Source organism: Echiichthys vipera (genome assembly GCF_963691815.1).
Source record: "Echiichthys vipera genome assembly, chromosome: X".
Taxonomy (NCBI): Eukaryota; Metazoa; Chordata; class Actinopteri; order Perciformes; family Trachinidae; genus Echiichthys; species Echiichthys vipera.
The window spans coordinates 37,928,951-38,073,129 of NC_139825.1; the positions used below are offsets into that span (position 1 = coordinate 37,928,951).

At 40.1% G+C, this 144,179-nt stretch overlaps 7 protein-coding genes across 9 annotated transcripts; all 7 read left to right on the top strand.

Annotated features, from left to right (window-relative positions):
• The first annotated feature begins 1,963 nt into the window (after positions 1-1,963).
• Positions 1,964-36,781, top strand: fgd5a (FYVE, RhoGEF and PH domain containing 5a). 2 transcript variants are annotated; one of them, XM_083938357.1, is made up of 21 exons: positions 1,964-2,100; positions 4,135-6,916; positions 14,598-14,715; positions 15,800-15,858; positions 16,243-16,273; positions 19,970-20,121; positions 21,072-21,228; positions 26,322-26,412; positions 27,263-27,313; positions 27,510-27,568; positions 28,315-28,386; positions 28,511-28,579; positions 31,473-31,556; positions 31,647-31,726; positions 31,878-31,974; positions 32,185-32,322; positions 32,625-32,727; positions 32,842-32,978; positions 33,881-34,009; positions 34,351-34,505; positions 35,309-36,781. In XM_083938357.1, the coding sequence occupies exons 1-21, from the start codon at positions 2,091-2,093 to the stop codon at positions 35,343-35,345; spliced, it is 4,611 nt and encodes a 1,536-aa protein (XP_083794483.1). In that variant the 5' UTR covers positions 1,964-2,090; the 3' UTR covers positions 35,346-36,781. The 2 variants fall into 2 exon arrangements, with proteins under 2 accessions (XP_083794483.1, XP_083794484.1); XM_083938358.1 differs by having other exon boundaries at positions 33,881-33,982.
• A 10,416-nt stretch (positions 36,782-47,197) lies between these two features.
• On the top strand, positions 47,198-71,998 carry LOC310965226 (protein kinase C delta type-like). The gene is made up of 17 exons (XM_083938717.1): positions 47,198-47,331; positions 60,876-61,006; positions 61,221-61,493; positions 64,044-64,212; positions 65,235-65,266; positions 65,360-65,445; positions 65,865-65,994; positions 66,140-66,240; positions 66,385-66,469; positions 66,685-66,824; positions 68,149-68,322; positions 68,487-68,578; positions 68,706-68,768; positions 69,486-69,624; positions 69,913-70,101; positions 70,446-70,574; positions 70,710-71,998. The coding sequence occupies exons 2-17, from the start codon at positions 60,898-60,900 to the stop codon at positions 70,866-70,868; spliced, it is 2,070 nt and encodes a 689-aa protein (XP_083794843.1). The 5' UTR covers positions 47,198-47,331; positions 60,876-60,897; the 3' UTR covers positions 70,869-71,998.
• Positions 71,999-73,900: 1,902 nt separating this feature from the next.
• sfmbt1 (Scm like with four mbt domains 1) lies at positions 73,901-92,861 on the top strand. The gene is made up of 21 exons (XM_083939382.1): positions 73,901-73,974; positions 78,831-78,888; positions 78,982-79,076; positions 79,552-79,795; positions 80,407-80,495; positions 81,133-81,385; positions 82,203-82,300; positions 82,465-82,566; positions 82,886-83,045; positions 83,244-83,326; positions 84,189-84,315; positions 84,724-84,837; positions 84,981-85,023; positions 85,109-85,176; positions 85,967-86,106; positions 87,011-87,120; positions 87,488-87,663; positions 88,749-88,927; positions 89,100-89,321; positions 91,149-91,277; positions 91,464-92,861. Exons 2-21 carry the CDS (start codon positions 78,864-78,866, stop codon positions 91,602-91,604), a joined length of 2,598 nt encoding a protein of 865 aa, XP_083795508.1. The 5' UTR covers positions 73,901-73,974; positions 78,831-78,863; the 3' UTR covers positions 91,605-92,861.
• Positions 92,862-94,342: 1,481 nt separating this feature from the next.
• stimate (STIM activating enhance) lies at positions 94,343-110,276 on the top strand. 2 transcript variants are annotated; one of them, XM_083939904.1, is made up of 9 exons: positions 94,343-94,456; positions 94,714-95,182; positions 100,357-100,405; positions 100,497-100,592; positions 100,771-100,892; positions 101,166-101,278; positions 102,355-102,432; positions 102,594-102,737; positions 108,428-110,276. In XM_083939904.1, the coding sequence occupies exons 2-9, from the start codon at positions 94,960-94,962 to the stop codon at positions 108,539-108,541; spliced, it is 939 nt and encodes a 312-aa protein (XP_083796030.1). In that variant the 5' UTR covers positions 94,343-94,456; positions 94,714-94,959; the 3' UTR covers positions 108,542-110,276. The 2 variants fall into 2 exon arrangements, with proteins under 2 accessions (XP_083796030.1, XP_083796031.1); XM_083939905.1 differs by lacking the exon at positions 108,428-110,276 and adding an exon at positions 107,217-107,328.
• A 2,019-nt stretch (positions 110,277-112,295) lies between these two features.
• On the top strand, positions 112,296-115,458 carry mustn1b (musculoskeletal, embryonic nuclear protein 1b). Its single transcript, XM_083939906.1, has 3 exons — positions 112,296-112,431; positions 112,580-112,703; positions 115,053-115,458. Exons 1-3 carry the CDS (start codon positions 112,423-112,425, stop codon positions 115,166-115,168), a joined length of 249 nt encoding a protein of 82 aa, XP_083796032.1. The 5' UTR covers positions 112,296-112,422; the 3' UTR covers positions 115,169-115,458.
• A 3,163-nt stretch (positions 115,459-118,621) lies between these two features.
• LOC310964996 (inter-alpha-trypsin inhibitor heavy chain H3-like) lies at positions 118,622-126,657 on the top strand. Its single transcript, XM_083938355.1, has 22 exons — positions 118,622-118,738; positions 118,993-119,022; positions 119,228-119,251; positions 119,788-119,942; positions 120,404-120,508; positions 120,592-120,754; positions 120,962-121,072; positions 121,203-121,331; positions 121,556-121,672; positions 121,747-121,915; positions 121,999-122,124; positions 122,240-122,421; positions 123,223-123,408; positions 123,514-123,653; positions 123,859-124,019; positions 124,236-124,262; positions 124,365-124,445; positions 124,852-124,965; positions 125,115-125,316; positions 125,405-125,577; positions 125,777-125,888; positions 125,992-126,657. The coding sequence occupies exons 1-22, from the start codon at positions 118,625-118,627 to the stop codon at positions 126,128-126,130; spliced, it is 2,760 nt and encodes a 919-aa protein (XP_083794481.1). The 5' UTR covers positions 118,622-118,624; the 3' UTR covers positions 126,131-126,657.
• Positions 126,658-127,200: 543 nt separating this feature from the next.
• Positions 127,201-143,797, top strand: LOC310965431 (inter-alpha-trypsin inhibitor heavy chain H3-like). Its single transcript, XM_083939025.1, has 22 exons — positions 127,201-127,339; positions 130,014-130,049; positions 130,170-130,190; positions 131,781-131,938; positions 132,020-132,124; positions 132,204-132,366; positions 133,805-133,915; positions 134,021-134,149; positions 134,511-134,627; positions 134,716-134,884; positions 135,244-135,369; positions 135,988-136,169; positions 136,747-136,932; positions 137,871-138,010; positions 138,237-138,397; positions 138,546-138,575; positions 138,684-138,782; positions 140,836-140,949; positions 141,057-141,258; positions 142,276-142,451; positions 142,557-142,668; positions 142,775-143,797. The coding sequence occupies exons 1-22, from the start codon at positions 127,232-127,234 to the stop codon at positions 142,920-142,922; spliced, it is 2,793 nt and encodes a 930-aa protein (XP_083795151.1). The 5' UTR covers positions 127,201-127,231; the 3' UTR covers positions 142,923-143,797.
• The last annotated feature ends 382 nt before the right edge of the window (positions 143,798-144,179 follow it).

The following is a 144,179-nucleotide window of genomic DNA, read 5'->3' on the forward strand; positions in this document are numbered from 1 at the left end:
CAATACTCTTGACAGGATCTATTTGCAAAACATATTTTGCACAAATGAAACCAAAAAAAAAAGGTCATGTGTAGCAATTGTGAGTATACTCTTGAGAGAGGCAATTTGGCACTGCCAAAAGACCAGAGTGGAGCTATCTTTAGTTGTCCGATTGAAAAACAAAAGGTTACTTTGTGGCTGCCATAAATGTGCTACTACTGACACATTAAAAATTGTCTTGGCTTCAACACTTCATAATGGTTATTACAGTGGCTCACTGTACAGTAACAAGGAAAAGCAAAACAATTGAGTCACAGTGATTTAATTGTTTGGTGGTGTTGTACCATATTGCAAAATACATTACTCAGCATCCTATTTACAAGAAATGAACAGCTTAATTACTGCAGCAAACACAATGGATGCATCTTCAAAAGGAATTATTTTGTATTTAAAACCCTCTTTAGTTACATGCTAAATGATTTACAAATGGTATCAGCGCATACACCAATTTATTTATTCTTTAATGAGATAATCCTCATCCAAATGCAAAGATAGCATGAGGTGATATGACATGAACTCTCTCTTACAACCTCTTTGCATCTTGCAGAGCTCTGCACCTGCAGCAGTGCTTCATCCTTCCTGCACCAAACCATCTGGAATGGGAATTTTGCTGTGTATAATATATGGGTCCTTGTGCCGCCGCAGCAGTCAGGACCAGAGCCCTGTGGTGATACAGCACAGCTGATTCTTTTGTTGTGCTTCAATACTCTATCACTATCTATTTCAACCCTGCTGTAAAAATCCCAGAAGTCTGCTACATTGATTGACCTTCAGTGTGTGGATGTTGAACCAGCATCTGAGAAATCAAAAGGCCCCAAGTGGGCGACGATCCCAGCCCCCCCGTGTTGCACAAGGTGTCTCCGTCCTTGAAAGCCCACAATGAGTTCTAAAACTGGTCAAAGTTTGTCTGTTCCTCGAACCATCAGGCTCTGCACAGCACAAGTCAATCAGCTCTGTTAGAGGTTACCTAAGGGGTTAACATCGCCAACCTTTCCCATCTGTTGCTAAGGAAGTGTTGCCTGTTGTGCAGGAAACAGGGAGAGGGGTTTCCTGTTATGAAGAGAGATTTTTAAAGGCTTGCATTCATTCAATCATGCAACAGATGCTGGGCCAGGAAACCCAGCCAATAGCAAAAGCTTTGGTGTCGTAGAGTAACTGCATTTGGAAACTGCTTTTAGGAACCTTTCTACACACTGTTCAGGTTCAGGAAATAATACATGAGCAAAACAGGCTGGAGAAAACAGGGAAGAATCTATTCTTGATTTATGGGTATCTGATATACTGTGACTATACTGTTTATGTATAGTGTCCTGGTCATTCCAAGCAAGAAAAGTATGGCATGACACAGCTGACCAGCACATGTGTGGATCTTAACTCTCCAACTGTTGTCACCTGTATGAATAATTGGAGGGATATGCACCAAACCATGGACAGATGTGATTTGAAAAAATAATATTCTTTGTGCAAAAACAGTAGCTGCGGATTAAAAGCTTCCCATCAGCTCAATGAAACATTTATTGGTTTTGTGTCATCTTCCAAATCTGGAAGATTGAATTTGGTCTCACTGAACTCTATTCCACCTTTCTGCCTCTAGAATAGTTGCCCACATGTGGAGCAGTGTCCTGAAACAAAACATGACCAGATGTGAATATGCAACAGCCCAGATATAATGCAGTGCATTACACAAATTAAACATAGAGGGACTGGATTTGGTTCGCGCTCCGTGTCCGCGCCGTGCTGTGGCTAGTCCTGCCTCAGGAAGCGCCAAGGCAGCACCTCCCGTTTCCACACAAGAGCGCACCAGTTAACTGTAGCATCGGCACTAGAGATGCACGCCGGCTCAAAGCTCAGCAGTCGCTCTGCGAACACGGGCGTCTTCCACAAGTAGACTCTTACTGGAGAAAACCGAGACAACAATGTTTCCCTCATCACTTTATTTTCCCGCAATGTGTTTGTATCTGGATTAAGTTTGCACGTCATTTCGAGGGAAGCGGTCGGTGTGGGGAAACATGAAGATAACTGTGGGTTCCCGTGGATGATGATGCCCCACAATGAACGCAGGTTGGTTGATTATTTTTTTCCCTTATGTCAAGAGTCCAGAAACCGAAGTTGAAATATTTTACAGCAAAGTGGGAGAGCGTGTGTGTGTGTTTTCGTTTGTGTGTTTTCGTGTTTGTGTTCATGTGTTGAGTGATGGGGGCGGTGTGATTAATGAAATTGGTTGATTCTGTCTGAATACATATTTTATCTGTTTATTTTCCACCTATTTTGCATACAAACTTATATTCAGTGCAACTTGAGGCAGCCTGTTCTTGTGTTTTAAATAAGTTATTCCGTAGATAAAGCCAAAATATAAGCAGAGTTACTGAGATTTTCATGGAAATAATGCTGCTGTGACTTCCCAGAACAACACTGCTAGTGTAATGAATTTTTTATCCTATATAGAAATTAAGAGTCAGTTTAAATCCATAGACAATGGATAAAGTTGCTTTCAGTTGAAGTCTCACTGGGTCTAAAATCTCTTCCAGGATTAGTAAAAGGGTTATATAGCTATAGGATTATAATCCATGTCAGGAGACATAGCCTTCCCTCTAAGGTCATCTGTCTGCAAGCGGAGTGCCTGAAACATTATTGAGTGAAATAAGTTGAAAATGGTTCTTTTGTTTATGATTTCTGTCAAATTAAGCTGTTATTTTGTAATTAACGTCCCATTTTGTTCCATTGCTTTGTCACTGTGGATGTTTTTGAGGTTTTTGAGTCTTAAAAGGTGACATTTCATGATGAGGACACAGTCTGAAATCATATCCTGTGAGTTTGGCTCAACCGAGGTCCCAGTGTCTATCTCTTCCTTTGTTTTTCAAACATTTGTTTTAATTGAATTCTTGTTGCATAATTCATATCCTGTTGTTTGCAGTTGGTTGCTTTGTCAGACTGGGACCCTTGTTTTCTCTCCCAGTTTTATTGTTCTTTGGCACACTCAAAGGACCTTTTCAGCAAAAAAAGTGTGCTTTTGCCTGTGTGTGTGTGTGTGTGTGTGTGTGTGTGTGTGTGTGTGTGTGTGTGTGTGTGTGTGTGTGTGTGTGTGAGTGTGTGTGTGTGTGTGTGTGTGTGTGTGTTAGGCAGTGTGAGTATGTTTCGTGAGAATCGGGAAAGAATGACGAGAAGGAAGTCCATTTGTGTTGTGAAAATCTGTGCTCCTAGAGAGGTTCATGGAGGAGTGATGGGGGGCCGTGGTGTTAATGTCCTTCCCCCCCATAGACATCCTGTGTGGAGTCCAAGGAGGCTCTGCTGGAGCAGCTAATGATCCTGGAATTCTTAAAAGAGAGAGAGAGACAGAGCGTGGTGACATAAATAGAGAAGAAATATATATAATATTGGGCAGAAAACAATATATGGTAATAAATGGCAACTTTTTCAAATGCTCATTAGAGTAAGAGTGAGACATTAACACAGAGAGAGAGAAAACACTTAGAGATAGCCAGAGTGCACATAGGGTTTAATAGGATGTGCGTCAGGGCAGGTACTAAATAACAGGAAGGGACAAGAGGTGTACTCACTTTGTTGAGTATGGGTGTGTTTTATGACAATTCTAAATTTCGTAAGCAGCACTCTTTAATGATTTCAATATTTTTAACCCTAAATGTAAATCAGTCTAAATTCAAAATCAATACACAGACACAGAGTTTATGTTGTGATTGCAGATTGAAGCGGCCTAATCATCAATTTCAATGCAAATAAGGCATTTTTTGAGCAATAACAAAATCATCTTTAAAGTTTTTGATGAAAATTAGCCAATCATTTGTTAAACGTGATTCTCCTATAAGCGTCTAACCTGCATGTGTCATTTCCCAGACAGGGATATGTTATTGTTCCTCCTCTAAGTACCCTGTGGCTCTGTTGTTTTTCCTGCTGATAATGTCCCCTGCAGCATTCTGCATGTCACTGACTATTGTACAGGACTTGACTTCCTCTTAGCATTCTATAGCGAACAGGACCCACATATTTATATACGATATTAGATAAAACAGGAGAAATTTTAATATTATTAAGTGGCTTTTACTTTTTTTTAAATTCACTTTTACTCTCTTTGAACAGATTTTCAAAATCCACTGCAAGTCCCTCAACCAAAGGTTCGCAGTCATCTGACCATCAAAGTGCAGTCCAAACTGATGTCCAGGCCTTGTCCCCCTGTCCGTGGTCCAAAACCTCCAGTTGGCCCCAAGCCCAGACCCGTGTATGAGCCTCACACACAGAGCCTGAGTAACGGAGACCTCGCTCACTCTGATGGGGAGACAGAAGATCTCCATGAAATGGCTGAGGAGAATCGAGACAAAGAGGAGAAAAGTGAGAAAGAGAATGGTGTTAATGATAATGGCACTGGACACAATGATAAAAATGACATAGCAGGAGAAATTAAGGAGGAAAAAGAAAAAGAAGTAGACATATTCAATAATGATTGCAACAGCATTGGCTCTGAGGACACAGTCAAAGCAGATGATGGTTCTACTGTTGATACTACTGAGGATGAAAACACTGTCAATGACATGAACCAGTCTGAACTTGGCAATCACACTGATGATGAGAATACATCAAATCCTTCACTTACTTTTGCTGAAATGGAGAATGAAACAGGAGTGGAGGCAGAAGAGGAGGAACTGAGTTTTAGTGAAAAAAGCAAGATTGTTTGTGGCTCTACAGGACACGTTGACGAACATGTGGCAGAACAAAATCTTGATCAAACACAGTCACTCAGTCAGGGTGATAAGGACAGTGATACTGGATGTAATGCAGAAGACAGTGGACAAAGTGAGGATTTTGTGCATTGTGATTCACACTCAGATGAGACTGAGCTAGAAGCTGGAGGATTTGCATTTGGATTCAGTGTACTTCCAACTGTAACCGAGGAGTATCCCTACGATCTGATTGGCCCCACAGATGATGCTAGTGATACATGCGAGTCATGTGACCCAGCTGAGACAGGGGAAACAGGCGAAACAGAGGTATGGCAACCAGAACGGGCTACCAAGGACCTCTCTGGCTGTTTTCGATTCACATCCAGCACTGAGGATGTGTTTGGACCTTATGCGGTCATTGAAGCTGTTCCACCAGATATGGCCTGCACCGCTGACCCAGAGTGGAGTCAGCATGAAACTGATGACAAACCTTCAAATGAACTGCAAACGGCAGGTGCTTCCAACCAGGAACCTTTCTATGTGTCAACAGATGATGTGGACCAGCTAGAGGATAAGCAAGCCCTCTCAGAGGAGGGTGAGAATGAGGAGGGCATCGAGCAGTCGAATCAGCACAACGGTAAAGCAAAGGACAGTGAGTCAACAGATGAGTATGCAGACATTGACGATTCGCTCTGCCTTCAAGCAGAGGACGAGCGGTTAGAGTGTGTCTCATCGGAGGATTACGTTGAGATAGGCGATGATGATGAAGAGGAAGAAGCAGAAAAGAAACATATCAAAGGAAGAAGTGTGAAAATGAGAACAGCTAAACGAGAGCAGGCTTTCCTCAGTCAGCGAACAAGCTGCCAGCCGCGCCTTAGGTTGTGCAACATCACAGTGCCAGCAGACCTAGATGCTGGCCGCACCCCAGAGCTCACCAACAGGGTGGTGTTTGCCCACACCACTGAGGCCTTTGAAGAAGACATTGAGGAACTGGACTGCCATATTGTGCCTTACTATGAGGACACGGACTCGGACAGTGAAGAGCATATATACGAAGAGGCAGGGTTTGACTCAGAAGGGGAGAACTTTGTGACACTTGATCGGAAGTCTATAGTTACACGATCACGCTCTTATTCTGGGAAAGTTCCAGGTTATGTTCCAGAAACTGTACCAGAGGAGACAGGGACGGAGTACCAGAATCATGACTACTGCACAGTGGCCTTGGATAAAAACAATGAACCACTAAGCCATTCACAGCAGCCTGGGGTCAACAGTTTGATCCCTTCTAAGGAGTCTCGTCGCTTCTTGTTTTATTCCCGGTCTGCAGAGGGTCCAGAATTGACCTTGACCACTCCCACAGAGATCAACCAATCTCTAAAGGATGACCTCAGGAAGAAGAGAAAAGATGATACTCTTTCACTCCCATGCGTCATAACCTCTTCGGGAAGCTTCTCCCAACGTAGCCATCAATCATCCAGTGGTGTTTCCACACCAACCTCTCTAGTAGACATACCACCACCCTTTGAGCTGGCATATATTACTAAAAGACCAGTCACCAAGAGTTCTCCATCCCTCCTGATCCAGCATGAACCCAATGACATATCTAAAAAGAAGAAGTCCTCCTTCAAGCGCTTCCTGGCACTCAAGTTCAAAAGGAAGTCAGATTCGAAAGGTTTCAGTGATGGAAGTGTCCGCTCATCACGTTCCTCCTCTGAGTCCAGCCACCACGGCCCAGTAAGAGTCATAGAGCTTGATCGTAGAAGTACTGGCAGCTCTCCTCAGCTTCAAAACCACATCGTGAACCCCCAGCAGCGTCCTTCAGATGTGCCATCCTCCTTTATCCTTTACAAAGACCACCAGAGGAGGAAGAGTAACCCCAAAGCTTATGGCAGGGGCATCTCCAGAGTGGAGTCCTTCGAGGAGCGTTCTCGGCGCTCCGCTATGCCGCTGCCTTTGACCAAACCCCGCTCCATCTCCTTCCCCAGTGCGGACACCTCAGACTATGAAAACATACCAGCCATGAGCTCAGACTATGAAAACATCCAGATCCCAGGCAGACCAACCAGATCCCACACTGTGACTGAGTTTTTTGAGGACCCAAGTCGCACTACAGTTGCCTGCAATGAGAATGACGGCTATGTGGATATGAACAGTTTCCCTGGGATTGACAGCATAACCCAGACATCGAAAGCAGAGACTGAAAGGTATAGTAAAAGCTCACTAAAGTTAAAATGGCTTTGTATTATCTCAAGCAAACCTGGAAGGGTTAATTAACTCAAGTTACAAACAAATATGTTACCCTACTTTACATTTTTGCCTCTAGTTATATCTATATAGCTTTACAGATACTTTAGTTTTAAGTTTCTCAAATTTTGAGATAGCTTTCTCTTTTTCTCTTTTATTTCTGCTGTGAACTCACCTAGGCAGACCCAAATAACTTCCGCAATGGAAAGTGTTCCAGATTACCTTTAATTTGAGTTTTTTCATGCAATTACTGTCCCAAATAAAACTCCATTCAAGTCAGTTGTTTTGGGTCTGGGATTGAGTCAAATATCTCAAAAGCTGGGCAAATGAAACACACATTTCCTGCATGGATAGATGCCACAAACTGCTGGTTGCAGATGATGGTAAATTAAACATATGTATGGTTTTGGACTGTTGAACTAAACAAACTATTTGGAGACATCAGATTAGACTCTGGAAACTGGGAGGGCCGTTTTCATGATTTACTGACATTTAATAGAAAAACAATTAACCAATTCATCTGCATAAAAAAATCAATAATAAAAACAGTACTTGGTTGTAGCTTTAGATTAGATGTCCTCAACACAATAGGCCTAAAGTGTGTTTATTAGGATTGAATATGGTGTGAAAGCAAATCTTCTTATACATGTCAGTAAACTCTAGAAACTAAGCATATCCTGTATGTTCACTTTGAAGTCTGTAGAACAGGCGAGTGTGTTTATCACTGGAACCACTCTTGTCAGCTGAGCTGTTAGACCTGGACCTAGCATCTCAGAAGGGCAATCTTTACCCTGAACAGCTGACAGATATTCTTACACTATACCTCAGATGAACGGAGGGCACCTGGCTGAGTAGAATCGGATCTCCCTCTTGTAGGAAAGTGTTCAGTTAGAGATGAGCAGCCTGCTGTGTCAGGCATCGCCGGCTTCAGGAAGATGGACAATGCTTGTGGGAGAACTTACTCCTGTTTTTCATTTGGTGGATTTAGTGGTCACATCTGGTGCCACTGCTTTCTGTGATAGTCTGAGGTAATAGAACAGACAATGGCAATTTGGTAGCTCACTGAGTGCAGGTTACTCATATTAGATAAAGTCATTATGGGATGCAATTAAAAGTGAAAAGTGTGGGGGAGTTCCTTTCACACAAGGAAGTGGAGAAGGGTGAGGAAAAATGTGAGAGAACCAAGGGAGGGGATGTGTTAATAGAAGGTGCAGAAGAGTACGAATACAAAGAGTAAAGCGATAAAGTCGTACAGAGGAGGGGGAAGGGGAAGTAAGAACAGGAGAAAGGGAGCAAGAGCAGCTCTGGTGTAATTGCTCTCCTGTACCTGACACTTATTGTTAAGTTTAGGAGGGCTTTTATTAAAGTAGCACTCTCCAGAGTGCTTCGCTTCCATTGGACCCTTAAGGGGCCACAGGATTTACTGCAGTGTGCGATAAAGTGAGGAATCACTGCGGTCAGACTGTACCAAATTACCTCTGCCTGTGCCACAGCTTTAGCCACTATGGGCTACAGTCTTTCCCCAGTCTTAATAAAATAGTTGTGTTTGATGACCTGTGTGTAGTCAAAGAGACATGCCATTACCAAGAGCTTCCTAAAAGGCTTAAGATAATCTTGGGGCAAAATACTTCAGCATTTGTTTTTATTTCCAGTTGTACCCTTTGTTTGTATTTCATGTGCAGCTAACCCGTTTATTTCACCATTTTATTTAGCAGATACTGTGTTACATTGCGGATACTTTTTTGTCTCTCAGTTTGCAGTTTTAATACTTTATACATTTCTAACACAAAGCTTGTCTCCTCCAGACATTCTGTGCAGCAGTAGACGCTATACTGAGATTTTCCCACTGTTTATATACAGTGTCCTTTTAAACTTTATACATATCTCAACATTTGAAACCCTTCCATTTCCCCCAACAATGCCTCCTCAAGAGGGCTCTTTTTCTCCTAGTGATCTTATCAATGTGCTTTATTATGAGGGGGGGGTCTCACACCACTCACAATGATGTAAAGAAACTATCTGTCCTGTCGTCTCGCCTTCACCACATTCCCCCCGGGGATGCTTCTGTTGCCAGGGCCACTCTTTGGTGTGTCTACACAGACCTTTTTTATGTTTATTTGAGTGTGAGTGTATGTATGTGCACACAATATAAGTCATGTGTACTCTATGCCTTTGTGTGTACATCTTACACTAAACCCTGTTCAAAGCATGACATTGCCGCCATCCCAGGAGGCCTAGCTGATGATGGCAGTGATTTATTGAGAACACATTCAACAGTCACCATGGTTTTAGACCCAAAGAGGAAAAAGTAGATTTTAGTGGTGAGGAAAATGACCAAACGGCCCCAGCGCACTGCGCACAAAAGGAACATGCCTACAGTTGCAGACACACATTTTAAGGGGAACTCACAATGCTGCTGTTCTACAAGCTTGGCTTGTTTCCACATGTGTGATTAATGTATAGCACCATTCAGACACTACTTCAGCACAGGCATTCTAGGTAAGGGAAGAGACATGTTCATTAGCACGCTAACACAGAAGGTTCAGGATGAATCAGTGCCTGATTCACCTGCGTGCGTGCATGCGTGCGTGCGTGCATGTGTGCGTGCGTGCTTGCGTGGGTGCTTGTGTGCATGTGCATGCACAAGTTACAACTAGTGCTGCTTAATCAAAGATGAGGCTCCTGCTGATAATGCAGTCTCAGCAGAATCGTCTTTGCCAAGTATAGCATTGTATCAACAAACGAGTTTCAAGAAGGGTGTTTTAGCAAAAAAAAAAAAGCCCAGGATTTGTAATTGTGTTCTTTTTGTCAACTTTACGAACTTCCAGGTGGACTTACAACAGTAATGCTGATGTGTTTTGTCCCTGGGTACACAGTGAACAGAACTACAGTATGTTCACTATGATACTGTTAACGTATACAAAAATGTACATCTCTAGCTTACCCTTTGGTGTCCTGTTCACTTCAAACAGTTCAGCATGAACCTCTTCAGAGTGATGACAAAGCCCTGCCATGGCCTCTAAAACAGCTCCTCCGCCCACTGTTATGTTAGTGTTAGTAGTGATGAGGGAGCCATCTTAAGTACATTGTTGTACTGGGTGGTGGCTGTGAGCTGTGTGGCGAGGTGGTGGACAGGGCGTGTCGTTGGCCCGCCAGGCCTGGTGCCATGCGCTCTGAGGTCATTGCCAGGTCATCCCCGGGGAGGAAGTGTCCAGCCTAGGAGCTTCCCACCAGCCTGTTTACAGGAAATGCAGGACGAGGGCGGGGCTGTGGCGGGAGGCAGAGAGGTGGAGACAAGAGAGGACAGATCGGATGAAGGGAGTAGAAGGGGGTCAGCCTGATGGGGTGGAGGTTCCCAGACTCTCCCTTGAACAACAAGACGAGGTGTGGTACCATCGGGAATGCCAGGTCTGCTGTTATTGCTGCTCCAGTTTGTCAGGAATGTCTCCAGCCTCCCATTTCATACACCCTCAAAGTACTCTTACAGTGCCACAGAGGATTAATCAGCTGAAATATATTATAACATTGTTGCATGATGTGGGTTTTTATTATCCAAAACTGTCTTCTGATGTAGAAGACAGTTATGGATGCACAGGTGAGGCAGCAGCAGTGTCAGTGTCAGTGCCTTCAAAAATCCCTTCATCACACACAGTCACAACAGCCACAGGCTACATGTAATCATCATCACTAAAAGCAGCAAATATTTCGAACCGCTTCCAATCTCTTGATCCCCCCCATCAGTATCCCAATCTTAGAAGGCTAATGAGCCCATTCAGCTGGTCCTATTTCCTATTTCCTGTAATAGTGTCATTACAAGTTGTAAAAAGGCCTGCCTGATTGCAGCTAATACATATTTCAATACTCAATGTTTAGCTCAATTGAATTACATATTAAAGGCATCATCAAATTCACAGGAGAATGGTGGAATGCAGGTCTTTTTGCAGAGAGTCATTGTGTCCTCCCCTGAATCTGACACAGTAGATTTAACTTTTCCATTTTATAAAAGACATTACAACCTGCTGGAATAATAGCATTGCCTTAATTGTCTTGTAAAGTGCTTCACATATTTATATATATCAAAATACATATGTTGTTTTACGAAACATTACATGAAGCTGACTGGAACTAAACAAAAAGTTGATTTTGTACTTTATGGTGAGAAATAGTTTGGGATGGTATAGGGGAAAATTAAAACATAAACCTTAAACGTTAATGTTTTCCAAGAAAAATTAGATTTGATTTATCAAAGAAACTATTTGAATCTAACTATTTCTAGTTCATGTTTTGAAATTTTCTTTTGGGCTTTTTGGGAGACATTATTATAAATTGGACACAACCTTCCATTACAGAACAGACAGTGTGTGTTTTCAGAGGTTGGGTTGTAGACGGTCGAGGGTGAAAAGGTGAAGGTGAGAATCTGTGGTGCATTTCTCTTGGACGTATAGGAATTCTCCTCGCTAGAAGAATAAATCAGAACGTAAGAATTACTAAAAAGAAGACCCATCCCAACTGTTCTCTTTCCCTCCTAACATCACCCAGGAGCCCACACCATGGTTGATCTGTCTGCTCTGAGGTCAACCATGAGTAATGGCCTGTAGGTGCTTCCTCCTGCCCACCCAATAGGGTTGAGAGGGATTTGTGTGTGTGTGTGTGTGTGTGTGTGTGTGTGTGTGGTGGTGAAGTATGAGTGTGTCTAAATGGAGATGAAGTCCAGTGGGTAACTCTGTTAACCTTTAATAGTCATGTACTCTCTGCACACATGAGGCTGTTTAAGGAATCAGGACAAACATTCATTATTATCTATAAAATGCCAGAAAACAGTGAACAATTTCTCACAATTGAAATAACCTAAAATCCAACGTGACGTCTACTAATTGCTTATTTTGTTGCCCCACAGGCCAAAACCCAAAGATATTCAGTTTATTATCACAAAATACAAAGAAAAGCAACACATAATTGCAATATAGAAGCGGGAACCAGATTGTGTTTGATGTTTTCTGCTTAAACACTTAAAACATTTCACAAATGAGAAAAACATTGTAGATTATTTTTCTGTCGATTGATTAATCAATTAATTGACTAATCGCTGCAGCTCTAAGCACATCTGTTTTTTTAAATGTACATGTTTATTTACCTACAGTAGAGTGGGTAAGTGAAATGAGATCACAAGTGGTCACTCAAGACACGTGGAGAAACATTTGTCTGCTGACAAACGTACTGAAAGCTGCCTACTTATAATCGGATGATCAGTATGGATAGTAAAACCAGGTCAAATCAGGCCCTATAGTACAGCTTTAGTACAGTTATAGTACAGTTTTATTATTGTTATTGTACAGTTATAGTATAGCTTTAGTACAGCTTTAGTGCAGTTATATTACAGTTATAGTATAGCTTTAGTATAGTTATAGTATAGCTTTAGTACAGCTATAGTACAGTTATAGTACAGCTTTAGTACAGTTATATTACAGTTAAAGTACAGCTTTAGTACAGTTATTGTATAGTTATAGTATAGCTTTAGTACAGCTTTAGTGCAGTTATATTACAGTTATAGTACAGCTTTAGTACAGTTATATTACAGCTTTAGTACAGTTATATTACAGTTAAAGTACAGCTTTAGTACAGTTATTGTACAGTTATAGTATAGCTTTAGTACAGCTTTAGTACAGTTATAGTACAGTTATAGTATAGCTTTAGTATAGTTATAGTATAGCTTTAGTACAGCTATAGTACAGTTATAGTACAGCTTTAGTATAGCTATAGTACAGTTATAGTACAGCTTTAGTACAGCTTTAGTACAGTTATTGTACAGTTATATTATAGCTTCAGTACAGCTTTAGTACAGTTAAATTACAGTGATAGTATAGCTTTAGTACAGCTTTAGAACAGTTATAGTACAGTTATAGTATAGCTTTAGTACAGCTTTAGTGCAGTTATATTACAGTTATAGTATAGTTATAGTATAGCTTTAGTACAGCTATAGTACAGTTATAGTACAGCTTTAGTACAGTTATATTACAGTTATAGTATAGCTTTAGTATAGTTATAGTACAGCTTTAGTGCAGTTATATTACAGTTATAGTATAGCTTTAGTATAGTTATAGTATAGCTTTAGTACAGCTATAGTACAGTTATAGTACAGCTTTAGTACAGTTATATTACAGTTATAGTATAGCTTTAGTATAGTTATAGTACAGCTTTAGTGCAGTTATAGTACAGTTATAGTATAGCTTTAGTACAGCTATAGTACAGTTATAGTACAGCTTTAGTACAGTTATATTACAGTTATAGTATAGCTTTAGTACAGCTTTATTACAGTTATTGTACAGTTATAGTATAGCTTTAGTACAGCTTTAGTACAGTTATAGTACAGTTATAGTATAGCTTTAGTATAGTTATAGTATAGCTTTAGTACAGCTATAGTACAGTTATAGTACAGCTTTAGTACAGTTATATTACAGTTATAGTATAGCTTTAGTACAGCTATAGTACAGTTATAGTACAGCTTTAGTACAGTTATATTACAGTTATAGTATAGCTTTAGTACAGCTATAGTACAGTTATAGTACAGCTTTAGTACAGTTATATTACAGTTATAGTATAGCTTTAGTACAGCTATAGTACAGTTATAGTACAGCTTTAGTACAGTTATTGTACAGTTATATTATAGCTTCAGTACAGCTTTAGTACAGTTATTGTACAGTTATATTATAGCTTCAGTACAGCTTTAGTACAGTTAAATTACAGTGATAGTATAGCTTTAGTACAGCTTTAGTACAGTTATAGTACAGTTATAGTATAGCTTTAGTATAGTTATAGTATAGCTTTAGTACAGCTATAGTACAGTTATAGTACAGCTTTAGTACAGTTATTGTACAGTTATATTATAGCTTCAGTACAGCTTTAGTACAGTTAAATTACAGTGATAGTATAGCTTTAGTACAGCTTTAGTGCAGTTATAGTACAGTTATAGTATAGCTTTAGTATAGTTATAGTATAGCTTTAGTACAGCTATAGTACAGTTATAGTACCGTTATAGTACAGCCTTAGCACAGTTAAAGTACAGCTATAGTACAGTTATAGTACAGCTAAAGGATAGCAATTGGACAACAGCTGTCATATAGCTGCTTTGAGAATACTTGTTATCCAGTTATCACTGTGGCGGTATGAATTTGGTCAAACACACTGAATGGGTCTTAATGGGCCAGAGGACATTAATAATTACCACAGGTAGCATTTAAAGGGATTACATGTGAAATGACCTACAGCTTGACCCCCCCAGGTACAGGAAAAACACAAAAGGATTAGCAGCGTACGAACACAACTGGGCCATCTGTGAAAAGAACTAATGATGAAAGAGATTACAGTGCGCCACTGGAGGACTCCATATGAGGAGGGGAAATGCTCAGAGACACACACAGGAAAGAGGAAAATGTATATTTATAGGGGACTTATTGCTAAGGGGTTTTGAGAATATGCTGCTGCAAAGATTTACTGTAAATATGCTATTTGGAATTGAACATATTTATTGTCTCTCTTTATGGTTAAAGCAATGCTATTGAACACATGCAATATGCTGTTACAGTAATATATATTCATTCGGCATCAGTGCTGTATTTATACTGCCCTTTCTTCCCTTGGCAGTGCCTACACAGAGCCTTTCCCAATGAACTCCGTCTCTGCTGGGCTGTCAGCGGACGAGGACCACGGGCGTACTTCAGAGGAGGAAGAGGGGGTGGCTGAGCAGAGTTATGACCGACAGGTGAGATATGGGATACAGAGTCAAATGAAAGCATGGAAGAAGGTTGTTATTTAAATTCTCTGAGCTACAAACTGGCACAGCAAATCAACATAATGAGCAAAAAATGTTCTATAAATACGCCATAGATTGGAATTTTAAAATGTTTTAGACCTGCAGTTGTGAGATTTCAATAAAAATGACATAATTAACATAGGATAGGTGTGAACAATAGAACCTAATGACACTTTTCTATGTAGGTCACATTCACCAGCCTTTATTGCTTTGATCAAAGGTTATATGGGTTAGTACACGTCCAAAAATATTAAGCTAGTTGAAATATATCATCTCAAACACTCTAGACTTCCGTACAGTAGAGGGCAGCCATTTTACAGTAGCTCAGAGACAGACGCCACCCATCCTGCTACCATAATAATATCAGGCCACAGCTCCCATCATGTGACATACATTTCCTTGTTTTCTACTTCTTCAAAGAAAAAATACAGAGAAAAAACAGAAGGGAAGACGACCAAAGAGACTTGAGTTGGCCTCAGGAACAGTTTCATTGAATGGACTGTGTTTTGGTTTTATGTTGAGGAAATATTTGTGAAATGTCCCACAGGAAAACATGACACTGACAAAGCACAGGAGCCTTGCTTGTAAACCCCTAAATGGCTTCAATGTTATGTTTTGGCTCGGATGTTTTGAGACTCTGTGATTAGCCTCTAAATCAATGGGCAGCCTTGTTGTTGCCACACACACACACACACACACACACACACACACACACACACACACACACACACACACACACACACACACACACACACACACACACACACAAACACACACACACACATAAACACGTTCTCTCATGAATAATTCATCTGAATTTAAAAGTCCTGTATTTGAGAAAGCCTTCATGTCTATGCTGTACTGTAATGAAATAATCAGTCTTATTTTGACAGCAGAAATCTAACAAAAAAAATAGTTTTTTTTTGCCAGTCTTCTTGCCTGCTCCATAGAAACATTTAATGCTTAAGAGGAATAAGTGCCCACAGAGAGCCTTTAAACATTAGCTGTGTTCATTCATCTCCCTGTCACCCAGATTGATGGCAGATCCCGAGCTTTCTACGTCGCCAAAGAGCTCGTCGACTCAGAGAGACTGTGAGTATCTGCATTGGATTTCCCCTATTTTCACACTTTCTCGGCATGTCATCACACACAAACGTGCTGCATCCAAATCGGATGTTTTGTCTTTTTGTGGCCCTGAATCTCTCCTATTCCATTGGATAGTATGCCCCTGCTCCTAAGATTATTCATTGTGCATGCAGAGTAACTGGCAGCCAATTACACCAGTGTCTTGTGTAATTTATTAACATCCTTGCCCTTACACACTATTCTTCTGATGTAGATTCCTCATCATGCATAATTTAGATTATTTAATTAGTCTTGTAGAAAGATTAACATAGTTGTGTAGAAGGTTGGGAATTCCTTTTCACAGTTTAATTAAATCTTATGTTTCTCTCTCTGTTTCTTCCCGTTTTCCAGACACGTCAGCGCCCTCAAGTACCTTCAAGAGGTAAGACAAGCTGCCCATAAGAGTATGAGATTTGCTTTATATTATGAAAGCGCTGATTGTTAAATTCTGGGCCGATACAGATCTTTAAAATAACAGCTTGGTCGATAGCCTATAGCCAATACCAATAATGTTTTTGTTGTTGTTTAACTCCCTCTTTTGTGAAGAAATCTTTAATATAAAAATAACTTAACTGTTTTAAAGTCATCACTTTGATTGAGCACAAATTCAATCCTACTATATTTTTTGAAACAGCTTTTAATATAACCTTCTTGCACATGAAAAATAACTGCTTCAAAAGCTCTTTTAGCTGCTATATAACTAACATTATCTATTCAATGACAATCATTTTTCAGTACTTACATAGCCCACCAAAAACATCTTGGCACAGTTTGACATCTTACATCATAAGCAAAGCCAGCGCCGTGTCCAGCCTGTGGCTTCTTGCCCGCAGATGCATTAGAAGCGTATTTTAGCAGACTGCTGTCTGAGTCCGACCACAAAAAACAACACGTAAATATTGGCCACTGCAATCAGTGATAACCATCTAATTTGCCAATAGGCCGATGGCAGCCAATAAGGTGAATGTATAATAGTTAATATTCTTGAAAACCTTCTGATGACATCATATCCTGCATGTCTGCTCCCCAGTCTCTGTCTCCGTCTTCTCAACCCCCCAACCCCCACACCCCCACCTCACTCTGTTGCTCAGGTTTATCAATGTTGTTGCAGCAAGATCTACTTCCTGGTCTTGACAAAGTTGACATGTTGCACTCTGGAGTGGTCGGTTGTAAGATGACGCAGCGTGTGTACACCAGGCGCTGTTGTCGATGCTGTCCTCAACTGATATGTGTCTGATACTCAACTCAGCTGGCAATCTGCTACCTAAAGGTCACAGAAGGCTGTTGTGGTCTTTTATAGTGGTTGTATTGGATCCACAGTGTGAGGTCCTTCTGTCCGGGTTGGCCATAAAATGGAGACTTTTCATAGAGTAACAAGTGTTGTTAATGCAGAATTGAGGATTTAAAGGTGAGCTGTTGTACGCCTCTCAAGGTCAACAATGCATCAGTATCAACAACAAGACCACAGCCCCGTAGAGTTAGCAACAAGAAGGATATTTAAAGGGGACATATTTTGCTCATTTTCTACTAGAACATGCTTTAATGTTTAAAAACACATGATTTTTTTTTCTACGGTCTAAATATACCAGTCTTGGCTCGTTTAAAGTAGAGACGCACCAATCTGATACCCAGATCGGATTTCCGCTCCGATATTGACTAATTAGCTGGATCAGATAATGGATGAATGAGGCCGATCCAGTCGTTTCTTTTTTATTAATGTCATACACAGAAATACAGTTACAGCGATCTAATCACTACAATTCTTTGTTTGCAGCACTGGTTACGGTTTTATATTACATTTTAAAATATCTGTTTGCAGTGCACTTTACATGGAAGTGTTATTTATTTACTGTTGCTGCTAATATATACTTTTTCATTTGTTAATAAATAATATTAAGTACATTTATATCTCTGTTCATTTGTTACCTTTTCTAAACAAGGCTAAATGTTTATGTCAAGCCTGATGTCTTCACTTACATGGCAAAGTATACGCTTCATTAATTCAACAATAGTATCCGGTCTGTATCGGCTGATACGCTCAGCCCAGGTATCGGTATCGGATTGTATCGGAAAAAACTGGATCGTGCATCTCTAGTTTAAAGACAGTTTGCTGTTGCTTTTTTTTTTTGGGGGGGGGGGGGGTTGACCATTTTGATACTTTCCCAGTATTTATATGTCACTGCAACCTGTTTTATAATCAAAAGAGACATGAGAATCTCACTTTTTACAATATGTGACCTTTAACATAAACGACACAAACAGCTGAAACAGTTATTTAATTTGAATCAAAAAGGACCGTCATAGGAGACAGATAGGCAACGCCTTTTAAAGAATGATGTGGAAGAGTTGCTATTAAGGTGATGGTTGCCAGTAGAAATCTGACAGGTAGAGTCATTGAACCCAGAGAAGCCATCAGTCAGCCTGTACCTTATAACCTTGAATGAGGTCATAACCTGAATTTCTTATGTGTCCCTCACTGTGATTTATGAAATACTGCTGTGGGTACAAAAGCAGCTACTTGTGTAATGTGTAATTGGATGCAATTAAACCGCAAGTAATGCAAATATTATACAATGGAGGCCTTTAATAGTCATAAAACTGCAATCTCACCATGGTGCTCAATTATACTAATTAGAGGTGGACATTGATGCCTGTAGGTGTTGGCAAAAGCACACATGAATCTTTAAACCCAACCAATAACAGTGTGCAAGTTGAGCAGCTCATGTCTGTTTTACCAACACATACACAAGACAATGAAGCTCTGCATTCACTCATAAGCTGACAGTGCAGCACCTTTCAGCAGGGTTGTGTGGAGGTGTGTGTGTGTGTGTGTGTGTGTGTGTGTGTGTGAATCTTTTTTGTCACCCTTCAAAGGTGACATTGAGGGCTTTTTCATCATGCTGCTGCATAATGCATAAGGATCTTATTATTCTTGAAATTTCAAACCGTGATGTATCGAGACATTAGTTACAGGAACAGGAGCAGCGTTAAGTGATAGGCATACAAGAGCTATTGTTCCATTGTTTGAGAGGGATTAACAAGAATACAAAGAATCTACAGACCCCTGTCTCAGACCAACAAAATGCTCAACTTTGCATCTTGACCTGCCTTACATGAGAGAAATAGGGATAAGGTGGAGAGTGGAGCGGTGAAATTGAGAATAAAGCTCCTCTCATTCATGGATCTTTGTGTGTGAAGTGTGTGTTTGTGTGTCACCTGGGAGACAGAATCAACCAGAACTGTTAAAAAAGCTGTTCTTCTCCCTGGCAGATATGATGAATGTTAACTCATACGCGATCGATTGTGCATGATGAACGGTATGTTCTGAGCCGAGTGTCACCACATTATCTCACGGACGACTGGGACAACTCTATTTATTTTATGTCTGTGCTTTACTCAGATATGGAATAGATGGGCTCTAGACACCCTTACAGACAAACCGACTGAAACCAATGTATATATATATATATATATATATATATATATAAAACGTTAGTTTGCTGGACAGCTTTGCCCACAGAAAAAAAACAGATTTTTTTACAGCATGTTAACACCTCCCAACAATTCACCTACTTTCAGTTTTTTGTCTTCATACGCAGATTAGATAAATAATGCCTGTTTCCTCTCTGCCGTATGCCATAACTCCTCATATTAGTCCTCTTAGTCTCTGACACCGCAGTGATGAATGCCTGTTGCTTATGTTTTATGTGTGCTAAATGGACTTCAATGGCTTTGAATTAATTCAATTAATTTTTCGCTTCTTGTCTACAGAGAAATGAAAAGTGGACACTATGTACAAAATAGCATTGTGTCATTGAGTACCAAGGTCTTTATGCAACAACACCTGGTGTGTAACTCTTGTGTAAGCAGTGCCGCCTTTCCTGAATGCCTGGACAGAGGGTGGCAGGAAGGATATTTAGGAGGATCTGGCCCTCCTTCCTTCCATTTTTCTCCCCCTTTTCATTTCTCCTGCTCTGATATAGCAACCATTTCCTCCATTCCTCTCTCTTTCTAGAACACATTTTTGTCTTATTAAAAATCTCTTCTCGCACATCTTTTTTTCCTCTCTCCGGTGCAGGACTTTAGGTCAGCAGTGACAGAGGCAGTGGGTGAAGAAGGGGAGCCTGTGCTGGAGGAGCAGAGGTTGCGAGAGATATTGGGCGTACTCCCGCAGGTCTACACCCTCCACAGCAGCATCCTTACTGAGCTGGAGGAGCACATTAGTCAGTGGTAAGACACACCATGCCGTTGGTTGTGCTGTGCCCTGTTGTTGTTCACTACAGTTGATGCTCAATTTACATAGTGGTGTTCTTGGTATGTAGCCACAATACGCACAGAGTTGAAACCCAGGCTGACATACTAATACGGTATGGATGTAAAGAAAAGCCATCAATCATTTTTTACTGTCATTGAATACCTACACATGAGTTTTTGATATTAATGCTGTACTAAAAAATTCAATCTGAAGCATTAGTGGTGTAATTTTCTCATTCGCAATTTGGTGTAAATTGTTTCTAAGGTATTGTTTAACATTTTGGAAATAACACCTTTTTGCAGAGAGTTATATTTAAAAGAAAAATCTCTGCCCTAAATGTAAGGTAGACAGCCAGCTATCCTAGCTTAGAATGAACTTTAAGACTGGAAGCAGGGCTATTACCAACAGTTAGCCTGACTATGGCCAAAGGTAAAAAGTTCTACTAGCACCTCTAACACTTTACATGTTAGTGCTAAGTCAGGCTAAAACACTAAGCTTAGCAAGGTAAGATAAGATTAGATACGATAAGCAGCTGCTGACTTTATAAAATAAATGCCTGCAATAGCTCTACCCTTGGGGCTTGGTTTAGGAACCGATCAACCACAGTTGAAGTTCCCATACGGAACCAAAGTATGGACTGTGGACTGGCAGCCGGAGAGGTGTCAGTTCACCTCCTGTGTACTGCTGAGGTGCCCTTAAGCAAAGCACTGAACCCCCAAACTGCTTCAGGGACACTGTACCCTTGAGAGATACTTTTAACTGCCAGTTACCTTGTGTGGTTTGACAAATAATAAAAAGTATTTAGGTGGAGGTTTCAATGGTCTTATATAACTCCCTGCAAAGACAGCAAATAAGCATATTTTACAAAAGTCAAACTATTTATTTTAAAGAGAATGTACTTAATCTGATTTTCGTTTCTGTTTAGGGAGGAGAGCCAAAGGGTTGTAGATGTGATTCTGTCACGTCAGGAGGACTTTGGGGTTTTTGACACCTTTATCTCAGAGTATGATCGCAGCATGTCCTTACTGGAGGAGAGCTGCAGGGACAACCTCGCCTTCGCCAACATCGTCAAGAAATTTGAGGTAAAACATTTAACAGTCAGAAGAGAACCTGAGCAGACAAAGGCAGTGTCTCCTGCCAGCAGTTAGTGTTTGTGTCTATTCCCTTTTTCCCTCCTGTTGTTATGTGTTTATTGTTTCACTGAGCACTGAATGTATTGTACCAAAAGAGCCCTTCTTCAAAGGAGAAGTATTTTGACAGTATTCAAATTGGGTTCAGTTTCTCTGTTTGTGGAGGGAGCGTGAAGTCCTCAGTGTGTGTGCAGGATGCAGAGATCGAACCTGGTATTTCCCCTGGCTCTCAACTCAAGTTTTGTCACCCAGCTTCCATGGGGAGATAATGGCCTTTCTAAAAACCCTGTCTATTCCGCTCTTCTCCATGGGACTGACCTTTCCACTGTCATGCTCGCATATTTTATCTCCACTCAACACCAAATACTCATTCTTTGTCCAGCATGGCTCTCTTCATCCCTTTTACTCCCTGTAGAGCAGGAACATGGGATTTGGGTGACAGGATCAAAATTGATACTGAAGCTCATTCTAAAGGCGTTGCAGTGGTCCACAGATTATGTGCCTGGTCCACTTAAGCAACACTTTATCCTTTTGAATAAGAATAGTCTGAGCTTGTTACAATGCAACTGACTATTGTTAATTAAAAGACAGGATATTAAGAGAGCCTATAGATAAGACCACAGAGATACAGCAATAGATTTCTCATTTCCATGTGCCTGTGTCCTGATCTATAGAATTGATTCACAATATACAGCATTAAGCCGCTGTGTAGGAGGAGAGTAGGGAGGAGAGTGTAGAGGGGAAGGTCAGGGGGAGAAGCCAGGGTGAAGGTGGTAAGGGGAGGGTTTTGGATGAGTTTGGTGCTGATGTAGATCTGGGTGTTGTCAGTGTTACAGTGGAAGTCCAGGTTAAGTTTGCAGATGACCAAGAGGGAGCTGGAAGAAGTAGCAGATGAAAAGGAGGGGGTCGACGGCTGAGCCCTGAAGAACCCCTTGCATAGCAGGAGAGAGCGAGGATGTGTGGCCAGAGAGGGAGACGAACTGTTGCCTGTTGGTGAGGCAGGAGCTGAACCAGGCGAGTGCAGTGCCCTCAACACCCTGTTTGAAGAAGGATGGAAGTGGTTCACAGTGTCAAAGGCTGCGCCGAGGTCTAGTAGTAGCAGGATGTTGAGGGCTCCGGAGTCTGCAGAGGCGAGGAGATCGTCGATGACTTGACAAGGGCAGTCTCAGTGCTGTGAAGTGGGCGGACGCTCAGCTGGAGGGGTTAGCAGAGGTTGTTAGACTGGAGATGGGTCTAGGGTTGGGCGGCGACAATGTGTTCCAGAGTTTTTGAGAGGAATGGCAGGTTGGAAATCAGACTTGATGTAGAGGTTGGCTAGGTCATTGGTGGGCTTTTTGAGAATGGGGGTAATGGAGGCTTCTGTTTGTTTAACTCAGCACCTTTACCCCCAAATGTACACATTACCAGTCCCATGCTGCACTTTGATTCCAGATGAGTGGCTGAAATGATGGTTCCAGGCGTTTCTACTTTGATAAGAAAAGCAAACAGACAAGGCACCAACTGTTTTCACTCATGAATATTCATAAGCAGCTGCCCCTTCTCTGCAAAACTTTGGCTCAGCCAGAATTTAATGGAGCTAATGTAAATAGTAGGGAGTGGAGGTAAGAAATGAAGACTAGTATAAACTGTCACATTGACCTTTAGTATCTTACACACACCGTGTCTACTTCAGCTAATAATTTAGCCCTTGGTAACCTTGATCAAAGTCAATAATGTGCCACTTCATTTTAGTCTCATGAAGTTGATATTATTCCCTTTTCTCACATCATAAACCACTAATTGCTATCAGGAGTGGCCATAAAATGATTGATTTGCCCAGAAGGATAAATGTAGGGAAGGATATCAAGGATGGATTTTACACCTCTAAAATTTACACCCAGAGGCATATTCAATAAACCTTTTCTCAGTCCACTGGCAGATTCGCCACACCTGCCACTGCATATACACACTGCATATTGTATATACCTTTTACATATCTCAAATAAACCTATATAATCTAGGTCTATCCTCCCCACCCTCCCACACCAGGGCATTGTGTTTGTGTGTGATGGATGCTGCATTGAAACGGAGCACTGCCTTGGGATTTTCTAGGTTTGTGTGACCCCACTGTAATGAGGGAAAAGGAGGGCCAAGGGAGAACAAGGAGGATTGTACAGGTCACGGGTCATGCAATACTCTATACCTACTACTGAGAGGGTGGTCATTTATCTGTTGACTGTGTGACACTTCACAAGTCATAATGCTTGATAGGAGTGGAAATACTGATTTAACATTTTTCATTCAATGCTTACAGCTATTTTTATGAATTAAAAAAAAATGTTCATTCATTTTTCTTTTATTTTCCTTCTTTGTTTCAAGAAAAAAATGATATATACTGTAAAATACTGTAAAAATATCAAAACAATCAATTCACAGAGAAATGAACAGAAAGTATTCAGAAACTGTGTCTTTAAACAAGCCATCAGGACTTTGGTAAAGTTGTGATGCCACAACTATACGATATGGGTCGACATTGCTGCTACAGAGCTGTTACAGTGATTCCCCGTCTGCAAAGATGCAAAATCGGAAACACTGACCAATCAGAGCAGTTTGGGCTTTTTAGCGACTGTGGCTTAAAAGACAGGCGCTAAAACAGAACGTTTCAAACAGAGGGTTAACACAGGTATATTGAGACAGTTAGTATGAGAAAAAGAATGGGTTTTTGAACATTAAAGCATGTAAACATGTTCTAATAGAAACTGATAGTGTGGGACCTTTAAACCCTTGCCTCTCTCAACATGTTTTTTCGCCACCCTCCTGCTCTGCTTTTTCTTGCTGCAAGCCAGCACTATAAGTGGTAGTAATTTCATTGTGGATGTGGTGATGACAGTGATGAAGTAGCCACAGACCCTGATCAGATCAGAGCTAGACCCTTACAGGATTAAAGCCTCCTCTCCACAGCCAGTTGCTTGTTTACCAGGCCATCTATACATAGGCCAACACTGTGTGTGTGTGTGTGTGTGTGTGTGTGTGTGTGTGTGTGTGTGTGTGTGTGTGTGTGTGTGTGTGTGTGTGTGTGTGTGTGTGTGTGTGTGTGTTTGTGTGTGTGTGGTGTGTGTGTGTGTGTGTGTGTGTGTGTGTGTGTGTGTGTGTGTGTGTGTGTGTGTCCACGCATAATGTATATATCTCCTTTGCATGATGGCGTTTGTGTTGTTGTATTGGTGTCTGTTTTGCAGGGGAATGTCCATAATTGTGTGGATATTGTGAAACTAGTTTAATGAAATCTCTTTGTACACCATCTTGGATTTATATCCATACCATGGCCTGTGTTTTGTGTAAAGTTTGTGTGTTTTCTCTTGTGCAAGAAGCCTAGGAGAAGAGGAAAAGGCTGTGCAGCAGGTGGACAGAGAGCGATATAGGGAGAGAGCGATGAAGTGAATTCCTTGTAAAGGCAGCTGGGCAATGAGGCAGACAGAAGCTAATTAGAGAAGCAGCCTCCTTTACAACTCCCCAATTAGATCAGTTATGTGTGTGTGTGTGTGTGTGTGTGTGTGTGTGTGTGTGTGTGTGTGTGTGTGTGTGTGTGTGTGTGTGTGTGTGTGTGTGTGTGTGTGTGTGTGTGTGTGTGTGTGTGTGTGTGTGTGTGTGTGCGTGTGTGTGTGTGAGTGTGTGTGTGTGTGTGTGTGTGTGTGTGTGTGTGTGTGTGTGTTGATCTCCCAGCACGAGGCATCACACGCTCCCCCTTCTTTCCTCCTCTATTTGGCTCGCTCACCCAAACAAACCACACGCTAATTACCATCTCTGGAAAGCCACTTCCTCTGAACAAGTGTCAATTGGATGACAATTTACAAGCAACACTTGAGGAGAGCGGCTGTTCTGAAGCCAAGCGGGTTTGATATTTGAGTTGCTTATTATGTTGATGTGTGATGCAGTCATCAGGAGAGAGGAGAAAAGAGAAAAACTCAAACAAAGTTTGTTGCTGAGGAAAGAAATTATTGAGAGAAAAGGATTATGAGACAATTTAAACAAAAAGAGGAAGTAAGTAAATGTGAAGGCCTACTCAATAAAGGAGACATCAGTTCTCTGTTTTACTTTTGACTCCAGCTCTCCAGATTGTGATAATGAAGACAAAGAGCAGTGTGTTTAACTTGCATCCCATCCCTCCCCTCTACAGGCCAAATCAGTGTTATCTCACTGCCACCCCAAGGTCTGTGTGTGTGTGTGTGTGTGTGTGTGTGTGTGTGTGTGTGTGTGTGTGTGTGTGTGTGTGTGTGTGTGTGTGTGTGTGTGTGTGTGTGTGTGTGTGTGTGTGTGTGTGTGTGTGTGTGTGTTGCGTGCGTCTGCGTGTGTGTGGAGGGGCGCATCAATAATATATTGTATGTGTCTGAGATGAGTTCAGTGTGTGTCTGTGTGCGCAGTTTAAATAAGATGAAGATGCTGTTTCCCGCAGGGTGCTATCTGTGCCTTTCTAATGAAGGATAGGACTTCATTGGATTAAAAAAGAATCTGTGTGTGTGTGTGTGTGTGTGTGTGTGTGGGTGTTCGCCCAATCCCCCGTTGCTCCTCTACCGCTCAGGGCATAAATACCTGTCAGAGACAATTAGATCGTGATTGATTTTCTGAAGCGCTCTTTGATTGTGCCTTTTCTGTCCCCTTTCACCCGCAAATTACTGCTCTGAGAAGAAGAATGGGAGTTGTTCAGATTTTTTGTGTGCTCGATAGATGCATGAAGGTCAGCCACTCCAATAGTGTCCCCATGGCCACTTGGGACCTAGACCTGCAGCATCCTAGGCCTTTTTATAGAGGTTACCTTCATAGATCTGTGGCTTTCTGTGTGCACTTCAGGGATGTCCACTGAGCAAAATTTTAATTTCACTATAACTTTATTCAGCAGAAACGATCAGATGTAAGTGTTGTATTCGATAACTGAACACTATTTTTTATTTAATTATTTATACGTTCAAGCATATGTGACAAGTTTAAAGCATCTTTACAGTATCTGACAAACATTTTATAAACCATGTAAAATTGTGATATTTACCTCTTTGAATAATGTATGTGTGCAGACAAGAAGCCCAGAAGAAGCTAAAGTCCCACTGAAACACCAGCTGCTGCAGGTTATAGTGAGAGTACTTCAATATCGAATGCTACTCACAGGTAACACACACACACACACACACACACACACACACACACACACACACACACACACACACACACGCACATACACATGTATAGTAATCTTTAAACCGAACTCGGGTAATTTTTGCTCAATAGTGGCCATTGAGGTTAGTAGTAGCAATAATGTGAAAATAATAGCTGCTAGAACTTGTAGAGAAGACTTATCTATATCTAAGGTAATAGGCTAACAGTAGCCACCGTTAGCGACTGTTCAAACCAGAACAAGTAAGGCTGTAGCAGTAAAACCGCTGACTATATTGAGGTGAGCAAAGTTGTGTTTTATTGCTCATGAGTTAAGTTTTCATATGTAAGAGGAAGATTATGTTATTTTCTAAAGCTACATACTCTCGGTTTTAAATGTATTAATTAGTAACAGTTAAGACAGGAATATTAGCATAATGTTGTGGATTAGCGTCACACACTGAAGTGTAGATGTTCCCAGTTCAATGTCTTTTTTAATATGACACATTAACAAAATCTTTCAATTAGGTTTATGTTCTCAACAGTGTTTTTCCCTAGGTCAAATGTTCAATGTATGTTTCCCTGGGTCAATATGATGAAATCACTCACAGTTTATAGTGGACTCAAAATTTTATCTCCACAGTGGCTGAACAGGTTAGCAATTCTTTTGCAATTTGAACTGCAAAGATAGCCAAGATTACCAGTCACTTAGAGTCTGCGTATATCAAAAGACACAAATGTCATAATAGGGATGATCCCACAGAACAGGCTTAAAAATGGATAAAATGTTTCTTAGTTTTTGTTAAATAAATTGTATTTAAATTATATTTTTATATCTTGACTATTGTTTCTGTCTTCTCTTCAGACTACCTGAACAACCTCTCCCCTGATTCTAAAGAATACGAGGACACGCAAGGTAAACCTGCAGAATGGAGCACAGTGATACTAGTCCACTGTTTTTTCAGTAGTCCAAGATATCCTGACTCACATGCACTGCATCTGCTGAACATGTATCAGGCCCTATTTGTTGACTCACAGTCACAGTAGAGTGTGTCTTTATTGAATCGGGCTGCGCATGAACCTCTCTCTTTCTTTCTCTGTTTGTGTTGCAGCTGCCTTGGTGACTGTGTCCGAGGTGGCAGACCAGGCCAATGACAATCTGAAACAGGGGGTACGTTTACTTTGGATACGCTCCATGTCTTTAGGACATTCAGACTGTTCGTCTCCTGTTGAGTTTGATATATATTCACAGCCCAGCGTGCCGTTATTGATACACGTCTTTATATTCCACTTGGCAATGAAAGAGCAATTTAAGGATGGTGATCGAGCGTGAAGAAGTTAGACAACAGAGGTTTTCCTGTGTATGAATCCCTCATGCTGGATTGAAGGAGGCGTCTATCCCTCTTTGGCACCGACCTCCACAGCTTGTTCATTAGTAACCCAAGGGGCTAGGAAAGATGATGTCATTAGAGTCCCAGGTGTATCATTATAAAAGGGAATAGTGTAAGGGTGAACATGATTTTACACTCCCCTTAAAACATGAGCAGTTCACAAAGATAATTTACCCCCACACATCCACACACGCACACACACACACACGCACACGCACACACACTGTGCTCCTCGCCTCTCACTGTCAAGATCCTCAAATGCTTTCCTTTGGCTTGCCTCCTTTATCAAAATTGCTTTTTTTCTCTTTTGTGCACATGCACTGACACACATGCACAGGCTGTGGAAACACAGGCTCCCTCTATCTCTGTCCCCCCCTATTCAGTTTTCAGTATCACATCCCTTTCCGCCTCCCTCCCTCCCTCCCTTTCATTCACGAACAAACAAGGACAGTTCCATTCTTTGTCTCCTCTTCTGTCCATCACTCGATAATCTCCCTCCATCTCTATGCTCCCTCCGCTCCCTCAGGAGAACTTGCTGCGCCTGGTCCACATAGAGTACAGCGTGAAGGGCAAGAGGGACCTCCTGAAGCCCGGAAGGGTAAGCACCGTGTGGCAAGAACAGTGTTTTCACAGGGTATGACACATAATTGACGTAAACAGCAGTTTGTCAGCCTAACATGCCTTTCTTATGCTTTTTCTCTGCGTGTTGTTTCTTTTGGCAGATGTTTGTCAAAGAGGGAACACTCATGAAGGTCTCAAGGAAAAGCAGGCAGCCCCGACATCTGTTTCTGGTAATATTCTTTCCAACACTTTGACATACAGACACATCATTAGACTGTATTAGATAGTGTTTAAGCCTTTAAAATAAAAATTTCCCCTTTTGAGCCCTCATTTTCAAAGAAATAGTTTGACATTTTGGGATGCTTATTAGCTCTCTTGCCACGAGTTAGATGAGAAAACCCATACCACTATAGCTGGGCAAAATGAACAAAATCTTCTATCCTGATATTGCTAATTTCATATCTTAATGACGATATAGTAGTAGTTTTCTGGTTATTCAAAAAATAAATAGTTTTTATGGAATAACCACATGGGAAAGCCTATTTGGGTATACTCCTGACAAATGAAAATTACTTTATTTGAACTTTAGATGTCGTCCAAATTATATAAATGTCTTTTTCATTGCAATAGAAAATAGAAAAATATATTCAATATACATTTTTATACCATTTTGACAACATAATAAATATATGCATAGATATAAATATGTATATACAGTATATCTTCAATTTACTGTTTTATATCGCCCAGCCCTGCTGGGGACACAGAAGAAGGAATTGATCTTAAAATATCACATATCTGCTCACATATGTGAAATCATGGGTTACATAATCCAGTTGATGTTAATCACATTGAACTGTGTAAAGTTTGATTATAAAACCAAACCTGTAATTTTCAAGTGATACTCCCTCAGGTATTCCAGATAACATTTTATGAGAAGTTTGAGTTTAGGTGCTAGTCATTTTGAAGTCAAACAACGTAATTGTATATCACAAGATCTTGATATGGTTTCTTCACCATATCAATTCCACTGAAAGAGGATACATTATCATGTGGAATAATTGCCCGGCCCTACATGCTCAAACTCTCATATCTGTTCATAATTCTTCAAGACTCCATGTTTGCCTCATTTTATACCCAGTTGCCCTAAATTCAGCCGTGCATATTTGATGTCTTTGGAAACTTAAGGCTCTCCACTAGAGTTTAAAATAAAGTTCTGTGGTTATGAACATCATTTGGATGCTCACCATGAGTTTGTTACGACAAAGAGGGAAACAGTTGGAACATCGGGGATTGTTGAAGAAAACACCTGCCATATTATTGAAGCAGCAGCGAAAACAAAGCTAGAGTGGTTTGCAATAATAGGGGGGAATGTTGGGTGGAGATCGGTCTGTGAGGTAGGTTAGGTTGGGAGGGGGGGCACAAGGCCAAGGCTGTAAGACCTCCACTTTGCACCACACCCATCCAGAGAGGGCCTCCCTCTCCTCTGCGCTCTTCTCCTCTCCTCTCCTCCTCTCTCAGGACTTGTTTTCCAGGGCCCCACTTCCTTACAGGATGTTTGGTGTGGGTCACTGGATGCTGGCTTCCTGTGTATTGGGAGGGGACTGACAGCAAAGTGAAGGCCAGACACCCTGTAGAATGCGGGGAGGAGGAGATGGCGGAGGAGGGGTGGTGGTGCTACACAAACACATAATGTGAAATAGAGTAGCCCACTCTATTGTTCCATGTGCAATCAGTGCTGTCTCATGTTATGAATCATGCTTAAGCTATATATCCGCTGGGGAGTTTTTGGCGTATCCTAGTTGATCCACATAGAATATGATCTAAAGATATGGATTTATTTTTTATCTCCATTTTGCTCTATTCCAGTATAGGATTGAAGTTGTTGAGTGATAGCTGAAAAGCATTGGTGGTTGATACTTGTAAGCTATTAGGGTTGTATAGCCATTCTCTCCCTTGAAGTTAATGGCTTCAGTGGGTCAGGTGTTATTTATGGGCTTTTAAGGAAAGAGAATCCAAACAACAGTGAAGATGAAAGTCATCACTCAGCTCAGCGATTGAGAGAAGCTGCAGCCATGTCACAAGCCTGGGCTCAAAGAAGAAAGAGAAATGGGGCGAATGAGTGAGTTAAGGGATTAGAAGGAGGATGGAGATACAGAAAGCTGCCAGAGGGAAGAAAGTATGAGTGAAAGAGGCAGGTGAATAGGTTGAAGAGTTAGTGGATGAGATGAAATGCCACTGTTGAATAACTTAATGTCTTTGGTGCCAAATGGTCACGTAGCTACATGCATCTGGGAACGTTTGTGAAGCCTGTTAACTTGTTTGGGTTTCTATGGAAGAAATCTTTGAGTAAATGAGCAGCAGCACAGGGTGGAGTAGACAGACTGCGGTGGCTGCAGCCCAGAGGTCGCAGGCAGGGCTCTGGCTTGGTAATCATGCACTGTTTTGTCTCCAGCCAGTCAAACCAGTGAACCCGTAACTGCGCTGCTGTTTGTGTTGTTGTTGTGGTGAAGGTGGCTCCACCCAGTCCTGGTTCTCAGAGTAGCCTGAGAAGGCTGGGAGGGCGAGGGGAGGCCCGGAGTCCGGAGCAGGGTGGAGAATTCCTGGATGCTGCCCTTACAGCCCGAGCGGATGTTTAGAGCACACATTAGGTGTGACCAGTGATGTCATCTCTTTTGTCTGGGAAGAAATGAAATACCTTGCATAACACAATGGACTTTTCAGTGTGTTCAGGGGGATCACAATGCAAATGTCTTACAAGCAAATAAACATTTTTAACGCCTTATTTTGTTGTGTGCATGCATGGGAATTTTGTGCACAGACACGTGTGAATGCTGTGAAAGGAAATATGATTTAACTAGTTCAGCCCAGGAAGTTGCTTGCAAGAAAGTAAGAATAAACATAAGTGTGTGCTGCAAATTTAGATATTTCTCTCAAGATAACACCACCTCTTTGTGGCAATTACAGGGTACTACATTCTGAAAAGCTCATTCCTGTAATCCACAATTAAGATTTGACATTGTCATTTATCTACTATGCTATTCTTTTGAAGAGCATTAATAAACAAATCATTGAAACATAACATAATGTACCTCTTCTTTCTTTTTTCTATGTTCTTCTCAGATGAATGACATAATGCTCTACACCTACCCTCAGCAGGATGGAAAATACAGGCTTAAGAACACACTATGTCTGTCTGGGATGAAGGTATATTAATGTTTCTCTGCTCATCTCCAGCTTTATCTCTGTACACAACTGAACTGTGATGTGTTTTGCCCCACTCACACACATACACAGGTGAGCAAACCTGTCCTAGACAACGTGCTGAACTGTCTCAGGATTGAGGTGTCTGACATCACTATAACACTCTCAGCCAGGTAAGCACCTGACTGCCAAAACCTTGAAATTATTATATATGTGAATTTGTTTATCATTTGCCCTAGAGTCATTTCCTCCTGGAGTCCAAACCCACTGTAGATGTTAATTCTAAAGCCTTCAAGAAGTGTAATTGTCCATTTCTGTCTTCAGTTCAGTCGGAGAGCGGGAGGACTGGTTCCACACATTGAGTCGAGCCATAGCAGACCACGCTGCAGGACTCTGCACGTTTGGCGGACCCTGCAGTGAGGTAAGAAAAGCAAAGAAAAGCTGTTTAGTTAAGTTAAAGCTATTTTTCATCTGGGTTGGTTCATGAAATTGTACTACTGACATAGTTTCTGCAAAATTCAGTTTCATTCATTTAACAGTAATGATTAGGTATGTTTTACATACGGTAACATCTGTTCGTAAAATCTCAACATCTTTCTCACCTGCTCTAATATCTCGTATGTGTCCACAGGCCCGTGAGAAGTTGTGGATGGCCTTGGGTGAGGCTGCTCCTGTATTGGTGCCAGTTTCTCAAGTGATGATGTGCATGAACTGTACTTCTGACTTCAGCCTCACGCTGAGACGACACCACTGCAACGCCTGTGGCAAGGTCAGATAAACAGAACTGCAAAAGCCACTGTGACTTATACTACAGTTTTGTTTCAAATTACTGGAAAAAATAAGAGAAAAATAATAAAATAAATAGCTGTATATCCAATAAACCCATTATCATAGGGTTCATTATTTCATCTCCATAAACTATTGAATGAAGGAGTGATAATTTTGCCAAATAAGTGATATGTAGCACTTTTTATTGTTGTTGAAGATGGTAATTTGAATCAGGAAGTCAAATATATCCCTTCTATGTCTACTTGGTATTTAAATCTTTTTGTGTTCTGTCTCTCTGAGCAGGTTGTGTGCCGTGCTTGTTCCAGGAACAGATATCCACTGAAGTACCTCAAAGACAGGGTGGCCAAAGTGTGTGACCACTGCTATGCCGAGCTCAGGAAAAGAGGTAAATCTCAGCTTTCCTAATGTACAAGTGTCTCACTGGCAGTACGGCAGGAAAGAATTATATCATGGTGTGCTTCTCCTTCTTTGGAATTGTATTGACTGTGTGTATATGCAGGTGGCAGCATGTCGGGGGCATGCGGTAACTCCAGCCCGCGGACTCATCGTGCAAGCCGTCCGCTCTCTGCAGTTTTCCAGAGCCTGCAGCCCCCGAGTTTGTGGAAGAGCAGGAAGAGCACCTCCCCTCTCAACCAGGTGGACTACACTTCTCATCTTTACCTCTTTTCCACTTCAAACATGCCTCAAAATACACCATCTTACAGGCCCAATGTATCCCATACTAATTGCACTCACTCCGAATCTACTTCTCTGTGTTAATATGGTCACAATAGATGTGTCATTGCATTTGATTTCAGTGTTTTGTTTGAATGAAAACAAGCTCACTTTCACCACATTTTTTTGCCTACTTTAGTATCTATGTTTGTATATGTCATAGTTTTTATCAATGAAACAACCTCTTATTATTAAGTAATTAAAGAATGTTCCCTGACCGGGAATCGAACCCGGGCCGCGGCGGTGAGAGCGCCGAATCCTAACCACTAGACCACCAGGGACCTGTCCAGGCTGAGACACAGGCTTAGAGACACGCCTGTGTACTGGAATGTTTGGTATGTATGACAAGTGATGTTTTGAAGATGCAACACAGCTGCCAGTAGGGTTCACTGTCTACCTCTCTACCCTTCATTCTGTAATGTAATGCCAGAGAGGTAGACAGTGAACCCTATTGGCAGCCGTTTTGCACTACACACCAATGTCTTCAGCACATCAGTTGTCATACATGCCGGAGATTCCACTACACAAGCTTGACATTTGTGCAGATAGGTCCCTGGTGTTCTGGTGGTTGGGATTCGGCGCTCTCACCGCCACGGCCTGGGTTTGATTCCCAGTCAGGAAACATTCTTTACTTACTTAATTGTTTGATTAATAAATACTGTGGCATCTGGTACTAAACTAGTAGGAAAAAGTGAGCATGTTGTCATTCAAGAAAAACATGCAAGTCATATCTGTCACTAGCTACCCCTAAACATCTATCATGACCATATTTATACAGAGAAGTGTAGGTTTATGTGTATAAAATGTGTCATGCATTTGATCAGGTATCACTTACGGTGGAGGGCTCCACCATGAGCGGCAGCCTGCAGCGCCGGAAGAAGAGCAAGAGGAAGTGGAAGCGGCTATGGTTCCTCCTCAAAGACAAGGTGCTCTACACCTTCACAGCCCGTGAGGTGAGGGGGCACAGAGTCTCCCACACCAGCCCCAAAACACACACGCTGTCGTGATCACTCAGCCTTTATCTGTCCTTTTTCTTCTTCACATCTGGCCAACGGAGTACTGAACTATTTAACACTCACATTTCCACTGTTCAACTTTTCCTCCTGGGCAGAACACTTTATGTGACTAATGGAGGGATTCTCTGTGCTCTCTCTGTTTCTTTTAACAAGTGTGTACCTGAGTGTTTACTGCTTTGTTCTTCTTGAAGCATGAAATTCTAGTTATTGGCAAATTGCTGCTGACAGCAAGATTATAATTTTTTTTTTAATGTATGTCTTCACTCTGGTTCCTTCAGGATAAAGTGGCTTCAGAGAGTCTACCTCTTCAGGGCTTCACTGTCAAGCTGACTGAGAGGCCAGAGGGAGAGGAAAGCAGCAACGTGTTCCATCTGTACCACAAGAAAACCCTGTACTACACCTTCAGGGCCGATGACCCACACACTGCACGCAGGTCAGCATCTATAGCATATTTATATAAATCCTGGGCTAAAACAGACAGTAATCGTTAGGCTATAATTTACAGTGCTTTATTTATAATGTAACTAGAAGTTATAAAGTACTTTACAGGATGAAGAAAAGTGCAAAAAGGGAAAAAAAGAAGTTTCCAAACCACAAAACATAATGGTCCAAAATCAAGAGAAAGACAAAGAAATGATTACATATTAAGATACTTTTAGAGATGAGTATTTGTTTGTTATCAATATATTATTTTAAAACACTGAGAACAAGTCAAGTCAAGTCAAGTCAGTTTTATTGTCAAAAATTGCAATATGTATGACATACTAATGCAAAAAGTGAAATTACAGTCCTCTCAGACCCAGTGCAATCGGCATATACATACAACATAATAAAAATAATAAAAATATACAAAGAGTAAAAATATACAAAGAGTAAAAAATGTAAAGTGGCAGTGGATTGTAAAGTGAATAGATAATAATAATAATAATAAATAGACAGTAACAGTGCAATGACATTTGTTGAATCGAGGTAGAGCGGTATTGTTCATTAAAGTGAGAACTATTCAGAACAAAATGCATTTCCATAAGGTTTGGATAAAGCAGCAGAAATAAGGATATCCTGATCTCAAAACCATAGAATACCCATAATGCTACAAGTTACATATTTTTGTGAGACTCTCCCTGCATGGTAAAAGCAGTAGTCTGGGACCAGGAAAGTTACTTTGTCATGTAAAATCCACAGAGAACCACTTTAAGTGTACCGTTTGTGTTAAAAGGTGTTTTTCTTGTGTTTCAGATGGGTCAACGCCATAGAGGAGGCTACTGTTTTATAGCACCTGCTCAGTGAATTGAACACGCTCTGCTGTCTGTGACTGCTCAAACTCCTCTGTGGAGCACAACATAGCTACCTGCTGCTACTGAACTCAGACCATCAGTGAGAATTCAGCACATCTGACCGGCCGTGGACTATTAAATACCAGGGGGATCTTATAAGGATCTTAAGGCTGCCAAGCAGTAGTAGGAAGTGAAAGTGAGGGATGACGCTTTGAGGAAAGGAGAAGTGGAAGCCTCTTGTTGGCGTATGATCTAACATATGAAAACTCTGTTGTTCCTAATGTGCTGATCCAGCCAAGTTCACAGGAGCCTTCAGCTTAGATGTTTTTATGCTTCATCCATAAGAACTATTTAATTCCCTCTGTTTCACATTAAGTTTCCAAGGACCATCTAACACACAAAACAAGATCTCCAAGTCAACTTTTCCAACTTTACCTGAGGTCGTAAAGCTGTATTTTACCTGAAGTTCCACTGGATTGTTAAACCACTCTTTTGGTTCTGCAGGAGAACGTCAGATTCTTCCTTTTTATATGTGAGACGGTTACCACCTGTGCTGTGAGATGGGCATAACATCACAAACAAATTTTGCTCCATAGTAGTATTCACAGCTTGTAAAAGGAACAATATTGGTCACTGTTTAGAGAGATATTTGGTATTCTGAATATATATATTGTGAAATTTACACTGCAGATATTGAAGTGAATTATAGGATTCGTTTGTATAGAAATGGTGTTACATGATGTTCTGAGTAAGAGGTCATTTTAATCATCCCAGTGTGTGTACATTATATTTCCGGTGGAGTTTTACATTATTATTGGATCTACAAAGCTATGGAATGACCCTCAGCATGAAAACATGGCAGTATTTCTAAGGAAGAGATGCAATACTTTGAATTTGAATCTGTAGGTTTTGAAAATATATATATATCATACAGGGAAGGGATAATTGATTCTTCCAGTTGAATGCAGTGCAATTTGCAATTGATGATGAATGTGCCTGAAATGAAATTGTACTGCTTGTTTCTCTTTATATTATCAAAGTACTGTACTACTGTCATGTCTCCAGAAGAGACCCTTTTTATCTATTCTTGTATACTTTAATCTTTAGTATTTTGAACAGCTTTGTTACAATCCAGTAACATAAGAGCATAATATTGTGCCATTTTTATTAATGCCTTTTTCATGCTGTATATACATTGCTGGATAAAGTCACATTTTACCACTTGGACTTAATGAAAACTGCTGAAAAATAAGCCATGGTCACACTACCTATAAGCTGCCAGTGTTAAGAGTCATCTGAGCCGCTCATGTCCTCAGCAGTCTGTTGACAGTGGATTTTCACTCTTCTGTACTGTTTTAACATAATCCAACATACATAGATTCTCTAAAATAACCTTCTTAAATGCATCATCTGTACTACATGTGATCTTTCGTCTGCCAAACTACATTATTTCTAAAGCTCACATTTGTTCATCAAGTGCTGTTCAGCTTTTCTACCTATTCCCTGTGTACCATACCTACAGTGTTATTATCGATTGTACCTCTTGCATATAGTGCATTGTAAATGTTTATGTATATAGATACATATAAAAATAAACTCCTTTGAAAAGTTTACTTAATGTGCTCTCACAGTGCACACGTGAAACTGTTTCTTTTTTATAAGTTACAAAATAATGTGAGCGGACACAATAACATAAACACCTCCAGAGTGATTCCAATACAGCAGTCCCTGTATAATTAGGCCTACTACCTTTGTGAAGCACAATGATCCTCTTTCATTGAGAATAAGAAACGTGCACTTTTATGGCAAATTTATTGGGAACATATAATAATATTATACAATTCAATACAAGAGCAAAAGCACAACTTATTGAAGGGTTGCTGCTATGCATTGTATTTGTTTGTACAGGTGTTGCGCTCATGCCCTGTAATAGATAAACACCAGTGAATACTTTGTTACTGTACTTAAGTATAATTTTCAGGTAATTTGTACTTTTAGAAGTATTTATTTTTCTGACAACTTTTTACTTTTACTCAGTAAATTTTTAACACGATTATCGTTACTTTACACTCCTAACATTTCCCAAAAAGGCTAGTTAGTCTTAAAAACAAACAAAAACATTTCCTTTTTTTTGGCGCTGTGACGTATGCACGCCAGCCTGTAGCCTGCGTTTACAGGCTCCTGCCTGCCATCTTGAGAGAGGCACGGAAGAGACACAGCTGTCTGTCTGTCAGTAAATCAGATTGATGATCTTTAGACCCCAGAGGGCTAAGCTATGTTCCAAGAGCTTTGAAAACCTTCTTCTCTTGAAGTTGAACAAACAATTTTGGTACATTAGTTTTCCCTGCCTTCACATTAGACTCGCATAGAAGGATGGGGTGATGTAGTGTAGAGATGAAGATGGGGGACTAGCATATGTTATAGTAGTAGTATTGTTGCCTGATGTGCAATTCAAAAGTATGATTAACAGCTGGACCTACGAGTATAATTTGTAACACCACAGTTTAGAAGCCAATCCTGGTCCAAAATTGAATGTTCAGAAGTGTGATTTGTGAACCTGACATGTACAATACAAATGCCTACAATTGACTATGGTAAAGTACATCAGGATACATCTTGTGTTTGTTCAAACAATGACATTGATTAAATGGATTCCATATAAATTATCGTGTGGTTATTAGCTTTGCAGTGAATCGTGCAATAGAAATACTTTTTACTTTTCATACTATTTTTGAGTAAATTTCAGAGCTCGTAGTTTTAAATTTTACTTAAATGAATATTTGGATCAGTACTTTGACTTTTACTTAAATTGTTTTTTATACAGGTAGTCTTAGTTCTACTCAAGTAAAGAATTTGGGTACTTTTGCCATCTCTGATCAACACTGGGACGATGTTAAAATAAGTACATATTGTACCTGTTTGTCCATAGTTAAATGTCTCTTTCATCCAGCAGAGGGCAGCAGTTCCTATATCCGAAACCTGGATTAAAAGAGACAAAGAGATGAAATTTGAACTTGACGGATATGAAAGCAGTTACATAAAAAGAGTTAATAAGGGGGCTGGAGGAGTAGCCATATATGTTGACCAAACATTGCATTTTAAGGTGATGGGTGATATGTCAGGTGTTGTTGATAATGTGCTTGAATGGATATCAGTAGAAATTTACAAAGAAAAAAAATTGAATCATCAGCTGTATATAGAGCACCTGGGTCAGGTATTGAACTGTTCACTAACTGAATGGAAAACTCATTTTCAAGAGGGAGTCAAGTACATTTCATCCGTGGGGATTACAACATCGACCTCATAAACCCTACCAGTCAAAAAAGGACAGATGACTTCATCAATACTATGCATAGCATGAGCCTTTATCCAAAAATCACTTGACCCAGCAGAATAACACCTCATTGTGCCAAATTAATTGAAAACATTTTCCCTAATGACATTGGAAACAACACAATGAGCGGACTATTAATCAGTGATATCAGTGACCACCTTCCTGTTTTTACAGTTTATGATAGCAACTACATGGACTAAAAGACGGACAAAAATATAGAATATAAACGAATGAGGACAGATGACTCCATGAATGCACTAAAAAACGACCTATTGGTGCATGACTGGGATTTAGTTTACAAAGAAACTGACACTGATAAAGTTTATAATACATTCTTAACAATATTTAAGCCAATATAAGACAAACATTGCCCCAATATGTGATAAAGTTTGAAAATGGAGAAAGGGTAGTATTAAATAAGTTATTCTCCTTACTACTCATTTTCAGACCTCGGGACAAAACTGTTTATATATAATAATATTAATAATATAAATATATATATATATAGAAATATATATATACACTCTATACTTTACACTGTCACTTTATACCACCACTACTTCACTTTATTTAATGGTACTGTAACTATCTGCTGCTACACTTACTGTGCTTTAGGACATGCTGCTACATTTCACTGTGGTTTACTGTAACTTACTGTAACTTACTTAAGTACGAAATGCTGCTACACTCCACTGTGCCATACTGTCACTTAGTTCTGTACGACATGCTGCTACATTTTTAACACTTATAATATTTTTAACACTTATAACTTATCGCTCCTTCTCACTTATCTAGTTTGTATTTATCTCATTTCAATCTGCTGCTAAACTGCACAGTGCGTATTGTTGTATATTGTATATACCTACGCTTAACCACAATGTCTGTTGCACTCTGTCACATTAGTTATTGTTTGATTTATTTTACGTTAGCTTTATTTTGATTTGATTATGTTAGCTTATTGTTATTCTGATCCTTTCCCACCTTTGTATTGAAACTGTTGCAAAATAATTTCCCTCGGGATAAATAAAGCTTCTTGAATCTTGAATCTTGAATTTGTTATTATTATTATTGTTTGTTTTTTCCCTTTCTTTACATTATTTCTATTTATGTTGTTATTCCATTCACATGTTAAAATAAAAAATAAAAAACTGAACTAAACTAAAGCTGTACATCGTATCAAACAGATCTCGTTTGAACTGGAGCAGACATGCTGATGACTGAAAACTTTTGAGCCTGCATATTCATGTTTGTCTGCCAGTATATGCATGGGGTTGGGGGGATGAAAAGGTTGATGCAATTACAAAAGATTCATTTTCACTTGCAATTTTTACTAGTGCATAACAGACTAAAAGTTCAGGCAGCTCTGCTCTTTCATCATTAATGGACAATTAATAGACACCTGAAGTATTAGTCTTGTATTAAAAACTGTCCAAGCCAAACCCCTGAAGTTTAAATATAATATTTCAGTTGTCATACTCAGTTGACTCGTGTTACTTTGCAGAAAATGTGTAAAAGTTACTTTTTTAAGCATTTTGTAAGATTGAACGTTTGATCATCTTTGCTCCCTTGACTTTTTTTCTACTGTGAGGCCCTAAGCTTTGTCAGTTCTTGTCAACACCTACTACTTCAAATGTCTATGATGCCCCATCTAAAAGCAGAATACTGTATTTGTCAAGCCATGTAAGTGTCATAATGTGAAGGGGAAGTTATGCAAAGCTATTGCATTAGATAATTTATAACCATTTATGCATAGCCTTATGTGTTGATCATTTTAGGTAGATCAGAATTCAGCAACACTGCCTTCCATTAATTTTCTCTACACTGATTGACTCAAGGGAGGCACTCTAATTTTAGGTCAAATTAAGGTGACATATTTGTGATGCCCACAGGGGTTACACATCATTAATTTACTGGAAGCTGTTGCCTTGTTGCTGATGTGATATGGCCAAATATAAAACATGCATTCCCCTTCACAGAGACCATAATGAGCCCTTCTTTACTCCAGGCTTTTCACTTCCCGGCCCCAGCCAGAATGCTGGGTAATACAAACCATCTCAGATAAGTAAGTTAGTTTCCTGTACTAAAGAGTTCCTCAAAACAACCAAGTCAGACAACGATGGACCGCAACCAAGAAAGCCCTGCTAGCATAAATATTTAAAGGCAAAGAAATAGCACAAAACATTTTGGCCTATTTCTTTTTCAACATCTGCAATATTAATGATTGCAAGCACAGATGTGGAAGACCAAGAAACACTGACCAATCAGAGCAGCATGGACTTTTTCAGGAGGGGTCTTAAAGAGGCAGACACTAAAACAGCATGTTTCAGACAGAGGGTGAATACGGGTATATTCAGACACACAGTATGAGAAAAATAGGGGTTTTTTTTTTTTAGTTTCTTTTTACTTTTAAGCATGTAAACATGTTCTAGTAGAAACCCACAATACAAGTATGAATCTGAAAATGAGCATAATGGGACATTTAATAATTTAAGGCTGTTGATAATGAGGAAGAAAGGTAACGCTGTTACTGGATACAGAGATTGAGACCAAAAAATAATTTCCAATTAGATGAGTGGAGATGAAGTGATTGCATGTCAGTCAGAAAGTAGGCAGAACAGAAAATAGGAAGATTGGGGTTGCTCTAGATACGTGATCCCAGGAGCGTCAGTGACCCAAAACTTACTTGAAGAGCCAAAAGAGAGAGAGAAGTGAGAAAGGCATGGTAAGCATGGAGAGTTGCTCATTTCCTTCAAGCACCTGAAAGTTCCACTTGTTCCACTTTTCGTCTTGAGCATGAACTCTTGAGCATGTCGTGTGGTCTCTCACGCATGCAAACACATTCACAAAACCTTTCCCTTAGCAGCCAGAGAGCCAGAGGTGTAGAGAGTGATGAGGTAATCGCCTGTACCTTTGCATCAATAGCCTTCAGTTTCTGTATAGTCTCGGAAAATTGTAGGCAGAGGACCTCTAAAAATGGTAAAAGGACAGCTTATCGTGTAAAGTTGTTTTAAATCCACATCCATTAAGTCAGAAATTCAAGAGAGAGTGTCTGTATTTCATTGCGAAAACTCTAAAGCAACAGGAAAAATGAAAGATGGTGTGAAATTGAAATCAAGATCAGACACTGGTACCTACTGTAGGCTGGGGGCCCTTTTTCCCACAGGCTGAGTTTACAGGACAGGTTAGCAACTTTCCATGCTGTAATCTCAAAACCATTATACAATAAAAGTTACAACACATGACCAACCTTTGAGGTAAGGGTTTTTTTTTTAAGGGGAAGTGTTCCACTTGATCTTTGTTCTTCTCGAATGCTGCTATTCACTGGAGTATAAACAGAGAATATGTTAGACAATAGCAGATAAGTATGAAAGATAGCATATATAAGCAGCTGAGTAATGATCACAACAGGATGTACCAAAGCCCTGCTGATATTCCAGCTCAGTGTGTGATCGGCTGTGATGGCTGGCGCATTTTAAACCAGAAATTACACAAATATTTTTGGATGTTCTTTTGGCATTTTTTGTCACCACTTGAGAGAAAATTCACTTTGACAGTGTCTTAAAAAGGAAAGTATGGTTTTACTGCTTTTAGAGAGTGGTAGAAGAAGTACCCAGATCTTTCACTGAAGTAAAAGTATAACGCTACTGTGCAAAAATACTAAAAGTCCTGTAAGTCCAAGTCCTAAATGCCCATTTTAGAATAATGTATTTAATATATAACTGGATTACTATTATTATTATAATGAACGATATCTTAACCTATAATAATAGATCATAATTTATAAGTACATTTATATTTTGTATCTTCAAAGTAAATATGACAGAAGTATGTCCTCTTGGGTGTTGCGGGGTAGAAGTAAGGTACGAGAATATTAAAATTGTACTGAAGTACATTACTAGTTACATACCACCACCCCTTTTAGAGATAACCCTCTAGACAAATATTTTAACAACACTATGTTTCCATGTTTGGGCTAAGTCAGCCCTATCTGTCAAAATACTGGTCTGGTTTACCTCAAAGCCATTTGAATGAAGAACCTGTTGAACTTCTCTTTATCTACAAACATGCAGCCTTGAAAATGGAAAAGGTACATAAGAAATAAAGAAGCAACTGTGAAAGGCAAGGAAATTAAAAAAATAGGTGGACAGAGAGAGAGAGAGAGAGAGAAAGAGAGAGAGAGAGAGAGTGAGAGAGAGAGAGAGAGAGAGAGAGAGAGAGAGAGAGAGAGAGAGAGAGAGAGAGAGAGAGAGAGAGAGAGAGAGAGAGAGCGAGAGAGCGACAAGGAGATATAAATGAGGACAGATAGAGAAAGGTAGATTTAGTCTGTGACATGTCTCTTGATGAAAGGACTATTTCTTTCCTTCTTTTAGGGGTTGTTTTTTCATCCCTCCCTCCCCCTGTCTGTTCCCCTCATTACCCACTCTGATGTTTGCCCTGGCAGCGCCGGGATGGCAGAAATGACCATCACAACAGAAACCGTCTGTGTCTCCTGCCCAGATACCAGTCCAATTCGCAGGGGAAATGTGAAGTGAAATATGAAGAAATATGAAGCCAGTAGTTTCATGAAATATATGCTGTGCCATGCCATGCTACAGTGAAATAACATAACCCAGAGAAAGACTCATCAACAGTCAGGTTTATCCCTTTCAAGTAACTCAAGAAGGAATACTTACAACAGACAATGCCTTTACTTTGAAGGTGCAAGGGGTAATTTTGGTCTCCTGCAACGCCACACGTCAGCAACAAATTAACTTTATGAACGTCACATACCTTGTGACATCACACAACTATGCACCCCTCTGCCCTACATGTCTTCCTTCAAAGGTTGGTGATAGTTACAAAATGTCTTATTCTTGCTCTTGTTGAGGAGAAAATCTTGCTTCCCCAATTTGATGTAGTTCCTGTTGAACCAGAATGCAGGGCGGGACAAAACACAGGGAGGGGTCACTCAAGTGCAAATCCTATCAGTTGGGAAAGCCAGAGGCAGGTTTATTTGATAGGAGTGGCAGGCAGGGGTCACTGATTTAAAGTATGTGATTGTTTTATTAGGTGGAAATTTGATTTACTACTATTGGTGCAGCATGAGGTCATCAGCGAAGATAGACATTTTCCCAAGTGAAAGAGATGGAAAAAGACACGGTTTCCATTATGTTTTTACAGATGTTTGTGTGTGTTAACCTTTTCTATGTCTATGGTGTTAACATGGTAAATATTTTTGACCTAATGGGGTTGTAATACTATACTCTTTGTCACAAACACAAACTATAGTTTTGTGTGATCTTCATTCATCTTCAACTGCTTATCCCTGTCGGGGTTGCGGGGGGCTGGAGCCAATCCCAGCTGACATCGGGCGTGAGGCGGGGTACACCCTGGACAGGACGCCAGTCTATCACAGGACACATAGAGACGAACAGAGACAGACAACCATTCACACCTAAGGGCAATTTTGAAATTACCAAATTGTAATATAAGCTGGACTGCAAATGTGTCAGGTTGCCAAAGCTCTCTGAGATTTTGTCTTGTGGTCAAATCTTTTGTCCTTCAGTTGAGTCCTGTGCTCTGATTGTTTGTGGTGATGAGTAACTCCATAGTCTTACTCAGTAATCTCTATCAGCATTGAACCCCGTTCACCCATTCTCTATGTCATTGTTGTGCCCTTTTTAGAGCTATAAATAGTCCTTTAGGAGTTGAGACAGGCTGTCTAAATTTACTGGCCCATTCTCTCTTATAGTCATACAGTTGTGGTGGGTGGGGGCTGATGACTCAGCACCACATGGATCTCCTTGCTTTGCCTTGTGTGGAGGTGATGTGGGCAGGGCCAATGTGGAAAGGCACGGCTGCTGGGAACAGCCCACAAACTGCATTCTCTCTAAACCTGTGTGGAAAGAGAGACAGACCAGCATACTGGATGCATAGATCTCCTGGTTTTCTAGCGCTGGTCCTGTCATATTCAATGCTTTTTTTACAGGAGCGAAAACTGGATGGGGAACATTAACTGTCAACGTGTAACTGCAGTGCCGCGTTCACTTCACTGGTTTGCATTTCAAAACTGATATGTTGTTTCAAACAGTGTCAAGTTCAGGGCAAGATTTAACGATGATCTGTATCCTAGTAAGACAAAAATTACTCGTGATGAGGCTGAGAGTTTCCAGTTTCCAATCGTAAATATCAAGTTTCATTGTTGACGGTCCAGTCTTACCAGTGCCAACAGAATGTAACTAAGTACAGTAGCTTTAAGATACTTGTGCTTTACTGGATTATTTCCATTTTATGCTACTTTATAGTTTACACCACTACATTTTGGAAGCCATTATTGTACTTTTTACACCACTACATTTATTTGACACTTTGTAGAATCTGATTATTAATACAAAACATAGATCTACTCATAAATAATGATGATGTAGTATTATGGAATAAGCTACCCTGCAGTAGCTATATATTGTTGTTGAAATTAGCTTCACCTTCAACAATACTGATGCTTAGAATTTTAATTCAGTGATGTTTTATTATTCTGACATGGGTCATTCTGCAAAATGAGTAGTCCACTTTTGCTTTTGGTACTTTAACGCTTTTGAATGCAGAAGTTTTAACAGATTATTTTTACATTGTGGTATTAGTAGCCTAGGCCTAATTCTTTCACTGAGTGCCAAAGCCTGAAGTGTAAATAATGATGATAATTATAGTAATAAGTAAATACACATCATTTTCACACTAATCCTTCAGCTTGTATGACATGATGAGCTCTGTGTGTCTTTTGCACGTGCTGCAAACACCATGACATTTTTTTTAATTGAACAATTTAAATGTACAAAAATACAAGGTATACAATAAACAGCACATTGGTGACATAATATAGAGTAAAAAACAAAAACAAACAATTAAATAAATAATACTAACTAAAATAAAGAAATAAATAAAAAATTGATGGTTCAAACTTCAGGGAAACATTTTGACTCAGTGAGGTTTTACTTTTTTGTTACAAAATCAGAGATTTAAGCAAAGAGGTCAGTTCCAGGAAGGAGTAAATTTAGGTACGGATTTTGTATATTTTTGTTTGTGAATAAAGACTTTTGCGTATATGATAACAAAGTTAATCAAGTGTTCAAGATCTTCTGGGTTAAGATGGTAGCAAATAACATCTTTAAGGGTAAGAGCGTAGACAGAGAGACAGCATCACTCCAAAACTTCTTCTTCTTTTCTTTTATTTATAGTGCCAAACCATAACAAAGTTATCTCAGGACACTTTACAGAGTAGATACGGACCACACTCGACTTATTTATGTTTAACATAGACCTGACAATTCCCCCATAGAGTACGGTGGAAACGATAACCTTCCCTATAACAGACAGGAACATCAGACAGACCCAGCTCTATGGAGGACGGACATCTGTCTTGACCGGTTGGGGAGGAAGAAAAGGAGAGAGAAAGAGAGAAAAGACGGACAGATGGACAGAAAGAGAGAAAAGACGGACAGATGGACAGAGAGAGACAAAGACAGACACAAAGACAGAGAGACAGAGACACACTTTCACAGATGCAAGCAACCACAAAACAGAAACTATAATAATATCTATAGTAATGTGAATATGACTTATATGTTATGGCAGTTAATACAACAGAATAGTAGAAACAAGCACAGCTAAGGTGATAGAATATGACAATGATAATAATTATGGTGGCAAACGTGATCAATGATGAGCAGTGGTAATAACAGCTGTTATACAATGAGATATATTACTGGTAAATTTTATAGTTTATTAGACTAATGATAGTATATATAACTAATAGTAATAATAGTAGCAGGAAGCGTCATGCAGGACCACGGCAGCAGGCACCACCACGATCAGCAGAGACCTGCGAGACGACAAAGCACAAACAAGGTGACTAGTGACATGCATTCTTAGATATATGACAACAGAACAAAACAACAACAGATGTGACATTGTTTCTGTATTCATCCTACAAAAAGTGCAGGAATCATCAACATCTATAAACTTAAACTTAAAGCAATAACAGTATTAACTGGGTATATATATTATGCAGTATTTTAAAAAGTACTTCTTTAGCCTAAACACCATGAAGTTTTTAATTTTTTTTAATTTTAACACCATGAATTATTATTATTATTTTTATTTTTATTTGTTTTACTTTATTTTCAAATTTTAACAAATATAGTACAAACATGGAGCAGTATGGCATCGTGCTTGACAAAGATAGGAATGTATTTAAAGACAATCAATTCTCCTTTCAATAAATACATTTAAAATTATAATGACATGACATAAGAGTAGTTTAATACTTAATAAGATACAAAGGCATAGAAAAAAAACAATAAATAAAACACCATGAAGTTTTGTCTTCGGAAATTCACCTGGTTGACGTCACACACTCACTGCTCTGCCTTTGCGCGCTGCCACACACACCCACCCACGGGCAGAGAGAGGGAGAGAGAGAGAGAGAGAGAGAGAGAGAGAGAGGAAGAGAAAGAGAGAGAGAGAGCTTGAGTTAATATCAGCAGCCTTAAACACTTCCTTAACCACCACTGAAGATTTTGAAGTCGACCCACCAGGAGAACCGTGGTCCCAAAACTAAACCCGGTAGAAACTCGCGACAAACAAAGTCACTTTCCAGGAAGAGGAGGGAAGAGGTAAGTCACAGTTTCTTGGGAAGCGGTTCAACTTCGAAAAACTTGGTGTTCTTTGACAGTGTGGACAGCAGCAGCACTTGCTTGCTTGCTTGCAGGGTACTGGGTGTCAAGAGTCGCCGGTCTTTACCGTGGCCGGCTTTGTCTTAGTGCAGACCTCGGTAGTAACGTTGGGAGAAGTAATAGGACTGCGGAGGAGTTGCTGTCGCGGAATGTCTCCCTCCGTGTTCCAGTTGTAGTTACGTAAGTTAAGCCATGTTTCAGGGCTAACACTTTACATGTCTCCCCTGTTACTATATTCAATACAACACCAGGAAGCTATCTAGTTTGTTTGCTTCATAAGTTCCTCTAACTAAGTGTTGTATCCTATGGCAACAGAGGGGTCTGTTCAGTGATGTGACTTAGTGGAGAAAATAAATATTGGGATAAAAGGTGACGTTAATCAAAACATTAAAAACATAAAGACGTTTTTGTAGTATAGGCTATTTGAAAGACCTGAATACATGCCTCAACACCTGGTTAAAAAAATCAAGTTGTTAACCCCTTAACAATTAATGTGCTTCATGTGAGCGAGCCGATAAACATGTTTACATGTTACATTTGTGTCTCTATGCTCAAAATCCTCCCCTAAATTAACTTAATCCTGGGTGTTTTAAGACTATATCCTACAGGTAATCGGACTATAATAAGGGCCATATAACCTCACAAATGAGTCCTGCTAATTGTGTATAGTGAGACCTATTGACTGTTACATCTCATTCACATTTTTATAATTCACTGACTGTAGCCTGCGTGCCTTATTTCTTAAAGGTTAAATGCAGATGAGCTGAACTGTAGTCTACCTCACTTCCCAGGTTTCTTCTTTTAGGTTTCTGGTATGGTTTGACAGAAAGCTACCTGTATCACAGTAATTAGGAAGTCAATACGGATGACAGAGCACTTGACACATTGTGGTTTAACTTGAACTGGAGCCGGTTTGAGTTGTTCAGCTGAGACTAAAGTCCACGATGAGCCTGAAATGTTAAAGGTCCTTCACACCTCCTTGCACTCAGGTGTAGCTACTGGAATTTCCATCACATAGCTCCTTTAGCACCCTTCATCACCTTTTCTGGGTGATGTCAGTGAGTGAGAAGCCAGCCACACAATGAGGACGATGTATTTATGGCAACAAAAAGAAGTTACATGTGTCACCAGGATGACTAAGTAGGTCTCTGTGTTAAGTCTACCCTGCATTGTTGTGACTTGTCAGCTCCCGAGGTAAACTAGACATTAACCTATTTTGAAATATTTCCCATCTTCCATTGCTTGTGAAAGTCTTGTGTCACACACTATAACACAATTCTGCCTTTGTGGCAAGACTCTGTATCCTGTTGTTATCTTCTAGAGGCAATGCAGCATTGTGAGCGCAGGTAACACTATCTGCCTGCAGTTACTGGTGTGTCAATATTGGTTTGTGGCTTCATGAGCTGCTTGGAGGACACAGTTGGGACATCTGCTCAGTGAGGAATTGTCCATGCAGCTGTGATCCCTCAATAGTACAACACACATATAAAAAACATCCCAGACTAATTAAGACCTTGTTTAGACTGGTTTTAGGCTGTATTGTGTGTATGAACAAAAGATAATTTATTTTTAGACATGACAGCAGGTAGGCCTCAAAAGGTACAATCAATCACAGTCAATTCCTCTATTAACTATTGAACCAGCTTACTTTTAAGCACCAACAAGTACTGAATGTTGACATCATTAGTTAGTTAACTTATCTTTTAGTTTGAATACTTTTTTGTGATGAGACAAAATTCAACACTAATTGGATTTATTTCATTAACTAAAAAGTATGTTTCGAAGTGTTTATACTTAATAAAATAATTTTGTAATGGTATTGATTTCAAACTCGGGTATCATTTGGGCAATGGTGTCAAAAAATCTCCAACAATATTTAACACTTTTCATGTGCCATAACTTATAGAGGCTACAGTATCTACACTGCAACAAACATTGTTTGGGACAAATTTGTTAAATCAGCACTGGGTGATCATAGTTTGGCTCATAACTTGGCCTTGGCCTCTTGTCACTACCCCTTTCTTTTCTTTCTTATTTCTTTCTATCTCTCTCTCTCTCTCTCTCTCTCTCTCTCTCTCTCTCTCTCTCTCTCTCTCTCTCTCTCTCTCTCTCCCCCTCTCTCTCTCTCTCTCTCTCCACATCATGCTATCCTGCTTGGCTCTCCTTGCATGGATTGTATTTTGTCTGTCTTAACCAAGGCTTTGTGAACTGTGTGCGAGGCAGAAATGGACACCACTCTTAATGCATGTGGATAGAAGACACACCCACAGACACACACACCCACACACACACACACACACACACACACACACACACACACACACACACACACACACACACACACACACACACACACACACACACACACACACACACACACACACACACACACACAGTGGCAAAGTTCATTCCATGCTGGTATAGCAGGTTTGACACGGTGCCAAACAGCTCAGTGATTCTCAGGAGGAACGGAGGGAAACTTATCGTGCCACAACAGTAACACGCACGTTTTTGTTCATGTTTGTCTCAACATCCAATTGGCAGTTATTTATAGCCTGCAATGATTTGGTCTGATGTTTGTTCAAGGTGCAGAGAGTAATTATAATAGTGTGACCAGAATAAATGTATCACAACAGCATTTATCTGACTCTGACCTTGAACCAGCAACCACAGATCCGGTCTCATTCTTCTTCAGATCTCTGGGTGTACTGTATGTGCAAGAGAAAGAGAGGGAGACAGACAATTTACATGCATTTTCACCTGTACTGTTGGTGTCTCCCGAGACATCTGTAATATGTCTGTTGATATGACCTCTGTGAATGTGTTTGCCTGGGGAAGGAGGGTGGGGTGTTGGACATTAACCTTGGTTAGTGAAAGAAAGGAAGGCTTTGATTTTTTTCAAGCCAGTCTCCACTGAAATTCATTAAAGGCTGCTTTGTTCAGGGTTATTAGTGTGTGTGTGCGGCATGCACAACTACACTTATGTGATTTTGAGGCGGTGTTAATGCACTAATAACACATGCCACCATGCCTCAGTGAAAGATTTGGATTAGGGCAAATTTTGTAAGACTGACATTGCTTTGTTTGCATGAATTTGTCAAAATTGGGAAAGAAAAAGAAACTTGAGTGGATCTGGTATGCGCTCTCTGCCTTTGTGAGGTTGAAAGGAGTGAAGTTTGCCATCTTGAATGGGATTACGGAGCTTCTGTGTTGTTTTATAATCTGCATTTTCTCAAATTACGTTGCAAGGAGGTTATGCTTTTTGGTTTTACTGTATGTTGCTTCAGTTTTTGTATCAACACTCCGACCCCACCTTTACAGATTCACATCTATCCACATTTAATTGATCTCAAAGAAAAGTGATATACTGTACGATTCTTATATAACTGGTTGCCAAAATGTGGGCATAAACATTTTATACAGTAAACTGTCGTTGTTTTTGTTATTTATTTCCCCCTTTTATGAAAGGAAAATGAATGAATGAAAAAAAGGTTTTCAAACCATCATCCCTTCACTATATTATATACACTATATTTGAATGAACACAGGTTCAATCCTACATATTTAATAAACAACCTGATATACCCCTCTTCAATCCAGAAATTATAACCTGCTTCAAAATCATTTTTATGACGCTGATGATTTGGCAAAATTTCACCTTGACTTTGACCTAAATTAATTTTCTTGTTTACACTGTATTTCAAACCCTGTAACATACTCAGACTAGTACACCCAAAGGACAGAACACCACAGAGAGAGAGAGAGAGAGAGCTCACCTATTGTAACTGTAACTACAACATTATCTTCACTTCACCTGTTCCACTGACTTTTATTTTGGATAACAGAAACTCGACTGTCCTGCAATTATTACAGTGTTTCACGATTATACAAGCAATAATCAGAGCCACAATCCAAACTCAGTGTATTGCACAATAAACTACGCTCGGAAGCTACGCTCGGAAGCTACGCTCCGCATCAGAAAATGTCCTAAATAATTGGCCGACCGTGGAGAGACAGAATTAACATGACGTCATGCAAATAAGATATGGCAGGGGAAACACTGCTCAATATGAGGCGGGAGACACTGGGTGCAAAGTTCATAACTGTATTGTATAATTAGACATCATTCTGTTATCGTGGACAAGTGAGAACGATTATTGTGACCAACCAATGTAGAACGATAATATCATCATATTGCCCTTAGTTTAGCCCTAATAAGCCCTAATATTGATAGGATTTAGGGATTCTCCAAAGATTGTCTTTCACCTTATCTATAGAGATGCAGATGATGATGTATTTCCCTGAATTTGCTCCCAGGGGACAAATAAAGTTTTTTTGAATTTGAATTGAATGAAGACAGAAAACACCTGAAAATCATTCAAATGGTAAATGTAGTAGATTGTGCAGAGTCAGACTTGACAGAGGGACAGTGGACAGTATGTACTCTCTGAGTGTTCCTAGTTTATGTGAAGCGAGGAAAACAATGTTCTAGCACACACCCACAATCAACAGTGCTTTCAGTTAGGAACAAACCTTTTTCCATGACCACTGTTTAATTTCCAATGTAGAGGGATTACTGTTCTTTGAGCTATCATAAAGAGCAGTTTCATGATGCAATAAATGTTTACACACAGAAATACACACCAGGTTATTAGCTTCAGGCACGACTGTGGCCTGGCTGACTCTGACCATGCTTGTTCAGGTACATTATAACTGTGTGGAACCTGTTTGCTCAGCTCTAATTTGATTGGCCACTGACCAACCGACTTCCATCCAAGCTGCTCTGGGTAGGATTGTAACGATACTAGAATTTCAAAGTCAATACGATGCCCAGGAAAATACTCGATACTCAATACCATTTTCAATACCACAGGGAGAAAATTACAAAAATATTTAAAATGTATTTATTTGTAGGGTGTATATAAATATAACAAATATGTTCAAATTCTCTTGTTTGTTTTAGTGTGTTGTAGAGCTTATGCTAAATACTTCCAAATGGCACTTTTGCTATGTTCATTTTCTTCTAAAACTGGTCTTGAAGGTGTGTTGTCAACATGATGAACCAGTGTTCATGTTTTCAGAGACAAGCTGTAGCTTCTGTCTTGTTTTGGAAGCTGCACTGTTGACGGCAAAAGTATTGATTCTTTTGCAAGTTAGTATATAATCCGATACTAATTTTTAGTATTGATTATATTCCAAGAATCCTAGCTCTGGGTCTCTTTGACTTAGCCTTGCACTCCACATTTCTTTCTCTTGTCATTGTGCATTGAAAGCACAGTCCCTTGAAGTAACTGTAAAGGGAACACAAAGGAGGAGAGTAAGGAAACCAAAGTTTATGTATTTCTTAAAATTAATGGTATGTTGATTACCAAATATGTATTCCAGTAAACAGTATAGAAATCTGTCAGACACTTCCTTGTATAACTTGACAGCCCCTCCAGGGCAGAATCAAGTGAACCAGTAACCTCCAAAACTGACATACTCTCACAATGGTTGCTATGACATGTACTTCGACTGAAATTGTCACTACATGTTGATTGGTTACCTGTGTCCTACTTTTCATCTTCTAGCTTTATTAAACATCCTGTCAAGCCAGTTTCATCGCTTAAGGTCTTATTCTCGCCCCAAGGCAGACATAGTGTTAAACTTTTACAAAGCTCTCACGGCCCCATTTTGACCTTTCTTGGTAGACATCTGTGGATATATGTCAGTTACATCCAAATATATCAAAGTACTGAGTCAAAGGAGCCAGTATGCTGCTGGTCTTGACCATTTTTCTCAACTTTTCTTGTCCAAGTGAGTTTAATCTGTTCTATTAATACGTCTTTTCACAGTGTTTAGCTCGTCATAGCAGGAAAAACAAAGGTGTTAGTAATAATATCTGCGATGGCAAAAGCAGCCAAATAGAATCCAGCCATTGTTAAGAGCCACGACAGCGATGCTGACATGGCAAAATGGAGACGCCTACTGTCGCGGGAACTGCCACAGTTGCGGTAGTATAGGCTTGATAGTTTCACAACCATGCAAGATAACCCAACAACCAGCCTGGACCACTGGGAATCTTCCTATTTCTTAATAGTAGCCACTTTGGGCCTGGTTCAATGTCTTCCACCTATTGGTGTTGAGTCAGCAGAATTTAAACCTGGGTATTAAGACCTAAGTTTAAATAAGTTAATTTCACTGAGGACATGTTGACATGTCACAGTAGAATAAGCTCAGGCTTTACGTACACCTGATTCTATTTTTATACATCTTAATCATTTTAAAATGACAATATAACTGTCAACCAAGTAGTCAATTTAGACTTTGTCATATTACCTGCAACTACAGTATTTCAGATAAAACCATGTGTATGCTGGTCTGAAGTAAGTGTGAGATTAACACATTTTCACCGCACATTCTTCTTTTATAAATACCATTTAATGTGTGGGAAAAAGCATACACGTTTTTTGTGTTGTACTTGCTGGCTCATTGTAATGTCTTTCTGTAAGATTTAATGACACTAAAGCCATGTTTTATATCTTAAGGTATAGTGCCTTTAGAACTGTACGTAACCCATGTGTACAAGTAGCTAAACATTAGATCTATTTTGCATCTCCACCACAAACGGTACTCTTAAATGTAGGCAGGATTATTACCGAATGGACAGCCATGTGCTGAGAAACAAGCTCAGTTGAAATGAGCCTTTACTGTAACTGAACGATCATTATTGCTGTTTGTTACACCTGTGCATTTCCTGCTATTTCAAGTCAAAATTTCTACTGTAGAAAAGGTATGTTGCCCATGTTTTGGTGCCTTTAGCCCTGAATGTCTTCTACATTAATTGATCTAATGTTTAGCTACTTGTACACATGGGTTACGTACAGTTCTAAAGGCACCTTAAGATATAAAAAATGGCTTTAGTGTCATTAAATCTTACAGTAAGACATTCTAATGAGCCAGCATGTACAACACAAAAAACGTGTACATGTCAAGACCGTTCAAGACAGATGTCCGTCCTCCACAGAGCCGGGTCTGTTTGACGTTCCTGTCTGTTATAGTGAAGGTTTTCGTTGCCACCGTACTCTACGGGGGAATTGTTGGGTCTACGTTCATCATAAATAAGCCATAGAGTGTGGTCTTTACCTATTTTGTAAAGTGTCCTGAGATAACTTCTGTTATGATTTGGCACTATAAATAAAATTGAATTGAATTGAATTGAATTGAATTGAATTGAATTACAGCATAGTTAGTAAAACTGCTGTCTTTGACTTTGTTCTCTGTTTAATGGACATACTGTCTACTTACATAGCGCCTTTCTGGTCATCCGACCACTCAAGGCACTTTTTGCTTGCCACTGGCCATCAGATGCACACAATTCACACACAAAGGGCACAGCCTTTAAGAGAAATTTGGGGATCATTGCCTTGTCCAAGGACACCTCGGCATGCGGACCAGAGGAGTGAAACGTTGATATTACGATCTTTAAGTCACGCTGGATTTTCCTAAAATTGAAGTACTATAATATAAAAAAAACTAGAGGCAAGGCAGCCATGCACTGATACAGTTGAGCATAAGGGCTTAATGTGCCTTCCAAATGTATGTTTAACATTAACACACAGTAAGATGTATATGTTAATAATGATCTGTAATGATATGTATCTCTTTGTATTGCATGCACCATAAAAAGCTGTGTGTATAGGCCTTAGGCCAGCCTAGCTGTTAGGCCCAATTTAAAATGCTACTCAATTAAATACAATATTTGTAGTAGTGGGTCCCTGCTTCGTATCTCTTTCAGCGAAGGGGTCCTTGGCCTAAAAATACTAAGGACCCCTGATCTAGACTGTTCACCCAGTATTGCCAAATGTAATCACCCGCGATGCATGCTCTTTTTGATGTAAACAAAGCTTTCTTACAATTATGTAGCAAAAGCCTAGTTCAGGTATGGGTTAATCGTTTGGCCATCATTGCTTTCAAATGTTCATTCAAAATGAGACAAAATGATTGCCTTTATTTCACATATCTTTATACTGTAGGTATTAATACTTTATATAAATACTCTAATAATATCTGTCCCTGATTTGTGGAATTCCTATTCAACTCTGGTAGTAGAATCCAAGGTGCTGAAGGAAGGAGATTCTGTTGTTGTTGCTTTCTGTGTAATTATACCTTTTTGTTCACTCCTACACTTGGCTGACATACAAAACTCCCAAACCGGTTGGACCTGCTTGATCTCTTTATCCACTAAATGACATCTCCACTAATTTAGTGCATACCAAACCTTTGACTTGTTTGTGGTGCACTACTGAGCATGACTTTGATGATAGTCCATCTGTTGTAGACAGTCACGCATCTCTGTCTCCAATTTTGTGTTGTGTTTACTAAAGGTCATTTTCTTGATGTGTATATATCTACTTATTTTATAAGCTGCCTAGTAAAATTTGTGAGTTTTCTTTCCTGGTCTTCCTTTTACAGCAGCTGAATTTTCATGATAAAATGAGATCATGTGAGAATGGTGTTCACAAAATCCATCTTGTCAGGCCTCAAGTAATGCATTTCAGATCAAAAGTGAGTCGGTCAATCAGCGTCCTGTGAAGAGCTACTGCCTGTGGCTCCTAACGAGGTTAGCCTAGATGCTGCAATAACATCAGTTTCTTTGTGGAAACAAGAGAACGGCACTGAAGGCTTTTCTCGACGGAAAATGTGTTTTTTCTCCTTTCCTGATTGACTTCGAAAAGAGTTTGATTTATAGATGATTTATCCATATACCTGACAGGTATGATTTGAAAGCACCTGCCCTTATCCAGTCAGTTTTTAATAGCACCTTCTCAGATGGTTCAGTGAAAGAAACTATCTGACGAGTCAGGTTAGTCCTGTTAGTTTAGTTAGTTAGTAAATTAGTTAAGTTACATATAGTTCATAGCTTCCTCAGAGTTGATATGATGAATTTTCATATCAAGTAAAATGGCATTCAATGGCATGTTACATCTTGTTCTTCGCATGTTTCCACATGCTGTGCCTTCTTCCAGTTTGTGTATAACTTGTGAATTTTTTTCCGTTGGATTAAACCGATAAACCACAGGCAGGTGTCCCAACATTACGTTTACTGGTACTTGGCAGTCCAGGCCTTCAAGCTAAAGATTTACTTCAGAGAAGCTCCTTGAGGCCACCACACACATGCACATGAATGATATCCATCTTTACTGTGACTGGATCTCGTGAAGGCAAATCTGGTTCTGTCATTGAGCCTGATTTCTTCTCATGTCCACTGGCCTGCCTTCCAGTGTGTTTTCAATCTTTTTTCTTTCCCTCCCTTTTGCTCTTTTCCTCAACCCACCCCTTTCCCAATTGCATGCGCTCATTTTTTCCACTCTCTCTGGGGAAACAAGGCTCTCTTTTCTATGTAGAAAAGCCTGTGTGTGTGTACACAAGAGAGTGAGCGTGTTTGTAAAGTGGATAGAAAATTGGAAATGGACTCTAAAAACGTGTCTTAGTGTATATTTCACAATCTTTAAACTCCATAACTTGTTCTGTGTCTTTGTGTCTGTCTGTATGTGAGAATGCGTGGGTAGCATTATGAGAGCGCTACTTTCTCGACCCTCGTGACCTCACTCAGATACTTAAATACACATGGAACTCTGTAGACTTCAATTCATATTTTCACATTTATTACTAATAATACATTTATTTCGTGTGTACTGATCATCTTCTCACTTGTCTGCTATTTTAGTTGCTTTGTTTTTTGTACTGTTTTCATGTGAAAACCATGTATTTACTTTAGCTTAATGATAACATGGTCCTCTTTGGTGCTGGTCATATTTTCCTTTGCTGTAGGCCATGACTGTCAGCTGCAGTGATCACATTTCTCTCTTAAGATCCTTAGAGTTTTATTGTATCGTCCATCTTGATCCCACTTAAACTTGGACAGGCATTTGGAACTTTTGGAACAATGCAGGATGTGAAAATGTTTGAGCATGGGCTGTCTGGGTTTCCTCCAGGTGCCAGTTTCCTACAAAGTTATTAAATTAGAAAAGTGCTTGTCTGTTTGTATGTATGTTGATTTCTCTAACATTTGAAATGCATCCTGTGTTTCTTGGCAGCCTGCAGTTTCCAAGTTTCTGTCAGTCAATCCCAAAAATATATTGTAAGACTTAGTTTACATGCCATTCTGGTAGCCAGTTAACTTTAAAATAAACTGGATTGTTGACATACCCTCACCTATTTGGTGGCTACTGAGTAACCTCTGACTTTTTGAGCAGTTTGGGGTTATACAAGGCTTGCTCGAAGGGCACTGTAGTGATGGGTATTGAGATGCAAGTGTTAGTCATTTACTTTCCAATCCAGATTTTTCTAGCAACTTCCAGGTCACAAGCCTGCCTCTTCCTAAATTGTGTTCAGCTGCAAACCTTCGCACCTGAGACTTGTCCAGTGCAAGTACAGTAACGCTTTGTACTGCTAAGCAACTCCACAAAGCTATTTAGAAAATAAAATGGATAACTAGAGTCCATTTCCAAAACCTTTCGGCGGCAGTAAGATCATTCTTAAGAACCTAATTCTTTCTCTCTCTTAGATTCTGCATTAAGAATGTCACTCAGCTCAAAATAGCATCTATTCCACATTTGTAGACTGAGAAGCAGCATGTACATCAGAGCATGCACCAGTTGAGTCGCTCAGGACCTGAGCTTGACATTAAGCAATGTGGAAAGGAACCTGAACATTATGAATGATTAATTATGAAAGCAGACTCAGAAGCTGAAGATCATTGTGTTGTAAAATTAGAGTTTGCCTTAAATCACAGGCTTGCCATGTCAAGATTATGTTAATAAAGCAAGAGACTAAAGCTACAAGAGATCAATTAAGGAATATAAAAGCACACAAAATATGTTCTGTTAAGGAATTATGTGGGATTTTATTGCTTCTTAGGGAGTTAAGATGTAGACTGATATGCTCCATTTGGGTCCTAGTCTGTAATATTGCAAATGTGTGACTCGTTTGTGTGAAAAGTTTAGAAAATGTCACCCTCCTGACGAGAAATGGCACTAGCTTCAGCTATTTTTTTCATGGTAAGACAGTTTATTTTTAAAGATTGATTTACTGAACAGTAGGGCTGCCCCCGACCAAGGATTTTCTTGGTCCACCAGTGTCGTCATTCAGAGCGGTTAGTCGTTTAGCCATCACATTACAAGTTCGCACAGCTGCACGATATAAGTCTGCCGCCTGTTGATGAAACCGGCAAATTATTTCAGACGATACGCTTTTAAACTTCGGGCTGCCATGGGTGGTAGGTCATGTTTGCCGTAGACGAGTGGTTTGCATGTGACCTTCTTGGGGGGCATCCTTGTTCTTTTTAAAGCTATCCCATATTTTAGACGTCTTTCCCGACAGGATTTGCTATTTATTATTTACTTTCTAACCGTAATGTCCTGCGGAGAAGTGTCTGCCGTGTTAAAAAAATACAAAAAAACACTGACAGTGTGTCAGTGTCATGACTTCCCATATCAGCCTCATTTCATTTTGACTAGGCACCGCTCAAAATGTTTTATTTTTCCCTGCGACCAATGGACCAATAGAAATTTTGGCCGGCTAATTATTGTTTGGTTGACCAGTGCTTGGTCAACTATTTGGGGGCAGCCTTACTGAACAGTGTGTCCCACAGCTGGAAACACAGCTGCCACCTTTATGGTTGGCTCTGGTGGGATTACTGACAGCTTTTCTGTCAACTTACTATCTTACAGGATGCTTGGAGATCATTAGATATGATAAATGTTATTATTCTAAAGCGCACACACAAATAAAAATTGTTAACAAAAATGACTCCATCTCCAAGGACTATACTATTTGCCTGCTGTCATGCTGTCTGCCATAAAGAATAGCTCAATAACATGTTTTTCTTTTGTTTAAAAAACACGTTTAACATTGTTTGGAAGAGTTTATGTGTGTGTATTTGAGGAAGATACATCCATCGACACTTTATACTGTTTTATACAGAGTTACTAGTTAAGAAGGGACCAGGTCAGCTTGGCAGATTAAGAATGACCCTGGCAAGACTGCAGTTCGAACCCCACAAGAAGCACTTCAACAGAAAGTGTACAAAACACATGGAAAGTAGTTCTGAACAAATGTGTCAGTGGAGCACTTCATTTTTGATGAAGCAAGTGTGTGGGCACTTTTGCAAGCTGTGGTTTCTGTGTCAGTTAGTTCTATATTTTTGAAGTGAAGAATTTAATTTGCACTTTGAATGTAACAACATATAAACCTTTTTCAAAAGTTGTTAACATGAACTTTCTAAATGTGTCCAAGTTGATTCCTGTTGCAGTGAATGTGAATGACATCAGCTTACAGGAAGTTAACAAGGACCAAGGTTGTTGCCTAGCAATGGAATTTCGTTGAAAAGGACTAGAAATAAATGCATTCAGATCAATGATTCAGATTGAATTCTGCAATTTTACATGTGGCCTCCAGACAACTTGATGCTAGTCTAGGTTGATTCAGAAACAATTATAGGTATAGATGGACCAAAAGACATTATTCAAGAAGACAGAAAAAGATAACTGAATGATATGTGAAGCTAAGTGTTTTGGCCAACCATTCAGTGAGCAACTGGCCTCAGCTTCACCAAAAGAAAAAGGAAATACTGAAATCTAAACAAATAAAGCTACAAAAACAGAATTACCAGATTAAATGTAGGCTTACTCAACATTTGTCTATTCACAGTTGGCAATACTGGTGTTAATGGTGATGATTTGCATATGATGTAGGCCACAGATCCACATACAGTTTATAGCCAAATAAGTAGATACAGTTGGGAATAAGGACTAAACAACCAGAATTAAAGAGGGTCATTGTTGTTGGAAAGACATTAAAGTAGCAAGAAACTTCAATGCTCATCTTTTACACTGGATTTTGTTTTCTTGGAAAGGCCATGCTTTTGATTTTCTTTTTCCCCTTTTTTGTACACATAAGAGTAAAATGAGGGAATAAGACAGTTCCTTTTTTCCTCATTACTGGCAGGTAGTTTCCAAAGTTATGTCTTGAGTTGAAACTTTAACTTCCTCTGTAGTTGCCATCTGAGGACATTCTGCCACAGACTCTCTTCCTTCTTGTTTTAAGTACAAACCTTAAGCAATCCAAGTACAAGACGAATGTGTGTGTATGTGTCACCCACTGTCCTATGACCTGTGTGTGTGTGTGTGTGTGTGTGTGTGTGTGTGTGTGTGTGTGTGTGTGTGTGTGTGTGTGTGTGTGTGTGTGTGTGTGTGTGTGTGTGTGTGTGTGTGTGTGTGTGTGTGTGTGTGTGTGTGTGTGTGTGTGTGTGTGTGTGTGTGTGTGTGTGTGTGTGTGTGTGTGTGTGTGTGTGTGTGTGTGTGTGTGTGTGTGTGTGTGTGTGTGTGCACGCATAATGTATATATCTCCTTTGCATGATGGCGTTTGTGTTGTTGTATTGGTGTCTGTTTTGCAGGGGAATGTCCTATGTCCTATGTTCTAACTGTGTGTCTTTGTTTTAGGAGGCTCAGGTGAATAGTCACCATGGCACCCTTCCTGCGTATCTCCTTCAATGCTTACGATGTTGGCGTTCTGCCTCCTCTGTCTGAACCTCCCATCTGTGCCATCAAGATGAAGGAGTCCGTCAACACAGGTATGCACAGATACACACACACACATGTAGTCATAATCATATCTAGATAGGGGAGTGGCACAGTGACTATGGCTACCAGACGTCCTGAATTTAATGGTCTGAACAGCGGCCATCTGCTGAGCTCCAGCCATTTTGTGCTGTAGACACTACTTTGCTTTGACCTCCCTGAGAAAGTAAAAATAAAATAAATAAAGATGCCAACCTTCTTTCACAGAGCGAGGGAAGACATTGGTCCAGAGGAAGCCCACCATGTATCCAGCCTGGAAATCTTCTTTTGATGCTCACATCTACGAGGGGCGTGTAATAGAAGTGGTCCTCATGCAGAGCGCTGAGGAGCCATTGGCCAAGGCCACAGTGGGCGTGTCTGTACTGGCAGAACGCTGTAAGAAGTCCAAGACCAGCGGCCGTGCTGAGTTCTGGGTGGACCTGCATCCTTCAGGCAAAGTCCAGATGGCTGTACAGTTCTTCCTAGAGGACACAGATGCAGGTAAAACTGCTGCATCTTAATGCCCATGGAAACCTGGTTTTAAATCTGTAGTATTTCTAGATATTAGATATGCATGACTAATCAAGCCAGTTAAAGTTCAGAAAATAACAATAACAATATTCTTAAATATTTGTGAAGAGGTTAACACTCAAAAATACAGCCTGCGTCATCAGTAGGATGTGGGTGTGGTGTGATTAGGTTAAATCAACAGTGGCAGTAGCAATTTAAGCCAGAAATCCCCAACTATCATCACATCTAGATTAAATATTGCTGAATCCAAATTGGAAATATCTTACATCCCATCACCTTTTTCTGCCTAAGCACAACCCAGTTTAAACCAGTGAGGACAGCACAGATCTGAAATCTTGCATCTGAAATACCAAAACTTTTCAAACTTTGGCAAGAAACTGTTTGTTCTTGTAGGACCCCATCACCCAGCAAAGATTAAGTAGGTGATTTAGAAAAAATGTTGTACACTCACTGCCTTCAAAACAGTGTTCCCTGACCGGGAATCGAACCCGGGCCGCGGCGGTGAGAGCGCCGAATCCTAACCACTAGACCACCAGGGAGAAGTGGCCTTATTTTTAGGAAGTCTACTACATGTAGTTGTAAGGAAAGACCCCCCCCCCTCCACACACACACACACACCCACCCACCCCTCTCCTCTTTCCCTCTCCCCTTTCCCTCTCCCCTTTCCCTCTCCGTCATGTCTCCCACTATCATGTGGACTCACAGAAAATCACTCTCCTTCAATACTGATATGTAATGCCCGCTACTTGTGGAAATTATTCTTTATTTAATGTTAATTTCCTTACACACCAGCATGTAAGTTATTGTCGACCTCTCTGGAGAGTGTGAAGTCGTCATGTTCTGGGCCAGTTGCCCTGTAATAAACTGTGTACCTCAAATTACCAAGGGTTGATCTGCATGCTGGTGACGTATCTCACACTAAACTTTAGCCAATGCATTGTAACAATCCCTTAAACAAGATGTGAAGACTTCTGTATGGTTGCGATGTCACAAATACGATATATAAATGTAGAACGTGCTGCTACTGTGCCTTTATAGTAGGGCTTTTTTATTTAGAAATTGCATCACATTTGTGACCAGGCATATGCTTCAATTTGACGTCCTGTCTGTGAAACTAAGGCGCTATATTCCTCTTTACCCAAAAGATGGCTTTCTGGGATAGGTGTCAACATGTGACGTGACGTGAAGCACAAAGTTGGGCACAAAGTGACATACAACATATGCCTCTGCCTGTCTGAATTTGCATACCAGGCCGCAAAAAAGGCAGCCAAATTACTATCTCATAGTGTAACAACACCTAGTCATTCCCCTGCTGCAATGATGGTGCAGACACAAAGAGCGCAGATGTTGACGATTCGGCAATGCTGACCAATCAGAGCAGGGAGGTGCTAAAACAAAGTCTTTCAAATAGAGCGTGAATGCAGGTGTATAACTGTCATTATCTGCTGTCAAAGACCTATTTTAGTTACACTTCAGCTGTTTGAAGCAGAAGTTAAGCGGAGCAGTACTGGCTGACAGTGCTGTATTCAGATTCTAGCTCACCAACCCAGACAGGGAACCCAGTCTATGATAGTCTCTGTTGTCTGCCAACATGGAGTGGGGTCCGGTAAGATTTACAAACTGGTTCTGTTCAGGGGGAATTTCAGGGTTGGAGAGGGTTGTCAGAGGGGTGTCTGCTGTTATGAAAGAGCTCCTTACTCCATCAGCTCCCTCCTACACACTCCACAGGTTTCCTGAAAAGCAGCCCGGAGTATTTTTAGGCATGTGTGAACGGCCCTCAATGCTGTCTGCCTGTCTGCTGCCTCCCCTGTATGTCTTCTTTCTCTTGCCCTCTCTCTCACTCCCACTGTCTTGGCTCAGCTCACCAAAGCACTGTCCAAATATAAACATCTGTCAGTATAATGGCCAAGAGGAAATTAGTTTATCTCGCACACCTCATCACTCTTCCCTCTTTTCCCTGTCTATCAATTGTGTATTTAAGGTTACTCCTGTTTTCAATTGTCCCCCTATTATCTCTCTAGCCCCCGTCCACCCACTTACCCTCCATATCTCTTCTAGAGTCTGTGCTTCTTTGTTTACCTCTCTCACGCCTCTCTTGCTGTCTTCTCTGGGTGACTTTTGACCCCACCCTGCTGACTCACGTCAGTCGAAGCCGCCTATCCAGGATGGCATTTTTCTGTTTACCCTCCATTTAGCAGCAGCAATGGTGACCTCCTTCTATAGCGAGTAGTTTTTTTTTCTAATACCCCTTGGCTATTAGAGTTAATGACTAATTTATGTTAATGCACACTGTGATGTCATTTAAGGAATATCAGTAAAGCTCATCAGCTAGTAAAACAATTGGTTAGTGAAATAAATAATCATAAGACTCCAGCCTTCCTGTATCCCTGATATTGTTTTATTTGTCTTTGGAAATTAATAAAATGTTTATCTGGACGATAGTGAACTTAGAAGCTGTTTGAAAAGCAAGCTTTGAATAGAAATACAGTTTTTAATTTATAGATTGATGTCTTCTCTCAGCGTCGTGTCAGCCATCAGTGAAGGTTTCTCCCGAGGATGGAGTCACGACACTCAACAGGAGGAGAGGAGCTTTCAAGCAGCCCAAGGTTCACTTCATCAAGAACCACGAGTTCACTGCCACCTTCTTCGGCCAGCCCACCTTCTGCTCTGTCTGCAGAGAGTTCGTCTGGTGAGATGCCAAGTCTGACCTCGGTTTCATTACAGCTGTCACTTTTATGTTTGTGTACTTCAGCTGGTTAGCACATCAAATACTTTTTTTTACTTTGACCTTCAGTATGTTTTGAGTATCTGCTGCATTCCAGGGAGAAGCTATGATTGTAATTTCCATTGCTTCTCTGTCTGGGCATGACATATCCAGAAGGAGTCAATTTGCCAGTCTACTTGTTTTTCTACCTTATTATTACGATCAGCATTGTGTTTTTATCAAGATGCCACCTAATGTATGTTCTCTGGGTACAAAATGAGACAAAAAAATCAGTTAGATGTTCAAATACAAAAGTCCGGCCCCCCATGGGTGCTTCTCAAAAGACCAATTAGTAGCGGTTCTAGTTTCCTAAATGGAGCAGGCCGGTGGGGGTGTGTGTAATGGTAGAAACAACGGCAGGGCTGCAATTGTCAGAATGAGTCACTGTCTAGGGAAATCCCACAAAGCTGTCGTGATGTCTTCCAACTATGTCAGCAGCACTAACCTGTAAGCCAAGCCCCTACGCCTATCAACAAAAGGTGATCCCCCTTCAGCAACAGGCAGGAAGAAATCTGATGTTTGATTTAGTCTTTGCATATGTCTGTGACTCTGCTGCCGCTTATTATTTGAGCATTGTTATAGTATGTTTCAATCTTAAATTCTAAGATGTGAAAGATATCTTCCAGTTTTGCAGATAACAAATAAAACCCATGAGTCATTGCTGTGCCAACTCCAATAACTCCTTAATATTTTGAAGATATGTTTGCAGGCAGTACCGATGTAGTTGTAGTTGTTGCATAAAGTAAACTTCTGCTTTACTGCTGCAATTCATCTGCATGCTAGCTACAGGACATCAATGTCATAACCTCAATCATTGTACTGAAAACCATACTGGATATATTGCTCTACTATTAGCAGCCATATTTTTCGTAGTTATGGCTGAGGAACATCCCTTTCTTTGCCTCATCTCAGCTCTTATTTAATGACATACCTTTTATCCCATACAGGGGGCTCAACAAGCAAGGTTACAAGTGCAGACGTGAGTGTTTCATGAACTACCATGTGCATTTTTATCACATTTTACCCTTTTGTATTCTTCACAGATAACACAATATGTATTTATTCCATCCAGAATGCAATGCAGCAATCCACAAGAAATGCATCGAAAAAATCATTGGCAGGTGCACTGGGACAGCGGCCAACAGTCGTGACACTGTGGTGAGCAAAGTTAATGTTCTCCAACGCGAATGCAGAACCTCACCTCAGATCTGACACATTAGCTTTTATTACATTTCACAACTGTGGTTCAATAATGACTTTGTATTTTCTCCTTTTATGGCATATGACATGCATTGGTATGAAGTATTACTTTCATAATTTATTTGGTCGATGTGTTTTTGCTTACTCACAGCAATGCAAAGTGTTTTTCATGAGTCAACCTAATACAGATTTAATTCAACTTTACAAAACAACATAAGTATTACATTTAGTTTTTAAGTATTGGTTGGGGAATTTCATTTAGGCCACATGTTTTGCCATTTAGTCTTCTAAAACTGGCAAAACATGTAGTCCCACATATTTATACTTTATCAGATAGCAGCTTTCTGTGGTTTTAATCGATCTCTGCATATCTGTAGTTCCAGAAAGAGCGCTTCAAGATTGATATGCCGCATCGCTTCAAGCAACATAACTATAAGAGCCCCACTTTCTGTGACCACTGTGGCAGTCTGCTCTGGGGTCTCTACAAACAGGGCCTTAAATGTGAAGGTGTGTTGAATGTGTTTATTGTTTTATTTTTCACTTACTCTTAAATGTTATATCTTCCTCCTTCCACGCCTCTTACACTTTCCTCTTTCATTGTATTCCTTTTCTCCCACGCACTGACCAATCAATTTTTCAAACCTCTGACCAGACTGTGGCATGAACGTACACAGTAACTGTCAGAAAAAAGTGGCTAATCTGTGTGGAATCAACCAGAAACTACTGGCAGAGGCTCTGTCTCAAATCAGCCAGGTTAGTACTATAACAAACTATATTCATTTTGTTTGTGTGGGCTATCTTTACATTTTATACCAGTCAGTGTTAAAATCATTAAGAACAAACTTTTGTGAATGTATAATGTTAAGATAATCTTAGCAAACTTTTTGTCATCCCTAGAAATCTATAAAGAAGCCCGATGACTCCAATAATGCAGATATTGGTATCTATCAAGACATCAGTAATGCAACAGCAGACCCTAGTGGTAAGATGTGTTAATTGTAGCACACACCATATTGTGCTAAGTTGTTTGATTGAAATCCATGTTTTATCATAAGAGGTAAAATAGCAATATGTCACTGGTCATCTGTTTATCTCGATCATGTTCTCAAATCTTTATTCTTTGTATGAGTTTGCATGCATCTTTGCATTCAGGTTTGCATATGCATTTACTCTGTGTGTGCAAATGTGGATTTACAGCTGATGGTAATGGCAAGGCACGTGAGGGCATGAGCCCAGGCCCAGCCCCAGCCCCAGCCGCACCGACAGTTCCCCGGGTACGCCTCAACATGAACCACCTGGTATTCACCAAGGTACTGGGAAAAGGCAGCTTTGGCAAGGTAGGCCCCATGGTACCCATCTTTAAATCCTTTCCTGAATTTAACATGAAATCAGAGTGTAGACACAAAAATAGAAGACACTGTAACGTAAAGGTCACATATTGTAAAAAGTGAGATTTCCATATATTTTTTTCATTATAAAGCGGTTGAAAAGCTATAGAAATACTGTGAAAGAATCAAAACGCTCAATCCACAGAAAATTGCACACAGCCTGTATTCAGAAACTGTGCCTTTAAAGGAGCCATCAAGACTTCTGTACGGTGATGTCACAACTAATTTATACTGTATATATATATATATATATAGTATATATATGTAGAAAGTGCAGTTACAGTAATTATCTGGCTACAATGACATTGCGGCAATGCCGAGAACAACGATGATGAAGACCCTAAAACACTGACCAATCAGAGCTAACTAGGTTTTTTGGAGAGGGGGAGCTAAAATGGAGAATTACAGACAGGTGAATACAGGTATATTCGACACAGTTGGAGAAAATGTGTTTTTTGGACACAAAAGCATGTAAACATGTCCTAGTAGAACCCCAAAATACAAGTATGAACCTGAAAATTAGGATAACACGGGACCTTTAAAACATTGTGCGACCTAATTATGCCAATTTTCTTTTACATTTATTGTTTAAAACACACATTCATCCGGGAATTGTCCCCATGTGAAGGTTAGCTTTGTAGAGCAACATCACTTACCAAATATAACCATGAAAACAACAATGAAATAGGAAGGCACATTCCAGATGTCATGTTTTAGGTAAAGTGGCACTCGAATATGTGCAGAAATGAAATGATGAAAGCTGATACAAGCGTGATCTGAAGGAGGAAGATTCTCTCTATGTTATGTCTCAATATTACCATCCTTCCTTAAACCGTGTTTTATTTTATTTTGTAATGAATGAATCACCATCTGACCTGTAGTTTACGTTTTCTATATAAACTAAGCTCACTAGATAAATAAATCTACTCACTGCCCGTTAATGGTTGGATGGATGGTTTTCAGATGTGAAAAGGGCTTGGTTATCCATCCATCAATATAGATTCCAGGCAACATTCGACAAAGACACATGCCTTACATGTAGGTTGACCTATTTGAGAAAAGCAGAGAAGCAGAGGAAGCTTCATTTATATCTAATGTTGCCAGGTAACTGCGCATTTCAGTGAGATCAAACATCTAGCATCTTCACCGAGGTACACTGAGATTGGGCATGTGGAAAACAACAAAAGAGGGGGGAGATAATAATAGTTTACTCCATGAAACTGGTGTGTTCACACTGATGAAGTAATCACTCTAAATGGCTTTGACACCCCAGGTGCTGCTAGCAGAGCTTAAGGGGCAGGGCCAGTACTTTGCAGTGAAGGTTCTGAAGAAGGATGTCGTTCTCATGGATGATGATGTGGAGTGCACCATGGTGGAAAAGAGAGTCCTGGCCCTCGCCTGGGAGAACCCCTTCCTCACACACCTCTACTCTACATTCCAGTCCAAAGTAAGCACAAACATCCTGTACTGTACATCTCTACTAGTAAAACATAAAAAAGAGTGTTCTCTGATGGGAATTCAGCCCGGGCAGCAGCGATAAGAGTTATCTGAATTAATTCTCATTTGTCTGCTGCGACCGTGTGAGCTGACAGTGATGTGTTGTTTGCACAGGAGCACCTCTTCTTTGTAATGGAGTACCTGAATGGAGGTGACTTGATGTTCCACATCCAAGACAAAGGCCGCTTCGATCTCAACAGAGCCACGTAAGTACACCAGTTAAAGAACATTAATACAGTAACAGTCATTCTCCACATTGGAGGATCTGTAACTGTAGCTCTTGAAAAGAATAAATGATAATGAAATGGTTGTTTTGCACATTTCAACCTTCAGATTCTATGGTGCTGAGATAATAGTTGGACTGCAGTTCCTTCACTCAAAAGGAATCATCTACAGGTAAGATCCCACAGCCACTCTGCACTGGTGTCTGCGGTCTCTTTATTCAACCTGTCACTGCAGCAGAACAGACTGGAACCGAATCTCTTTTTGATTTTGACTACAGAACTTCAGACAGAATATAGAATAGAAATTCTTTATTGATCCCAAGCTGGGAAATTGCAGTGCAACAGCAGCATTACACACAGACACACCAAAGCAGTTATATAAAAATACAATATAAAAGATACCTACAAATAAAATGTTTAAATAAGGGGACTCATTGTAGTAAAAATGTAAACATATAATAATCTAAGGCCCATTGGATAGATTGTGAGAAAAAACATGAGGTGCTTGCGATGTATTGTTCTGAACAGTTGAACTGTTATTGTACAGTGTGATGCATGTGGCAGGAAAGATTTCCTGTATATGTCCCTTCGACAGCAGAGCTGGAGCAGTCTGTGTGAGAAGGTGCTCCGCTGTCCGACCACTGTGTGATGGAGAGGGTGCTGATCATTCTCTATGATGGCTAACAGTTTGTTCAGCGTTCTCCTCTCCACCACAGACTCTAAAGACTCCAGCCTGAGATCAAGTACAGAGCCAGTCTTCTTGATGATTTTAACAAGTCTGTTAGTGTCACTGGCTCTGATGCTGCTGCCCCAACACACAGCAGCAAAGAAAATACTGTAGCGGAACTGGTTGTACATTGAATATATCTCTTTCTGTGTCTTTCCTCAGAGATCTGAAGCTTGACAATGTGATGCTGGACAAGGACGGACACATAAAGATAGCCGACTTTGGCATGTGCAAAGAACGTGTGTTTGGAGACGCCAGAGCCACCACATTCTGTGGGACCCCAGACTATATCGCACCAGAGGTTAGGTTCAGGGCCTTGCTCATGTCACATTTCATTCACCTATGTTTCCATCAAATTCCTTAAATCCTATTTATCTTGCAAGTTTTTTTAGAATCTAATTTCTCACCATGTTATGCACCCCTTCATTCATTCGGTCTATAACCCGCCCAGTGGTCATTAGGAGGCATGACAAGCTCCACACACTCACTTGGCTTTGCAGTACTAACAACAGCAGAGTGCTTCTATCTAAACACTGCATGTCCTTGTTCTCCTTACAAACATCTGATGCATTTTGTGAAACTTTCTCAGATCCTGCTTGGACAGAAGTACACCTTCTCAGTCGACTGGTGGTCTTTTGGCGTACTGGTGTATGAGATGCTGATCGGTCAGTCACCTTTCCAAGGCGATGATGAGGATGAGCTGTTTGAGTCCATCAGGTCGGACACCCCTCACTACCCTCGATGGATCACCAAAGAGGCCAAGAACCTCATTGAACTGGTACCTAAAAGGACACATATTTTATTAGATATACTGTTTTACACATAGGCAGAGACAGTGATTATATCATGGATTTTAATGCGGATATCCCTCCTTATCACAACATACTAGAATAGAATAGAATAGCCTTTATTGTCATTGCATTTGCATACAACGAAATTGGAGTGCTACTCCCCCTTGGTACATTTTTAGAAAAATAATATATAATAAAACAATAAGCAAAGTATAATATAAGCAATAAACACACAATATAGTATAAACAATATAATAATGTGAACAACTATTATAGAGTGTTGTGACTGTCATTAAAATTGTTGTCTTCTTTCTTTCCACCATTATTCCAGTTGTTTGAGCGAGATCCCAGTCGCAGGTTGGGTGTGGTAGGAGATGTCCGTGCCCATCCGTTCTTCAAAACCATCAACTGGCCAGCACTGGAGAAGAGAGAAGTGACCCCTCCTTTTAAGCCCAAAGTGGTATGAGACTATGATTTATTTTTCCGAACCAACTATGTAGGTACCAGATATCCATTTGTGTAAATATGATGACATGCATCCAGGATACCAATTACGTCAGTGTGCTAACTGAAATCCTTGTCCTGTCGTCCACAGAAATCGCCCAGTGACTGCAGCAACTTTGACAGAGAGTTCCTGAGCGAGAAGCCGCGGCTCTCCCACGCCGACAAGAACCTCATTGATTCCATGGACCAGGCAGCTTTCGCTGGCTTTTCCTTCATTAACCCCAAACTGGAGTCCATGATAAGCAAATGAAAAAAAAAAAAAATGGCTCCTATGGGAACACAGGTTTAGCCCATCACCTTTAATAGGCTCTTATCCATTTCCCGTTATCTTCATATGGTCGAAGTTCAACTGGATGGATAACAAAAACATGAAAAGATTTGGGCTTGACTATGGCTTCTTTAGTTCTTCTATCAGAGGATGAGAAATAATATGAAACCAGGATGTTCTCTGGCTATAATCTTTTCTCAGCTGTTAACGTGTATAGGTGTACAAAATAATATAAAGCTCCAGGAAATTAAGGGACGTTCTTATGAAACAATGATGGTCAGTGATGCATTCTGTCTTTTCTTACTTTAATTTTTCCTTGTGATGACACTTTGAATCTAAACGAATCATCTAATGTACTGTATCTCAAAATTTGACTCCACAGGCACAAGCCTGGCACCCTAATTTAGTCAAATATATACACCCTGCATCACACATGCAAGTCAAGAGAGTTAGGTGGTACAGAGGCATTCACTCTTATCCTGTGTGTTTTGCCTTCCGCGTGCCTCCTAACACACCCCACTTTGTGTGTGTTTGTGTGTTACCACATGCAAATGGTGCTACTGTTATCACAAACATTGTCTGTTGTCCTAAGTTTATCCCTCTGACAGACATATATAGGTGTCATAGAAAGAACTGTATTTGAAGTAAATGTTGTTGCACTGTCTTGAGGTGGATGTGCTCCAGGCTCATCCTAGAGTCTCTCGTAACTGCAAAATCTTTTTTTTTTTTAATTTAGCACAGGGTTTCTACATGATCATCTTCTAGTCTTTTGTGTACCATTGGTGTCGAACATTTTGCAGAACATCAAACTTAATCATAATGCAAAGAATCGTTCCATTCGTAATAATAGTTTCCTGTGCTGTCACTTATTGGAAAGCGGTAGTATGGTACGAACCTGTACATCTATTATGTGTTGAAGGATGTATTTTGTGTGGGAAGGATGGGCATTTCACTGTAAGCATTGGTTCAATTACTTGAATGTAGAAATTCTACCATGAAAATAATAGTGCTGTCTATGTAAATTAATATGAGGTGCCTGTGAGTTATGGGTGTACTTTTTTTTAATCTTCATCTTTTACAAAATCTGATTCTGAATAAATACATTGTAAACTCGTAAATCTGTCATCCAGTGTTTATTACATTTTGTTTACATGGGTTTGAGACTTCTACATCATAAGGCTTGACATGTAGAAGGTCTTACAAAAACAAAAATCTTATTGTAAAGACATACCATATACATTCCTATAGTAATCGCTGCATTCCTTCTGTTATAGTGTGGTCCTCTGGTCACTGCTGGTTTGCTGTATTTTATGGTGCCCATGTTGGACACTGGCATAGCTTCTGCGTATATCACTTCCAAATGTGAAGTGAGGACACCAAAACACCACAACAGTCTCACAAGTACCACAAGGATTTCGTCAGTATGAGAGGCAGACCTGTCAGTCTTTACTGTCATCTAGCGGTCAGGTGCTATAACTGTACCTCCGCGTGTAACGTGTGGACTATAAAAGGCGAGGAGACATTCCTGCAGTGCGCACGGCGTATGACCGGTCCTCGTCCTATGTCCCCCAGGAGTAACCCCCTCTGCCCGCTGCAGGATGTGGACAAAGAACAAATAATTTACGGAAAATAGCAGTGACCTGCACTGACAAACCTGTTCAAGTTGTTGAAACATCTGCCTTTATGCGAACAGCCTTACAGACCTATGCAGCATTAAAGTTGTTGACCCTTTTTAAAATAAAATGACCCCACACAATTTGCAAATTAAAAAGGCATGGTCCGAAAAGCGAAATAACAAAAGCAACAAAACACATTTCATTGTTTTTTTGTTCATGTGTGTGGTGTGTTTTCTCAGCCATAGGTTTGAAAGCCTATAATGAGAGCACCTTCACTTTAATAAAAATGAATTTGGGAGTAAATGCCCCCTTTTGATTTATTCATGACTCAGATTGTTTCCAGTGTTCAGGTCAGATCTGATCGCTTTTCTTTACCCACATTTATCATACTTGTACGGTGTGTTTCCACCTCAACGCGTTCATTTTTTTTTCTTTTGTTGTAATAGGAAGGGTTGGTCTAGAGGATTTATCTGAGGCAGTAGCAATATATATGGTGAAGTGAGCGGCAAAACGTTTCTGGCTCCTAGAAACGCTTTCCAAAACGGAAATGCGCGTATTTAATAAATAAATCACATTTATAACATGGACTTTGAGCATTGCACTCACAGTGTCAAGGCATATTTCCAGCAGTTTCTTCCGAAATCTCCTCCAAAAACCCGACTTGACATCCTTGTGCACCAGCAATGACATATGGGATTAAAACAGTCATTATGATTTATTTAAAAAGTATTTGCCCATTCAGCCTTTTATCGCGCATTGTGGGGATATTTTATTTACTTCACAAATATCATATTGAAGGAAAATTAAGCAGCGCGGGGTCACCTTCAATAACACAATATGTGCTACTTCATAACAGAGCGATCAATCTTTTTTTGTGGCAAAAACACTCCACTTATCGAAAGTGGGTCGATTATATGTGCAATTAATTCCAGCTCAACCATTAACTAAGTGTTGATTCCGCTGGGGATCAAACCCTTTAAAACGACTGTTCAGGTTATAACCCTCGTGTCTTTGTTAGAATTAACGCAACCGTAAATCAGGGCGTTTTATTCGAGTTTTCTTTTTTTTTTTTTTCAATATGGATATTTGCTCTTTATTCTAATAGTGTGATATTTTATTGTGAGTATGAAGATGGAAGTCAGTGTGATGTTGCCGGGCTCAGAGGCATAGAGGCGGCAGAACATGCGCAGTGGCCATTTGTGCCATATTGGAATGAGGTCGTGAACGAGAAGTGCGTCAAGCTGGCGAGACTCTGCTGCGGCGACACCGGAAATCTCGCGATTAAACCCTCAACACAAAAAGAGCCTCTGTTGCTTGGACGACGGTTGTGACTTCCGCTTTTATAGCGGGTTTTATATTGAAACGTCTAACCGGGGATGTCTGCTTTTACTTCCGTAAACTTCACCTTAGCTGCGAGCGAGCAGGCGGAGAGGAACGGCATCTAAAAACCCACTTGGAAAAACTACTTAGCGGTAAGGGGTGAATTTTGCGACTAAATATTCACGTGCTTTGTGTTGTTAGTTACATATCCCTAGCGGTGTTTTGTAGTGTGGTGGCGCATTCGTCTTTTTTCCCGTCTCTCAAAAAGATGAGTCGGGCTCGGTCGAGTGTAAGCGTCCTTATTGCTAGTCAGCCTGCTCTTATTGCTCAAGCCGTGACGTTCAGTAACTTGACTCGGACACAGGCGGTGTTGCCATGTGTCCACTGAGTTGTGCATTAAGGACAGGGTCTTTATTCATCAGGCTGAAATTGAACAATTGTCTCAATCGGCATGTGTCACGTTGTGCTCAGTGTGAAAGTTAGACCGTTGTCGCTGTTAGTCTCTCGCTGCAAAGCCACTGCGTTAATGGCCCATCTCTGCCTGTGAATGCTGCGGTTACTCTGTGAACAACCAGTGTGCAACCTTAAGCCAGGTTCAGTTCAAGGATTGTGTGGAAATGTGCAGACATTTGTCCTTGAATAACTCAGTATATTTCTAAATGTCGAAGCGTTACATAATGACGGTTGCACGACCTCAGCCGATTTGTGTGCAGCTCTCACTCCAACAGCTAGAAAAACTCATGTGTTTGTAAATGCTGTTTCCTTTGGGGTTGATTTGAACAGGTGATGGTGCTCAGATGGTTGTCATTTGGCTGGCACATTCCACGAAGACTTATTTCAACCTATTTTGTTTTTTCTTCTGGCGCTTAACTTCCCTATTGTGCAACTTGAGTGATCCGCTGGCAGCGCTGCTCCGCTGTGCAACGAGCAGCAACTGAATGAAACCTGCGGGACTGTGTGGGGGAAATGTGTTTACTTTTTATTTCAGCATCCTAAATGTTGTAAAGTTATAGCAGGACGGCCAGCTGACTGAATTTAGAGGTCAGTTTGACAGAGCTCGTGGATTACTCTCCACTGAGCTCTCCAACTACTGCTTGGTGTTCAGAGCAGCCCTTTGTTGGCAACCATCACATCCATATTAATGACGTTTGGGGTATTTAAAGTAATTTAAAAAGTATAGTCATTGTATAGAAACCTGATAGAAAGCTCCACTGGGCTGCGAAATAATTTGGTGAGCGTAAACCTGCCTCAACTTCATTTATCAGCCTTTTTGAAGGGGCAATTCACCTAAATTACAAAAAAACATATTTTGTCACATTTAGTGCTGTTGACATATCAGCTAGATGGGTAACCCACAGTCACATCAGTCCATGAGATTTCTGCAACCACTTTAATCCAAAACAGGTGAGTTGAATCTTTGTTTGTGGTGCTCACAGCATTGACTGGTAAACAAGATAAACCAAGCAGGCAGTGAAACTGTCACTGCCTGTTTTCATTGGAACTGCTCTCTCAGAAGAAATTGTTCCTGCCCACTGTGATGATTAGAGTTTTGTGGAAAGAGATGTTGCTGTTGAGGTTTTTTTAAATGTAGTTTTTCAACCTTTTGCGTGCCACAAACATAATGTAAGTCCCACCCGTTGTATTCAGATGAATCCTGAAATTCTGGTACAATAAAGCACAAACTAATGTGGCCTGTAGCACTTTGAGAAAATATGTTTGTGTACTTGGATTGAAATGCTTTTAGCAGTATTAATTCAAAACACACCATGGTTTAAAACAAATGCAAATATTAGGAAAACAATAATTGTTCTTCTGAAAATAGGTTTTGTGTATGTTTGACACCAAACAGGAGGACATACTAATTTTCTGCTACATTACTGCTCATGATAAAATGTCATACTGGTGATCAGCAGATGTCGTAACAAAAGTGTTTGGGGAATCCTTTTACAGCTAATTTCATTTTATTGATCGTTGAGTTTGGTTTCATTGTGTGTGAATGTGTACATTTTGTCAGATTGCATTTCCCGCCCAGGGACCTCAGAGGTTCAGGAAGGCTGGTTTAGAAATGCTCAACCTCACGCTAAGTGCTGATGAGAATACGGTGCAGTAAGTGTTTGTAAAGAGGATGTAGTGAGGATCTCAGTTGTCTCTGAGTGCATGTTTGTGTGTGTGGGTGTGGGCACCCTTTCTCTTTCAGGTTCAGTCAGAGTCTTGCGTAGTGCAGAAAGACTGAGGCAGACTGCTGCTAGCTGTTGCAGACCACTCGCTGTATGAAACAGGGGAAGTTGCTTTTCTTCCTGTCTGTCGGGCTGTGCTGTTCTGCAAAGTTAAGTGCCGCAGGAACCTACAGCTAAGGTAGTAGCCAAACAGAACAAATATTGAAAGCTTGTCTTCAGATGATAGCAACTAAATCAATATACCTCTTAGAGATGATATACAGGCACTATCTTATCCTTTGAGAATGACTGATTCAGTTTTTTTGCCCAAAGACAAAGTTTAGGATGATAAGGAATAAGAAAAGCATCTGTTGTGATTGGTCTAAAGTCTTAAAATCTTATACGAACATACTTGCAACAAGTCTGTACAACTTTAACATGAAAAGGGGATTTTTGAAAAATTAGGAAAAATGTTAACATTGTGTTCATTAAGTGTCTTATATATGATTTTTTTTGGTACAATGTATGTGTGTGCACATCTTTGTTTTTCAACATGTTATGAGTTCATGGATAACAAATACTAGACAGCCATTTTAACATTCAGTCTTTGGGCACATGGGACCACTGTTTTTCTAAAATATAATGGAATATATTTATAAAAGAAAGACAGTAATCCCATGTGCCCAAAGACTGAATATAGTATTAGAGAAACTATCTTGCTAGTTTCACTGCTTTTGAAATGTCTCCATATTTGTGCTTTATCCCAAATAACATGTACAGTATAACATAATTAAAATCCCACCATGAGCTCCTACATGATCCAATATTAAAGCTCAGCATCAGCTTTTAGAAAACAGCTTCTTAAGTTTAGGTCTATATTTCTTTCTCCACTGCTCTTTTTCCACTCAGTTAGGAGTGTGACCCCCCAGGGACAATAAGGCCCTCTGGTGTGTTTGTCAGAGGGAGGGGGAGAAAGACAGAAGGAGTCTGGGGCAGGGTCGCGGGTGAAAGGTGGCGCTGATCCCGGTGGAGCACAAGGGTCGCGGTGGCAGTCCGGTCGCCAGGAGGGGGGTTGTTTCTGATGGCAGCCCTGGTTTTAATAGAGACGTCAGACATGACAAAGACGGGCCTGACAGGCCGGCTGAATGGAGTTGCCGTGACAGAGCAGCTATCCTCAGCGTCCCATACACCGCTCTCTCCACTGTTGTCACGCCCAGCGCTCCCTTCTTTCTCATTCATGCCGTCTCTCTTGTTGTATTAACTTATTTCATCTGCTTTTCACAATGCAGTCAGCGGTCAGTTTGATGTGTCAAAGCTTGATGTGTCAAAGCTTGATGTGCACGTCCGCATTCATGTCAAGGCAACGTTTGAGATCTTCACATCGGGACAGGAAAAGGTGTTGTGCCCAAATGAGTTTCACAAGTAGAGGTGGAGCTGGATGAGATTAGCATAGTTTTATATATTTCCCAGTAATCGTGTACCAGCTGGTGTGTTACTTAAGTGGAAAGCTGTGACACCCTAATAAATGACAAATGTGCAGCATGTAATTTGTGATTTTATTCAGGACTTTTCGTATTGAGTGAGTTCAGGACCAGATTGAGGCACTTGAATATTGATGTAGTACCTTAACAGGGTCTTTTATCAAGGCCTATGAGACCTAGATGTTTAAATGGCCGCGGAAAAAAATGCAAATTCATTTAATTTTGGCATTGATGTAGGGTTTGTAAATTGAGGCTGTTGGGTTGTGTCTTTCGTGACTTGACCTTATGTTGCAGGTTGCTGCAGTTATTGTCCTGGTTGCTGATGGTTTATTAATGTGTTTGAATTTTGACTGATAATATTCTTGACATTGATGTTGGCACCCCAATAGCAGACGCAGGGATGAAATGGTGACCAGTTTAATGATAAACCATGGTAAAGTTACTGGTGGCTAGTATTACCATTTTAAATATCATTAAAATCATGTTTGATTACACTTTGAAAAACTCACAGTAAATACAACAGTCTCCCAGATGCAGGCGCAGCAATAAAGGTCTCATTTGCATCAGTGAAAACATTGCAGGAGGCAGTGAAAGCACTCTGGAGTCTGAAGTGTGGTTGAATTTTGGTTTTTATAAATGTACTGAGGGAAAGTTGACGGATGATGGTCACCCTGTCTGCAGAACATGCAGAAAAAAAACGGTGCAAAAGGCTGTTATCATTGAAATATCATTATGCAAACAAAAATGCTGCTAATTTTATTTGTGGTTTTTAGTATGAAACTTGGTGTATACTGGTACTTTTGATCCTTTTCAGCACAAACACTGATAACCATATTATTCTGGTCACTGTAATTTTGATATGAAATTTTCATACCGTTTCATCTCTAGCAAGATGCAGTTACGAAACTTGACAGGTGTGTAGTTGGGATGTGTTAGGTGTGCTCCCATCACAAGGTAGTCTCTAGTTATTATCTGTAGCTGTTGGCTGACACATTGTATGCTGCAGATGTCACATGTCTTAGGTGGTGTGTTGTACATACTGTAGCCAGCTAGAGAAAGTCTGTTTCCAGCTCTTTTGTGTAACTTTTTGCTGGTACAAATTGGCTTGTGAACTGCGGAGCAGGCTGTTACAAACCAGTTGTATTTCCCGTCTCATTAATCTCATAGTCATTGAAAACCGTATCAGATTCACAGATTATTTTGTGATGTTGGGATCTGTGGAGTCATTTGATTAAGCAGAGTGACAGCATAGTCTGCTGCAGACGATGGCTCCATTTCAATGTTTTCGTCTCTCAGTCGCCAGAGTTCGGAACCAGTGCTTATTCATTTACTCTCACTGGATAATAACCCTCCTTTTCTGTTCCTCCTCAGAGCTCCTAGTCTCGGCCTTGAGGGGGCAGCAGCATGAGTCAGGAGTTGCTGGAGTCTGGTAAGAACTGCTCTCTGAACAGCTGCATGAAATGAGTAAGATAATATGTTGGAAAGCGGGTTGGAAAAGAGAAATGTGTTGTGTGTGTCCCAGACAGAGACTCTGCTCAGGATGCGTCTGACTTTAACTGGGATGACTACTTGGAGGAGACTGGAGCCGTATCCGTGCCCCATCACGCCTTCAAACATGTGGGTGCTGACAGCCTTCACAGCTAACACACATCACAGCTTGTGCCACCTATTCATTATCAATTACTAACTGTGTAAAGTTCTTACTAAGTCTCAAGAAACAGCTAGTTTCAAACTATGTATTGAAACTGAAAGTATGACTCAAATGTATGGAATGTGTCGGCGAGTTAAAGCCCCTAGAAACTGCTGTGGACTCATCCAGCCATAAAGCAACATTACACAACACATAAGTCACTGTGTCCTCACCAGTTGAAACGTCTATAAATAACAGTTTTCACACATGATGCTTGATTGCAAACAAATTAAAATAAAAGCTGATGGCAGCATAGAATAAAAGCCATCTCATCTTTCCTTTTTGCACTTTTTTAAGTTGTTTACTGTGTTACCAGCTGCAGATCACAAATCAATGCAGTTTGATGCTGACTTTGCCCAGTTAATGGTTACATGTATCTCTGTTCCTCTCTCCTCGTCTCAGGTGGACCAGGGCCTGCAGACAGGACTTGCTCCAGGCATGAAGCTGGAAGTGTGCGTGCGTTCAGAGGCCGACAGTCCTTACTGGGTGGCCAACATCATCACCACATGTGGCCAGCTGCTGCTGCTACGCTACGAGGGATACCAGGATGACCGGCGTGCAGACTTCTGGTGTGACTTAATGACGGCAGATCTCCACCCCCTGGGCTGGAGCCGTCAGCACGGGAAGACGATAAGGGCCCCCGAGGGTGAGGCGTGGTGCCTTTTTTTTTGTTTTGTTTTTGGTACTGTATGCATGTTGTCAAAATCCTATTTAATGGTGAAAATCAACTAAGTAATTGCAGTTTTGTTCATCATAGCAAGGAGTAATGAATATGTCTGTTCCCCTGATACCGTGCTGCCACTGTTGTGTCCCTTCTGATGTTCTAGTTTAGTGAGAAATAGTTTAACCTGGAAAATGGGCATGGTGCTGGAAAGTTTTCACAGCTCTTCTTCTGTTCATGTTTAATTAATGCCCCCCAATTGGCAGTTGACACCTCACGTTGATATGTTAACTTGTTTAAACAAAGAAATACTGTGAAGCGAAATACCAGACCAACTGAAATAATTGATTCTCTCCACACTGCGGTAGCTGCTTGGATAAAAATAGCTAACACAGTTAAAGTTGTTCACAGCATGATGAAAAAGATACAATAATCGGTTATCTTTGAAATAACTCCAGTATTTATATCTACTTTAAGGCTGATGCTGTGTTTCAGGGTTAAAGAGAGACCAGATAGAGGAGTGTATGTGTTGATCCTGAGCCCACCTGCTTGTTTAGTTAATAAACTAAACACTGTATGTGCTTGATCCACCTCAGGTGTGCGTGAGAAGCACAAGGACTGGGAAGAAGTGCTGGAAAAGGCCCTGGCTGAGGAGTGCAGTGCGCCTGCCAACCTGCTGGAATTGGTAAGGCGGGGAAAATGGAGCAGCTGTCCTTTCTTAGAAACTCCTCACACCCAGAGTGCAGCGTTAGCTTTCTCTCGAGTCCCTGTCTGTCCCAAGAACAATCTTCTCTAGCTGTACCGATACGATCAAACTGACGACTTTAAAAACACATAATGCATGAATAAATCAGCTGAGGTTGGCATAAGGATTTTCCAGAATTTCCCCTTTTTCTATTCAAGTGGCAAGGCAAGTCTGGGAAATACAACATTAGAGAAACACTAAGTCGACAGTTATTACCCTCAGGTGATCAGAATCGTGAACAGTGACTCTGTACATCTGTTATGTTATGTTGTTTTAATTTTGTTTGCTACTGCTACTGATCATCAGCAGCTATGATATATGATAATCTTGCATGAGTGAAGTCCCAAGACTACAAAAAAACAGGCTGTGAGCTTTTGTTTACAACACAGAGGTTGTGCTGCTCAAAGCAGTGAAAGTGAAATTCTTCAGAGCCATTAGTTAGCTTTCACTTCAGTTCTGCCACTTAGTCATGCAGCACATTCTCTCCCAGAACAAATTCCTCGCCCTGCCTAGGCGTGTGTTCATTTGTGTTAGTGTGTGCATGTGTGTTATCAGCTTCTCATTTACCACCCCACAGCCCCAGCGTGGTAAAGACCCAGTAGAGCTCCTGTGTGCTGGCTGCTACGTGGAGCTGCAGGACAGTGTTGACCCGGGGCTTGCCTGGGCTGCCGAGGTGGAGGAGAATGTCGGAGGAAGGCTAAAGCTGCGCCTGGTAGGCACAGAGGGCCTCCCAGACACAACCACAACCCTCTGGCTCTTTTACCTCCACCCACGCCTCCACCCACCCGGCTGGGCCAAAGAGCATGGCCTAAACCTCAGACCTCCCTCAGGTCAGTGGCACCGACGTGGGTAGATTCTATATTTAGACACATATGAGTAATAGTTTCTGATGGAAAGACACATGAAGAATCCATCATGGATGGATGCATGTCAAATTATAGAGTATAATGCTATGATTATCTTGTGTCATTCATATAGCATCACTTCATCAGATCTAATGTTTTCCGGTCGTCCGTCTTCATCCCATTCTTATGTGTGCGTTATCTCATCTCATCTATCCCCCTGGAGGGATTTTCTTCAAAAATGTCGCAAATGTCCATTTGGACTCAAGGATTAACTAATACATTTGTGAAGGTTAAACGACCTCACAAAACACATTTTTGTCCATAACATGAGAATTCCTACACTAATTAAGACAATATTTTACACAAATGTTTAACAGGATAAAATGATGAAGTGGATGACTTTTTATATTCAAAAGGTCACCTTCACTGTGACATCATAAGCACATTTTTCTGTCATTATTCAACACTGTATCTCAGGGCCACAATCTGCTTATGGTCTTCAAGTGACTAAAGTTTGTTCGTAGGCAAGACGTAAGAAGGCTATATCTTTCAGTTATGCTACTATAATTTATAAAGTGGGTTGTGAGTTGAGTCGTGTCTAAGTGGTTGATAAACGGCTCACACACACTCGATGCAGATGGTATTTTGCTTCCCAAAAGCCGGTGTTCTGTGTGAAATCAAAACAGTGGTGGCTTTACAACGGCTTGCATGGTTTTTTGTGAATAAAAAAAAAGCCGGCATTGTGTACTTCCGAACCTCTGTGTGGAATGGGCTTTTGATCAATCAAATTATACCCTTTCAGACCTGTTGGCCCTGCGGACAGAGGGAGAGTGGGAGGAGGTGAGACAGAGGATCATCGACTTGCCTCAGGAGGATTCTCTGACTGCAGAATTCAATAAGGTACTGCCCACTGTGCTCTTATTTTTTGTTACTGAACCAGACAAATCACCGCTTATGCTTATCTGCTAGTTAAGATTTTTTTAATTATGCATTAAGCAAAGAGTTGTGACACTCTCCTAAGAGCTGAGCTTTTGAAAATGACTCGTGTGTGTTTTTTTTCTCAGGATCAGCCTGCTGTCGCTGCTCATTGTTTCAAGGAAGGAATGAAACTGGAGGCTGTTGACCCTGCTGCTCCTATTTCCATCAGGCCTGCCACTGTCACCAAGGTAGCAAACTTTCAAATCTGTCTCTCCTATGCTGCAAGGTTTTTCTCCTGTTTGCTGTTTATTGGCCTTAGTTGTTTATGCATCTTCACTAGGTCACTGTCTTTATTAACTAAAATGCTAATGCTAACCCCAGAGTCTTGAAAGACCACAAAAATGTCTGAAACTATCCTTTTGAACTTTGCTATTTAATCATGCAGTAGAGTAGAGCTTGACACAGTATATATTGTGACTCACTGAAATGAAATAGACAATAAAAACTTTAAAGCTGTCGATTAAGAATGTCTGGAAGTGTCCTAAAATGACACTGTCTCCACTTCAGGTGTTCAATGAGCAGTACTTCCAGGTGAGGATGGACAGCCTCTGTGGTATTGAAGAGTCAGAGGGTGCAGGGAGGTCTTTTCTGTGTCACAGAGACAGTCCAGGGATCTTCCCTACCCAGTGGAGCCTCAAAAATGGACTCACCCTCATCCCCCCAACAGGTCGGCTCTTTTAATAAGCACTCACTTTATAGGTTATTTGTGGTATCAGAAAGCCAGGAATGGCAGCGATTGATCTAATCATTCATACATTCTTTCTTTCTTTCCTTCCTTCCCTCTCTCTCCCTGTCTTTATTTGTTTTTTTCTTATCTGCTCTTGCAACTTCTTTCTCCCTGTTTTCTTGATTTTATCACATGCAGGATACCAGGGGCCTGACTTTGACTGGGCAGATTACCTGAAACAGTGCGAGGCTGAGGCAGCTCCTCAACATTGCTTCCCAAATGTAAGTCAGCCTCTGTTTTACCCACCGGTTGTCTCATTTCCCAACGTTTATAAACACATGTTTGGTGCTCTCCATTGGTCATTGTCAAAGTGACAATTAAATGTGAAATCTCTCATAGATTACTATTATTATATTGCTGTGGTATGATGGCTGTATGAGATCAGTTATATAATGCAGTGTGCCAGCATGAGTAAATAAAATGTTAATCACCATTAGTAGGCTGTCAGAGCTGAAGCCTCCTTCGTATTATTTGGGTTGTATTTTCAAACAGCAATTTAGGCTACTAAATATGGAGGAATGAACCTGCCAAGTAAATAAATGACATGATAAATAAATGTACTAATACCCATTGACTTATTGAGGAGGGAACCAGAACTACAAATATGCTAACTCATTTCTGGGTTTGAAGACTCAAAAAGGAAAAAAAACGAGACTGAAAAAGCTGTTTTCCTCTAAAAGCACTGTACTAGATACCCAGTGTATCTCTCATGTCAACTTCTTGTGTAAACTGTGAACATAGATTGAACATTGATCAGATCAATACTATAAAACTACAGCAAACAAATGAGCATATAGTATTGTTTAACCATTATACTTTGGAGGCAACAGATGTTTTCTATTTTGCTATCCCATACAGTCAAAAATGTTTGTAACACCGTAATATACGACAGAACGTATGAAATTAGGTTTTTACCCATTTGAAAGACAGCAGTCTGACGAGTTCTCAACAGGGGGCTCACTGTGACTTTTCTCCTTTTTACCAGAGGAGAGTATGTTGGGTTTTCATAATGGACAAAAAAATCACACTATGCTTTGCTGTGAAATAGCTTTTCTTTTCTTTCCCTGTCTGTTTACCTGCCAGGAGCAGTGTGACCACAGTTTCAAAGAGGCCATGAAACTGGAGGCTGTCAACCTGCTGTCACCTGAGAACATTCACGTGGCAACTGTCACCAGGGTCAAAGGCCAGTACATGTGGCTCAGCCTGGAAGGTGAGAGGGGTACTACAAGGGAGTGTTTATTGTAGTGGATGAAAGTAGAAGAGGAACATGTGTAATTTCTGTGCAGTTCTGCAATGTGGAGCTAATCTGAATTTTCCTTGCTCCTTTATTTGAGTAGCTGACTTTCTAGTATTTTGCATGGAATGTGTGAGACAAGGATTTTAGTTTGTACACAAGATCACTGCTTTGGAGATTATGCATGCTGCTAGAAAAGCAGAGAAAAAAAATATATGGACCTGCATGTAAAAGAAAATAATTTGTGTGTGAGATTTGTTTTCCTCTATAATAGCACACGTTCATGTCACAAATATAATGTCAGACTCTGTTGTCTTTGCACAATTAAAACATGGTAATATATGTGTGTATATTTACATTTTGTTTGATTATAAATGTGCGTAGGACTGAAGCAGCCCATGCCAGAGCTGATAGTTCATGTGGACTCCCTCAACATCTTCCCCGTCAGCTGGTGTGAGACAAACGGCTACCCACTTGTCTACCCCATCAAACCCCCAGGTACACAACAGTCATCGTAGTGGACTCTCATGCTGTAACAAGCAAAGTACAATCAGTTTTTTACCCTGACCTCCAAATTAGTGGCATAATGTGATATTGTTAGCTGGGACACTAGTTAACATTAGAATGTCCTTGTTTTTCAGTCGAAAAAGAGAGGAAGATTGCTGTGGTGCAGCCTGAGAAACAGTGAGTATAAGACGAAGGCTGGGGTGTTGACTGGATCAAGACCTGTTGCCTTTCAACATCTAATTCGATTTTCATCACTTTACAGCCGAATTCCCCCAAAGTCATCATCACCTGACTCTGTCAAGCAGCAGATGGCCAACCATTCAGAGACAGGTAAGTGGTATGTCTCAAGTAGCACTAGCTGTCTCTCCACTACCCCTCCACTCTCCACAATTATATATCTATTATAAAGCCCCACAGTATTTTTCTGAAACTCTCTTAAACTTAAACTAAAACTTAAGTTAAAATAGCAACACTGTTCAGATGACACACTTTTGCTGTTTAACTAGCAAAAAAATGAACGCCAAAAACCTCACTAACTGAATCTGCCTGTCTCCTATCTGGTGGTGTCCCGGCTCGAGCAGTGTCTCTGACAGCACATTAATCCGGAACACCAATTGTCCAAAAAGTGACTCATAGGACAGAAAGCCCAGTATTTGGAGCCGTTATCCCGAAAACAAAACCTCGGATCTGCTCCCAAAATACACACTGGAGTTGTTGGAGTAACTGGCAGTCTTACTGTTCTGCATTCATTATTAATAATACTGTCGATTTCTTTTTCCTGGTTCTTCAGATATAATGAGATATAATAAATGAGCTGCTGCACCTGTCTCCCCGCCCAGAGTCTCTCTACTCCCCCTTAGGTCACGGTGGCCCTGCTTGGCTCATGGGTAAATGTTGGGGCATATTAACCTGGAAACTGGCCTGACAACACCTCACCGCAGGGCAATTTTAGACAAGAAAGTACAATGGAAAAACAACTGGCCTCGGCACACTCAAGCTAACCCGAGTTTGGTGCGGTAGTGGAAAGGCGGCTATTGAGAGATTCTTAACTGTGACATGTCCTGTCTGTGTAGTCTGCATTTGTTTCATCGTTAGTGTTTAATTTTCTGTGTACATGCAGGACAGGGGAATGGGAAGTACTGCTCTCCCAAGATCTACTTCAACCACCGCTGTTTCTCTGGACCATACCTGAATAAGGGACGCATTGCAGAGCTTCCTCAGTTCATTGGCCCTGGAAACTGTGCCCTCGTGCTCAAAGAGGTGAGAGGGGCCAGTCGAACTGATTACTGTATTAATAACACAAAAAACTGAATATCATCCCTCAATCCTTAAGTAAAAATAGGAAGGCTGATGGTGATAAATTTAGCTTTTCCTTTTAACTGGATGGAAATGTCGGTCGGTGGGTCTGCCACTATTGAATTGGTTGTCATGAAGTTTGGTACAGGCATTCATTATTCCCAGAGGATGAAATGTAAGCTTCGAGAACCCCTTGAAAATGGAAGCCAATGCCAAAAGCAAAAAAACTGCAGTTCATTGAGGCGGGCTCCAAATGTGAGTCAATCCCCATAGAGCTCAATGTTCTAATGCCCATCTTTATAGCAGAAATAAACATGTTTACAGCCTAATTTCCCTGTTCATGAAAACAATAATTAATTATATAAAATCTTAAAGTTATGCATAATCACATCCTTTTTGTTTTTACTTTCAGTACAAACAAGTACTTCAGCTGCCCTTGTATAGTATATATTGTTACATGCAGTATGCATGCAAATGGGACATACTACTTCTGCATAATATTAATATTTGTTGTGCAAAGGATAGTGGGTCAGAATAGACAGAAAAGCATGCTGTCTTCCATGCTGCAATATTTGACCAAATGTAGAAAGACATCCTGGTATTTTGGCATACTGCATTTGAATTATTATGTATTGGGACATACTCAATCGTTTTCTGGAATACTAATAGTATGGTAGCATTGGAATTGGAAAACGGGGATGGTAAAAATTATACCTTTTTTACCTACCACACAAGTTTTCTCTCAAAATAATTATGGTAACTGTTGTTAAAATACGACACAAAGCACCAATCTAAGAATAAAATACATAACCCTCCGACCTGCTGATAACTTGTAAGTGTTGTGATTCACTGCATGTCTTGTTTCCAGGTATTGACTCTGCTGATAAACTCTGCATACAAGCCCAGCCGTGTGCTGAGAGAACTGCAGCTTGACCAGGAGAGCCGCTGGCAAGGCCACGGAGAGACGCTCAAAGCCAAGTGAGGGGAAGCACCATTTAATCCTCAGCTGAAAATACTCTGGAATTGTGGAAGTGTTCACAGTTGGCCTATTTTAGGACACATGCTGGATGTACTTGAATGAACAAGTGGAAATATATGTACACCAGAGCCCAGCACAAGCTCCTGATGGTTCATTAAAGCTAGGATTTAGCTGACAGACCTTTCATGTTGTAGCAACCTTGTTTGATCAAACATGAACACAATAGGAGCTTTTGTGAGTCAGATATGTTTTAGCTTTTGTATTTTAAACTATACCTGTAATTTTTTATACCTAAAATTGTGTAGAAATATAAAATATTTATCACTAATTATTTACTGTTCAACCTTGCTTTTCTTTTATTGCCAGGTACAAGGGAAAGAGTTACCGAGCCACTGTGGAAATTGTCCGCACTGCCGACCGTGTGGCAGACTTCTGCAGGAAAACATGCATCAAGCTAGAGTGCTGCCCGAACCTGTTTGGACCTCGCATGGTTCTGGAGCACTGCTCAGAGAACTGCTCTGTCCTCACCAAGACCAAGTACAGTAGGTGGCTTACATAACTAGAGCCTGATCAGAATCGACTTTAATGGACAAGTATTAAACATACATGAAATTACAAGGCTACGTACCATAAATAAATTGGAATGAATCAAATATACAATAAACAATCCAGGTGGCAAAAATAGACAGGCAGTCATGGTCATATATACACAATATACATATTGAGATGAGACTTCAAATGATTAATCAGATGATCTGGTGTAGTTGCTGTCTTATCAAAGCAGACGAGTAACATAATTGATATAATTGTAATAGCTTTGAAATCTCAATACCAGTTGTAGCCTTAGATCTAGACAATATTCAAACTTACTCTAATCAAACACAAAGCTCATTTCTTCTTTTTCAGTAACTGATGGTTCTTTATTTGTGTTGCTCATGACATGATGGAGTGCATAAATGTGCCCTGAATAGAGACATTGTGTGAGGCAGAGAGATATCATTTGTGATTTGAAATTGCAATAACTTTCCGCAGGTAATGGATACTGAAAATATGTGTCAGAAGTGGCCTCCTTCATTTTCTTCTGAACTGCATTGACAGCACAAAGTCACAGATGTGTTGATTTGTTGACTTTCTGGTACACTGCAGTGTAGAGACTGATGCAATTTTATATCACTTACTCTTTCTTAAGTTTTTCCCATAACTCCAGACAGCACATATTATCCACAGACATGCTTGTACAGCCTGTTTAATGTCCAATTATAAAAGTGACGACCAACAGCCTGCAGAATATGAAGACTTAGAGACCTGAATCTATTGGTACCAACCATTTCATAATGCTCCAAATGTAGGTTAAAAAAAAAGAATTGAATCTGTTCACACTGATATAGGCTAATAAAAAATAGCACTCATTTTGTAAGAAAGTCAAAATACTAAACAATAAATGCCTAAATATTTATTTTTATCTTAACGTTCAGCCTCCACAGTGTCTGCTTAGAAAAATTAAGCCCTTCAACAAATGTAGTCGATGACCCCTGCAGTAGAGAACATGTCATTTCCATCTAAATGACACTCAAATCTTTCAGATATGTCAAATGCAACATAAGTAAGCCTGCTGTCTTGTCACCAGCATATTACTATGGAAAGAAGAAGAGTAAGCGTGTTGGCCGTCCACCTGGGGGCCACTCCAACCTAGAAGGTGGAGTGAAGAGAAGAGGGAGGAGGAGGAAGAGGAGGAAGCAGCTCTTTGTCCATAAGAAAAGACGCTCTTCAGCCTCAGTGGACAACACGCCTGCTGGTACTCCACAGGTAACACACACACTCATATTTTATTGTCACTATGGTAAAATATATTATTCATTATATCGAAGAATGTATAAGTTGTATGTTTGTTAAACCAGCATCGTTAACCTTGATTTGTCCTCATACTTTATATGACTCTGTGCTAATAGACCATGTCTGTGTTGTCTTTGGCTTCCAGGGCAGTGGAGAGGAAGAAGATCTGGATGAAGATGACACCCTGAGTGACTCTGGCTCTGAGCTGCAGGACGATCTCCAGGACGATTCTGAACAATCGATTGGGAAGTCTCAGCCCACCACGCCATCCCCCTCCCCACCAGCAACACCCAGACCCACACGCCGGCGCCGGAAACCCCGTACGCCCTCATTCTCTGATGATGAGAACCGCCCTCCTTCTCCAAAGGTAATAACAGTCATAAAGAGTTTTAAATACACACACACGCACACGCACACACACACACACACACACACACACACACACACACACACACACACACACACAGGTAATTATCAACTCACTGAGTCAACCCAGGGTTCCCAGTGTAGACATGAGCGTGTTCACATGATAGGGGCAGGGTTTGCAGCATATGACCAATCACAAAAGTGAAAGTGTACTGGCAGTAGAGCAAAGAGCAAACTATAATTGATTAGACATACATGAATAAGTTAAACACATAATCCAGGCCAAAGAGCAACATAATTACAGCTACTTAATGCAGGAAAGACAGTTGACAAAAAGAATCACAGACTGTGTGAATGCATAAATTCATAGGCTTATAATATCACTGTATAATGGAAAGAAGCAGCTTGCACTGCTGCAAATAGAACCGTATATCTGGTGCACTTTAAATTGACAAGATAACCAGTATATTAGATGCGTATTGTCTAGTTACCATGGCTTATCTAATTAGTCAATTATGCCTAATCTTTATAGTGCACATCTAACAAGAAAAGTGTATCTGTGTTATACTCTTCTTATTAATAGTGCATGAAAGGCCTTTTTATTGTGGACAAAAACAAGCAGTTTCTTTTATAATACCACTGCCCCGTCTGACAATTACATTCCATTTGTGTATTCCATTAAGGCAATGTGTTGCTTAGATGTATAAAAGGGGGTATTATACATGCTGTGACTGACAATTTGAGCAGTAATCTTTCAGCTGCAACCCTGGTGGGATGGCAGAAAATAAAGTAGGCTTTCTTTCATATCTAATATCAAGCACAATATTATATTCTTCAACCAGTCTCTGTATATAGGATGATATGCCTATCCATATAGGAAAGCAATGAAGTAAAACAGTCTGCAATTTCCAAGACAATGATTGGTCAGTAGATGTTGCTTTATACAGGTTGATCTGTCATCTGGAACATAACCTGCCTCGGAGCAGGTTACAGTAGATGTGCAGCATAACCAATGCATTACCATGGCGATGTACCCTGGTAAGAAGTGAACCATCATCGTAGTACGAAAAACACAGGATTAATCGTGAAGTTACCTCACAAACCACAAATCCTGCCTCGTAGTACAGGCCTCTGATAAAGGTTCATTGTCAGGCTAAGAGTTGTTGCTTGTCAGAGTTTCTGTAACACTGACCCAACGTGAAAGAGCATATTTAACTTGACTTTCAAGACTCCATGGGAGTGGGGACAGGTGCTGTTCAGCTTCATGTTCTGCCACATACTGAACACATTTAAAAGTTGCTTTTTTTTTTATTTAAATAAGAAGTAGTCATTGTAAGTGTTACAATGTTGTGTAGAATGATATTTGATTTCCTCTACTACAGCAATACGATGGAATATTTCTCAAGTGCTGTGGCCGCCCCTTCAGCCATCACTGTTTGAAATACATATAATATGTATGAATTCTTTAAGATTTTTATAATATTAAAGGCTCGTAAATGCTGCTCAGTGGCTTTGAACATCCCTGATCTATCTCTACCAATACTGTTTGCCATGTTGTATCGATTTGATCAGTGTTTAACCTCTCAGGCCACTTCAGAAAAGCCTGGACACGCAGTGATCTTGAGTTCTTGAACCTGTCTCAAATTAGTCTGATTGTGTGTGCTTTAATTGACCATTATGAACTGATTAAGCTCCTTATGATTTGTTAGGCCTATTCAAGAAAGAGTTTTACTTTATGGAACAGGCCCCAGGTATAATTCCCTTCTCTTAAGCGTTTCCACTTCACCTGGGAGAGTCTGTCTGACTCTCTCTGTCTATGTGTTTATAGACCTCAAAGATTGAGCCTCCTCAGAAGTTATGTTTGGACACCAGCCCGCTGGAGTGGAGCGTTACTGATGTGGTTCGCTTCATCCGGACCACTGACTGTGCACCTCTTGCACGGATTTTCTTGGATCAGGTAAGAAATACTCACAGATTTAATGGCCACTCAGGATGAGAACTCACTCCACTCCATGCAACAAGTGCAATATACACTTTCATTGTAGCCATGGTCACAAATACAAAACATTGATTTTACAGCCCTTGATAGTTGAGCCAGAACTAATTTAGAAACTGAATCTGATATGAATTTATGTCTTTATAGGAGATTGACGGACAGGCACTGCTGCTGCTGAACCTCCCAACAGTGCAGGAGTGTATGGACCTGAAGCTGGGACCAGCCATCAAGCTGTGCCACCATATTGAGAGGGTCAAGCTGGCATTTTATCAGCAGTTTGCTACGTAGCTGACAGAGAATGAACATTGATGTGACTACATACTGTTCTGTGTATTAATTTTATGACAAACACTGTATTTTACAATTTGGGCTTTCCCAACACTGGACATCTTTAAAACTCTGGTGTAAACCATATTGTGTCAGAAAGACATGGACATGAGATGGACGCAGCAACGTTTGATCGTTGGAAAAAAAAGAAGAAAAAAAAAGAAGAGCAACAAAAGGTCCAAAAACTTCACATTTCTTTAGGAAAGACACAGGAGAGGACTGAGAGGCAGACGACTTCCATACACTCTGCCATTTTAAGTTTAAAAGCCTTTATTAATTCCAGCAAGTTCTACAAAAAAACATCATCAAATACTTACTTCCAAGTTTCTAGCTAGGTTCTGATAGAGGCTTTTTAATTTGTGTCTCTTTAGAGTAGAAAGATGACTGAGTGCCAGTGCTACAACTGCATTAGTCTTTTGTCTCCATTCCTGACTTCTAGCCTGCTGTGCCATCCCTTAAAGGAAACGCCACGAGTCACAGCTTTGTGTGGAGTTAGAAAATAGACGGCCTTGCCTAAAATTCGGGTGATTTCACACTATGGTCTTATTTTTGTTGAAAAGATGTTCAACATGTTTGGTATGGATGAGGCTAAATGCAGAATATGACAGCCCACATACACTGAATTACTTAAAAAACAAACCTCCATTTCACTGCAAAAGCTCCAAACTGTATCTTGGAAGATTTGCCTTATGCTTTCTAGATTGTTAGAGACACTTCTATTCTTAAAGAGTTTGTTTTGCACATTCATTTAGCAAAGATAAAAACAATTGTGTGTCCATAAAACTACAATTTGCATAGAATTAATACATTGCAACTTTCTTAAAAGATGGACTAGATATACTGATAATATTGAAAGAACAGAGAGTGAGCTGTTGCCAAGTAACAAATTTGATTGTAGTGTGAACACTAGACATGTCACAACCCTGTTATCCAGATGGATTAACATCCAATCTACTCAAAAAGAAATACAAAGGGGACCTTCATCTCAAGAGATCAAATCGCTGTTTTTGAAGCTTCTAAAGAATGTAATAGCAGTTTACATTGCAAGGACTCTGTAATGCAAGCACAAGCAAAACTACACTGTATGGTGGTATGCAAATACGAGTGCATGTGTGTATATAGTGTTTATAATCAAATATCTTCTAGTGCAACAGGGTGATTAGACAGAACTGAAAACTATAAGGCAATTAACTTTATGCATAAGCAATGTGTAAATGCCCTACAGTGTGTGTGTGTATGTGTCTATATATATATATATTTATATATAAATATAAATATTTATATATAAAAATATAAATATCTATATATATAAATATATATATAATATCTTATATATATATATATATTATAATATGTATATATAAAGTATATATATATATATGTTTATATATTTATATATATATATATATATATATTTGCACAGAAAACACATAAAGTTCTCATATGGGGTGTATGGTTAAAACTAATTCAGCTACAGTTGATTATTTGAGCCATTTCGTATCACTTTAGTCATTCTTTTTAACTATTACCTTAATGAAAAATGGGCAGTATTAAAAAGCAAGAAGATAATCTCAAAAATGCTTTTTGTAAGTCAGTTTCCCCTCTTTATATTGTAGTAAATGTAGTGTGATTTACTGTAAACTGTGATTAATTTGTGTGGAAAAAAAAACTCTACCTTGGTTCTTTGTTAAAGGTTGAATATGGAGAATGAGCAGAACACTGCAATCTAGTGTCTCAAGATCGTAGTCGCAACAACAAAAAATAATTAAAAGCAGTCACGTTGCCAGGTTCGTCAGGAGACCGGAGTCTGTTTGAGCCTGTTTGAACCCATCCGGCAAATCGCACCATAAATACAAGTATTGCAGAGGAGTTTGACTGACAGAGTTAAGTCAAGCTAAGTAAACATGAAAGTTAGCTAACCGATCAAGGAGAAACATAGCCATTTCGGAGTGCGTTTTAATGCTGTTAAACTCCTTTATCTCAGTTAATTTAGTGAGTGCTTAGCCTATACTGACTCTGGTTTTTGGCCGCCTCCGGTCACTCAGCTGCTGGGACGAATAACAAAGCAGCTGCACACTGCATTTCATCCAGTGCCAGCCTACAGTAGAGGCACCCAACAACAGACAACCCTGGGAACATGCAATGCCGCCCCTATTGGCTGGTACAACGTAAACAGAACGTGACAGAAAGTCATTGTCAAACCTGTCAAAAGCTTCTTTCAATATTAATTTAAACTAAAATTATATATTTTTTATGGAAAAGCAATACTCTCATTCTGTACCCCTCAAAACGCCTAGTTGTTGTATTATTTATCTTTAAATATAGCTTTCAATGAATATTCTACATATTCAACCTTTAATTTGCCTGTAGTTTTCGCTGTATTCAAAGCAATGGCGAAGCATTTTATTAATATTTGAAAATGATAACGGCTATTTAATAAAAAGAAGACTACAATTAAAACTGAAAAACACATTTTAGCTTGCTGGTGGGTTTTTTGCATACATTTCCCAGCATGCAGTGCGCTTCCAACGCAGATCACGTGACCCGACGTCTGTCAACATGAGTGGGCACTGCCGGGCAGCGGAGAAGCTGGATGTAACGTTACGCGTGCTGTGACCTGCAGTTTACCATAGTCATTTATTATTATTATTGTTATTATTATTATGCAGACGCGCTGTTTTTATACACATTAAAGTCGCGAGGAACCGGTGCACCCGCTGTTTTCACCGCGTGATGGAACATATAAGTTTGTTAGCTTCGCGTTAGCTTTATGGAGCTGAGTGGTTAGCCCGGGGCTAGCTAACGTCAGGTAGGTAAGTTACCGTTAATGATAGCATCTCAGCCGCTTCTGTGGACGTTTGTCTGGAGGCACATTTTCACTTCTGGTTGACCTGCAGTGTGTCAACACATTTTACAAAAGTTACGACACTGTTTTTTTTAATGTCTGAGTAGATTCATGACAGGTTTAGCTGGTTTGTCTGGTGTTAATATTAGCTCGCAAAGAGTCAGTGGAAATGTTTCCTCCGCTGCACGAACCGGCTGAACTAGCTATTGATTTTTAATGTTGCAGACATTACAACTTCTTGCAACCCTTTGAAGCGACGTCTCATGCCAGAACGGTGATGACTGCATGGATGTGTGAAGCAGGAGCATGAGTGGCTGCTCTGAGAGGAGAAGATGCGTCCATCTTTCACCGGAGACTGTCCGTCTTCACGGATCGATTAGCTGACCGTTAACTGCTGGAGAGCACACGAGAGTCCGTGTGTGAGAAGCTCTTTGGCTTTATCAATTCACTCCCGTCCAGCTCTCCTGTCCCATGGCTGCTGTCAGTGGTGTTAACATGCTGTCTCAGCTCGGAGACGTGGCACTGGCGGGTCCAGGAGCAGGGCTGCCCGCTGTGTCCTTCACCAACGCGTCGGGGTCCGCCAGCCCGACGCCGGGTACGGATAACCGGGGTTGCGAGAATGGCGCATTGATGGACTCGTTTGGGATTTTCCTGCAAGGACTTCTGGCTGTGATGGCTTTCAGCACGCTGATGTGTGAGTATGGCCTCTGGTCTGTTGTGTGTCTGATATCTGACACCAGCTTCTGATGTGGTGGGGCAATTATCCAATAAAAGTGGTTCTCCAACTTTGTACATGACTGACCACCTCAGAAGATATCAGGCTCTCTCAAGTACCACCACTAAGAGCAATGTTAAAATACACTATTCAGCTACAGACAGGAAGGTTTATTCTTAATCAAAAGATGATTTATTGTTGATTGTCTTTAGCCACAGTCACGCTGCAGGAAGAGGTAGCACCAGAACTGACATGTCAGTGTTTTCAAACCAATCATTTTACCTCTGCTTACTCTCTTCCATCACAGTTTAGCTGGATACTCATAGACGTGACTACGTCGCAGGCTGATATTGAAATTAAGGTGTGACAGGAAATGCTGAATTTAAATTACATTTCACGGATCTGAAAAGTTTAAAGGCACTGGAAACCCAAATCCACACTATCCTTGGAAATATGTAATTTAGGAGTATATGCACGTAGATTAAGCATATACAAACTATAAACCATTAGTTTAAATTCAAATTTAAATTGTAATTTAATTTTTTTAACTGTCCTGGTATTGGATATGAAGTGGGCGTGGCCATATTCAGAAATATTACATGTCACTACCATGACATAGAAAAATGAACGGACAGAGGACCAAAAATGGCGCCCCATTCATTCCTATGGAAAGCTGCTCAGTGGCGCAGGCTCCCCTAAGGACGGCGCCATTTTTGCTTCTCGTGAATGTGGGCGGACTTACCGGATGTAGAAATGCACGAGCGAGTCTGTCTCTAACGCTTCTTATTCTTTAAGAGTATGATATCTGCGTATTATTTTTTCTGTCCATGGTTTCTGTGGCTCGGTACTTAGTAGACTGCGTAAATGCTGTCCATATACGTAGTTTATTTAAATGAGCCGAAATAGTACAATATATATACTTTATTAACGGTTTGAATCAAGCAAAGTAATGTTTGTTTTCTTCAATGAGCTTTTTTAAAATTCCAATCCTCTGACTAAAATGTGCCAAAATACCATCTAAAGAAAATAGAAATATTAGTTTTACTTCCCTGTCCAAAGCACTATCTTGAATATAACTGGAATTGTGCTATTTATATATTTTTATTCATATATTTATTAGAAATAGTAAGTCCACCAAGTACCAACTAAATAAAATACCATAAGTAGGCCTACCCATTCACTACCCATATTGTAATACACTTAAAATGTACACTGACATAGAATACATAGCTAAAAAAAAGTGTAGCATATCAAGTTATCATGTTTATATTAGCCTACTAACAATGTTAGGAAATCACTGCCATCATCTCCCATTTATGGGCAGCACGGTGGTGTGGTTAGCTCTGTCACCTCACAGAAAGAGGGTTCCTGGTTCGAATCCTGAATGGTTGTCTGTCTCTGTTTTGATGTCACATAATTTTCCATATAAAAGCTCTTTGCTCCTGCCTCTCTGTTCACTCTAACCATGACTCTAAACTCGGGCAACATATACATGATATGATATATAGTTAGTTATATTGCATATTTGATCCGTCTATCTTGCTAACAATAGCTATTTATTCAGCTGAAGTTAGTTGTCTAGCTATTTTGTATCTTTTTTTTTTTTAAATCGTTCTATGTCAAGCTATCGTTAGCTATCTGGCTATCTAGCTCCGCTCTGCCCCATCATGCCTGTGTGTGCTGTCCCTGGGTGCACAAACACCAGTTAAGAAAACAATGAATCCTCTTTTAGAGTTTAATTATTTTCTTAGTACTATTTTCATTTAGTAATTACCACCACAGAGAGCTTGAGTACCACCAGAGGAACAAGTACCACAGTTTGAGAACCAGTCGACTATGACATTGATCTCAGCTTGGAGGCTAATGCACGAGTCTACCACAGGAAAAGGAAAACGATAGTAAGATTAAAGCTAAAGGCAATGTTTTCAGTTCAATGTAACACTACACCTGGTGACTTCTTCTCTTGTTGCAGTTATTAGCTGCAGTTGTAATAAAAGCTGCTTACTTTCTGCACTTCCTTGCACAAGTTTAAACTCTCCGGCTACATAATAATATTAATAATAATAATAAAAATAATAATGTATTATGCCCTTCTCGGGTTAAACCTCAGTAATGGGGTTTGTTTTGTTTTGCTTTGGCAGTTAAACAAAAAGCAGAATGGCAGGGGAGAAAACTTTTACTGACCTTGATTATGTGTGTTGTCAAACTGTTATGGGCGCCTGCAGGTCCAATTTGATTGTGCAAACTGGTTTGCAACAAAAATCTCCTATTGCAGATGTAGAGTCACTTTTACGAAGTAATACCTCAAGTTATTGTTACTCAATACTCCTTGCAGATATTTCACCCCCCAAAAAAATCCATAATTAATTTTCTTTTCTGAGAGTGTTTTGTAAACGCTGGTGTATGTATAGTTCACATTTATGCAACTGGCACAGATTTGTTTCCAACTCTGACTAAGGAGGCTTTACACTAGAGTTGGGCAACCAAACTTTTATTTAGATAGACAGGGAAACATTTGTGTAAAGGAAAGAATCACGCTCAGGCTTAAGCCATGGTTCCATTCAGTCAGTGTCTGGCACAGCACTGACAGCAGTGTGACCTAATGAGAGCAGCCTCAGTTTTGTGTGTCCCAGCAGCCTCGTAGTAATGAGGAATGTTCAGTATTTTCAACCTTTATTTTTCTTGAGGCTGTAGCCTCTGCGTTCACATCACACCCAGCTGCACACAGGGTGTGTTCAGGCTGAAGTCATGCTTGTGCTCAGAGAAGAAAGTCATAGCTCACAGTAGTTTGCCAGCATGAAAACACAAAAATCCTTGGGTAAATGGTAGGGATAGGACTTAATAAGATTTTAATACAATGCCATTATTGATTCTGCTTATCAGCCTGATTCTTTAATCATTTTTTTGTGGGAAAGCTCCCCTCATTATGCAGCTCAGTGTCATAACAGTTAAAAGAAGATGGTAGTGGGTGTGTCATGAAAAACAAGCCACTATTGTTTTTGACCTAACCTACTTTCAATGATGAGCTGTCTTGCATAAAACCTTCTTACTCCTGTAGACACAGAGATTAATTAAAGTGAGGTTTTCTAAAGTCCATAACTTGGACACACCATAGATACATACAGATACATGTCATTTTTGTTAACAAACTTATTTATTTCAGTTTGATTCTGGACAAACAGCTTGAGCTTTGTCACTTTATTACTACTATGTTCTTAACTTTTTCACTAAGACCACTGAAGTATTTAGTCCAATCCACTTCTCTTTGAAAGACACATTGCCTGTGTCCTGTGAATGTAGCAGTGAGCTGAAAAAAGGACTATCAGATTAAGCATTTCACAGCAGTTGAGAGTCATAGCTGGTCATGTTTAAGGTTTTGGGGCCTTATTTATAAAACTGTGCGTACGATTAACATCCAAGTTGGCGTACGGATGAAACCTGGGACGTGTGTGCGCATTGAAATATTGGGATTTATAAAGCAGTGCATACTCACGTCCCACGCCGATTTCCTTTATAACTCACAATCAACTCCTAATGTAGCGCAGCTTCATGTAGGTTAGGTTCTTTATTGTCCCCAAGGGGATAACCGTTTTCACACAAGTCAGTTCTTTTTTCCATGGCTTCATACTTTTTTTTTAAAAAGGCATAACACGTGGCTATCATATACAGATAACACACCCTCCCCACAACTAACAAATAGACCCTCTTCCCACATATCCCCAGAACAACATATAGGCATACAGACAGCACATAGCCACGATCTACATTTGTTTAGCGCTGTCTTCGCTGAGGGACGAAACTTATTTTAAAATAAGCTTTCCTCTAGTCACGCCCATAGCTGCCTATAAATAGTCAATAAAACGCCCCAAATGGATATTTATTCATACCGATATCATGACAAATGCTCATAAGCCACCCATCCGCATCTGTCAGTAAATCAGCAAGTGTGCGTTATTATGCATTGTGATGGCATGCCTTTTTATATCTATCCATTTTATTTGTTTGATCTAAAAAGCTAAAGGTGTGGGGATTAGGCGAAGCAAATTTAAAAAACAAACACATTGAAAACAAACTAAACGGACCAATTTATATTCCTTAACTCGTCCCACAAAGGGGAAATTTTCTACAAAGGGGAAGTTTCTTACACTATGAAATATGATAACCTTATAAAAACTGCTCCTACCACTCTACCAGACATAGGCATCACTAAAAGCATATTATATATGAGAATAAACTCCATAACATGCAAGTATTATTTTATAATTACAGAACATATTTATGAATTATGAGAGTTTTTTTCAAAGATATCTTAATTTGAATTCACGATCCTACATCTTGTTGTAGTTTTTTTGCACTGCAGAGAGAATCGATCAAACAGCTGTTTGTGTATGTTTTGTAAGAATGGCTGTATGAATTCTTCATATGATTAATGAGAGGCAATATTTAAATTTATTTCACACAATGGTTTCAGTTTCACAGCTTCTTGCTTTTCATCCTTCTGCCGTTGGTGTCGCCGTTTCTCATTACTCCCGTTTGTGTGCGTATGCCTGGGTCAGACTGTGCGTGGAAGGCCGCACATTCTCCCGTCTTCCCTCCCTCCCGAATTTTGCGTGTTTACGAAGGTTATTTAGATAAGGACACAGGAAGTGTTGAATGCTAACTGGGAATCACTAGGCTGTCCAGTAGGAAAGCTCTAACTGTAGATTCAAATTACGTTTTGCTTTTTATAAATCCCAAAGTTTGCTTAGAAAGTGGCTTGCGTCCTCTTCTGTGTGTATGCCATTTTTATAAATGAGGCCCCTGGTCTTTTGGCTACTAGTTCTGCTTCCTCTGTTCAGTTTTCTTTCTGCATTAGCAAGCCATCCACATATAGATTCACCCTGTATCGTTCACTTGGTCTCACTTTAACTTAAATAACTACTTTTCAGTCTCCTGTAGGCTCGTTGAGAAACTGTATGATGTCTCACTCGCACAAAAGGGGATGTTCAATCAGTACTAAACCGATAACCTTCTATAAAACCAACAAAATGCCTTGACAGCTCACAGGAGGGTCATAACTCAAATGAAAGCAAAAGAGATTCTGTTTGATTCTGCGTTTTGCGTGCTCTGTATTGAAATCCCACTATCTCTGTGGTGCACTCTTTCCTCCACAGTGAAACGCTTCAGAGAGCCAAAACATGAGAGACGACCCTGGAGGATCTGGTAAGGCGGAGCAACCTTGATTTCATGTCTCTGCAAAGGCATCAAATTAATCCCACCTGGGAAGTTTATCAACTGTCCTGTCTCTCTGCAGGTTCCTGGACACCTCAAAACAGGCCATTGGGATGCTGTTTATCCACTTTGCTAATGTCTACTTGTCAGACCTCACAGAGGAGGATCCTTGCTCACTGTGAGTTAATCCTGTATTTGACTGTTCTGCTCAGACCTCCCTGATTCTGCGTGTTTATGAAGGTTATTTAGATAAGTAGACAGGAAGTGTTTAATGCTAACTGGGAATCACTCGGCTGTCCAGTAGGAAAGCTCTAACTGCAGATTCAAATTACGTTTTTCTTTTCTGTCTCTCCCAGATACCTCATTAACTTCCTGTTGGATGCCTCTCTGGGGATGTTGCTGATCTATGCCGGGGTGAGAGCCATCAGTGCTATTGTAGAGTGGAGGCAGTGGGAGTCTCTGCGTTTTGGAGAATACGGTAAGGACCATGTTTGTGAGTGGTAAAGTGGGAGCCCTAGCACATTCCTAAAATGCCTGTGATGCCCAATGGAGGGCAGTAGCTGCTTGCAGTACTGCAGTGCTGCAATGTCATTTCTTACATTGTCAGTGCTTAACTGTGTCCCTGAAACGGTTTGGGTTTCACTGAAGCAGTGAAATCTAATAATGATCTGTGCTACAGAAACTGTTCACCTAGGCAGAGTTTTTGGTTTTTGACCGTAATCTGTCTTTTCCAACGTGTGTGTTTGTGTAGGAGAGCCAGTGCAGTGCACAGCGTGGTTGGGCCAGTGTATCCTCTACATCCTCATCATGATGTTTGAGAAAGTCCTTATCATGCTGGTCCTCCTCATCCCCCAGTGGAAGAAGGTCAGAAACAAAGTGTGAAAAAAATATAGTAGAATACATTCGATGTCTTAATTATCTTTTCAAGATAAATTCTCAGTATTTAATAGTGGTGCAGCACTCTCCAGAGCCATTATAAACATCTTTTGATCTCATCAGATGGATTAGGGAGAAATAACCTTCATTTTTTCGCCCCACAACAAAACATGCTGCTCTGTCAGCTCTCATCACTAGAGTTGTTTGTTCCGTTTGAAAATATTTATTGTTAGTTTGCTAAAGATGTAGAGTATTGTGGTAGGTTTAGTCAACAAAGAAAATGGCAGGAGGGGTTTTCTAAACACTGTAGAGCATGCTGATTGATTTAGTCCAATAGAGATAGAGTGACCAGAACAACAAGACAACACCTACAACCAACAAAGACCGATCATAATGCATCAAGCATTTGATGCATTATGTGAAACTTGTTGCACATTTGAATTGAAAACCTAGGAACCATAAAGAGATGTTCCCCCACTGGGAATTGAACCTTTGTGTTTTCTGGAATCTCTGCTGTACAGAGCATGATTGATTTTATAGAAACACTACATTTTCTTTTTCCTCTAGTACTCAGAATATAAACTCAGTGAGAGTCAAAGTGCTTTAAGTAAATGTCTCAGTCAGCATAAACTACCCTATTCTGTAACTAAGATTCAGTTTTAAAGGGTTGGTTTAAAACCTACTCAATCCCTTTGACAAATGTGTTGCGCAAATTATCACAGATGGGCTCCAGTAGACTATCTTTGTAATTTTTTTGTGTGTGTGTGTGTGTGTGTGTGTGTGTGTGTGTGTGTGTGTGTGTGTGTGTGTGTGTGTGTGTGTGTGTGTGTGTGTGTGTGTGTGTGTGTGTGTGTGTGTGTGTGTGTGTGTGTGTGTGTGTGTGTGTGTGTGTGTGTGTGTGTGTGTGTGTGTGTGTGTGTGTGTGTGTGTGTGTGTGTGTGTGTGTGTGTGTGTGTGTGTGTGTGTGTGTGTGTGTGTGTGTGTGTGTGTGTGTGTGTGTGTGTGTGTGTGTGTGTGTGTGTGTGTGTGTGTGTGTGTGTGTTGTTTATGTTTGTGTGTCGCAGCTGGCTCTCCTGAACCCCATTGATAATCCTGACCTGGAACTTGCCATCGTCATGCTCATCGTTCCGTTCTTTATCAACGTAAGGCTGCTGTTACTATGTGGTTTTCTTTGCACCATCATATGACAGATCCTGCTACACCAACACTGCACATGTCTTGTGAGATTCTAAATCATTCCTGTTTGTTCATATCATGGCCATGGAATTATATTTCACCACTGTATTTTCTGTGTTTACTTAAGGCCCTCATGTTCTGGGTGGTAGATAATTTCCTAATGAAGAAGCACAGGACAAAAGCAAAGCTGGAGGAGAGAGAGGAGGACACACGGGGGAACTGCAAGGTGCGCTACAGACGAGCTCTGTCCCACGATGACTCGGAGTCAGAGGTAAGTCTCACTCTAGTCATACAGCTGCAGGGTACACCAGGGATACAAGATGATCATTCGCTAAACACTCAGAGTTGACGACTGAAGGAGACAGTGAATGGATATTGGCACACAGCCTCTTTGAAACTGCCTCACTATGACATACTGTTTTGACTGTCAGCTGGTTTCTTGGCTTCAGTACTGATTGGCACCTTGTTATGGATAAACTTACTTGGAACTAATTCTGCACACCCTGAAGAGGAATGTGTCCTAGAGCTGTTAGAGTTGCCTATGTCATGGTCCGAGTAACTTTATAAGCTTGTAAAGCAGGTCAGACCAATGCAGGGCTCTGCTTCAGACGCACAAAAAAATTCATACGCCTACAGCACATGAAGTTATAGCACCAGTCTAGCAAAGGTTACCACTGATTTCTTGTGTACACGAAGCCCCTGTAGTCTGATGTACTACACGGTCTCTGATTCAGTATTTTACACAAAACATAGTTTTCTCTAAATGGGAATCAAACCAGGGCCGTGGCAGTGAGAGCGCCGAATCCTAACCACTAGATCACCAGGGACATCTGTCTGGAGGGTTGAGACATGCAGTCGCATCCCTGGAGACAGTGGTTGTAGTACTAAATGCTGCCTCTAGTGGTGGTAGTGTTCCTGTGGCACTGTGTGATATCTGATACTGGGACGTCACAGTTGTCATTAAGAACCCGACAGCAAATAATAGTTGCCACAGTAGCCTGGCACAGACGAGGCTCTTGTGGAAAATCCTTTCCATTTAAGGTTAGTGAAAAACGGACAAAGGTGGAGGGACACATTCACACTGCAGGGTTTCCTGCAATTTGTGCCATCCAACGTGTCATAGAAGATTTAATGTTCCAAATGGAAATCTGTGTTTTGGAGCCTAAAATACTTGATACATATACAAAATATATAAAATTTTTCGGTTGCAGGGTATTTACTGTAATTTCGCTCCTCCTAAGAGGAGAGCAGGCCAACTACAGCTGAGTCTGTATTTCTTCACGCTACTTCTCAGAGAACTCGTTTATCAACAATGCCCAATATCCAGCTGGATTTTCAGCAAAGTGAACGCTAAAAGATGGGACAGTTAATCTATAAAGGGCCGTGTTGATGACTCAGAAGCCTATCTGTAAGTAACATTATGTCACTGAAATGTTTGTCTTACCGTGCATTCACACCATAAGTGCACGGAACACGAGTAACGCATCGCTTGCTGATATTTGTCACATTTTTGATCATCGCTCAAGGCGGCTAGCTAACTGAAGCCAACCCCTGGCTCAGCGTACTCTGCTGTTGTGCTAATTAGAAGTGATGCTATTGCTAACCAGGGGTCTGAATGCTTTCAAAAGAACAGAAATGAGCTCTCAGAGGAATTGTGGAACATTTTCAACTTCGAGCAACACACACGATGAGGCGATGGACACTTCATCGGATTGCTCTTATCGCTCAGAACGCGTCGCCAATCAATCAGTCATCTAAAGTTATTTAGGGAACTAAGGGTGATTTGAACATGAGCTTGCAATACAGCCATGCACCAAGCAGTCAGATATATGGCTGTGTTTCATCCATATTGGTGAGTTTTGATGGTTGAAAATCCCACTCTACACTCCATTGGAGTCAGTCTTCTGCAGTAGTACAGAGGCGGTAAAAGCAGTGTTGACCAATCCGAGCAGACTGGGGCTTTTTGGGAGGGGGTCTTAAAGAGACAGGCGCATCAACAGAGCATCTCAGACAGAGGGTAAATACTAACATAAAGCATGTTAACATGTTCAAGTAGAAATAGAAACACAAGCATGAAAGTGACAACGAGTATTATAAGTCTCCTTTAGGCCTGCAGTGGAGGTAGTCACAGAGCCATAACAGAGCTAAATCGACGTCTGTAAAAAAAAATTAAGAAACAAAAAAAAATGGAGGGAAGTGAAGAAATTGATTGCTAGTTTCCACACTCAACATTTGAACGGTCAAAGCAATGCAAACAAAAGCCAGCCTCGTGGTCTGTTTAACTGCCTGCCTGTTCTGCAGCTGGCCTCAGAGAGCATGCTTTCAGCCTAGTGCTGAGCTGTGGGGGATGGGCTGAGCTGCGCTGAAAGAGATCAACGCTGCAAGCGGAAAACTGAGGCCTGCGGGCCAGTGGCGCAATGGATAACGCGTCTGACTACGGATCAGAAGATTCTAGGTTCGACTCCTGGCTGGCTCGTATACCTTTTCCTTGTGGCTGATATGCAGCATTAGCTGTTGCTGTTTGTTTGTTTGTTTGTTGACTATCAAAATATTATAACCACTGGGTCAGGTTTTGTTGAAAGGGAACAGTCCTAGAGGCAAGATAGTTTCAGTTACTGACTTATGCAGTAAAGATGAATTGATACTTAAAGCCTTTACATACAATGGTTATTTCCCACAGCAGGATAAAGAAAAGTTATTAAGGGGCAATTCAGTAGAAAAATAACATTTATTTTACTTGTGAGGTAAAGTCACAGCATGCAAACAAATCCACATGTTTTGTTTTTTAAAGATATTATTTACTTTAACATATAAAAGTTGTGGTGTATTCTGTGACTCTGATGGGAACTTTCCAAAGTCGAAATAACCCGGATGATGTCGTCAATGTTATTTCGGCTTGAGCTTCATGTAAAGCCTTTTCATCCAATATGCCTGATGAAATAAATGAATATGGTTATTCCTTGATTCAATACTCAGCCAAGCAGTCAGCTTCAGCCGGGCAGTTTCTCATCATTTCATGATACCAGAATTTTGAACTTCAATACAATCTTAGCATGGCAAAACAATACTCGATACATCTTGTGATGCTACGGCAAAAACAATAAAAAGTCCTTGGCACACAAAAAAGGATTATTCTCCCTCCATTTTCTTAAATGAATAACCTGCACAAGGTGCTGGCTCAGAAAAAGTGACACACCAACAGCTGATTTTCTTCCCTGTTGTTTAATCTGTGCAGCCTTGGGTTGAAAATCTGATTGTAGATCTGCTAGTTTTAGCTCCTGTACTATTGAAACCATCAAATGGATATCATATCATTTTTAAAACACCTTATAGGGGGAATTGAAGTATTGATACTGCTGCCAACATCATTTGAAGGTCCCTTGTAATAAAAAATCAAGCCATCTGGCAAAACCTCAAAGTCCTAGCTTTTTTATTTGCTTATGCTTTGTCCTTGCTATTGCTACTTTATAATTTTCAGGTTTACAGATAGTGTTCATCATTTCAAAAAATAAACTCAAGTAGAATATATAAATAGTAAAAGGACATTTAAAGTCCAAGTCGGCCACATTTGTTTGATCATATTCACTGAAGCCGACACTCTGCTCCAATAGAACAACATAAATCATCCGGGTTGAAATTTGACTGAGTCGACTTTAATAACAAAAAGTAAGATGGTCTTCAGTGTGGATAATATAATATAATATAATATAATATAATATAATTAAAAGACGGCAAAAAAGGTTTAGAAATACAGACAAAAAGAGCCAGTTAGCTACCGGTTAAGGCTCATTTATGCTCCCATTTTGTGCGTCAATAGAGATGTGCGTTATCAAGGTTCTAATTGTCGCTGCCCTCATGCTTTTATGCGTCCTTTACGTTGTAATGGACTTTGAGCAAAACATCCTCTAGAGGGCGCCGTTCAGATTAAAAGGTTACTCCAATAAAGTTTGGAAAAGAAGATTTTCACAACAACAAACATGGCGACGACTGAGGAGATAATTATCCTGCGTCTGTTGGTTGAGAAGGATTTAAAATGGCAGGCAGGCCGTTGGATCTCTTTTCGGAAGAGGCGGAAATACTGGTTGCTGATTGGATAAATCATCTGTCTATCACCACCTATGTTGGTGATAGACCAAGCACGTAATAGTGTCAAAACTCTCAAAATCCTATTTTCTGAGCATGTTACTATTCAGAATACATCTTGGTTCAGAGCGGGCCAATGACTTGCCCTCGAAGGCATTGTTTGCAGTTTTCTCGAAAACCACACATATAATCGACTTTCCACTCCATGCTGCACTCCCTTTGGTTTTCAGCATCACCATGTGTGAAGTCAACTGGATGAACGGCTCTTGAGATATGTGAAGGACAGTCATGCATACATGCATACTGCACACACAGATTCATTCCTATATAGTGAGTTGATTCTGCTGTAGTGCCACCTATTAGCCAAATGGCTCCAAATTAGCCATATCCATTTAGACATCACATATACACATGTCCACCAAATGGGGTTGCAATAGCACAAAGCAGTCTTGAGATATGACATGTTTTGTAATAAAAGCTTGCATCTCCCCAAAGCAATGTGTCTTGACAACAATGTCCACATCCTGGACAGAGAGGACAGATGGTTTGAAAGAGGAGTAAAAGAAGCCAACTATGCAAAAGTAGAGAAACCATAGCTAAACAGAGGAGGAGGTCTGAGACACCACTTATCTCCAATTTACAATGCTGCACTTTCATCCCTTCCTAGGAGATTCAACAATCTAACGTCAAAGAACAACTGTTCACAAAGGGCCTCCTGTGACTCCAACGACTGTCGTTAAGACTCAATAGAGCACTTACGAAGTCGAAACCAACTTCCCACCAACGACTGCCACTCTAACGACGGTCGTTGGCACTTTGAGCACAAAGGGTTCCAGTGACATCATCGGCCTTGTGAGAGGTTAAATACCTGGATCTCCACACCGGTTAGTTGGACCACTCCCAGCCTGGTCAGATGAGAACATGAACTGATAAAGCCTCCTGGATGAGAGGTGAAACATTGTCAAATAACCAAGTCCAGTTGTTTTTGACTGAAATTGCTTTGGGGATGATGATGACCTGGACAAATGAGAACATTCACAGACCTAAAAGCTTGCATAATTTCAGCAAACTTTACTGTACTCTAGGGCCAGCGTTTCAAAATGCCGATCACCATCTGGTGCTGAGTTGGGTCAGAGGATGGGGTAAACCTCTTTTTCTGAAGGTGCGGCGGTAAGCTGTGGCCTTTAAGCTCTTGGGTGCCCCAATGGGCAGTAACCCTTGAACACCGTGGTGGACACTGGTGGTCAGGGAAGCTGTCTGAATGAGTCCTTACCTCCAGTGAAGGAGTTCAAGGGTGAGAAGTTCAGCCATCCGTGAGTAGAGTAGAGCAGCTGCGCCTTTGCGTTGAAAGGAGCCAGTTGAGGGGGTTCGGGCATCTAGTAAGGATGCCCCCTTGGTGCCTCCCTAGGTAGTTGTGTTCCAGGCACATCCAGCTGGGAGGAGGCCTCGGGGAAGACCCAGGAGCAGGTGGAGAGATTATATCTCCACACTGGCCTGGGAACGCCTCTGGATACCCCAGTTAGAGCTGGTTAATGTGGCCCGGGAAGGGAAGTTTGGGGTCCCCTGCTAAAGCTGCTGCCTCGACGACACGACCCTGGATAAGCGGTTGAAGATGAGTGAGCGTGAGTGAGAAAGACATTTCATAGGGCTTGAGACATAACATTTTTAAAAGAAAGCCTGCCTTACAAACTGAAGGAGTGGGTTTTGAAATAAGTGTACACATTCTGCCTTTTACTATAAAGCTGAATATTTTTACCAACCACAATCTCTTTCGTCCATTTATGACTTGCAGTAGGGTTTTATAGTGGTAACATTTACTTGTCTCCCTCTCAGTCAGTTTGGCCTAATGTTTCTCTGTTTCTCTTTCCTGTTTTTTAGATCCTTTTCTCAGCAGACGATGAAATGGACGAGTCGGATGAAGACGATGTTCGTCGGCTCACTGGCCTGAAGACGGTGAAGAAGAAGAAGCTTCGCATGGGGATCCCTGTTTGACCCATGTGCTAGCTGAACTGCTACAATGAAATTCCCTCTGGTAGCTGTTCACCTCGCAGGCCCAACCTGTACCTCCACAGATTCTATGTCAGCCATTGGAGTTGACACAAACAGGATGCCCTTTGATGACAAAGGAATATAATTGTAACTGAATTCCCTTTACTTTGGACTCCTGGGGAACTTCTGCATAGACTGTGTCTGACCTGGGATTTCATCGAATGCACTGGGAGATATTTTTATTGTAAACCAGGTACTTCGGATCACTGTTGCATTTTGAAATGGCACTCCTGTTGTGTTTAAAGATACTGTTTGGGAAAAAGAATCCCACCACGATCAAACATAATATCCTTAAATCCTTTATGTACGTATAATAGGAAAATGTTAACACTGGTTTAATAGGGTTTGGACTTTAGTGGCAGTGTGTATCAGGTTGGTTGAACACATCTAAATGGTTACAAAAGATCCAGGCATCATGCAAACAAAACTGTTCAATGAGTTTGTTACATTTGATAGTTAATATGTCTTCTAAAGTGATTGTATTCTTGATGTAGCTTCTATGTATACTGTGTCCTTTGTTTTCTCGTGTGTGCGTGTGTGCGTGTGTGTGTGTGTGTGTGTGTGTGTGTGTGTGTGTGTGTGTGTGTGTGTGTGTGTGTGCGTGTGCGTGCGTGCGTGTGTGTGCGTGCGTGCGTGTGCGCGCGCGTGTGTGTGTGTGTGTGTGTGTGTGTGGATGGATCCACCTTAAGAGGAGCATTACGTGCTTGGTCTCACTGTATTGATGCAACTTTAACACTTTCCAGCACAGTTACACTCTTAACTACTGCGTATCTTGTATTTAATGTTACTCATGTCAAAGGGAACACATTAATGCTTGCAGCAATCTCTCATTTTTTTTAATTTCTCTTTTGTCCTTTCAATTGTTAAACCTGTAGGACTGCAACTACAACACAACATCCCTCTAATATCAGATCAGCATGTGTTGTCTGTCTGTAGACACAAGACTGCAGTCTGAGTTTGTTTGTGGCCGTTTTACTGATGTGCTTTGACTGTGTTCTGTCTTTGAATGTGTTTTGTCTCATTTAAGTTGTTTTTTTTAATATAGTTTCAATATAGTTTTGAGTGTTGTTTTCAGGCCAAAAAGGTGACTATGCTTGTTCCAAAAGTGTTCTTTATTCCTTAACTCCAACAGGGAGAGTAGATATGGGAACCATTACTTGCACAATTTCCCATTTATCACAGATTTCACCTTTCCTTTTGTGTTTGTGGGATTTTCTGTTCTTTTTTTTTTGTAACAATAATGTGCCTGAGTGAAATAACCAGCAGGTGCTTTTGTTGGTTTGGTTTAGTTTTTTTTTTTTTTACTATTTTATCCAGAGAACAGATGTTCAGGCATGAAGCAGCATTCAGCAGGCTCTGATGTTTAGAATGTGACATGAATAGACCTCAAAACTGTTAAGGGACTCGGGACCAAATGGTCGGAAAAAAGTGTGTGCGTGCGTGTGTGGTTGTGCGTGCGTGTATATTCCATATGCCTGCATGTACTGGCGTTTGCTGAATGCATGTGTTCAGGTGTGCATGGTTGATGTGACTGCTGGTCCTCTTAAGTGGAGCACGACACACAGTATACTGTGACTGTGAGTATGATGCTGGTGATGATTTCATTATGTGTTTGGCATGTTTGCAAGGAATAAATGACTGTGCATTTCAGAGGAGGAAAGTACAGCATTGTGGTAACTGTCAGCCAGGACAAAGAGGGCTTTTAGTACTTTGCAAAGTGACACTACTAGATGATTATAAAGGCAAGGTGTTGAGGTAAATTATCATTCTAAATGCTTTTCCAATAAAGGATGTGATACACTATATTGATAGCTGATTGATTTCGACTGCAGTTCGTTTTTTTAGTTTCAGTTTTGTGTTATAAGTTTTTAGAAAACCATTTCTTCACTGTGTTTCAAACTAGGCCCCCACAAGAGTGCCGAATCCTTACGCCAAGCAATACTACGGAGCGAGTTACTCACGTGTCTGTGCCTGGAAAAAGTAGAACCACATGATTGCAGCGTCATTTTTAAGGAGGAACGTGAAAATTGTGCGCATTGATTATTCTTCACCACTAAAGGCCGCGTCTTCACACTTACTCAGGAGAACCCTGTCATGATTGTTGGGCCTATATCCAAAAATAGATGCAGCTGGTACTTATAGCTTCTGACAAACACCTAAGGGAAGACTCATTTAGCGTCAGGCGTCATGGTGAAGATGATACAAAATACCTTATATCCTGGCTCACCAGCTTCAGTTAACACTAACAAAACTATTAACTGTTACTCTGGCTGTGCAAATAGTGATTACATCCCTTGCCTGACATGACATAAGCACTTATACTTATACTTATGACATAAGCACTTATTACTTATTGTGTTTGCCGTTTTTCCTCCATCCCCAGTAACATTAGTTACCAAGTCAATGATGTAGCTCCAAGTACAGGTTGTAGTCAGAGTCGGTTAATTATAATAAAAGCAAAAGAGCCAATAAGATAATCTCTCTCTAAAACAAAATTGAATTGCAAATAAAATAATCCGTGGGAATAATAAGACACATGAGGAGTAAGATTGTCACTTTTTCATTCCTGTAAATTTATAAATCTTTATGTCAGGACAGATGCTATCCTGGTACTGTGATGATACTTGAATGAGTATGCAGGCTTTCAGATTCTCTCTGTGTCACTCAGTCAGTCGTTTTAAAATAGCGAGTCAGTTTAAACATCATCACACAGTTAACACCTCAATGTCAGATTAAGTTTTCTGACTGCCTATGCCTTAACTGACTGCTTACTCTGGTTAAAGCATACATTACAATATATCACAAGAATCCAAATGGTGATAAAAACTCAACTAGGCACTAAAATCTGTCACATAAAGTTTAAAAAAAAACGTAACATTGTAAACATATCAAAACAAGTATTATAATTGACCCCTAAATTTGTAGTAAGTATTTATCATCTGTCATATTATGATAATGTAATCATTTAGTACATCAATTTCAAATGCTTTTTATTACATATAAACTATAATTTCCAGTTAGCATGACCAGAATATTTTTTGTAGACACACAATATCTACTTGTCTTGCCTCCTTGTTGTTATAAGAATCCAGAATTTACTGAAAAATTAAGAAACTGTGTACATAGACTCGCCTAGGCTTGTTTCTAAGCAACTGATTATTTCTGTTGGAGCTTCTGACGTGAGTTAAGCTTCTCAGAGGCCAGATCTGGCCTGAAGACTGCTTGCTGCTTTTACTTGAGTAAAGTTGGCCCTCTTGTAACTCAAATAAGACAGTTGGATAGCTCTCTCAGTTATTTTCTTGGTTCAGCTTTCATTTTGTTGGATCATGTGTTCACTGTCTGGAAATTATTTTTACAAGACCCCAAAAGACTTCCCCCAGGCTTGAATCAAGTTGTACAGTAGTAATCGGCAGGCAGAGTCCCAACCACTGGAGGTGCAGGCAGGTGTTAGACACTCTTGAAACCCCTTTTTCCCCACAACAACATTTAAAGAAAGAGGGTATCTCTGACAGAGTCAGTAGGAGAGTTGGAGGAGGAGGTAGACAGCCACTTGTGTCCAGAATTATCAGCTGTTGGCCTGTAAGCTTATCGTAAAAGATGGGAGACCCATTCCAGCTGTACCATTCCTCACGTCAAACCTAATAATACACACTGACAACAGGCAGAGTGGGACAGAGGGTCTGACTGACTCACTGGGTCTGGACCAGGACTATATATAATGTCAGGCTTGCTGGGAGATTAAGACACACACAAGAAAAACAACCAGCGAGTCTATCACACTGGAAAGAGGCGTCTGTGGAATCCATACTCCAACTTCAGTCACCATGTCTCAGGTAAGTTAGGTAAAATATGGTCTTAAATTATTTACAGAAACTGAACACAGTGCTTTACATGTGGCAACAGAGTGCTGATACCCTTTACTTTTTTTGCTGTTCACCCATAACACTCATAATTTTCCCATTTTTCTTTAATTCACTCCAGCCAGATGAAGTGAAAAAGAAGAAGCGTCCCCCGATGAAGGAGGAGGACCTGAAAGGAGCCCGCAGTAAACTGGGACTGAAGGGCGAGGTCAAGAGTAAGACCTATGAGGTCATGGCGGAGTGTGGTGAGTAAAGCCTTCTGTTATATTGTTTCTTCTAACAAGACAAAATATAAGTAAGTAAGTAATCTTTATTTGTTTTGTTGCTGCTTGGCCTGTAGACCTAAAATATTATGCTCTAACTAACACAAGTAATGGGCTGTGGTGGACATTTCTCTGCAGGGAAACAAAAAGCAACTTATCAATCAATTTTCATCTTCCACTGTGTTGACTTGTTCAGATTCCAGAGTATAGTAATAGCAACAAGGATTATATATTTGAGAAAGTACATCAACAACACCTTATCAAAAGTTAACCACTAGACCACCAGGGTTGGAAACCTTTTTTTTTTTTTTAATGAACAATGTACAGTACACCTATTAATCTCAATCTTTGGTTCAGTAAACTCGATCGAGGTAATTTTAAGGATGGCAAAAACAATTAAAGACCACTTTAGTCTGTGATCACACTGTCCTTTTGGCCGCGGCCAAAACCGTTTTTTCAGCTTAAGTCAGCTGGAGTTATCACTTATCACATTATCAGATTAGAGCATGTGTGTAGCCTCGAGAGCTAACTTCACTGTTGGAATTACACTGCCTACTCAAGTAAATACTCTTAGTTCAGTACAGTTTGGGGCTACTTGTAGGCTACCCAGAGTTCCAACCATACTATTTTGTATGCCAAAAAAACATGTATATGTCGCAGTCAGAGTATGTCTAATGCAATATGCCAAAAATAGCAGGATATGCTATTGCATCCAGTCTCATTTTGCAGTAGGAGCCCACATGCTTTTCTGGCTATTCTGACCGACAATAATTTGCAGAGCATTTACTGTATGAGCAAGAAGGAAAGTATATGTCCCAAATGTGTGCATACTACATGTAATAGTGCATACTTTGTAAGGGCAGCTTAAGTTTTTTTTTTAAATATGTGAGTGGGAACACACAGGTCATTATATACTTCATCTTCAATAATGGTAATGAATTTTATTTATAGAACATGTTTTAAAATATAATGAAATCACAAGTTGCTTCACAGTAAAGGTAAAAACAGTCATAGAGCAATATTTAACTGGTCAATCTATATAAAACCATATGATTGAAGGCATATGATGAATACAATTAAAACAATATTTAGAAACAAATCTTTAGAGACCAAAAGATATGATCCAGGATCCTAGGGGAAATGGTGAGTCTTCATATTAGATTTAAAAACAGCAAGTGAGTCTAAATACTGGGTAGGTGATACCGTTTTGTGATCATGTACAGTACTGTATAAAGTGTATTTGTTCCCAAATTCCACATTCTTTGATTGCAGCTTCTCAGCTCATTATTGTATTATTACTCTGTCAGGTGGGATTTCCTATTGCTGTGTTAATGCTGTAATGCCTGTTGTGGGTTTAGCCAAATTGTTGAGACAAATTTAGCTGTAAACCCAGCATGCCTTTCCCAACAGTCGACTGTCCCTAATCACTTAGGTTTGCTTTTTTGACCTTTCAAATTCACACACACACACACACACACACACACACACACACACACACACACACACACACACACACACACACACACACACACACACACACACACACACACACACACACACACAAATATTGCCTCACAGATCTTAAGTCTATATTTGTGTATGACGTCAAGACAAACAGCCAACATTCATTAATCATTTCAGCCAAAAGTTCTTTTTAATGCTATTAAACATTTCTCTTTTTATGTGCTTATAGCTGAGCTATTTTTAATAACTTTAAACAGTATCCGTTTTCTTTTCTTTTACTTTTTTATTCTTCTTTGCTCCTGCTTTAAACTGTTTTTTTGTTTGTTTCTATGCTGTTTTTAAAAAATGTGTTGTCTTTATGTAAAGCACACTGAGTTGCCTTGGTATAAAATGCGCTTTATACTGTAAATAAAGAGGCCTTGCCTTGCCTTACTTTGAGAGAATGTGATTTTACATGATGACATGTATGTACTTTGTCTATAATTCACAGCATTTTAGCATCCTAAACACAAGACAGAAACAGTTGTTGCAGAAATGTGTGCTCATATTCTTCCTTTCAATGATACTCATAGTGGAATTGTTCTTACTTGTTGAGGATGAGCAGTCACCTGGTTTAAGCATCTGTTTTTCTAACTAGACATACCCCTCTCTCTCTCTCTCTCTCTCTCTCTCTCTCTCTCTCTCTCTCTCTCTCTCTCTCTCTCTCTCTCTCTCTCTCTCTCTCTCTCTCTCTCTCTCTCTCTCTCTCTCTCTCTCTCTCTCTCTCTCTCTCTCTCTCTCTCTCTCTCTCTCTCTCTCTCTCTCTCTCTCTCTCTCTCACTCTCTCTCTCTCTCTCTCTCTCTCTTTGTGTGTGTGTGTGTGTTTAGAACGTATGGGGAAAGTGGCTCCATCTGTGTTCAGCGGTGTGAGGACCGGCACAGAGACGGCGCTGGGCAAACCTGCAGCTGCCAAAGCTCCTGGAGCCAGTGTGTTCAGCAAGTAGACACACTGCAGGATAAAACAAAGGCACTGAAATAAACACTGTAGTCTTTATGTTTCTGAGTTGATGGTGACACTTTTTGTTGGTTTAATGTTAGTGTATGTAAGCAGTTATTGTACTTTGTAATTTGCACAGTGCATCAGACTTAGAAGCGTTTGACTTCATGGGGCTGCTGATCTGTTAATGAGTTGTGAAGTGTTTGTCAGTGTGGACAAAGATTGTGAAAACATTTGCTTTTGTGTTCTTTTTTAACTGACCATTTTCCTAAATAAATGAATTCTCTCTGTATTGAACTTGAACACTTTTTTTTTTTTTTTACTTTTTTATGTGACAGATTTCAGTGCCTAGTTTATCACCATTTGGATTCTTGTGATATATTGTAATGTATGCTTTAACCAGAGTAAGCAGTCAGTTAAGGCATAGGCAGTCAGAAAACTTAATCTGAAATTGAGGTGTTAACTGTGTGATGATGTTTAAACTGACTCGCTATTTTAAAACGACTGACTGAGTGACACAGAGAGAATCTGAAAGCCTGCATACTCATTGATGGGGTTTACTATTCCGATACAAACTACAAAAAGAGGGTAGTTTGTATGGGAATGATAAACCCATCAAGAAAACTTGTCACCTTGAAGACCTCTATTTCAGTGCATTTCAATCATAATGGCGTCTGTAGTAAGTAAGTAAGTTATTTTCCGAACCAAAAGGTGCCCAGCCCAGAGGCATGGGATTGCAAGATAAAGTAAACCAAACAAAAGAGTGCAATAACATAATGAGAGCAAAAGGCATACCTCCATATATGTTAAACAAAAAGCAAACGGTTTCAGAGCAGATATAAACACAATCCTACTCCAGGCATTACATTTCCACTGGAGATCAGAATTAGAGAACAAAGTATTAATACACAGTCCAGATCTGGGACTTCAAGGAACTTAAACCATTTTGCAGAGATTCAGGGGGCATTGTCTTGCATGAGAACCAAGCTGATTTGGAGACAATTGCAGAGAAGGTATTGCATGTTGCTGGAGGTTCACATAAACATTTGCATTTACCATGCAATGTAGCTGTACAAGAGGCCCAACTCCTGCTGCAGAAACATCCCTCAGACCATGACATAAAATTACTAAAGTTCAATGTATTTGGGCCTGATAGGAAATATTATGTTCAGCGTTGGACTGGAAAAGACTGAACCCAAAGTGTGTAAAGACGTTATAAGAAGTTAAATTTGCAGGCGAACATATCAGAGTCCAGATCTAAACCCCATAGAGACTCTTTGGAAAATCTTTGTCAAGAACGTAATGTCTAAGAAACCCACTACAGTTACTGAACTGTGGAAGAGACTGAAGAGAATGGACCAAGATCAAACCAGAGCAGTGTGAGAAACTAGTGATGTCCTGTGGGGACAGATGTGCTGATGTCATTCAAAGCTGCGTCATCACACTCCTTATTCATTTTCTAATCCTATGGAAGAAAACATTGTTTAAATCTTCTCTTCTGATACAATGGTTACTCTAATTTTGCTCACTGTTTTTCACAAAATAAAGGTTTTTGTTTAAGTACCTTGGTTATTTAAAAAAACATGCTAGTACAGCAGTGGTGCAGCCACAGAAATTCTATCAAATTATGAACAATAAATATAACAGTAATCCAGAATAAATCAAGTATTGATAAATTGTTCCCTAATTTTGATCTCTGGTGTTAAACAAAACAGCCCTCCCACGCTGTTGGAAGGCATCTAACACAAACTGAGTGGACTTAAACCTTTGTAACTTTGTAAACAGGTACTAAAGTCTACATTCATCAGACATAGAAAACAAATCAGGACATCCTGCAGACATGTTAAGGAAAAGCCTGTGTCTGAGATCGCGATATAATGAACAATAGAACAAAAAGTGCAATTCATTTTTTACTTGTCCCAGATCACACAGGAGACACTTTCTATTTTCAGGTTGTGGGTGACATAGTGTTGTGGATGCTAAATACACTTCATGACATTGTACGTTTGCCATCTTGGTTTACACAGAACTTCTTCTGAGTATTGTGGTTTATAATTTCAAATAGTATTGTTTGAATTGGTTTAACACTACATAAAACATAAATGCTAATAATATTTGCAAGCAAAGTAAGGCATGAAAGCACATAGCGACACTTAGCACTTAGGCACTGATTTTGAGTTTCTGAGAGTGACTGTGTTCGTGGCCTCCTGTGATATTTGGGGTGGCAGTAGCTTCATCAGTTTGACTTGGTAACTGGAGGGTTGCTGGTTCAAGTCCCACCTACAGAACAAGTATGGAGATGTCAGTTCACCTCCTGTTCACTAAAGAGTGACCTTGACCAAGACACTGAACACCTTTCAATGGGCTTCCCTCTTGCTCTGACATCTCTTCATTTAATGCATGTGTGTAGGTCCTGAATGTTATCGACCTGCATGTGTGCAATATGTATAATGACAGTGTGAGAAATTTTAATTTCCCCTCTGGGATTAATAAAATAGTAAGTATCTTAGCCGTATTCACAGGTACATTTAAATCTCTTGAACCCTCAATGGCTTAATGCAATATAAAAAAAGCAACCCAACAAGTAAGCCCCAAATAACCAGCTCTGCTCTGTTGAGTGCTGAACATAGTACCTGAATATATCACTGTATCAAGACATATGCTGCACCCCTGAAGGTACAGTTTGTCCAAGTAGGAAAATGATAGTTTGTTGAAGTTCGGAGTGGCATAACTACAAATATGCAGCTAAATGTTGACTCTGTAGTCAAGTTTATTGGTCCTGGTATCACATCACAATAGTCTGATTCATCTACATACACTACGCCTGCTGACCAAATCTAGCACTAATCAGCTTTTTTGTTGTTGACACTTTGACTTCGACAAACATACAAGAGTCCGTCTGCTTTTCTCACAGTAGTCTACTGTTTGCTCTGTGGCAAATGGGAAATTACGTAAACACATGAATCAGCACAGGCTATGGAGTGAAAGAGTCCAGTAAAAGAGGAGAAAAGCCCCAAGTAAGGGGTGAATAAAGCAAAGGTATCTATCTGCTGATTATTCAGACAATAATTAAAATGTATGATCAACATAAATATACTTTCACACAAATATCAAGCTGTAATAGTAACTGCTTTGACATCATTTAATAATAATTCGCAAATAAGTAATAATGCTATCTTGTTGGGTGTAAGGGTCCTACCAACATTTACACACGTCTGTTGGTCAATATTCCAGGACCACACACATGTGAACACACGCACGCACAAACACACACACACACACACACACACACACACACACACACACACACACACACACACACACACACACACACACACACGCACACACACACACACACACACACACACACACTCACTCTCTCTCTCTCTTTCTCTCCCTCCCCCTGGGCACAGAGCTTTAGCCTCAGCAGTGAAGTCAGTTGCTGTTCAGTGGAAGTTTGGTCATGTCTGGACTGCAGGGTGTTGGACTTCTGCTGCTGTGGGGCAGTGCCTGCCTCTGGCTGCCTGGCCTGGCCCGGGGGGCTTTGGTCATCTCCGGGAACCATGAAGCTCTACAGGTAACTTCACACACTGATCTCCTTGTACCCTAATCTAAATGTGAAATCACATTGGTTTAAAGCAGAAGTCTTCATTCTATCCGCCTAAATGTGCTCCTTCGGAAATAGTTTGCAACTTAAACCCTACTCAGTTTTACCATTACATCGTCTACCATCTCCTCTTTCTATGTGACACAGAACACATATCATGTCAGTTGTTGTTTTTCTAATATCTTGACCCCATGTTGGTTCACCCTGTTGTATTTGTATTTCAGGAGACGAGAGGAGCAACCAAATCACTGCAGGTACTTATCAGACACTTTTTTACTGACAAACAGTCCTGTTATGGTGAATATGTTGTGCTAAAGCATTTTTTTCTGCTTGTAGGTTGTAATCCTTTACATAAAATAAATAAGTCTATTTTAAATAGATAATTTATAATCATAAATAGCATAAAGCAACAGTTGTAGATGAAAAATGTTCATGTATTTTTCTTTGTTTTTGTTACAGAAAAGAAGTACTAATGAGGCCACGGTAAGAAAATAGTCTGTTTGTATCTCTATTGATGATAATGATGATGAGAAATATTCAATTCTTGATTCAATTCATGTAACAGATCAACACCTAAATCAACAGATGAAGAAAGAAGAAAAATCATAAATCATGATTTCTGTCCTTCAATAGACTTTCAATAAAATACTTTTAATGACTGAGAAAAATTCAACTTATTGAAAAAGAGTTTAGTTGTGAAATATCGGCACTATTCCTGTTTTGATCATACATCACTCAGGTTGACTCACCCAATCTGGCTTACACTCACACACAACACTCCCAAAGTGGAATCAGTGACATAATGTATTTTTAATAAGCTGACTTTCTTTGGCGCTACTCAGGGCAGCACGCTGTTGACTGGACCCACAGCTGCAAAAAATATTCAGTTTGAAGCGACATACAAAATAGATGTTACAGTAATTCACTGTATAACAATGCTGTATGCTCAGTGCTATGGGGTAGGAGTCCTTGTTCATAGCGTTTCAATCTTTCCCTTCCTCCCTATCTTCCTGTCTCAGGTGGAAGTGTACAGTGTGAAAGTGGACTGCACTGTGACATCTCGTTTCGCTCACACCGTCATGACCTCCAAGGCTCTGAACAAAGCTAACGTCTCCCAGGAAATCTTCTTCGAAGTGGAGCTGCCCAAGACCGCCTTCATCACCAACTTCAGCATGTCTGTACATACTTAGAATTTGACCTTTTGTGTGTGAATCAATCCCTGTGTCCTCCTAGTCATGCTCTAAAACTGATTTTTTTTTTCTTCTTAAGAATACACTGAGTTTACTTTTCTTAAAGGGGCCATATGGGACATTCAGTCTGGGTGGGGACTGCCTGCACACAGCTCTCATCGCTGACGTCACAATCAAACATCTACAAAATGGCAGCAGCTAGCATTGCTACTGTAGGTCAGGATAACAGCGCTAACAGTGTTAACAATGCGCCAGCCCAGCTATCAAAACAAAGAAAAGACAAACTTGGTTTACAACACACACGAAAGAGAGACTGACTTCATTCTCTGCTCAGGACGCCATAACTCTAAACCATATCTTCAGCGCATAGTTGTTTGCTGAATTCCATGTATCCTGTAGCGCCTTTAGGAAGTGCTTTTTATGTCTCCATCTTTGTTCCTCACAGGGAAATTGATGGTCAGGTGTATGTTGGGGAGGTGAAGGAGAAAGAGAAAGCCAAGAAACAGTATGAGAAGGCTGTTTCCTCTGGACAGACTGCTGGACTGGTCAGGTGAGTCAGTCAAGAAGAAAAATACAGAAATCCAGTAAAAAAAATAACGTTAGCGTCTGTCAGTGATACCTGTTTCATCGCAGGGCTTCTGGAAGAAAGATGGAGAAGTTTTCAGTGTCTGTCAACATCGCAGCTGAAAGTAATGTGACTTTCATTCTGACCTACGAGGAGCTCCTTCAGAGGAAACTGGGCCAGTATGAGATTCTAACTCGTGTAAAACCTAAACACCCGGTGCAGGAGTTTCAGGTTTGTGTTCAGATCCTGTCTCTTGGTGTTCTCAGCTCTTCTAAAACTGACTTATCTTACTAATGATCTCTATGTGTGTGTGTGTGTGTGTGTGTGTGTGTGTGTGTGTGTGTGTGTGTGTGTGTGTGTGTGTGTGTGTGTGTGTGTGTGTGTGTGTGTGTGTGTGTGTGTGTGTGTGTGTGTGTGTGTGTGTGTGTGTTGTCACAGATTGTGACAAACATCTACGAGCCACAGGGTATTTCCTATATGGACACTCATGCAACCTTCCTCTCCAATGAGCTGCTCCCCCTGGTGGAGAAAACTGTCACAGACAAAAAGGTACTCGATACAACAAGCCTTATAAAAAGTTGTCTCCGGTTTTTTGCCTGTTTTGCAGTACCTGATTACCAACTCAAACTTCCTTTTTAGTTAAGAGTAAGCTAAACTGTTCGCATCTTATCCCAATCAGGCACACATCTCTTTCTCACCAACTATGGATGAGCAGAGGAAATGTCCAGGTTGTGATGAAACACTCATCGATGGAGATTTTATCATCAAGTACGACGTGAACCGAGCAAAAAACCTGGGGGACATCCAGGTCAGCCGTCAACAAATACTATGCTCGGGATCGGCTGAATGCACATTTTAATCAGGCTTCACATGTGATACTACACAGATCCACTGTGATGATCTTTGTCTGGAGGCTGAGTTGTAAAATAAAATGGATAAAACTGTGTTTAGATTTCCCATGAATCAAGTTCTTAGGTTCCTTGTCAATCTTTCATGAATATTTCTGCTTCTCATTGATTCTCCTCCCTTCAGATTGTGAACGGGTACTTTGTGCACTTCTTTGCGCCCTCTGACCTGCCCAGAGTCCCAAAGAATGTGGTGTTTGTGGTTGACAGGAGTGGATCGATGAGTGGAAGAAAGATGGCACAGGTGAGACTGATTATGTGATACTATATTAATGCCCACACGCACATGTTTTGACCTCTCACCTTGTAACTCTGTAGACACGAGAGGCAATGCTGGCAATCCTCAAAGACCTCCACGAGGAGGATTACTTTGCCCTCATCCAGTTTGATAACAAAGTTGATCTTTGGAGGAATTCACTAACCAAAGCAACCAAGGACAATGTGGCTGAAGGAATGGCTTACGTCAGAGACATAGAGGACAAAGGATGTAAATGACATCTTAACTCCCTAAATGATAGAACTATACTGTTATACTATACATTTTACAAATGTTGTGTGTTTTCATTTTAGCAACTGATATCAATGGTGCAGTGTTGAGAGGCGTGGACATGCTAATCAAGGACAGACAGGAGAAGAAGCTCCCAGACAGGAGCGTCGATATGATTATTTTACTGACTGATGGAATGCCAAATTCAGGTGAGCATGCAGATTGTGCACATACTGTAGGATAGACTGTATATTTGTGCAAATTTGATCAATGAGCTTTCTGTTTGGTATTCAATTTCTGCATTTTGTATCTGTGCGTTTGAAGGAGAGTCTAACCTCCCGAGGATTCAGGAGAATGTCCAATCTGCTATTGGAGGAAATATGTCTCTGTTCTGTCTTGGATTCGGAAATGATGTGGATTACTCCTTCCTGGATGTGATGAGCAAACAAAACAAAGGAGTGGCCCGCAGAATTTTTGAGGGTTCAGATGCAGCCGTTCAACTTCAGGTGGAGTGAATATAAATATATACTGATTGTTGTAAAGTTAAATATAAATTAAAACAGCTACTGTATGTCACATTCTTCGATAATAATATAATTACCTATTTATCTTTGATAAAATTATTATAAAAAGTATTTATACAGCATGTTTTGTACAAATACAGTAGATAGAAGCCCATAGGGAACTTTCTTAAATTGATAATGTAAACTTGAAAATTCCACAATAGTATTGTAATTTTAGAGCAAATGAAAATGCAATAGTTGCCCATTGTCCACTGTAGGCTACAGCAGGTTAAGTCTAAGAGAATTAAATAGGTTTCAATTTTCAGGTTTCAAATGGTTAGAAAATTGTCTCTTAATGTTATGCTCACCCAAATTAAAAGAATAAGGTTAATTGTTCGCATTGAATTTTAATTTTCAAATTTTAACACTTGAATATGTCCACCATGCAGCAGGTTCAGTCTTTGGAAATGAAAAGGTCAAATACTGACTTAAATATTAATTACATGAATTGAAAATCAAATTACATTGTTCATATTGTGTTTTAATGTTCAAGTTTGACTTAATATTTCAATATAATAATATAATATTGTCCACTGTTTAGAGAGGTACAACTTTGAAAATTAAATGTCAAACAGCTTGTCCATTTTCATTTACCTTTTTACTTAAATAACACATACATACGTATGTGGAAAATCCTAGTATTATTGTGGAATTACATTTTCATTTTCAAGTCAACATTATCATTTAAATGAAGTCCCTTATGGGCTTCCATACTAATGCAAGGTGTGCGTGCATTTATTCCAGGGTTTCTATGATGAGGTGGCCAGCCCTCTGCTGTCAGAGGTGGACCTGCGTTATCCTGAGAATGCAGTGGACTTCCTGACTACCAACCACTTCAGCCAGTTGTTTAACGGCTCAGAGATTGTTGTGGCTGGTCGGCTGACAGACAACGACCTAGACAATTTCATGGTGGAAGTGTTCGGCCAGGGGGTGAGGCATGGCAGAAATTTAGAGACAATACTGAAGTGGAGAGAAGATATGAATTTATTACTCTTTAGAAATGATTTGTTTTCCTCCCTTTTCTGTGCCCTGTAGTTTGAGGAGGACTTCAAGGTGCAGGGCCAGGGCACTGCTGTGGATTGGGATGTGATGTACCCAGATGAGGAGTATATCTTTGGGGATTTCACAGAACGTCTGTGGGCTTACCTCACTATCCAACAGCTACTGGAAAAAAGGTCTGTGAGTAATTTCACTCAAGCTGAAGTCTGAATTGCTGTAGCTTAGAAATCTTTATTTCCCATTGGTCTCACAAAAATATTTGTTAATGATACTTTTTGGGCATTGAGCCCATGATGAATCCTGTAATGTTATTGTTTAATGTGATGGTTTAATGAATGCCATGTCATATGTGGCAGCTTCAGTATATTTTCCTTCTTGCAGCAAGAGTGGTGCCCCAGACGAAAAAAGCAACGCCACAGCCAAGGCCCTGGACATGTCTCTGCATTACAGCTTTGTCACCCCTCTCACCTCCATGGTGGTCACCAAGCCTGAAACTGAGGACGGAACAAACAGCCCTCTCATCGCTGACAAGCTGACTGAGGGTAAGGGAGGGTTCAAAAATTGACACCGGGCAGGCTTTTCCCAACATGGCTGTTGTCAAGCACTTAAATCAAAGCCTGATTGTAATACATTCACAAGACGCACTAATTAGATATATGCTTTCAACATATTACTTCTCTTTTCTCCACTATACCAGCAGAGGGGGTGTTCTAGTTTCACCTGTGTAAGTTGTTTTTTTGTCTGTTTTTTTTTGACAGAGCAAAGACAGCAGGCAGAGAGAATGTGTAAGACAGTCTTTTTAATTTTACCATAAAAAAACCCTGTATAAAGTTATTTCACTGTATTGTACTGTATTCAATTTGAATTTTAATTGTTTCTCTATCTAGCAAATCGATACACACATGGAAATCAATACGCACAAGCACGCCCTTCTTTTGCTTACCAGCAGCTACCACCCACATATTTCGGTAAGTATACGTTCTTAGCATAGCTGCATGGCTAGTGATTAAAACACATGTATAGGCTAACTTGCCTTTGTATCGTTAGGTGTTTGTTGTTTCTTCCTCACCTGCCTTTTCCCCCAGCTTAAAAATACGCTGGTGATCCTTTTGCTACGTAGCAAAGATGGTGACCATTGAACGTGAGAAGTGTCCAGCGTTCCACACTCATTTTTTTTACCTTTATGAATGCATCATCTGGGTACTCGTGCACAGCATATGGCCTGAATTCTTAGTGTGAACGCCCTGCATGCAAAATACTAAAGAGCAAGTGTAAATACAGAAATGCAAGAATTGAGACACAGCTTTAGTCTTGTTGACTAAAATCAAATCAATTTTGTTTATTTCTGTCATTATACCCTGGTGTCACCTGCAGTGGATGGAGATCCTCATTTCATGATAGAGCTCCCTGAAAGAGATGATGCGCTGTGTTTCAATATCAACAACATACCAGGAACCATTTTCAACCTGGTCAGAGACCCAAAACAAGGTCAGCCCTGAGTCCTGAATATCATTGTGACTTTCTTACCCCTTGACTTTTTTCTACACACGTATATTTTGGACAATTTTCATATATGTGACAGTAAATCATACCCGCACTTAAACAGTGAGTGAGCGCTTCGTATGTGGTTTCCTCAGGCATTGTGGTAAATGGTGAGATCATCGGAGACAAGAAGATTCCCCCTGATGGTAAAATTAACACCTACTTTTGGCGTTTCGGCATTGTCCACCGGACTCTGGGGGTGAGGCTAGAGGTGAGCACTCAGGACATCTTGGTGCTCCAGGATGGCAAACAAGTTAAACTGCTCTGGTCTGATACAGCTTCTGTCAAAGGACCCAAGTAAGGACCCTTCAGTAAAAGACAACTATCTTTCTACATAAGTAATATAAAATATAAAATCCATTCATTATGAATATTTCTTCTTCAGTGTGGATCTTCTCTTGACCAAGGAGCGCAGCCTAACGGTAACTCTAAAGGATTCTGTCAAGTTTGTCGTCCTGCTACACAAAGTGTGGGCGAAGCACCCGTACCACCGGGACTACTTGGGTTTCTACACCGTGGACAGCCACCTCCTGTCCCCTTCTGTTCATGGCCTGTTAGGTACAACATGACACATAATATAGCAATGGCAATTTTGTTGATATAACACATTTTATAAGACATAAACTCGAAGTTCTTTCCATTGAAAGACAAAATTATAGCAGATGTAATAAATCTAAAATTAATGTTACTGGTGGTGAAATACAGGACCAGACAGATTTTATTTTAAAATAATAATTACTTGTTGGGTGTCCCCTAGGTCAGTTCTACCATGGGATTGAATATGAAGTGTCAGACCTGCGTCCAGGTGAAGTCCCAGAGAAACCGGACGCCACAATGTATGTGAAAGGACGGGAGCTCAATGTGACCAGGTACGCTACACGCCTCAGATAAGCGTGTCCCATCAAAGTTTGCATGGAATGTGTATCCTAAATGATTACATGGTCCACATGACATCTGTGTCTCGGTCCACAGAGGCTGGCAGAGAGACTTCAGGAGGGATGTGAAGAAAGGAGAAAATGTTCCCTGCTGGTTCATTCACAGTAATGGAACAGGGCTCATCGATGGAGATGCAACAGACTATGTTGTGTCAGGCCTTTTTAAAACAGTTTAAAAACAAGTTACATATTTCTGTCTAGCACAGCAATGATCAAAATCTGCAAAAACGCTATGCATGCTCTAAGATCTTCCACCTAAAGGCAAAAAGACTTCATTCACAGTATTGTATGGACAATTTCACAGTTTCTTTCAGTGTAATTGCTGGAATAATAAGAACCGGAACTAACTCTATCCTAAAATATATAGAGATACTGAAAGATGGCCTCAGCAATCATTTGTATTGCAGTAAATGGGACACAATTCTTAAAGATGGACTCAAGCTAGATTTAATAATTTCATTTCAGTTTTTTATTGTTTCTGACAGTGTTTAGTATGACAAAAACTGTTTAGTTATTGTTTGTCAGGCCTTTTCTTTGGTTATTCTTCCTTTTTCCCTCTAGACATGTTTGACTTTGTATGATGACACTAGCACACTCTGTTTTATTAATTTCGAGTTTAAGTGTTGTCTAATCTCAGGACTGACTGGATGTAAAGTGGGATCAAAACTGTTTCCACGCAGTGCAACACTGATGGAAATGTCTGTATGGTTCATGTGAGGTCTACTGCTGTAACCACATGACGTCAAATAAATGTTACTTGTGTACCAAATGGCTCTAATTATTTGTTTTACTACATAAAATATATACACTTAACAGTTGGCTAATTAATGTAAGGTTTAATTGGTTTCTACTTTGTGATGTTATCATAAACATCATTCACATCTCAGCATGCAGATACGACATAAATACTAGTTATGAAAAGAGAAAAAACCCTGGATGCATGTGACATGACATGACTCAACTAAACACACACACACACACACACACACACACACACACATACTGTATATAAGCCCTGAAATCAACTACTAAATAAACAAGTCTTGACTGGATGGGCGTCATTCTAGTAGATGAAATCTTCCCACACACATCAACTTATGGGAAATCACGCACACTGACTCACACAAACATTAGAGTTGAAGAGGGCCCCTCCTCTTGCAGCACAGAGTGTGGGAGGAGTAAAACAGTTATGCGAAGACTTTAACCCACATGCCTTGCATTCCCTCCACACTTGTTTTCAGCCACTCTGGGGCAGAGGCTCTTTTTGTTTTCAAACCATGCTTGGCCTGTGGAGAGTCATGCTGCTCTGGATTTGTGTCTGCATCTGGCTTCCAGCTCAGGCCCAGGGAGCTCTTTTTGTTCAAAGAAGAGTTGCTCTGACACAGGTATTTAAAATAAGCTACAGGTGCTGCATATGCATGTAAACAAATGTCTGTTTTATTATTCTCTATGGTCAGCTTACGCCCTGTTAGTCCATACACTGTCTGAAGCCTGCATCTACAGTTGTAAGAGTTGATCTTCCCTTCTTCACCAAGTCGGCACATAATAACAAAATGCCACAAATCACTGACAACTGAAAGTAAATATGCTTTCAAAGTGTTAAAAAAAAGCTAGATAATGATATGGCTTGTATTACTAAGCCAATCTTGCTGTTTGGAGGTGTGCAGATAATTTTTCTTGGTAATCTGGTCAACAAGATAAAAGGGAAAAAATCCAGTGGAATGCTGTTTCCATGGCCTTCTCCCATGGTTTTTTATTGTTGACTGTTTTGAAACTGAACATGTACCCATATACTCAGACTATCCCCCTGGGTGCTCTCAGTGTCATCTATAACATATTAAACATATAACATATTAAATTTGAGTTTTAGCACTGTTTTGATTTGCATGGGCGTTCTTGACAGTCCTAGACCACAGGAATAACATGGATGGACTTTTTAAATGGGCATATGTAGAAAGTATCACTAACGGTTAGTAAACACACAGCATTCAGAGTTGGCTCCCACCTCTCCTCTCTGCCTCAAGCTCAACATCCAGAGAGAGAAAGAGAGAGAGCTCTGATGAGTGAGGACAAAGCAGTGAATTTGAGGAATAAAACAGTATTTTATGGAGGTGCTAGAAGGATTGCCAGATGGATTGATACGCATAATTCGCATCTGCTCTGCATATCCACCTGGGAACTCTCGGTTGGAGATCTTTTGGGAAGAGGCGGAAATACTGGTTGATCACCACCTATGTTGGTGATAGACAGGCCAAATCAACCAATCAGATCAACGAAGCATATGAAGTACTAACAAAGAGTCAAGGTAAAGTAAACAACATGTCCGTAAAGGATATTTGCTGTTGTGTAACGTGAACTTATGGATAAAAAGCACAATTTCAGGTGCCCGGTCCATATTCCAACAGAAGGATCTGTCGGCTCGATAGCTGTGCTCATCCCATCCGTGGAAGCCGTCATGTTGTTTATACTGAACAGTCACTTCTTGTTGCTTCACACTGCGAAAAACTGAAGCTAATTGGTTTGGTCACTTGCGCAACCGTTTCCAAATTTTCTCTGCTGCAGGTTACCTGAATGATCTCAAACAAAATACATGGAGCTCACAAGATCAGGATGGTCAGGATGCCATGTCAGAATATTAATAAATGCAGAGTTTCATTGTCTCTGTTTGTGTGTTTGTTACCAACACACACACAAACAGAGACAATGAAGCTCTGCATTTATTCTTTCTGCATTGTATCTAACGCTAACGGGAAAGGGCGTCACAAAGTGGCAGTTGGGAATCAAAGGGCTGCTCACCCTGCTTCTGTAATTGGCCTGGCATTAACGTTGTCACAAAAGAATCCTCGTACAATGTAACAGTGGCATTCATTGCTTCACTTTGTGCAACATGTATCTAGTAAAATCTTGGTTGTAGACTGTACAACAATGATATCAAGAAGATCTGACTGTGCAATGAATTCCTGGATGGCGCACAAAATATATAGGAAAATAAAAGACACATCATCAACTCATTATCCAATTGTTCCATTTTTATGTGTTGATTTTCTTTTTTCCAATAGTGAATTTGGTCCTAAATTTATCAGGTGTTGGTGAATATTCCTCACAATTACATCAAATGCCACCGTTTTGAGTTGACAACCAAATATTTCACCTGTTTTCCTCAATATTGTGAAAAGTTGTCTTTGAAAGATGCCATTAATAGATGAACTCATATACAAACAGAAAGCAAAGTGCATGTATTGGCAATACTCAATCAACATACCTTAACTGTACTATCCATCAAGGATCAATACTGGTCCCTATTTTTGTTAAGCTGGTATATAAATGACCTGCCATTAGTCCATCCATTTGTCAACATAGAAATGTATGCTAATGACACTGCTCTTTATGTAAATGCTAAAAACTAAAAAAAAAAGAAGAAGCTGCAAACAAACTGTAGACATGGCCCATGTATGGCCCATGTATCTAATTAGTTGAGCTGCTCATGTTCACAACTGAACACAAACAAAACTGTATGTTTTTCACATGGCACATGGATTTTAAATACCTTGGAATTAGACTCAAGACTCAAATCTTTCATTTAAGAACATGTTAAAAAAGATTTATTACCAAGTCAACCTGGCAAACTTTATGAATACAAGACAATGCCTGACAAAGGAGTAGGCCAACATAACAAAAACATATTGTTTCACAAGTTGGTCCCAAACAACCATGACAATTCTGAAACCGATTGAGTCCCTTTACAAACAGACACTAAAAACATTTGACTGAAAGGCCAACAGCCAACAACAGGAAGTCAGAACATTTTACACCAAATTTTCCTTTTCTAGAAGACATTTTGGAAACGTAGAGGAGAAAATGATAAAGATCATAACAAAAGCAGATGCTTAGGTGACTGATGCAGTCTTGTTAGATATTGTGTGAAAATCTGTTTATCGTGCTATGTCATAACTAATGGGAAACATCAAGTTCATTGATGGCAAATCATCAGTCATTTAGTGCACATCTCTCTACAATCTTGCTGTTCCTTTCTCAATAACCATGTATGTTGTGTTCCAGGAGACCAAAGAAACTATGGAGCCCAAGTCAATAAAGGTACTCAGCTTAAAATACTTACTAATAACAAATATAAGAACAATATTCTGTGTTTAAATTTTTTGTTTAACCCTGCTATAATTATCAAAAATATTTTTTTCTCCTTTTTTTCTTCTACAGAAAAGAAGCACAGACTCAGATGTAAGGAAACAATTTTATGATCTTTCCCAACAACGCGGTATTTACACATTCATGTTTATGTATCATACAGAAGTTCATTGTGAAACCTGGATATAATAATTAAGTACACACAAGACCATAGTCAAGATGACCGGTAGCGTCTATCTCACAGTTGTGGCATTGTTTCTGTTTGCAAAATGAAGTCCACATTTTCCATAAATCTCATCACTTCCAGATGTCTCTTCCCCCTGCGGTGTTCATTGGCATGTGTTTCTTTTCTCTTTGCTTTGCTGGAGACAATAAGCATGCTGGAAGTCATTTTTCCATCTGTGTTTTATTTCTCTCTCTAAAAGTTTCATCTTGCATTGTGTTTACATAACAGTGACCTCCGTTGGTTTTGTGACATGTATAATTTGGGGACATTCCTCATGACATCTGTCAATAATGAGCTGCAAGTTATGTTAGCCACTGATTTTGCTATAATATGATATTTTAGAATTTTTGTTTTGTTTATTGATGTTGATGCCTTTTAGAACAACAACGCAACAGCCATGTCAAGTTTTTCTCTGTCAAAAAGGGGAGGAGAACCAAAATACAAACAGACTAAAACGGTTTGGTGATTAACTGGCAAAAACGAAAATACAAAGGCTGACTAACAAGGGTGGCAAGTTGGGACAGAATTTTTTGGGGATCCAAGTTAAATAAGTTAAGCAGGCAGTCAGACAGGTTCCAGTTAACAATGTATCAGATGCTTGAAAGAAATATGAAGCAACAGAGCTACATTAGACGTTTTCTCTTATGAAATCCGGACAATGTCCGATGAATCAGCTCCCAACACTGTCTGAAGTTTCTCTTTCACACATCGGGAGATTGTCGCTGTCATTTACACACTGGAAATAATTTGTTTTAGGCGAGGGGTTGTGCCTGGGTAGAGAGTTCAGAAGGCAGGATATGAAACAGATTACACTGTGGTCACATAGACAATTTGTAATTTTAATTTTCTTGCAGTTCCTTGAATTTGTGCATTGGTCCTTGCCGTCAGAAGTTCCCAAATCTCCTCATCATTCCAGTTAGTGGTGTATGTAAATCACCCTTTCCCTACACACTCCCTCCACTGGCTTGTACGCATGCTGGTATAGAGGAGTAGTGTCACACAAGTCAATGTCCAAACATTTACCTTTCCGTTTGTGTTGCTTTATTTAATACGGCTGAGGCACAATAAACTTATTTACAACATTCAGAATAAAGTCAAGGTCAGCTCACAATAATCCACAATTAACAAGCCATTACATTAAAAATAGCTGAAAACCTATACAAACACTGCCTCCTATAGGCCTAAATGTGCAAAACACTTGAACTTAACAGAAAAATGCACAATATGGCTCCTACAGGCTCAGTTCTGAAGGGGGCATTACATAGACTTTGTACTACGGAGCTGGCTGGGTGAGGTCTGTTTGATGTCCACGTTTGCATTCTCATATACTGCTCTGCTGGGTCATGTGTAGACAATTCCAGGTTTGCAGTGCATGTGTGAAAAGGGGCTTAGGACTTACCATATGCACAGTATTGGAATAAAACCTGCAGAGTGTGACACTCAGGTGATCATTTCAGATGGTGGAAGTGTACAGTGTGAAAGTGGACTGCACTGTGACATCTCGTTTCGCTCACACCGTCATGACCTCCAAGGCTCTGAACAAAGCTAACTCCTCCCAGGAAATCTTCTTCGAAGTGGAGATGCCCAAGACCGCCTTCATCACCAACTTCAGCATGTCCGTAAAAACTCAGTACTTTTGACAGTGACCATAGATCATGTCTTTCTTTACCTTGACAAGTGTCTTTGTGCCTCACAGGGAAATTGATGGTCAGGTGTATGTTGGGGAGGTGAAAGAGAAAGAGAAAGCCAAGAAACAGTATGAGAAGGCTGTTTCCTCTGGACAGACTGCTGGACTGGTCAAGTATGTTGGACTGAAAAGTGTTACCATGCGCTTGAACCTGTGGTGCAAACAACACATTAATACATGCCCATCATCACAGGGCTTCTGGAAGGAAGATGGAGAAGTTTTCAGTGTCTGTCAACATCGCAGCTAAAAGCAGTGTGACTTTCATTCTGACCTACGAGGAGCTCCTTCAGAGGAAACTGGGCCAGTATGAGATTCTAACCAGAGTAGTACCCAAACAGCCAGTGCAGGAGTTTCAGGTTGGTTGCACTCTCCTCTTCTATTTTTCTTAATAATGACATCTACAGTGATGAGAAAAAACATTTGGTTCCTTACATATTTCTTCTGTTCTTGCTTTTTTGTCACATTAACATGTTTCAGATCATCAAACAACTTTTAATATCAGACAAAGATAAACTGAGTAAATAAAAAATGTAGTTTTTAAACATAGATGATAATCAAAGTAATTTCTATCATTCTGGAAAGGGTTACAAAGCCATATCTAAGGCTTTGGGACTCTAGTGAACCACAGTGGGAGCCATTATCCACAAATGGAGAAAACATGGAACAGTGGTAAACCTTCCCAGGAGGAGCCAGCCGACCAAAATCACTCAAAGAGTTCATCCAGGAGTTCACAAAATAACCCAGAACAACATATAAGGCAATGCAGGCCTCCCTTGTCACAGTTAAGGTCAGTTTTCATGATTCAACAATAATAAGAAAGAGACGGGCTAAAAATGGCATCTATGGGAGAGTACCAAGGCCAAAACCACTGCTGATCAAAAAGAACACAACAGCCCATCTCACATTTGACAAAAATGCTCCTAATTATCCCCAAGACTTTTGGGATAATATTCTGTGGACGTGTCAAAAGTGGAACTTTTTGGAAGATGTGCATCCTCTGGTGTAAAACTAACACAGCATTTCAGAAGCATTTCAGTCAACATGGTGGTGGTAGTATGATGATCTGTGGCTGCTTTGCTGCTTCAGGACCTGGACCACTTGATGTAATTGATGGAACCATGAATTCTGCTCTTTACCATAAAATCCTGAAGGTGAATGTCCGGCCATCAGTTTGTGACCTTAAGCTCAAACACACTTGGGTTATGCAGCAGGACAATGATGCGATGCACACCAGCAAGTTCACCTCTGAACGGCTCAAAAAAAAACAAAATAAAGGTTTTGGAGTGGCTTAATCAAAGTCTGGAATTAAATCTGATTGAGATGCTGTGGCATGACCTTAAACAGGGTGTCATGTTTCAAAACCCTCCAATGTGGCGGGATTAAAACAATTCTGCCACAAGTGTGGGCCAGAATTTCTCCAAAGTGATGTGAAAGACTCATTGCTAGTGGCACAACCAATTGTTAGGTTTAGGGGGCAATTACTTTTTCACAAAGGGCTAGGTTGGTTTGGCTAGCTTTTCCCTAAATTAAATCATAATTTTAAAACTTCAATTTGTATTTGATCAAGCTATCTTTGTCCGATAATGAAATTATTTTGATGATCTGAAACATGTAAGTGACAAAAAAGCAACTACTTTTTTTTTTTTACTTTTTCAGGGCACTGTAGATCAGGAGGAGCTGAAAAAAGTGCTTGTCTAACATTAGTAATGTAAAGTGTGAGGAATTTGTGATGTGAAAGAGACTTTACATCACAATGATTCCACTGTGATTCTGTGTCTGTGCGTGTTGAGACAGATTGTGACAAACATCTACGAGCCCCAGGGCATTGCTTTTGTTGAGGCCACTGCAACCTACCTCTCCAATGAGCTGCTCCCCCTGGTGGAGAAAACTGTCACAGACAACAAGGTAAAGGGTTGGAAATACTGTATTTCTATCCTTCTGTTATAGATTTCTAAGAACTTTACGATGTGTCCAATAATGTAAACTGAAATTAATGTCTTTGACTCTCAGGCACGCATCTCTTTCTCACCAACACTGGAGCAGCAGAGGGAATGTCCAGGATGTGAAAAGACAATAATTGGCGGAGATTTCATCATCAAGTATGATGTGGACCGAAAAGAGAGCCTAGGGGAAGTTCAGGTCAGCAGCCAACAAAGATTTTGCAGCAGCACATAGGACTCAATTATGAGGTTCCCCTGCAGGAGGACTGTCTCCTCTAACATTAAATTCTAATTACTTAACTTTAAGGTGAAAAATAGTATTTAACTTCTGATTTTAGTTTTACTTCCATAGATGAAAGTGAGCATTGCTTATATTTCCATATTACCGTATTTTCAGATTATAAGTCGCAGTTTTTTTCATAGTTTGACCGAGGGTGCGACTTATATATGTTTTTTTCCTTTTTTATTATGCATTTTCGTCTAGTGAGACTTATACTCTGGAGCGACTTTTAATCCGAAAAATACGGTACTCTTTATTGAATGCTATTTTTTCCCTTCAGATTGTGAACGGGTACTTTGTGCACTTCTTTGCTCCCTCTGACCTGTCCAGAGTCCCAAAGAATGTGGTGTTTGTGATTGACAGGAGTGGATCAATGAGTGGAAGAAAGATTGAACAGGTAAAATACTTTTTTTGTGTAGGTAAGCTTCATACTTCATGCATCAGCATATGTACATCTTCATCTGTTCATTTGGAAACCTTTGCAGACCCGGGATGCAATGACTGCCATTCTGAAAGACCTTCATGAAGACGACCACTTTGGTCTCATCCTGTTTGATAACAGCATTACCACCTGGAAGGACTCTCTTACCAAAGCAACAAAGGGAAATGTAAATGAAGCCATTGCCTACATCAAGAAACTAAAACATAAAGGATGTAAGAGAAAACAAGTGGTACCAACTTTTATGCCATATTTCTTGTGTACTTCCTTATTCAGATGAGTAGAAATCTTATTTAAAGGTCCTATATATGCTCATTGTCAGGTTCATACTTGTATTTTAGGTTTTAATGTTCAAAAACACTTTATTTTTCTCATGTCTGTCTGAAATACCGGTATTCACCCTCTGTCTCACTCTCTGCGTCATTGTCATTGCTGCCAGGGAATGACTGTAGCCGCACTTTCTAGGTCTATTTCTACAATTTCAATTTCTCATCTAATGCTGTAATTGTTGCCTTATTTCCTTTGATAATGTATCTAAAGAAATGTTCATGTTAATCTGATTATTGAATTTCAGCCACCAACATCAATGATGCTGTACTGAGGGCAGTGAGGATGCTGTTGAAAGAAAGAGAAGAGAGGAACCTTCCAGAGAGGAGTGCGGATATGATTATTTTGCTGACTGATGGGATGCCAAACAGTGGTAAAATGTCTTAATTTGGAGTATTATAATATTACATTCTCAGAGTAGAATCAGTGCGTTCCAGTTGTACTCAGAAGTCAGGACTTCCAAGCTCCTCATCAGCACTTTCAACTGAAACGACCCCTGAGGTTCAATTGGAAAGTCGGACAATCCACACAACCCCTGAGTTGACATTTAAAGATGGCTGACCCGGTTGTAAATGGAGCCCAGTTGGCTACTTTTTTCCGACTTGTAACTGAAATTCTGATAACTCGGGTGTGACGTCATTCCTAGCTCCAACTTCCGTCTTCCGAGGTAAATGGAGCGCACCATAATTACAGCAGTTTCTGTAAAACAAGTCTGACAGAAATAACAATCTGTGAAGGTAAAAATACAAAAAGTGGTAGTTCTGTGTACAATTTTGTAACTCTCTTAACATGTGTATCAGAAAGATACACATGTTAAGAGAGACCTGATGTAGATTGTTTTATGATATGGTAAATGCAGCAATTTGACTAACAATAAAATTCAAAGTTGAGAAGCTCCTGAAATATTTGAGAAGTATGCCAAATACCTGTCTGCCCTGAAGGCCTTCATTGCATGCTCATACATAACATGTGTGTGCCTGTATACATGCAGGAGAGTCCAACCTTTCAAAGATTCAGGAGAATGTGCACTCAGCTATCCAGGGGAAAATGACTGTATTCTGTCTTGGATTCGGAAATGATGTGGCTTACTCCTTCCTGGATGTGTTGAGCAGACAAAACAAAGGAGTGGCCCGTAGAATTTTTGAGGGTTCAGATGCAGCCGTTCAACTCCAGGTATGGCAAAAAAATATATCCTGTCTGTATTCTGATTTACAGCAAACATAATGTTCATGTGTTAAAATACTCCCTCACCACTTCATAGGATGTAAAGGGTTCTTCTCATGTAGACTACCATGTCCATCTTCAGCATGTAGCTATTCAATTGTGAGAAGGCTCGTAGCCAGTGAAAAACAGAATATTCCGCGGACCAATAGATAAAGATGATCAAAAAAATATCCATATGCAATGCTGGTTAATCAAAATCCGACATTGTGCTGAAATTGACTCTGCTGTAACTGAAATACAGCCGACAATATGTGGACAGAAAAAATGCTGCTCCACATCCTGCTCCATTGAAGCTTAACTTACATTAACTGCACTTAAGGAAAGCAACCCAAAAATTATCCGTTCCAGGACGGACTTGTAGAACAAAACACATCAAAGCACACTCTTCGCCCAATATATACATATTTTAAATGGTATAACATGATTTACTTTTGCAATGAGATTTATTTTTAAAACTGTTAACATTAAAACATGGCTCTTCCAATTAGGAAACAGACATTGCATGATTTGTGTGTCTTTGTTCCAGGGTTTCTATGAGGAGGTTGCCAACCCTCTGCTCTTGGAGGTAGACCTGCAATATCCTGATAATGCAGTTGGCTCCTTGACCAAAAACCACTTCAGCCAGTTGTTTAACGGCTCAGAGATTGTAGTTGCTGGTCGCCTGACCGACAACTACATGGATAACTTCTTGGTCGAAGTGTTTGCCCAGGGGGTGAGAAATCAGCAATATGTCAATTAAAGTATGACTAAGACACTATTTAGGAATGGTGGTGAATAGACATCATATGTGCTGTCACTTTCTGTCATATGAGAATATTCGTATTATGGACTGAGATAGATTGTCGTACTCTACTGACTTTTTTTTTTGCTCTTTGGTAAACTTTATTGAAACACATTCACCTCTCTACTTCCAGTCCATCCCCTATATGTTACCTATTTAAATCCATACAAATCCATACCTGACGAAGTAGTAAGTTCCAGATTTCTGATTACAAGTGAACGTAGCATAACCGACAGTGATGAGTTCATACTTTTTCTATACTATTTTAGAGTCACAGTAGGGTTTAAATCACTATATCATGATGTCCCTATTTTACCCTTTACTCATTTTGTTAGGGATGGTTACTCCACCACTTTGGTCCAGACGGAAAAATGTTGTACATACCGTCATGATCACTACAGAATGAATCTTAATGACTTTATCTGTTAACCTTTCATAAGGTTTTAGATATAACAATTAATTTGTCCATTACTTTGGTTTTTGACCAAATATCTACAAGAATATTGATATTCATATCAACCTCGGCTGTACTTCTTTATATTTATCACGTGTTAGCTAAACTGGAAGATTACACCTGCTAAACATCAGCCTGTTAGCATTGTCACTTTGACCATGTTAGCATGGGGAAGTTAGCATTTACCTAGCATTTAGCAGGAGGATACCTATGTTCCCTGCTTTGTATATGGTCTGTTATTTTTTCGCACAATCAGTGCCAAATTTCACGGAAAATAGGCCTATGTAGACCCTAACACTACCCTCTAACCCAGACCCTAACCATAACCTCTAGCCCTAAAATCCGCAAAGGCATACGTCAACCCAGGGAAAATAGGACAACAAGTCATTTACTTTAACCTCTCCTCTTTCTCTAGTCTGAAGAGAACTTTCAGGTGCAGGGAAAAGCCAGTTTGGTAAACTTGGATGAAATCTACCCAGGAGAGGAGTATATCTTTGGGGATTTTTCAGAGCGTCTGTGGGCCTACCTCACCATCCAGCAGCTACTGGAGAACAGGTTTGTTTATCTGGATTGTGTCTGTCAGCTTTATGTGTACCTGCACCAAGATTTGAAGCTTCTCTGTGAACTATGACTAAATATTATATTAAAAACTCAAATCATTTTATTGTGCATTCTTTTTATTGCACGTCATGTGCTGTCATTATTAAACAATCAACTAATCATAAATATTGAATAATAATAAATAATAAATAAATTAACTCTTTCTTTTTTTTTCTCCCAGTGATATCGGTACCCAGCAGGAGAAAGCGATTGCAACAGGCAAGGCCCTGGACATGGCCCTGCGATACAGCTTCGTCACCCCTGTCACTTCTATGGTGGTCACCAAGCCTGAAACTGATGATGGACCCAGCAGCCCTCTCATTGCTGATAAACTGACTGAGGGTAAGGGAGATGCAACAGGTCATGTTTAATTAGTTAGCAACAGATCTGCTAAACTGAGTAAACCAGTTTTCTTTCTTTTAAAATTCATACATTGTTATCATACGTTACATTGTGTTCTTTGTTTTCTAACTGTTGCCTTGTTTCACAGACCAGCGACAGCAAGCGGAGAGACGCAGTGGTACGACAACCTCTTTTAATTTTATTTAATTATGTCACAGTTTTCTAAAAACTATTTTGAGCTGAACAACTTTACTTAAGTAGCCTGCACTTTTATTTTTTATAACAGGTTCCAGGGTTCATTCTAGCAGCAGTTTTGGTGGTAGCAATTCCCCTCGTAGTGGTTCCCATGCTAGCAGTTCCCATGGGGGCAGTACCCAATCAGATGGTAAGCTTTTCATACAATGGAAGTTTTACTGTTACATGATTCTATCATATTTATCCTTTAATTGTTCTTGACACTTTTACTTCTTAATCTTCAATTAAAAATATTAATCGGTGCATCGAAGACCGACTCATCACACGCATAAATCATGTTTATACATCTTTCTAAAATGGAATCATTACCGTTGCCGGCCATGTCAGATCCAATGATGTGACATTAAATGGTTCAGTTTTAACCAATTTTGTTTATTTTCCATCATAGCAGTTGTGAATAGATTCACCACATATTGTATTTTGTATTTTGCATCTGCTGCTGATGCTTTTGTTATTTGCACTATCCTATTTTGCTGCTGTAGCCCTGTAAATGTCCACACTTTGGCACTAATAAAGTATGATTCTATCTTAACTTATATGTATCATGTATTTAATACTAAAAGAATCTGGGGAAACTATACACTGCTGCACCGAGGAATGTATTCATAGGAATAAAATGAGAGTATTCAATTCAAATCAGTATAGCAGGATGGTCAGAGTGGCAGCCATTATTATGTGTACAATTCCCATTGCAAAGAAGTGTGACTAGGTTGTGTCTAGTTGTTGACCCTAGATGCCCCTTGCAAACTTTCTTGTGCAGCTTTCTGCTTGAAGACCTATCCTAACCTTAACCATTCAAGGTCAATGCCCAACCTTTACCATCTAACCTTAACTACTCGAGGTCAATGCCCAACCTTAACCATCTAACCTTAACTACATGAGGGCAATGCCCAACCATAACCATTCGAGGTCAATGCCCAACCTCAACCATCTAACCTTAACCATTAAAGAGCAATGCCCAACCTCAACCATGTAACCTTAACTACTCAAGGTCAATGCCCAACCTCAACCATCTAACCTTAACCAGTAAAGGTCAATGCCCAACCTTTACCATCTAACCTTAACCAGTAAAGGTCAATGCCCAACCTTTACCATCTAACCTTAACCATTCAAGGTCAATGCCCAACCTTTACCATCTAACCATAACCATCTAACCATAACCATTCAAGGTCAGTGCCCAACCTTTACCATCTAACCTTAACCATTCAAGGTCAATGCCCAACCTTTACCATCTAACCATAACCATTCAAGGTCAGTGCCCAACCTTTACCATCTAACCTTAACCATTCAAGGTCAATGCCCAACCTTTACCATCTAACCATAACCATCTAACCATAACCATTCAAGGTCAGTGCCCAACCTTTACCATCTAACCTTAACCATTCAAGGTCAATGCCCAACCTTTACCATCTAACCATAACCATCTAACCATAACCATTCAAGGTCAATGCCCAACCGTTACCATCTAACCATAACCATCTAACCATAACCATTCAAGGTCAGTGCCCAACCTCAAACATTTAACCTTAACCATTAAAGATCAATGCCCAACCTCAACCATCTAACCTTAACCATTCAAGGTCAATGCCCAACCTTAACCTTAACGAGAGTTTCACAAATTTTGGTTTACCATTAACCATTACTAACAATCTAGAAACAATCCTACATTGGTCACAGGCTCGTGGTTAAATGGTTACCCTAGATTTGTGAAAACGGTTACATGACTCACTGCTCGACAAACTATCCTAACACTAACCAATTGGTGCCTAGCGTCAACCATTTTGCAAAGGTTTCACAAACTATTTTGCACTGGAGTAGTACAAAGCATGGAGAAGCACCTTTTGTGCAGTACGTCCGTTGCCTTGCTACTAGAGAGAAAGTAACGATTGCTGGATTTAATGGCTACAAATTTCTATTGATGTCATCCAATTCTATTCATTAAATGATAGAAAACAGAGTTCTCAAACTATGAGGTGTGACACACTTTACGGTGGGTCGTCATAACAACTAACGGCAATCGCCCTTGAACTTGTCAAATGACCATGGCAAAAAAACTCAATTTCTTTATTCTAATGTAACCAAAAATTGTTACAGTGTTGCAGATCATATTTAAACAACATAGTAACAAACTTGAATTTTACTATCGTTCCGTCTGACATGATACTTTATTGATGCTTGTGCAGTGGACGGAGATCCTCATTTCATGATAGAGCTGCCAGACAGAGATGATGCTCTGTGCTTCAACATCAACGACAAGCCAGGAACCATTTTCAACCTGGTCAGAGACACAAAATCAGGTCGGCCCAAGTTTTACCCTCCCGGTTCTAAAAGTAGAGCTAAAGACTCTTATTTTTGTGAGAAATTTGTGAAGGGACTACAGACTCAAGCTTTACATTATTTTCAGGCTTTGTGGTGAATGGCCAAATTATAGGCAAGAAGAAATTTGTTCAAGATGGTCATACCAACAGCTACTTTGGCCGTTTCGGTATCATCCACCAGAAGCTGGGGGTCAGGCTTGATGTCAGCGCTCAGGACATCTCAGTTTTCCACGATGGCAAGCAGGTCAAGCTGCTGTGGTCTGACACAACCTTTATCAAAGACACCAAGTGAGTGCAAATATAATCTAAAGTATCTGGACAACATCACATGTTTTAAGCTGAAATGATAAAATGATTTACATATGTATTTATTTATCAGGGTATTCTGTAATTTTAGTCATGTCAGGTTAAAAATGCTTTCAAAAATTAATACTAACACACTTTTCGAACATAATTTTCAAAGTACTATTGTAATATCTGTTTTTTATTATAAAGCAGGTTTAGGTGCTAAAATACTCTAAAAGTACCAAAACACACATATCTAGAAACTGTGCCTTTAAACAGGTCGTCACTTCTGTATGGTTTCTGACCACCCATGCAGTGCTTGTTCGGGGACGGCCCAATGCTTGGCCTCCAGTACTGTTGCTTGTAGTTTTCTTGAGAACCTCTCATCTAAACAACTTCACACTGTGCTTCCTTGGGTTCTAAGCAATACACCCGCCAAGTGGTGTCCCCTAGTAATGCAAGAGTATATGTGTAATTATCCAGCAGGGGACCAGGCTATTTCAGACTATTACTGTAATACACAATATAAATCAACTAATAAATTATAATTTATTATTATAGATTAAGCTACTTACATTAAAATACTTGAAATAATCCAAATTAGCTCCACCTTTACAAACTGCAACATTAAAATGATCACAATAATGCACCAATAATTATAATCTACTATCTGATTCTGAAATGGACCATTCTGTATAATGAGTACTTTATTACACACAGACAGACGCACATAGATTACTTGCTTTATAGTTAAAGCACGTTGTAGTAGAAACTTTAAATACAGGTAGGAACCTGAACATGAGAATTATAGAGAAGCATGAGTAGAACTTAATCTAAATAAAAACAAAACAACAAATATAAAAACTGCACGTCACAAACAAAATGTAAACTATCAAACCTTCACTGAAAATTGAGTTAAATCATACTTTGCTTTACATGCCTCCTGTAATTCACAAAGAAACAAAATACTCAAAACTTTGCTGTCATCTATTGGTCACAATGTTTTTGTCTTTCCTCCAGCATGGACTTCAGGTTAACTAAGAACTGCAGCCTGACAGTGACACTGAGACACGCGGTTAAATTTATGGTCATTAAACACACAAAGGTTTGGAAGAGACGCCACGACCAACAAGCCTATCTGGGTTTCTACACCCTGGACAGCCACCACTTACCTGCTTCAGTTCATGGTCTGCTAGGTAGAGAACTCCAAAAAAGTTTCTTATCATGATGCATTGGTGGCGTAGCTATTTTATGTTTGCTGATTCCTCATTCTGAATAAATCAAAATATTTTTTCCTCCAGGTCAGTTCTACCATGGGGTTGGGTTTGAGGTGACAGACCTGCGTCCAGGTGAGGGCCAGAAGAAATTAGATGCCACTATGTATGTGAAAGGACAAAAACTCAACGTGACCAGGTAGCTCATAAAGTTTGAACACACACATGATGCATGCAAGATGAAAGAGCAATTATTTTCGCATCATTCACATCTTGTCATTGTTTGTTTTTTATCTCCTCTACAGACACTGGCAGAAGGACTTCAGCCGGGATGTGAAGAATGGAGAAAATACTCATTGCTGGTTTGTTAACAATAATGGAACTGGCCTCATCGATGGAAGACCCTCAGACTACATTGTCTCAGGGCTTTTTAAGGTTGCTGAAGACTTTTGAAGCTTGAAAATTCCCCAACAGCCAAGAGACAGCCTATAGATTATAATGAGTCACAGTTTGTCTTCAGTCACACAATACAGGCTAAAAACAAACAACGTAATTACATTTTTATATAATGGCAATACAAAAGAACAACTTTTGGTTCTAAAACCCATAATTGGCAGAACTAACTAAAAATGACAATGTTACAGACAATGTGTGTGGTTTGTGAAAGTTAAAACTAGTCTCTATAGATTTACTGATGACATAAATATTATGGTGGGTAAAGCTTTCCAATTTCAGGCTGTCATAGAATTATATAAGTCTGCATACTTCACATTGCAAGTTACCCTCTACACTTATTTACTAGCGTATTAGGGAAGTTGAATGTATTTGAACTTAGGCTTTACTTCAGTGTAACATGCATATGTACATGACCCCGGCCACAACTACACAAATTGTGTTTTCTCCCACACTGCGCTTTGTGATCTGCACCTTGATTCACTCCTCAATTACAGGTTAACAATAAGTAGTTGGCATACACAGCAACACAGCCATTTAAATCTATCCCCATGTTGTTGTTTTTTTTAAGTTACTGTACTCAACATCAAAGTCACTCTCCATCAGTGTTTGTTGTTTATTTTGTTAGGCACATACATGTTAGTGCATGTGTCCATGACAAAAAGTCGTTAAGTATTGCGGTGAGAGCTGTGTGTGGACGCTGTTCAAATCCACTTCTTTCAGTATTTCAAGTGGGGCACCTTTTAATATTACAGGTAATACAATTTAGGCTTGAAATTTAAATGTGAAATCTACATTATATTATGTGTTTTTTAAACAATTATTGTTTTGACATTGTTTCTGTATGTGACTACAATAAACACACATGTACACCAGTTTGTGTTTGATTGCATTGTGTCAGTCTGTGCTTCATGAAGCCCAGTGTGTGAGTTGGCTTAAGGCTTAATGGCTGCTGGAGACCCACTGAAGCAGCCTTGAGGGCAGGAGCACGGAGCCTGAACTGACTGTTTGCTGAGCACCAGTCCCTCTCTCATGGAAGTTGTCAATTGTGTCTCCTTGGAGCTGTGGAGCAGAATGAGGGATCAGCACTGAAGGTGAGAAAAAAAAAAAAAGGTTTTTGCCTGTATGCAACTCATACCATGTCACCATAAATCAGAACTTCGTAGAGGCTCCCCATAGCATTCAAAAAGTACTGCACAGGGAATCATTTAATGTGCTTACCTCTCTTGGTTAAAAAGCCAACATATCACTACTGAC

Bases quoted from the DNA above. Each gene is read 5' to 3' on its own strand.
- sfmbt1 (XM_083939382.1), top strand. From the start codon at position 78,864: ATGAGTCAGGAGTTGCTGGAGTCTG. The intron at 78,889-78,981 runs GTAAGAACTGCT...TGTGTGTCCCAG, and splicing joins TCAGGAGTTGCTGGAGTCTG to ACAGAGACTCTGCTCAGGAT. The intron at 88,928-89,099 runs GTAACACACACA...TTTGGCTTCCAG, and splicing joins CGCCTGCTGGTACTCCACAG to GGCAGTGGAGAGGAAGAAGA.
- fgd5a (XM_083938357.1), top strand. The intron at 28,387-28,510 runs GTAAGCACCGTG...TTCTTTTGGCAG, and splicing joins ACCTCCTGAAGCCCGGAAGG to ATGTTTGTCAAAGAGGGAAC. The intron at 32,323-32,624 runs GTCAGATAAACA...CTCTCTGAGCAG, and splicing joins ACTGCAACGCCTGTGGCAAG to GTTGTGTGCCGTGCTTGTTC.
- LOC310964996 (XM_083938355.1), top strand. From the start codon at position 118,625: ATGTCTGGACTGCAGGGTGTTGGACTTCTGCTGCTGTGGGGCAGTGCC. The intron at 121,332-121,555 runs GTCAGCCGTCAA...TCCTCCCTTCAG, and splicing joins AAAACCTGGGGGACATCCAG to ATTGTGAACGGGTACTTTGT. The intron at 125,889-125,991 runs GTACGCTACACG...CTCGGTCCACAG, and splicing joins CGGGAGCTCAATGTGACCAG to AGGCTGGCAGAGAGACTTCA.
- stimate (XM_083939904.1), top strand. From the start codon at position 94,960: ATGGCTGCTGTCAGTGGTGTTAACATGCTGTCTCAGCTCGGAGACGTG. The intron at 95,183-100,356 runs GTGAGTATGGCC...TTTCCTCCACAG, and splicing joins GGCTTTCAGCACGCTGATGT to TGAAACGCTTCAGAGAGCCA. The intron at 100,593-100,770 runs GTGAGTTAATCC...TGTCTCTCCCAG, and splicing joins GAGGAGGATCCTTGCTCACT to ATACCTCATTAACTTCCTGT.
- LOC310965431 (XM_083939025.1), top strand. From the start codon at position 127,232: ATGCTTGGCCTGTGGAGAGTCATGCTGCTCTGGATTTGTGTCTGCATC. The intron at 138,576-138,683 runs GTACGACAACCT...TTTTTATAACAG, and splicing joins GCAAGCGGAGAGACGCAGTG to GTTCCAGGGTTCATTCTAGC. The intron at 140,950-141,056 runs GTCGGCCCAAGT...CATTATTTTCAG, and splicing joins GGTCAGAGACACAAAATCAG to GCTTTGTGGTGAATGGCCAA.
- mustn1b (XM_083939906.1), top strand. The intron at 112,704-115,052 runs GTGAGTAAAGCC...GTGTGTGTTTAG, and splicing joins TGAGGTCATGGCGGAGTGTG to AACGTATGGGGAAAGTGGCT.
- LOC310965226 (XM_083938717.1), top strand. From the start codon at position 60,898: ATGGCACCCTTCCTGCGTATCTCCTTCAATGCTTACGATGTTGGCGTT. The intron at 66,825-68,148 runs GTAGGCCCCATG...TTGACACCCCAG, and splicing joins GAAAAGGCAGCTTTGGCAAG to GTGCTGCTAGCAGAGCTTAA. The intron at 70,575-70,709 runs GTATGAGACTAT...TGTCGTCCACAG, and splicing joins CTCCTTTTAAGCCCAAAGTG to AAATCGCCCAGTGACTGCAG.